Consider the following 144,179-nt stretch of genomic DNA (forward strand, 5'->3'; position numbering starts at 1 on the left):
TCAGCCTCTGCTTGAAATTCTTTGAACTTTCCAAAAGTTTCAGATTTTCTTTGCATTAAGTATAGGTAACCATGTCTTGAATAATCTTAAAGGACCATCATTTACAAGCCTATTTATTCTGTCTAGACTAATATGGCCCAATCTCAAGTGCTACAGATATGTTTCACTATCAGAATCAGTTTAATAGATCTAGGATTAGCTGTTTTAAATAATTCAGAATTATAAAAAACTTTGGCATTCATTATAAGTATGTAAACTTTGTTTATCCCAAAGCATTTGCATAACAAGTAAATAGATAATTTCTTTAAATAATAACTACTTTATTAATAAAAGAAATAAATCTTATGAAAAAAATAGAAATAAGTTTCCAAACATTAATAATAAAAATTACTAACAATAAACTAAATTTCTAGACTGTAGTTTTCTTTGTTTAAAGAAATCTAAAATTTCTAAAACAAAATTAAGAAATTTAAATTGAAAAACTATCAATAAAAATTACTAAATAAAACTACTCTCCTACTTCTCCATCTCTTTACTTGCTATTTTAATCCTCATCAGTCTCTTCCTCCTTTTCAGGGTTCTAATTTTGTAAAAGGAAAAACAAAAGAAAAATAGATTAGTGGCTTATTTTTTTGAATCTACTATCCAAAAATTTGAATATGATATTCATAGTATTTGAATCTACTATTCAAAGTTGAAAAATATATGTAAATCTTATTGTAACGCCCTGGATAGCCAAGACCGTTACACTATGTGTTTATAAAGTGCCAGACTTGCTAATCAAGTATATTTAAATAAAACTGTGTTCTTGAAACTATAAAGGAACTAGGGTTAAAAGCGTTTTGGTCTCAAAAGTCACGTTTTCATTAAGAAACATTGTTTATTTACACGGGATCCCAAAAATATCAGTTTAAAGTCCATCTAAAAAAGTTACAAGGTTCAAATACATTAACCAGCCATACTAAGGCAAAACGAGCAGTTAGGTAATCCCTGTCCTGACTCACTCCTCGACCATGGTGATCGAACAGCTGGCTAAGCACATTCCACCTCGGGGCTCTCCACCTTAGGCTTGGTCCAGCTTGCCCTTGCCTTTACCTGCACCACGTAGCACCCGTGAGCCAAGGCCCAGCAATAAAACACAACAACAACAGAGCATGAACAATTAACAGAAAAATCAATAACTCACATTGCATCTCATAAACTCAGATATATCATCAGTCAGTATAATCAAGTATTCCACATACTAGGCATTTCAGTTCATAATATACACAATTCACAAACGATAACCAGGGCTAGCGCCCTCAGGCTGCTCCCTCTGTTATCCCGTTGTTCCTGGCTCCCAGTGGCCAATTCGCACCCTGTGCGCTAAAATCACGTACGGTACTCATAGACCGCTTTCACATGTCCCATGGCGTGATACCAACATTGACATGATATAACTTTCGGGAGCACTTAGTCCCATCACAATCTCACAACCGGGTGCAGTTTTCTTACCTTTCAATTCACTGGTTTCCAATGCCACGAAGCCGCGAGCACGGTCCTCTACCCCGAGCCTCTCCAAAGTCCTAATCACAACACAAATGAAAAATCCTTTGTCACTAATCAATCCAAAGCTACCTCCCCGGAACCAATCCCACACTCTCGGAACCCCCAAATCCCTAAAACAATACACCGAAGACATCTCCCGAACCCCCGGAGCAAAGGCTCAAAATTGCAAATTCTAACATCCTGAAATTGACCTTGCGCCGCAGCGCAGCCCTGTAGGGCCGCAGCGCCCAGCAAGTCAGAGGTCTGGCCCTGCCCAGAAAATCAACCTCGCGTTGCGGCGCTCCTTCGCGAGCCCAGAAAATCTGGGTTTTCCCTGCGTTTTTCCCGAACCCAAATCACTCCAAATCATCCCAACTTCATACCTAAGCCCCAAAACCAATTTAAAACCCCACATAGACCAACCAACAACCTATAAAAATTATAATCCAACTCAATTACACAACCACCCACAGAATTCACACTTAAATTCAGATTCAAACCCTTAAACCAAAGCTTGAGAATAGTGTAAACCAGCCCCTTTAGATTCTTAAACCATAACAGCTACGAAAATTTTAACATGATACACTCTTACCTCAGTTAAGAACCCAGCTTGAATTCTCCTCAACTCTAGCTTCAAATCACCTTCTCTTTTTATTATTCCAACTCTGAATTCATGCAAAACCAGCCACCAACTTGCTTCAATTCATACTCATCATCTAAAAACCAGACTTGAAACTTAAACATATCATAGCTAAATCCTTACCTCTGAGTATTCTTGGCCTAAGCTTGATTGATAACTTCAAACACCCCTTGATTCTCCTTCCAAGAGCTAAAGTTCAGCTTCCCTTTTTTATCTTACTTTTGTTCTACTTCTAGGACTCCAAAATTCAACATAAATCCAACTTCCCAAAATGATATACGTAAGTGTATTTTCCTTCAGCTCAAACTCACCTATTTACTGCCAAAAGACCAATTTATCCCTCTATTAGTATCCATTTCTAACTAGACCTCAAGGGCTTACTTGTCCTTTTACTAGCTTTACAATTCTACCACCTCTCCAACAAAACTTGTTACTCTCTAAGGTTACTAACAGTTACGCAGGTTACCAAATTACCAGTTACCACTATCTAGCTTTCTAGGACCGTCTCGGCACGTGCATCACATTGGTATCACCGCACCCACGTGGTACAAATCACATATCACAATTATCACATAACATAATACACATAGTCATATAACATGCTTAAAAATCATAATCATGCATCTTAATCATAAAAATCACACATAATCTCCATTATGCCCTCCAGACACACTAATCAAGGCCTTTAAGCCTAATTAGTGAATTTGGGTCGTTACACTTATTTACCTTTTTCGTTTGATATAAATGATGACACTCAGCAAAGACTTCCTCTGTCATTGCTCGCCACATCTCATGTACTGAGTCATAGTGTATATATTTTTCTTTTGTTTCGTCAGGCATGGTTGAAAGCATGCAATAACGTGCCAACCAATCGGATTTCTACCAATTTTCATATTTTTCTTCTGCTTCATAGCTAGTAGCCAAAGGTAGTTCTGTTGGAGGTTTTTCACAAACTGTTGACATCATCTTTTTATAATAAAAAATAGTCAACATGCCTTGAAACCAGTGTTGCATATTTTCAGGTTCAAAAACCAATGATTTGAGAAAATCATCTATGTGTAATTCACCAATAGACATTTTTGCTGGGAATAAATAAATACAAATATTATTATTATATTTAGAAAAATAAATATCAAAGTTTTGGAAATTAAACGTGAAGCGTGAGCACAATTAAAACACATAAAATAAAGTTTAATTTCCATGATAAAACTTTCTAACAATTAAAGTTCTGCCTTAGGGTCGGTCAAATTAAACTTAGACAATTTATAAGATGTTCTTATCTTTATTGTTTAAAAACTTTAAATAACTCATTATTTTCTCTTTTAAACATTAAAGTACCGCTTAGTTTGGTCAAGTTAAGATTATCTACTACAAAAGCGTAATCATAACTTTGTGAGTGTAACCCATTATTTCGGAGTTCATGACATAACTTAGGACATGCCGCCTTAGGGTCGGTCAAACCTAAAATACATCATTAGTTCCTATCTTTGTAAGAAATATAACCTTGCTATTGACACGTCTAGACACCTTCCTTAGGAGGACGAAAAGAAAGCCATTGCGAAGCACTATTCACATCTCACGGTGTTATATTAATAATGGAGACCACGAGTTATGTTTGAGATATCAACCCTCTCCAACTCACTATTTTGAAATAAGTGTTTTTAACCTAATTAATTCCAAATTAATTATAGATTCTTTAAACTTTATAAACATAATCAAAATTGGAAAGAAAGCGAGTTTCTAGGTCCACATCCAATTTTAAATTACCAATTATGTTCATCTAAACTTTACTAAAAAATAATTTAAAAATAAAGTTGGTTTAAAGAAATTATGTCATAAAGACTTAAAATCGGTGTGCTATTTTACAAAGTTTTCAAAGAATAAAACTAAATAATTTATATGCAATTGGTTTCACAAAACAATTCATCTAAACTGTTGACAGTGAAATCTCGTCAATGAAATTAGTTCAAAAAACTCAAAGATATGTATGGAAAACTCAAAGGATGTTAGGAATGGTGGTTTTTATGGGCACGAAGGGTTGGGTCGCGACTCTGTTATAGAGCGTTGCGGCCCTGCAAAGCAAGGAATAGCCAAGGAGGCTCTATAGTGGGGAAGCGTCGCGGCGCCTAAAGGCAGGGCCGCAGCGCGTGTCTGTCTCCAGGGAGGCTTAGCCGCTGTTTCAGGGGCGGGCCGTGGCTAGGTTTCGAGGGTCGCAGCCCTTTAGGGCATCTTTGGTCTTTTGGAGGTTTTAAGAGCGGGAATCTAACCTAGGGTACTCGGGATCGATTCCACCACCGTGTTTGGTGGAATTTGGTGTCCCGGAAGCTAGAACTTCACCCGGAAATATTAACACAATTATTAATGGTGCTCCCTATCTTGGTTGTGACTAGGTACTAAGCTAGAGCTCGGGAAGCGGATTATGCTCGAGAGGCGTCGCTCATAATCAATGAACTCGGAAATCAAAGGTAAGAAAATTGCACCCGGTTGTGGAATTAAAATGGGACTAAGGGTTCCCTAATTTGTATGTTTTGTAAAAGATTGTATTACGCAATGTAAATAGTAAACCAACGGCCTAAGAGTGTCGAGGTTTACACTAGCGGCTCGGCCATTGGTAGCTGAGGATAGCTTTTTATGCACTAAGCGAGCCGGAGTCAGTGGGGTAATCAGAGGGTGAGACCTTAAGTGCCGACCCTGACCAGTATATGATTTTCTTGCTATTATTGTTTGGTAGATTGTTATGCTAAATAGTTGGATGATGATTAGGTGACTCTTTAGTTTAATCTCCGTGCTTTGTGAAAATTGTGGTAATTTAAGTGTATGAACGTGCTTAAAGGGGTTATCCAAATATTTCTATTGATTGTTATGTAAAATGATATGTTTTCTTGTTGGGCCTTGGCTCACGGGTGCTACGTGGTGCAGGTAAAGGCAAGGGTAAGCTTGATTAACCCCGATTGGGAGAGCTCTGAGGGCAGAATGTACATGAACAGCTGCTCAGCCGCCACGGTTGAGAGTGAGACAGGAACAAGAGAACCAAAAAAACATCTGCTTTGCCTTAGAGTGGCTAACGATTACTTAAACTTTGGAAATTTTGTAAATTGACTTTTGAACGCTGTTCCTTTTTGGGATCCCATGTGTAATTGTTAATTTTATGAAATGTACCGTTTGAGACCAAACCCTTTTAATCCTAGCACATTAATGGCCTCAGTAACACGTTTTAACTAAATGACTTGATTAGCAAGTCCTGCATCTTTATAAGTACATAGTGTAACAGTCTTGGCTATCCAAGGCGTTACAACTTGGTAGCAGAACGTCCTAGATTTAAGGGTTCCTGAAGACCGGCTAGACATCTACATTTGCTGCTAGAGACAAGCTCGATTCAAGGTTTGGTAATGTGTATGTATGCTTATATGCTTGTATGCTTGGAATGAATTATGAATGTTGTTATCCATTGGATTAATAGGATGTATGAGATACTGATAGGACCTGGCCCTTGACTGCTGTATGAAAACATTAAGGCATGCTTATTAGCATCGTTGAGCATGTAAATGAGTAATTGGGAGATTAACTGTATATTGTGCATTGGTGAATGCTTTTATCTTAGCTGTTGTGTGGTAATGTTGGGGCATGCTTATTAGCAGCCGGTGCATGTGGATAAATGCCTATATTCTGATTGCTTGTGATTGGTTATATTCCTTTGGTGGATTTTGGAGAAACTTTTGCCCTGTCCTCATGGTCTGATTGCCGAGTCGTTGATTAAAGATTGACTTGGATAGCTATGCGTCCAAGAAAATCTACACGACCAGCTGACACTAGGTCTAGGACCGGGGGTGATGACCAGGACCAGATTCCTCTGTCAGTCCCTGAGAACTGGCAGCAACTTATGGTAGATATGCAAGTGCGATTGCAGAGTCGAGATGAGCAGATTCGCTTGTTGCAGCAGCAGGCTCCGCCAGGGAGTGTTGCCCCTATTTTATCACCTGCAGTGGTACCAGTTGTACAGTCTGGGGAGGTTGGGAACAGGTGGGAGCTATTATATGAGCGATTCAGGAAGCAACAGCCCCCAATCTTTGAGGGAGGACCTGATCCATTGAAGGTCGAGCAATGGCTGGCTATAATTACTACTATCCTGGATTTCATGAGGATAGAGGGACACGATAGAGTGGCATGCGCCACGTATATGTTAAGAGAGGATGCCCACATCTGGTGGGAAGTGGCCTCAAAGACCAGGGATGTCACCGCATTGAGTTGGGAAGGATTTAAATATTTGTTTAGTCAAAAGTATTATAATGTTTCCATCAGGGCAGCAAAGGTGAATGAGTTCGTAGGATTGGTTCAGGGCAGCATGACAGTTACAGAATATGCCCTGAAGTTTGACAGACTAGCGAAGTTTGCACCAGACCTTGTGCCTACAGATGCAGCCAAGCAAGACAGGTTTATTCGGGGGCTTAATGCTATGATAGCCCGAGATGTTAGGATTACAACGGTACCTTGAGGAATGACTTATGCCCAGGCCATTGAGAAGGCTCTTTCCACTGAGGAAGCGAAGAATAAAATTTGGAAGGAAAGTGAAGTGAGGCGCGAGGGTCGCAGGGTGGTGCCTCCTTATTCTGGGTCAGGTAGGGGTGGAGGCCCCAGTGATTTCAAGAGAAATACCTCTAACACTTCGACTGCTACTGGTCCTGATAGGAGGAGTTGGGGTGGTCAGGGCGGCCGTTAGAGCAGCGGTGAACCATGGAGGAGTTATCTAGAGTGCCTGAGGTGTAGGTGACGCCACCAGGGCAAATGTCGGGCCAAGGCTTTCTATGTATGTGGCATGATGGGGCACCTAAAGAAGGATTGCCCAACATTGAGGAAAGGTGGACAGCTTGACTCCAGCTCGAGTGTTCACCTTGACGCAGGCAGAGGCCCAGGCTATTCCCTCGGTAGTGACAGGTCAACTTTCTAGTGCTGGCTCTCCCTTTTCTGTATTGATTGATTCTGGTGCTACACATTCCTTTGTTTCTAGTAAAGTGATTGATAGACTGTGTAGACCTAGTGAGTATTGAACAGCGAGGTTTGGGACTTTACTACCTACTGGGGAATTGGTAGTTTCTAGGAGATGGATTAGGGCATGGCCAGTGATGGTTGATAGTAGGGAGCTTTCAGTTGATCTGAATGTACTAGATATGGAGGATTTCGATATGAACTTAGGGATGGATTGGTTGGTCAGATGTGGGGCTACTATTGACTGTAGGAAGAAGATGGTGAATTTTGAGCCTGAGGGTGAGGATCCTTTTATCTTTGTGGGTGCGGTGTGTGGACCCTGCAGACCCATGATTTTTGCATTGAGAGCCAGAGACTTTTTACAGGGTGGATGTATAGGTTTTCTGGCTAGTGTGGTGGACACCACCAAGATGTTGCCAACAGGGCCGGGCGAGACCAAAGTGGTTTGTGAATTTTTGGATGTATTTCCTGAGGAGCTGCCGGGATTGTCGCCACGCAGGGAGATTCAGTTTGTCATTAAGTTAGCACCAGGGACAGAACCAGTATCAAGAACACCATATACGATGCCACCAGCAGAGTTGAAAGAACTGAAGATACAGCTGCAGGAACTTCTGGATTTGGGATTCATCAAACCTAGTTACTAACCATGGGGTGCACCAGTCTTGTTTGTTAAGAAGAAGGATGGGACTTTGAGGATGTGTATAGATTACAGGGAATTGAACAAGTTGACTATAAAGAATAAGTACCCTCTACCAAGGATGGATTACTTGTTAGATTAAATGCAGGGAAAGACGGTGTTCTCAAAGATTGATCTTCGATCTTGTTATCACTAGCAGAGGATCAAGGATGAGGACATACCCAAGACGACCTTCCGAATGCGGTATGGACACTACTAGTTCTTGGTCATGTCTTTTGGTTTGACCAACGCCCCAGCAGCTTTCATGGATCTAATGAACAGGGTGTTCAAGGATTTCTTGGATCAGTTCGTCATTGTCTTCATCGACGACATCTTGGTATACTCCAGTTTAGAGGCAGAGCACGAGCGACATCTCCGACAGGTTTTACAGAGGTTAAGGGAACATCAGTTATATGCTATAGTTTTGGTTGCCAGAGGTAACTTTTCTTGGGCATATAGTTGGTGCAGAAGGGATTAAAGTGGATCCGTCCAAGGTGGAAGTAGTGAGAGATTGGCCGAGGCCAAGGAACGCCTCGGAGGTGTGAAGTTTTCTTGGGTTGGTAGGCTATTACAGGCGGTTTGTAGAGGGATTTTCAAGGATTTCTTCACCAATGACAGAGTTGACAAGGAAGAACCAGAAGTTCGTTTGGTCAGAGAAGTGTGAGGATAGTTTCCAAGAATTGAAGCGACGACTTATTACCGCACCTGTATTGATTCTTCCATCGGATGAAGGAAAGTTCATGGTATATTGTGATGCATCGAGGATGGGTTTAGGCTGTGTGCTTATGCAGAATGAGAAAGGTATAGCTTATGCATCGCGACATCTGAAGGATTATGAGCAGCGGTATCCTACCCATGACTTAGAACTGGCGGCCGTGGTATTCGAACTGAAGGTTAGGTGGCATTATCTGTATGGGGAAAAGTGCGAGATATACACCGACCATAAGAGTTTGAAGTACTTCTTCACCCAGAAGGATCTAAATATGAGGTAAAGGCGGTGGGTGAAGTTAGTTAGGGACAATGATTGTGATATTCTGTATCACCCAGGGAAAGCCAATGTTGTAGCAGATGCATTGAGCCGGAGGGGCTCGGGCCAAATATTTAGTTCTGTTCAGATCTCGAGAGAATTAGCTGATGATATTTCTAGGGCGAAAATAGAGTTGGTGGTAGGCCAATTGGCCAATATTACCTTGCAGTCGACCCTGTTAGAGCGGATTAAGGAGGGGCAGTTGGTGGATGCCCAGTTTCAGGAAGTTAGGCGGAACGTCTTTGCAGGGATAGCTAAGGATTATTCTATTTCTGATGCTGGTATGCTTCGATATCAGGGGCGAATTTGTGTTCCAGCAGATGAAGGGATCAGACGAGAGATACTAGATGAGTCTCACACTACGCCATACTCACTTCATCTGGGTACCACGAAGATGTATCAGGATCTACGGACATTATACGGGTGGCCTAGGATGAAGAAGGATGTGGTAGAGTATGTGGCCAGATGTTTGACAGGTTAGTAGGTGAAGGTTGAGCATCAGCGACCAGCAGGGTTGCTTCCGCCTTTGGGTATTCCTGAGTGGAAGTGGGAAGACATTACAATGGATTTTGTGGGAGGTCTACCCAGGACAGTGGGACTTTGTGACTCGGTGTGGGTAATAGTAGATAGATACACTAAGTCAGCTCATTTTCTACTAGTGAAGTCAACTTACACAGTGGAGCAGTATGCTGAATTGTATGTGAGGGAGATAGTTCGTCTCCATGGGGTTCCTAAATCTATTGTATCTGATCGAGACCCTATCTTTACCTGTAAGATCTGGGAAGCTATGCAGAGAGCCATTTGGACTCAGCTGAAGTTTAGCACAGCCTTTTATCCTCAGACTGATAGACAGTCTGAGAGGACAATTCAGGTATTGGAGGACATGCTTAGGGCGTGTGTGATTGATTTCGAGGGATCTTGGAGTAAGTATCTTCCGTTAATTGAGTTCTCGTATAACAGCAGTTACCAGTCCATGATTGGAATGGCTCCTTATGAGTTGCTACATGGAAGGAAGTTTAGGTCGCCCATCCATTGGGACGAGATGGGTGAGAGAAAGTATTTGGGGCCAGATATGGTTCAGAAGACAAGTGAAGCTATTAAGAAAATTCAAGCCAAGTTACTTGCCTCACAGAGTAGGCAGAAAAGCTACGCTGATCCTAAACATAGAAACGTAGAGTTCCAGGTTGGGGACCATGTGTTTCTGCGAGTTTCACCACGACGAGGGGTGAAGAGATTCGGAGTAAAGGCCAAGTTGAGCCCTTGGTTTGTTGGACCCTTCGAGATTTTTTAAAGGATTAGACAGGTGGCTTACAGGTTGGCCTTGCCACCGTCATTGTCGGGAGTTCATGATGTTTCCATGTCTCTATGTTGCGAAAGTATGTTTCAGATTCGACACATGTATTGAAGTATGAGGATTTGGAGCTACAGACAGATTTTTCCTACGAGGAGCAACCAATTCAGATTTTAGACTGGAACGATAAAGTTCTACGGAACAAGACGATTCCGTTAGTTAAAGTGTTGTGGAGAAATAGCAAGGTAGAGGAAGTGACCTAGGAGCTAGAGACGGTGATTCGGGATCAATATCCCGAGCTATTCAGGTAAATTTCGAGGATGAAATTTTCAGTAGGAGGGGATAGTTGTAACGACCCAAAATCACTAATATGGCTTAAAGGCCTTGGTTAGTGTGTCGGGAGGGCATAATTGGTTTATGTGTGGGAATTATTAAATTAATGTGTGATTATATGATAAACATGTTATATGGCTATGTGAATGCAAATGTGTGTATATGGTATATCTATGAGAACCACATTATTATGTGGGTAAGTCTGCAGCGTGCGACTCGAGGCGATCCTAGGGAGCTAGTTAGCGGGAAGTCATGTAACGACCCAAATTCACTAATAAGGCTTAAGGGCCTTGATTAGTGTTTCAGGAGGGCATTAATGGAATAATTGAGATTTAATGAGTAATTATATGTTTAATAATGTTTATATGATAATTGATTATATTATGTGGTAATATGATATGAAATAAATATGTGATATATGTGAGAACCACATTATTATGGGGACAGGTTCGCTGAGCACGACTCAAGACGATTTTAGGGTCAGATAGTGGGAAAAGTCACAATGGGGCTTAAGTTATGACTTTGGATAAGTCGGGGGTACTTTTAGATAGCGGGTAGCGATTTGGATTATCGGGTCATGGCCTCGGGAATATTGGGGGATTTTACCATTTTGGCCTCGGGGACGGTTCCGGCACCCCAAGCCTCGGGATTAACTTAATAGATAAGTTAGAGATAAAGAATCTTTTAGAAGAAAAACAAACTGACTAAACACTCTTGTCTCAGCTTTCTCTCACGCTCAAGGAAAACAAAAGGGGAAGGAAAGAAACACAGAAAACTAAGGAGAACAAGCTGGAATTTCTGGGATTTGTGGTGAGAATTTGGAGGTTTAGCTCAGGAGAAAATCAAGGAACTAAAGCAGGGATTAAGGTAAGCATCTAAACATCTTTTCTGTGGTTGAATTCTGAGTTTTAGCTGGGTTTTAGTTAAGTGTTGAAACAAAGTTGGTATTGATGTTGTAAGGCAGAATTAAAGAAGGGAACTTGGGGACTTAGCTTGGCTATGGCTTGGTGAGGTAATTCAACAGCAAAGGTAAGTCTCAGTTCCTGGTTTAGAGGTTTTAAATTGAGTTTGAGTGTCTGGTTTGAGTGTTTATAGCACTTGGGTTTCAGAAATTGAAAGGAGGAGATTAGAGTGTGTTCGGCTGTGTTTTCTTGGGAATTATGTTGTTTAGATCATGCTAAAGAAGTTGGGAATTAATTGGTTAAGGGTTGGGAAGCTTTGGGATGGTTTAAAGGGAGGTTTCAGGCTTAGGAATGGTGTAAATTCTTGGTTCGAAGGGGAGGTCCGCGACTCTGTTCTAGAGCGTTGCGGCCCTAGCATGCAAAGAAGCCAAGGAGGCTCGGCCAAGGGGGAGCGCCACGGCGCCCAAGGCAAGGGCCGTGGCACGTGTGTGGTTCAGCGTGGGATTAGGTTCTGTTTTGGGGAAGGGCCACGGCTAGGATTTATGGGCCACAGCCCTTGGTTGCACACATGAGCTTTTGAGGGTTTTAAGCACGGGAAAGTGGTCTAGTGTGCTCGGCTTTGGTTTTACCACCGTGCTTGGTGGAATTTGGAATCTCGGGAGTTAGTTTTGTAACTGGAAACCTATATTGGAGTATTAATGGAACCCTATACTTTGGTTGTGACTAGGTGATAAAGGCTTAGGCTCGGGAACAGATCGTACTTGAGAGGCGTCGCTCATAATTCAATAACCGCACAGACTAAAGGTAAGAAAACTGCACCTGATTGATTATATGAGACTGGACTAAGGGCTCCCTAATGTAAATGCTTGAAAAGATGGTATTATGCCATGCAAGCCGCTTAGTGAACCGACGGCCTAAGGGTGCCAAGGGTTTCACTAGCGCACAGGGTGCGGCTCGGCCACTGGTAGCCGAGGACAGCTTATTATGCACTGAGCTCGGTTTAAACGGGCTGGAGTCAGTGGGTTAAAGAGAGGGTGCGGCCTAAGTCGTCGACCCTGAATATTATATGATATGAGTATTATATGTGATAGAATGTATGTTGAGTTGGACTGTATATGCTGATTATCTGATGGGAATACATGCTTATCGAACTATTTGTCTGTTATCATTGCTTGAGTTATTTATGATGTTTTCTTGCTGAGCCTTGGCTCACGGGTGCTACGTGGGGCAGGTAAAGGCAAGGGCAAGTTAGATCAGCCCTGACTGGAGAGCTCAGCGAGAAGAATGTACATAGCCAGGTGCTCGGCTGCCACGGTTGAGGTCTAGGCAAGGACATGGAACCTAAAGATTGTTTGTTTTGCCTTAGTATGGCTAGTGGATACACTTGTACTTTTGGGAGTCTGTAAACTTATTCTAACTTTGTTTTGTACGGGATCCCATGTTTACTACAATTTAAATATATGAAATGAGTCTTTTGAGACCGAAACCTTTTTAACCTTAGCTTTTACATGTTTAGTGACACATTTTCAAAATAATGACTTGACTAGCAAGTCCTGCACCCTTATAAGTACACAGTGTAACGGTCTTGGCTATCCAGGGCGTTACAAGTCACAACGGGGTTTAATGTTTGACTTGGGGCAAGTCAAGGGGTAATTCGGGTATTAGATAATTATTTGGGTTATCGGGTTATGGAAATAAATATATGGAGATATATTTAAGGTTAGGAAGCCTAGGCGGGAATATTGGGGAATTTTACTATTTTTCCCTCGAAGACGTTTCTGGTACCCCGAGCCTCGGGATTGACTTAATTGGCTAAGACTAGACTAAGTTAAGAGAAAGCAGTAGAACAAAAGACACAAACCGACCCTTTAATATTTCTTCTCCTTCTTCCCTTATCTCTCTTTTCTTTCTTAAGAAAACTACAGAAATCTAAGGAAAACTCAATTGGAAATTTTGTGTTTGAGCTGAATTTATGAAGGATTAGCCTAGTTCTGACTAAGGGACACTCAACCAGGATCAAGGTATGAATTGAATCTTATTCTTGAGCTTTAGAACTCTAAGTTTTGCCTAAGTATTAAAAGTGATTATGGTTTTGATGTTAAGGATTAAATTAAAGCTGAGAAGCTTTGATTTTAGTTTAGGAACCTGTTAATGAGGTGGTTCATCAAAGAAGGTAAGCTTCAATTCGTAGTTTAGAGCTTAAATTCTAAGTTTGCATGACTGGTTTTTTGGTTCTTTAGTTGCTGGGTTTCAGAAATCAAAATGGGATTTTGATGGGTTTTTAAGCTGGATTTTTGTTGGATTATGCTGTTAGAATCATGTTAAAAGTCTTGTGATTAATGGATTTTGGAATTAGGATGCTTTGGGGTGGTTTTGAATGAGGTTAGGATGTTAGGAATAGTGTTTTTTATGGGCACGAAGGGTTGGGTCGAGACTCTGTTCTAGAGCGCTGCGGCCCTGCGAAGCAAGGAAGAGCCAAGGAGGCTCTGCAGTGGGGAAGCGTCGTGGCGCCTAAAGGCAGGGCCGTTGCGCGTGTCTGTCTCCAGGGAGGCTTAGCCTCTATTTCAGGGGCGGGACGCGGCTAGGTTTCAAGGGCTGCATCCCTTTAGGGCATCTTTGGTCTTTTGGAGGTTTCAAGAGCGGGAATCTAACCTAGGGTGCTCGGGATCGATTCCACCACCGTGTTTGGTGGAATTTAGTGTCCTGGAAGCTAGAACTGCACCCAGAAATATTAATGCAATTATTAATGGTGCTCCCTATCTTGGTTGTGACTAGGTGCTAAGCTAGAGCTCGGGAAGCGGATCGTGCTCGAGAGGCGTCGCTCGTAATCAGTGAACTCGGAAATCAAAGGTAAGAAAATTGCATTCTGTTGTGGAATTATAATGGGACTAAGGGTTCCTTATTTTGTATGTGTTTGTAAAGGATGGTATCATGCCATGTAAACAGTAAACCAATGGCCTAAGAGTGTCGAGGTTTACACTAGCGCATAGAGCGCAGCTCGGCCACTGGTACCTGAAGACAGCTTGTTATGCACTGAGCTCATTTTAAGCGGGCCGGAGTCAGTGGGGTAATCAGTGGGTGCGACCTTAAGTGCCGACCCTGACCAGTATATGATTTGCTTGCTATTATTGTTTGGTAGATTGTTATGCTAAATAGTTGGAGGATGATTAGCTGACTCTTTAGTTGAATCTCCATGCTTTGTGAACATTGTGGTGTGTTAAGTGTATGAACGTGCTTAAAGGAGTTATCCAAATATTGATATTGCTTGATATGTAAAATGATATGTTTTCTTGCTGGGCCTTGGCTCATGGGTGCTACGTGGTGCAGGTAAAGGCAAGGGCAAGCTTGATCAACCCTGATTTGGAGAGCTATGAGGGCAGAATGTACATGAACAGCTGCTCAGTCGCCACGGTTGAGAGTGAGACAGGAACAGGAGTTTGCCTTAGAGTGGCTAACGATTACTTAAACTTTCGAAATTTTGTAAACTGACTTTTGAATGTTGTTCCTTATTGGGATCCCATGTGTAAATGTTTAATTTTATGAAATGTACCTTTTGAGACCAAACCCTTCTAACCCTAGCACATTAATGGCCTCAGTAACACGTTTTTAACTAAATGACTTGATTAGCAAGTCCTGCACCTTTATAAGTACACAGTGTAACGGTCTTGGCTATCCAGGGCGTTACAGTGTGCCTCTTGTGGCGCGAGGCACATGGGTGTGCGAGGCCCTCGGGGCGAGACGCCAGGCGTAAGATGTGCCTCTTGTGGCACGAGACGCATGAGCTCGATATGCGCGGCTTAGGGCGAGACGCCAGGCGCAAGGTGCGCCTCTTGTGGCGTGAGATGCATGGGTGTGCGAGGCCCTCGGGGCCAGACGCCAGGCGCAAGGTGCGCCTTTGCGTGGCACGAGACACTTGACCTCACCGTGCGAGGCTCTACGAGGGTGCAAGGTGTGAGGTACCTTCTTTGGGAGCTGGGGTCCAAGGCGCAAGTCAAAGTGCACCTCGCTGTGCGAGACCATTCCCACAGCATGGACTGGGTGCATGAGGCACCTAAGCGAGGCCATGTCTTGCAAGACGCCTGCAGGCGAGGCAAGGTGTGCGACACCCTTGGCTCGTGACGTGCCTCTTGATGCGAGGCTATCCCTCACGAGACACATGGTGGGCTTGTGGGTCATTGGCGCGAGACACCCACATCACCCCAGGAGTCTCTTCACGAGATGTGGGTGATAGGCTCGCGAGACGGGGGGTCTCGCGAGGTTCCTAGGTACCTGGTGCCCTTTGCATGCAGATAGGCGTATGCCTCGAGTGTCTTTGGCAACGTTTAGGCATGTGAGTGCATCTTGACCCATGAGCATGTCAAGCTTGCGCAAGCATGTCATGCTCGCGCGAGCATGTCAAGCTCGCGCAAGCATGTCGAACCTCACTATGTGAGGGCCTTGTTGATAACTCTAGGATTTAGAGTTATTTTTATAATCTTTGAACTTACTTTTCAAAATTAAAAAGAGTAATGAACCCTTATTTCTTGTAATTTTGTCAGTTTTAGTGTGTTATTCTAGGTAGTGAGTTTGGGTAAGAGTTAGGTTTGTATTGTAATATTTTTTTAGTGTTTTTATGTAAATTACTGTGTTGTGTTAATCAGGAAGGGAAGCTTACAAAACAGGAGCTGAGGGAACTGTAAATCAAAGGGAAATGTTGCTGAAAAGGGGAGGATGCTAACTCAACAATGTTGTAGCAGTCAGTCTTAGCAATTAAACTGAAGCTAGAGAAAAAGGACTTCGTGAAAACAATGCTCCAGCTGGATTAAATGAAGTAGAAAGGTGGCAAGTGTACTGAGTACTGAGTCAGCTGAGTATGTGGGACAAAGTACATGTAGGCAAATGATCTGGATTGTCCAATTAGGGTAAAGGAAAGTACCCTAGAATTAAAGGGAGGAGCCGGATTATTCTGGGTATTCACCATTTTAGAAAGAGAGAGAACTTCTGGCTAAGTACAGAGGAGGTTTCAGGGAGAAGATTTGAGAAGAGTACGACCAAAAGAGAAGAAAGAAGGCTGATGCCATAAGGAGGATTTGAGCTCACAACTCATTCGTCCTACACCATTTCTTTCTTTTTGTATTAATTTCATCTAATTTCTGCAAACTCCATGGATTACTTCTGTATTATTTTCATGTTTATGTTTGCAACTATGAACTAATTTCTTAAGGGTTAGGGTGATTATGAACCCTCAAGTATGAACTCAATATACAAATGCAATGGCTAAGTGATTATGTCTTTGTTCAATTGAATGTGCTTTACTGTTATTGAATGTTAATTATTGGCCATTTTTAGCATGTACTAAGCTAGATCTAACTTGGAAGAGAGAAGTCTAGCTGAACCCATTCAATTGATGCAAGAGATTCATCTAGTTTTAGGTGATTGTGAGTAGTAGAATAGGAATGTTTTGCTACCTTGCATAACGTCAGATTTGATGCTTAATTGAATGTTTATAATCTGATTTCATGCAGGAATGTGTAGAAGGGGAGTATAGACATTAGATTGCACGTTTTGGGAAAAACTTGCTGGGTTTTACGAAATTTGTTAACACTGTCATAATTGCTAACCCATTGCTGTAACAACTGGAACGAACCGAGGGGAATTAATCACCCGAACCCATTTTTCTTATATCTGAAAACCACCCAGTATTTTGTCATTTTAATCTCTGATTTTTGGTTTAATTCCTTTGTTTGTCTACAATTATTTTCAGAGTTAATTACCCACTCTTTCCTTTGTTTTGGTTACTATTTTATAAGTTGTTTTTGGTTGATTTTACATTAATTTAGTTGAAAAGTCCCTGTGGAGACGAACTTTGATACATTATCACTGTATTACTTGTTGTCGATTGTGTATACTTGCGCATATTTTAATCGTTAGAAAATTCACAACAAGTTTTTGGCGCCGTTGCCGGGGACTTTAAAATTAAATTCTGTTTTATCAACTATTTTACAGTTTAGTTTCATTGTTTTTAATCTTGTTGGTTCGGGTTGCGCAATCTCAGGTACCTACAGTTTATGAACCAGCAAGAAGACCTTGAACTTGCTCCTATTGACCCCGAGATCGAACGGACTTTCAGAAAAAGGAGGAAAGATCAAAAGGCTAAAAGCCGAGGCATTATGGCTGAACGCGTTGATGATGAGGGGGATGGCCAGCAAGTTACTAATCCCATTGTTTTGGCAGATGACAGAGCCAGAGCAATACGGGAATACGCTGCCCCCATGTTCAATGAGCTAAATCCAGGCATTGTGAGGCCAGAAATACAAGCAGCTCAATTCGAGCTCAAGCCGGTCATGTTTCAAATGCTCCAAACCGTGGGGCAGTTCAGCGGGATTCCAACGGAGGATCCTCATCTCCATCTTCGTTCATTCTTGGAGGTGAGCGATTCTTTTAAGCTTCAAGGAGTGAGTGAAGAAGCATTAAGGCTGAAGCTATTTCCATTCTCATTAAGAGACCGAGCTAGATCATGGCTCAACACTTTGCCTCCTGATTCCGTCACAAATTGGAATGATCTTGCTGAAAAGTTTCTGCGCAAATATTTCCCTCCTACCAGAAATGCAAAATTTCGAAGTGAAATCATGTCATTCCAGCAGCTTGAAGATGAATCAACCAGTGATGCATGGGAGAGATTTAAGGAGCTTTTGCGGAAGTGCCCACACCACGGTATCCCACACTGTATACAAATGGAGACATTCTATAATGGCCTCAATGCAGCTTCTAGAATGGTATTGGACGCTTCAGCCAATGGAGCCATTCTTTCCAAGTCTTACAATGAAGCATTTGAGATTTTGGAAAGGATCGCAAGTAATAACTATCAATGGTCAAACACTAGAGCTCCTACAAGTAGGAAGGTGGCGGGAGTTCTTGAAGTAGATGCATTAATGGCTCTAACAGCTCAAATGGCCTCAATGACCAAAATCTTGAAGAATATGAGTTTGGGAGGAAGTATTCAGCCAGCTGCTGCCATTCAAAGTGCAGAAGTGTCATGCGTGTATTGTGGGGACGGGCATACTTTTGAGAATTTCCCTTCAAATCCAGCCTCAGTTTGTTATGTGGGAAATCAGAATTTCAACCGCAACAACAACCCATATTCGAACACTTACAATCCAGCATGGAAGATTCATCCTAATCTGTCATGGGGGGGTCAAGGAGCAAGTTCAAGTACAGCACCAGCACAAGGAAGACAAGCATATCCACCAGGTTTTTCACAGCAACCAAGACCTTCACAACATGTTCAAAACTCCCAGCCGAACTCTTTGGAGAATCTAATGAGGGAGTATATGGCTAAGAACGATGCAGTAATACAGAGCCAAGCAGCTTCTCTTCGTAATCTTGAGATGCAGCTCGGCCAGCTAGCCAATGAAATGAAAACTAGGCCGCAAGGATCTCTGCCTAGTGATACAGAAAACCCAAGGAGAGATGGGAAAGAACACTGTAAAGCTATTCAGCTGCGGAATGGTAAAAATCTGGGAAATTCTGAGGAAATACAGGGTAGTGGAGAGCCCACTTCAATCCAAAGTGAAGGAGAAACAAGTAACAAAACTGCCCAGGAAATTGCTGAAACTGGCCCAGTTGCTACAGCAAAGGGTCAGCAAACTGCTCCAGTAAATTCTGGTCCTAAACCGCCCCTTCCATTTCCGCAGCGATTTCGCAAACAACAACAGGATGGTCAGTTCAGAAAGTTTTTGGATGTACTGAAACAGCTGCATATTAATATCCCCTTGGTCGAAGCATTGGAGCAAATGCCGAATTATGTTAAGTTTTTAAAAAATATTTTGACGAAGAAAAGGCGTTTGGGGGAGTTTGAAACAGTAGCACTTACAGAAGGATGCATCGCAATGTTGAAAAGTAAAATACCCCCTAAATTAAAAGATCCTGACAGTTTTACAATTCCGTGCTCAATTGGGGGTAGAGATGTGGGAAGAGCATTATGCGACTTAGGCGCTAGTATCAACCTTATGCCTATGTCAATTTTCAAGAAGCTGGGCATTGGTGAGGCACGACCCACTACTGTTACTTTACAACTTGCAGACAGATCTATGGCTCATCCCGAGGGCAAGATTGAAGATGTGTTAGTTCAAGTGGATAAATTTATATTCCCGGCGGATTTCATCATTTTAGACTATGAAGCGGATAGAGAGGTACCTATAATCTTGGGTAGGCCTTTTCTTGCTACAGGGCGTACTCTTATTGACGTGCAGAATGGGGAACTTACCATGAGGGTGAATGACCAAAAAATCACCTTTAGTGTGTTTAAAGCTATGAAATTCCCGGATGAAGTGGAAGAATGCTCTAGAGTTGACGTTGTTGATACTTTGGTAGCTGAGAAGTTCAATGAAAGGGTGGAAAAAGCTGCTATGAAAACTCAGATTTTTGGAGATGAGGAGGGGTATAGCAGTGAAGATGAGGAGATGCTTACATGGGTAGATTCTTGCCAACCAACCAAGAAATTTAGTAAGGTGTTTGAAGCTCTAAATCTGCCAGAAAAGCACTTTCAGGCCCCTAAACCATCTGTTGAAGAACCACCTCAGCTGGAGTTAAAGCCGCTGCCAAGCCATTTAAAGTATGTATACTTGGGCGAAAATGACACTTTACCTGTGATAATATCTAGTTGTCTAGAGTCTGTTGCTGAGGAGTCATTGCTGAAATTGCTGAAGCAGCATAAAAGGGCGATTGGATGGACAATGGCTGACATTCAAGGGATTAGTCCAGCGCTTTGTATGCACAAGATCTTGCTGGAATCTGATTGTACTCACTCTGTGGAGCAGCAAAGGAGGTTGAATCCAGTAATGAAGGACGTGGTTAGAAAAGAAGTCATTAAATGGTTGGATTATGGGATAATCTATCCAATTTCCGATAGCACTTGGGTTAGTCCTGTCCAATGTGTTCCGAAGAAAGGGGGCGTTACAGTAGTTACTAATGACAACAATGAGCTTATTCCCACTCGTACAGTCACCGGATGGCGGGTTTGCATGGATTACAGAAAACTCAACAAGGCCACTAGAAAGGATCATTTCCCTTTGCCCTTCATCGACCAAATGTTGGACCGCTTGGCGGGGAAGGAGTTCTTCTGTTTTCTTGACGGGTATTCTGGGTATAATCAGATTTCTATAGCGCCGGAGGACCAAGAGAAGACCACTTTCACCTGTCCATACGGCACATTCGCTTTTAGAAGAATGCCCTTCGGTTTGTGCAATGCACCGGCCACATTTCAGCGGTGCATGATGGCGATTTTTTCAGATATGGCTGAGAGTATTTTGGAGATATTTATGGACGATTTCTCTGTCTATGGGGATTCATTTGAAGGTTGCTTGGAGAATTTAGAAAAAGTCTTAAAGAGGTGTGAAGAAACTCATCTAGTGTTGAACTGGGAAAAATGCCATTTCATGGTGCAAGAAGGCATTGTGTTGGGGCATAAAGTGTCTAGCAAGGGGATAGAGGTTGACAAGGCTAAATTGGAAGTTATTGAGAAACTACCAGCCCCTACCACAGTAAAAGGCATTAGAAGTTTCCTCGGTCATGCTGGCTTTTACAGGCGTTTTATCAAGGATTTTTCGAAGGTGTCCAAACCTTTATGCAGCTTGCTGGAGCAAAATAGGCCTTTTGATTTTACTGATGAATGTCAAGAGGCATTTCTGAGATTGAAGTCAGCCCTTGTTACAGCACCAGTGATCACAGCTCCTGACTGGTCTCTACCTTTTGAACTTATGTACGATGCTAGCGACTTCGCTATTGGGGCTGTTCTTGGGCAGCGGAAGAACAAAAATTTTCATTCTATTTACTATGCAAGCAAAACATTGGTGGATGCCCAGATTAATTACACTACAACAGAAAAAGAGCTGCTGGCCGTGATCTTTGCCTTTGAAAAATTTCGCTCCTATCTTGTGGGGACTAAAGTTATTGTGTACACGGACCACTCCGCTATCAAGTATTTGATAGCCAAAAAGGATTCTAAACCGAGGCTTATACGTTGGGTTCTCTTGCTGCAAGAATTCGATTTAGAAATCCGAGATAGGAAAGGCACTGAAAATCAAGTAGCAGACCATTTATCAAGGCTGGAATCAAGCACTTACAGCAGCAATTCAGAGGAAAAATTGCAGATTCAAGACACTTTTCCTGATGAGCAATTGCTGGCTGTGGAACAAGAGGAAGTACCATGGTATGCGGATATCGTGAACTTTTTAGTTGGGGGCGTGTATCCACCAGATTTTACCAAACAGCAGCTCAAAAAGTTCCTACATGATGTCAGATTTTATTGTTGGGATGAACCTTACTTATATAAACAGTGCCCAGATCGAATAATGCGAAGATGTGTCCCAGGAAGTGAAGTTTCCAGCATCCTAGAGAGCTGCCATTCAGCCCCTTATGGTGGTCATTTTGGTGGGCAACGAACTGCTGCCAAAATATTTCAGTCAGGATACTATTGGCCTTCTATTTTCAAGGATGCCCATAATTTTGTTCAACATTGTGATCGCTGCCAGCAAGTGGGCAATATCTCCGCTAGGAATGAAATGCCTCTTAATTGCATTTTGGAGGTGGAATTGTTTGACGTGTGGGGTATCGACTTTATGGGTCCCTTCCCGCAATCTTTTGGGAATCTCTACATTCTAGTGGCGGTGGATTATGTATCGAAATGGGTAGAGGCAATTGCTAGTCCGACAAATGATGCTAGAGTGGTTATGAAGTTCCTTCATAAACATGTGTTTACAAGGTTTGGGACACCTAGAGCCTTGATTAGCGATGAGGGAACACACTTCGTGAACAAAGTCTTGGCTGCCCTCTTGGCAAAGTACAGTGTTAAACATAAAATTGCCACTGCCTATCACCCACAGACCAACGGGCAAGCTGAAATATCAAATCAAGAAATTAAAGGCATTTTGGAGAAAGTTGTAAATCCAAGCAGAAAGGATTGGTCCCAGCGCCTAGACGATGCACTTTGGGCTTACCGGACAGCTTATAAAACTCCACTAGACATGTCCCCTTATCGCCTAGTTTATGGGAAGGCATGTCATCTTCCTGTAGAATTAGAGCATAAGGCGTTTTGGGCGTTGAAGAAGTTAAATTTGGATCTTGTAGTGGCTGGAGAAGCAAGAAAGTTGCAACTGAATGAATTAGATGAGATGCGGCTGTTTGCTTATGAAAACGCCAAGCTATATAAAGAGAAAACAAAGAGGTGGCATGATCAAAGAATTAAGGAGCGGGTGTTTGAAAAGAACCAGAAGGTTTTGTTGTTTAATTCCAGGTTGAAACTATTTCCTGGCAAGCAAAAATCCCATTGGTCGGGCCCCTTCACAGTGACTAAAGTCTACCCCTTTGGAGCTGTTTTAATTCGCGAAGATCAGTCTGGGAGGGAGTTCACAGTTAACGGACAGCGGCTGAAACATTATTTTGGTGGGGAGGTTGACAGAGAAAAGACCTCCGTCAATCTGAAGGATGTTTGAAGGAGAAAGGCTATGGGTTGCCATGTATTTCTTGTAGCACATTTGGGCAACCCATGAGTGAAAGAGACAGTTGTAAATAAATAAAGTTAAATTCTGGAAGGAAGTCAGGATCTGGAAAATTTGGAATCTGGGAAAGATATTAAGTTTGGGGTGTAGAAGTATTGCCCAGTTGCTATAGCAATTCGTTTAGCAATTGCTGGGCAGCAATTTGTCAAAGCTGGGTTCAAAAACGAGAAGTATCGGGCTCGAAGCTGGGGTACTTGGGTCTGTGAGAATTAATGGGCACATGGTCGAAAAGAAAGCAACATTTTAAGTGAGCCAATGAGTGGGAGATAAGTATTCAATCATTGGGCTTATTTAAAGAATTAGTGGGACCACTTAAAGAATTAAAACAAAAGGAGATCCATTTGCAAATTTTGGGGATTAATTATTCAAATAACAAAGGGCCCCATGCATTTTCATATTCGGCCAGACCAGATGGGTTTTGGGCTGACTTATATAAAGTCAACTGGGCCCTATGACACTGAGTTGACTCTTATACTCGGTAGGCCCAAGAAGCCACCATTGACTCACCATTGGCCCACCAAGTTAACCCTACCCCTTCCTCATTCTCACTCCGAGCCGCCTCAGCTGCACCAGTCCCTTGCTTCACACCCAGTCGTGCACCGACGCCCACGGCCCTGCCGCCCAAACCGACCACCACGTACCTCGCACCTCCCTGATCTAAGCCGCCGTTAGCCCAAGCCTCCAGTGCCCATTTCCCCGTACCTCTGCTCCGCACCAAACACAGCAGCCGCCCCTCTCCACAGCCAGCTCCGTCGCATCAACCCGAACCGACCGCACTCTTCGACCCACTTGCCATATACACCGTCCATACACGACCCAGACCACGAACCACCTCAAATCAGCAGCCACCGCCCATACATCCCCCACAACCCGACCACTCCACGACCACCGACACCGAGCCAGCTGCTGCGAAACCACCACGCGCATTCACAGCCGCAAGATCCCATTCGTCCACCGCCTCTGCCCAGTGACGTGAGCCCAAGCCACTTGCCGCACTCATACATACGAACCATACTCGTCCACCACTAAGTAAGCCATTTCTCTTGTTTACTCGTCCCTACATACGAACCATACTCTGCCGAACCACCATACACAGCCATTCATTTCCAACATTACCCAGCAATATCAAGCCCTCTGCCCGAACAAATTGCGTGCCCATTACTCAGCCCCCAACCGAAGCTATTTTCTTTCACCATCCACAAATGCCGAGAGTTAAATCAGCTGCTAACAGAGAGAAAGGCAAAAGGCGGCAGTTTACTGAAGTGGCCAAGTTCTATTGCCCAACTACAGAGGCAAAGTACAACAATCAAGTTGTTCATCGTGAGTTGTACGTGGAGCGGGGCCTTGTGGTAGCTTCAGAGGGCATTCAAGAGTTACCCGAATGGTTACAGGAAACAATTGCTGACAGGGGGTGGGCTAAAGTTGTTATGACACCGGAACCAGCTATCACCGAAGTTGTTCGCGAGTTCTACGTGAATTTCTTATCTCAAGAATGGCCCACCATTGTCATAGTGCGTGAAGTGCCAGTCTCATTCACTGCAGAGGCAATTAATAACCTGTTTGGGCTCGAGACAGGGCAGTGTGTGTTCTCCAAGAACAGAGGAGAGCTTCGGGGGGATGAGTTGGTTGAAGTAATGGAAAATGTCGCTCCAGGTGATGTCTGGGATGTCGATGAACAGGACAACCTGCGGCTTCGACGAACGGATTTAGAGCACGAGCTGAAGTGTCTCTATTCCTTTGTGCAAACCACTTTATGCCCAACTTCGCACGATTCCACTGTTAGCAAAGCCCGAGCTTTCATGTTATACTGCCTTCGGAAGGGGTTACCAGTGGATGTTGGCACAGTCTTAGCGCGAGAAATTTTTGAGTGCGCGCAGCGGGGCAAAGGGAAGCTGTTTTTACCAGCCACTATTACTGCCTTATGTAGAGATGCTGGTGTACCGGTATGGCCCGAAGAGGGGCTGTTGCATCCTAGAGCAGCAGTGAGTTTTGGCCCGGCTCGAGCTTCGAGGACTCATCGTGCCTCTGCCTCCTCCTCAATGCATGACCCTGCTGCCCCTGTCGACAATGCCCTCATGGAGCGGTTTACTCAGTACGAGATGATGCAGCACCAAATGCATCATCGGCAGAGCGAGCTATGTGACAGAATGCAAGCATTTTGGCAGTACGAGCAGCAAAGAGACGGCATCGTGGAACGTACTTTCAAAAAGCTAACTCCCAGGACGGTTCCACAGTTCCCACAGTTCCCGCAGCAACTCCTCGACCCATGGACGGACTACTCCGCCCCTGCGCCCACTCCGGAGGTTCCCGATGAGGACTCCGAGTAGAGGGGGTTCCCTTTCCTATTAACTATTTTTTTTTTTTTAAGTTTCTGTTCTGTGTTATGTTGTTTTAGTTTTTTGTTCTGTGTAGGTTTTGTTGTTAGTGTGTGTTTTTGTGTTGTCTTGTTGTTGTTTGTGTATTTTAGTGTGTCATTGAGAGGTTTAAAATATATTCCTTTGGCCTAGTGTTCTGCTCGATGATGATACCTTCCATTCGTTCCATTCATGTTGCTGCCTGGTTTTATATGTTGCTTTTGCTTGTTTAGTTGCTGGATATCATGGATGTTTCCTTTTAGTCTCTCCTCAATAGTTTTATACTTTTGTTTTCCCACCATACTTTGAATTTTTCAAATGACTGCTGCATATGTAATTTTAGCATCTAGAATTGGTTAGTGCATTTCCTTGAGGCGAAATCCTAGCTAGACTTATCCCTAAGACATGATTTAGGCCATCTTTGGACGTTTGAGCCTTTCTAGCCTTCCTTATACGAATATTTTCCCTTAGTCACCCAATTTTTGAGCCGATTAGCCTATTTTTGTTGTTCAACCCGATCTTGCATACCCATTACCCCCGATAATACACTTTCCATGCATGTCCCAACTTAATTGCTATCACTTGTCAAGAACCGATTCTTTGCACTAAGTTTGGGGTGAGTGTGGTGAGTGTAGCTTGTGGTGAGCTAATTCATGATTACCATTTTAGCCACATTGGGGACAATGTTGGGTTGTAAGTTTGGGGTGGGGAATTAGCTCACAAGGCATATCATATATAATATCAAGCATATTCTCTTGCTTTTTATCATATAGTTTTCTCTTTTTGTTGTGAATTTGTGTAGTTCTAAAAAATATATATATATATATATAATGGTAGTAAATGAAATATCAGAAAAAAAAAAAACAAAAAAACAAAAGAAAAAAAACAAAAGAAAAAAAAAAAAAAGAGATCAAAAGAAACAATAGCAAGAGAATTATAGTACAATAACATTGTGAGTGGAAATAATTATAGGGAAGTGAATCAAGAGAGATAAATCATGAGGGAGAGGCTCGGTTTTTGACAAGTGAGGTGGTTAGGTTTTAAGCTAGTTAAAAGACATCCTTTACCATACCCTAGCCCAAGCCTTACATTACAAGCTTAGTAAAGTCCTACTGATCAAGGGGATAAGTTTAGACTACATTAGTGGAGAGGAGTGCACTAATCCAACATATGGAGCTATAATGAATGTCAAAATCAAAGGGTAGTTGTAGAGAAATTCAAGGTTTTGGTGGGATGCAATTGTATACACTATTGATTAGGTGACTTTGAGGAGATATTAGTGATATCCAGTGAGCTAAAATTGAAAGGGCAGCATATACGGTTAAGGCAGAAACATTTCTCTATTCCACTTAATTCCATTTTTCTGAGAGCATCATGTTCACTAGGCCATTTTGAATCTTTTGAATCTCTCATCTGTTATTGGTGTGTTGTTTATTGTGTTTACTGTTGTGTCATCATTACTCGAGGACGAGCAATAGGTCAAGTTTGGGGTGTTGATAACTCTAGGATTTAGAGTTATTTTTATAATCTTTGAACTTACTTTTCAAAATTAAAAAGAGTAATGAACCCTTATTTCTTGTAATTTTGTCATTTTTAGTGTGTTATTCTAGGTAGTGAGTTTGGGTAAGAGTTAGGTTTGTATTGTAATATTTTTTTAGTGTTTTTATGTAAATTACTGTGTTGTGTTAATCAGGAAGGGAAGCTTACAAAACAGGAGCTGAGGGAACTGTAAATCAAAGGGAAATGTTGCTGAAAAGGGGAGGATGCTAACTCAACAATGTTGTAGCAGTCAGTCTTAGCAATTAAACTGAAGCTAGAGAAAAAGGACTTCGTGAAAACAATGCTCCAGCTGGATTAAATGAAGTAGAAAGGTGGCAAGTGTACTGAGTACTGAGTCAGCTGAGTATGTGGGACAAAGTACATGTAGGCAAATGATCTGGATTGTCCAATTAGGGTAAAGGAAAGTACCCTAGAATTAAAGGGAGGAGCCGGATTATTCTGGGTATTCACCATTTTAGAAAGAGAGAGAACTTCTGGCTAAGTACAGAGGAGGTTTCAGGGAGAAGATTTGAGAAGAGTACGACCAAAAGAGAAGAAAGAAGGCTGATGCCATAAGGAGGATTTGAGCTCACAACTCATTCGTCCTACACCATTTCTTTCTTTTTGTATTAATTTCATCTAATTTCTGCAAACTCCATGGATTACTTCTGTATTATTTTCATGTTTAAGTTTGCAACTATGAACTAATTTCTTAAGGGTTAGGGTGATTATGAACCCTCAAGTATGAACTCAATATACAAATGCAATGGCTAAGTGATTATGTCTTTGTTCAATTGAATGTGCTTTACTGTTATTGAATGTTAATTATTGGCCATTTTTAGCATGTACTAAGCTAGATCTAACTTGGAAGAGGGAAGTCTAGCTGAACCCATTCAATTGATGCAAGAGATTCATCTAGTTTTAGGTGATTGTGAGTAGTAGAATAGGAATGTTTTGCTACCTTGCATAACGTCAGATTTGATGCTTAATTGAATGTTTATAATCTGATTTCATGCAGGAATGTGTAGAAGGGGAGTATAGACATTAGATTGCACGTTTTGGGAAAAACTTGCTGGGTTTTACGAAATTTGTTAACACTGTCATAATTGCTAACCTATTGCTATAACAACTGGAACGAACCGAGGGGAATTAATCACCCGAACCCATTTTTCTTATATCTGAAAACCACCCAGTATTTTGTCATTTTAATCTCTGATTTTTGGTTTAATTCTTTTGTTTGTCTACAATTATTTTCAGAGTTAATTACCCACTCTTTCCTTTGTTTTGGTTACTATTTTATAAGTTGTTTTTGGTTGATTTTACATTAATTTAGTTGAAAAGTCCCTGTGGAGACGAACTTTGATACATTATCACTATATTACTTGTTGTCGATTGTGTATACTTGCGCATATTTTAATCGTTAGAAAATTCACAACACTTGTTCACCTTTCCTCTTGCAATATTTATTCTGCCCCCTTAGCTTAGCAGGGCCAAACCTCATGGCTCGTAACGTGTTGTTTCTCTTGAGACAATCTCCTGTATTCAAAAAGGCCTACAGACTCGAGCCTATTAGCGTGACTAAGTGACCTTTATCCCTGTGTTCCAACCAGGGACTAGAGATTTTTTTCTTTGGTGGATTTTTGGCATCCACATAAACATGTAGGACAATCCTAATAATCATGTTCCTACCAATGAGATGCATGATAATGACTGTGTGGGTTTTTTTTTATGTATGGGACAAAATGCATGAACAGTTATCAATCATCTAAAAACAATTATTTAAATAAATAAACAATAAATGTTGAACCAGGTGCTTTTGGGTATTTCTAATTTTACAACCTCTTTATAAAATTAAATAAAACCGCATTGATCTCCATCGGGCCTCTTTACTTTACTTTCAATAGGATATGTATCGTTGTTGGTCCAGAATAATAATAAGAAAGTAATTTTCTAATTATCTTGATTAATTAAAACAATACTTTTAAATAATCATTATTTTATTTTATTTTTTAATTAAAACAACTTTTAATTAAAACTGAAATAAATTTAATTAATATCTGTTTTTTTTTTTTTAAATTTAAATAATATTTTCAGAAATTTTTGTTAGGATAACAAAACAATCTCATTATTTAAATATCAAATTTCTAATAAATAGGATATTTAACATTTTAAAATTAAAAAAAATAACAGAATAATTTTAAAAAAATAAAAAAAGTATGGATCAGCAAGACAGGAACATGTGGCACCATTTGGTGTTGTCGGGGCCATTTTGTACGGAATCGTACGGATCCGTAGGGACCCGTCCGTACGACGTCCTCGGTAGTGGCTCGAAGGGTGGCCTCGAAGAAACGGTGGATGAATTCTGAATCCCGGGCTCCGTTTTGACTTTGTGTTATCGGAATTACAATTTTATGGTGTCAAAAACCAAATAAAACTACATAAATCCTATGCCCTTTAATGGCTTACACAATGATCTAATCATAAACAAATCATAACCCAAAACACCATACAATTAACGATTCAACATTCCCATGCATTCAATCATATTAAGTCATCCATTCATTCATCAAAAACAAATAAATGTATAAAACTAAACCCACACAGATTCAATATATAGATATGTGAAGATGACTCTGGTAACATTTGTTGGTTTTTATAGATCAAATCAGAGAATATACGCAACGGAACAACAATCAAAATTGTTAATTTAATCCCACAAGATTTCTAGATCTACTTCTTCACATACATATATATATTGAATCAAAGATATGAATACAAAATTACCTCAAGTCTGTAACGACCCAGATTTTCAAGACTCGATAATGCGGAAATATAAATGTTTTCATTTAACAAAATATCTCAAGAACCCGTATAAAAAAAAAACTTTTTAAAAATTCGTATGGCCATACTTAACATTTAGTTACAAACATATTTTATAAAGAGTAGAGTGAGTCTTGCTTAGGAAAATTACACAACATTTCCAAAAATAAAAGGGCTTCCCAAAAGGTCGGTCCACATGTACATTTGCAAGGAAGACTCCAGCACTCACTGCTCTGCCTTGCCTTTGCTCTTACCTACAACATGAAACAACTAGGTAAGCGAAAACGCTTAGTAAGATCAACTTTCAAACAAGCATATAGAGAATTAGGGTTCCGGACCCATCCGGGACCCTACACAATCAATTTCAAGAACGCTAAAGCGTCCTGGCAAACTTATGGTCATGCCTGATAACCAAGGATAAATTAATTCATAACTAGATAAATTCCTGCACTCAGAAAAATCCCAGAACAAGCAGATATATTATATCACAACTATATCTTATCAACAATTATATCCCTGCACTCAGAAAACCCCAGAGCAAGCAGATATATTATATCACAACTATATCTTCTCAACAATTATATCCCTGCACTCAGAAAATCCCAGAGCAAGTAGATATATTATATCACCATATAATTCGAGACCAACGCTCGACAATTTCCAACAATTCAGGCGTAACGCGCCCTCCAACATAATTGCTAATCTGAAAAGAGAACCGAGTCTCCACACTAAGATCTAGCCAATAAATATTCTCATAAAGGGTAACTATCGTGTTACTTAGGGCATCGCTACATAATCAAGAGTGTAATCCAATTTACACGGTTTTACGGAGACTTCTATGTTAATCAGTGGTGCTGGTGAGCAGTTGCCCCTAGGGTGTTCAGCCTCACTCAATCTTGGCAACCCCTAGTATCTCTAGGCACTCTCACTGAATGGCCAATATTCACGGCTGCTATCCGGGAATAACTTATCAGTGCACTTGCTCGGATTCTAACCGTCCAATGATTAAGTAAGCATGAGGGCCCCTAGGTCCCATTTATCTTGGTGCCCCTAGGTTTAACCAGCTTATCCTCGTCTCATGGCCACTCGTCGCGGTAATGAACCGGACATAAATAAAATCAAGCAGTGTGACGGGGATCAACCGTCTAGGATATGACGGACTTCTACCGTTCATATTTTCTAAATCAGCACTCACTAGACTAACGTCTCTAAGCAACTTTCTATGACAGCCTATATATATGCATGTATCCCTATACTAACATACAAGACAATAATCGTTTCATGTTGCAGCCATACAATATAAGTTGACTTACTTGGAGTCCTTAGCGCTCAGCAGGGTTTCACCCTCCAACGTTCAGTCCAGTTACGCTTAGCCAATACTGTAGTTATCCATACAGTATACTCGGATTAATTATGGCACTCATAATTCATTATTATTATTTTGGGCAGTTTGGTCATTTTAATAAAAGTCATTTGTAAGGATTTATAATCCTTATTTGGTTTTAAACCTATTAAGGAAAATCATACAAAATATTCGAGACTAAACCCTAAGTCTCGGGGAGACCTATCCTAAGGTCTCGATACCTAGGCACGGGTATCACAATGGTATTTCCCCACAACCCGCTAAAAATCTTATTCTTTCAAGGTATCGCTATTAACCCGCACTTTCGACTAGTCGGTTAAAATATGTAAGATTTTAGCCGGTATTATATCCAGAAAATACAAATAAATTCCTTAATTATTTTTAAAGAAAATAAACTCTTTAAATTTTCCTTTTAGTTTTCTTAAGGTTTTAATATCTAAAAATTGATTTAAGAAAATTGCCTAATTTGTCTTAATTAGGAAAACCGTTATAAATTTCTCATCTTGTCTAATTTACTTTCCAAAATCAATTAATCAATTTCACTTACTAGAAAAATAATTCATTTAATTATTTTCTCAAAATATAAGGTTTTAAACCCTCTTTTAATTTATTAACTATTAATAAATTAAATCTCTTATTTTTAAAAAGAATAAAAACTCTTTAATAAAAATAATTCATTTAAACTCAAAGGGGTAATTTTAGTGAAAATATGATTTCAAGACTTACCATTTTATATCTTGAAATAAACAAAATTTTACTTTTTACCTTATGTTCCAAAATCTCATTTTTTTACACTAAGTGTGAAAAACCTAGTTTTCACATTTTTAACTACATACTTCGTTAGTTCATAACTTGAAATTTACTTACCCAATTGTTACCAAAATTTCCCAATTCCATTTTTGTTATGCCATTTAGATCTTTGTAAAATCTTAGGTCAAAATGAGCATTTTTTATTGGTGAAATCATTTTCCAACAATGAGGTAAAAATGACCTTATTTTCAAATCCTTATTTTTTCCAAACTTTGACAGTTAATAACTTTCAAACCGTTTAATATTTTCTTACCAAATTTTACAGTGGACTAATAGGTTATGCCAGAAATATGTCCACAAAATTTTAGAAAAAAACTGGGTTCATTTGCCATATACAATAGCTGTCCAAACTTGGTTCCAAAAATAAGAATACGAAAAAAACAATTTTTTTTTACCTAAACTTTGAAATAGCATAACTTACTTATTTCTAAACATTTTTTAGTATTTCAACAGCTCAATTTTATGTACTCAATCTCAACAATATAACAGTACAATTTAATTTTACAAAACCAATATACAGTGGCTGCTTGACCCCTTGGAAGTCACAGCTCAAAACATGTTTTGTTTTAGGGTATCCTACAAAACCCTTGGGGGTTTTTGTTCCCATTTTCAAAAATCAATACACATGCATCATAAAAATTATTAAACTACTACCATAACCTTATTACATCACCAACAAGAAACTTTAAGCATTAGATATACAAAATAATGCTTAAAACTAAATACCCTACAACAAAATCATCAAAAGTAAACTTTTTACCTCTTTGGTGTTCTTGCTTAAGGTTTGGACCTTCCTATAAGCTTTGACTCCTTCAAAACCTTTCAAAAACCCTAAACAAGTTCCCCCAACAACATAGTTAATTAGCTATTTGAAACTCTATGCTTAAAACTTTACAAAAGGCTAGATTAGTGAACTTTACCTTAGGGAAAAATACTTTCTAGACCAAGACTTAGCCTCCAAGTTTCCTTGGTGTTCTTGAGGTTGAATAATGGAGAGAACACTTTGAGAGGTCTTCAAAAATCAGATGAGTGAATGAGAGAGAGTGGTGTGGTCGGTTGGGGAGGGTTGGAAGAGTTTATACTATCTAATTTACCCTAAAAACACTCAAGTGTTTTTACTCCCACTTGCCCACTTGACAATATCTCAAACTTTTAAATAAATGGGATTTAAACTAAATTAGTTAATAAATGGGGTTTCAAAACATCACTTGGCCGGCCAACCCTTGCTATATATATGATCATTTCATTTTTTTTTTATAAAGGTTAATAAATGTTTCATAAGAAGAAAAGTCCAAATTGGCTTTTGACACGTTTTTCACTCTTATTAAGTTTTAATCACCAAACTTAACATTAATTAATTAAATTAAATGTCTCTCACATTTAATTTAATTAATCACATAATAAAATTTAACCTAAGGTCCATTCATGGAATAAAATTCCCCATTTCGGCAAAATTAGGCATTTACCACAAAATGCCCTAAAATTTCCATTTTCTTTTAGGTTTATTATTTTTTACCAAACTTTAACTTTTATGAATGTATTTTATGCCCAAATTATAATTGCCATGATTTTTCATTTTATTTTCCGAGATTTTTACCCGATCAGGGTTTTGTGTCGGTCCAGGACCGAAAGTCTTATCTTGACAAAATTCATATTTTGGCTAGCAACAACTCATGGAATACTTACAAACAAAATATAATATTATTTAAAATAATATTCTTAAACTGGGGGAAAAATCCCGATCTGAGTCGTTTAAAGGTACCCAAAAACGTAGGACGTTACAATACCTACAATTTATAAAGGTTTCGTCCTCGAAACTTAAAACAAATGAGGATACAGCTCCCTCATCTTGTCTTCTGTTTCCCAGGTTGCCTCTTCAATGCCATGGTTACACCACTGCACCTTTACCAATGGCACCGTCTTGTTCCTCAACACTTTTTCCTTTCGGTCTAGTATCATAACCGGTTTTTCCTCGTAGACGAGCTGAGGATCCACGCTCAGCTGCTCATAGCTGATTACATGCGAGGGATCACGCATGTATTTTCTCAATAAGGATACATGAAACATGTCATGCACCTTAGACAGGGCGGGCGGAAGAGCTAAATGATAAGCTACTTCCCCGATCCTTTCTATGATTTTGAAAGGTCCAACGAACCTTGGGCTAAGCTTTCCTTTCTTCCCGAATCGCATAGCCCCTCGTAGCGGAGCTACCTTCAGCAGCACGTTATCACCAACCTCAAACACAAGTGGTCTCCTACATCGATCAGCATATTTACATTGTCGATCAACCGAAGTTTGCAAGCGTTGCCTTATCCGTTGGATGTCCTCTGTAATCTGATCAACCTCATCCGATCCGAGAAAATTTCTTTCACCGGTCTCGTGCCAATGAATCGGTGATCGACATTTCCTTCCATACAACGCCTCATATGGAGCCATCTTGATGGAATCATGATAGCTATTATTGTAAGCGAACTCAATCAGTGGAAGCTTCTCATTCCATGACCCTTGAAAGTCGAGCACGCAGGCTCTTAGCATTTCTTCCAGGGTCTGAATTGTTCGTTCGCTTTGACCGTCTGTTTGCGGGTGGAAAGAAGTGCTAAACTTCAGTTTAGCACCCAACCTCGTTTGGATTCTATTCCAGAATGTCGAGGTAAAACGTCCGTCGCGATCTGAAACGATGGAGTTGGGTACACCATGCAGTCTCATTATTTCTGCAATGTAAATATCTGCTAACTTATGTGCGCCATAAGTTACCTTGATCGACAAGAAATGAGTGGACTTAGTCAGCCTATCCACGATAACCCAAATGGCATCGTGCCCCTTGGGAGTGGTTGGTAGACCTGTGACAAAGTCCATAGTGACCATCTCCCACTTCTATTCCAGAATTTCTAAGGGTTGTAACAATCCGGCTGGTCGTTGATGCTCGGCCTTTGTCTGCTGACAAGTCAAGCAGTGTGCCACATATTCTGCCGTCTCCTTTTTCATCCCAGGCCACCAAAAGTACTTCTTCAAGTCTTGGTACATTTTTGTGGTACCCGGATGCATGGCATAAGGAGCATTATGTCCTTCGAAAAAGATCTGCTTCTTGATCTCGTCATCATCAGGAACACATATTCTTCCCTTGAACCCCAATACTCCATCCTCGGAGATATGGAATCCTGGTCGCCCCTCGTTCCTTACTTCGTGCATCAATCCTTGAACCCAAGGATCGACTAACTGCCCGCCTCTTATAGCTTCCATAATGGTAGGCTCGATAGAAAGGTTAGCCAATTGACCAACTACTATCTCTAAATCCAAGGTAGCAAGGTCGACTTGTAACTGCGGTGAAATTTCCTTCACTGTCATCACATAAGCACCTGGTTGTCGACTCAATGCATCTGCCACTTTGTTTGCTTTTCCCGGGTGGTACAGAATGTCGCAGTCATAGTCATTAAATAGTTCCAACCATCGATGTTGTCTCATATTCAATTCCTTCTGAGTGAAGAAATACTTCAGCCTTTTGTGATCATTGTAGATGTCGCAGTGTATCCCATATAGGTAGTGCCTCCATATTTTTAGAGCGAAAACCACTGCTGCAAGCTCCAGGTCATGAGTGGGATAGTTCTTCTCGTAATTCTTTAGCTGTCGAGAAGCATAAGAAATTACTTTTTCGTGCTGCATCAGCACTTCTCCCAACCCTCGGCCTGAGGCGTCGCTATAAATAGTATATCCCTCTGTGCCATTGGGGATTGTCAGCACTGGGAAAGTCGTCAATCTTGTTTTCAGCTCCTGAAAACTCTCCTCACACTTGTCAGTCCATTCATATTTGACGTTTTTGCGGGTAAGGGCAGTCATTGGTGCGGCTATTTTGGAAAATCCTTCCACAAATCGCCGGTAGTATCCCGCTAACCCAAGAAAACTTCTAACCTCATGCGCATTTTTCAGAGGTTTCCATTGCTTAACAACTTCTATTTTGGCAGGATCTACTGAAATTCCGTTTCCCGACACTATGTGCCCCAGAAAACTTACTTTCTCTACCCAGAATTCGCACTTCGAAAACTTAGCGTAAAGCTTTTCGTCTCGCAGACACTGGAGGACCAGTTCCAGATGTGTTGCATGCTCTTCCTGGCTTTTCAAGTATATCAGAATATCGTCAATGAACACGACGACAAACTTATCCAAATACTCACGAAATACTCGGTTCATGAGATCCATGAATGCAGCAGGCGCATTGGTTAGTCCAAAGGACATCACTAAGAACTCGTAGTGACCGTAGCGCGTTCTGAAGGCCGTCTTTGGTATATCCGTCTCCTTAACCTTGAGCTGATGATAGCCTGATCGCAGGTCTATTTTGGAAAATATTGACGCTCCTTGTAGTTGATCGAAAAGATCGTCGATCCTCGGTAATGGATATCGGTTCTTGATCTTCACTTTGTTCAACTCCCGATAGTCAATGCACATTCTCATCGTACCGTCTTTCTTCTTAACGAATAAGATCGGGGCTCCCCATGGACAATGGCTTGGCCTTATGAACTTCTTGTCCAGTAACTCTTGCAGTTGTGACTACAACTCCTTGAGTTCAGCTGGTGCCATTCTGTAAGGAGTCCTTGAGATCGGCGCAGTTCCCGGAATCAACTCTATCTCAAACACAATCTCTCGGTCTGGTGGAATCCCTGGGAGATCTTCAGGAAATACATCAGAAAACTTGCACACAACCGGTACATCCGATGGTTGTTGACTCGTTTCTTTATCCTTATCCACTATGTTTGCCAGAAAACCGATGCACCCGTCACTCAACATTTTTCTCGCCTTTATCGCAGAAATCATGGGATACTTCTTTTCTCTTGACGTACCCTTGAACTCGAATGGTTCTTCTCCTGCTGGGGTGAAGACCACTTTTCTGTGCTTGCAATTGATAACTGCTCCATATTTGGTTAACCAATCCATCCCAAATATGACATCATATTCATGTAGGTCCAAGACTAACAGATCCACCATTAGCTCACGATTTTCAACCGAAACTGGTACAGCTCTAACCCATGTCCGCACCAGCATATCCTCACCCGAACGCAAGGATACCCCACAAATAACAGGCATAGGCTCAGGACTTCTATTTAATTTTTCCACAAAGGATGCAGATACAAAAGAATGTGATGCACCAATATCCATTAATGCATATGCTGAGGTTTGGGCAATAGAAATCTGACTTGACACCATATTAGATGGGCCAGCTCCTTTGTCGCTTTGTGTAAGCGCATAAACTCGAGGCGGAGCTCCAATTTGTTTATGTTGGTCATTTCCATTGCCCTTGGCTGGCATTCGACAATTCTTAGCAAAGTGCCCTGGCTTTCCACAGTTAAAACAGACCCTGAACTCGCCCCGATGGCGGCGGTTACACTTGTTGCACAGTGGCCATTGTTCAAACTCACGTCTCGGCTGTTTGTTGTGACTAGCCATTGCTTGATTGGGAGGTCCCACTTTTCTTTTGTTATTTCCCCCAAAAATCGGTCTTGTGCCTCTTGGATTGTTTATTCGCTCCGAGTTCTGGCCGAACCTCGGGTTGAACCTTCCCCTTGGGCCATTCTGATTGGCCTGAAACTGTCTGGGGTTGTTGGGAGTGTATCTCCTGTCTTCGTTCTTCTGTGGATCTGGCTTGTCTAACACGGCCCAAGACTCTTGGCAAAGAGCCTGTTCCACAGCTTCAGCATACGTCTCTGGGCCAGTTCTACCAGTGTCTACACACCTAGACATGTCTCTGCGTAGGCCCTTCATAAAACTCCAGGTCTTATTCTCTTCAGTGCTCACCTGGTTCTTCGCAAACCTAGACAGTTGGTCAAATTTTCGAACGTAATCCTGCACACTCGATGTTCCCTGCTTCAGATTAGTGAACTCATTCACTTTGTGCGCAATCACCGCCTTACTAAAGTACTTGCCATTGAACAAGGTCAAGAATTCTAGCCATTCCATCTCGGCAACGTTACGCCCTTTCTTGGCTGCATCCCACCAGATGCGGGCATCTTTTCTCAGCATATAGGTCGCGCAGACTACCTTCTCTCTCTCAGTAGTTCCAATGAAGTCGAAGATTCTTTCCAAAATACTAATCCATTCCTCTGCCATTGAAGGGTCACTGCTCCCCTCGAATATAGGTGGATTTTGGTTGTCGAACCTTTCTGATATAGGTTTCGCTCGGGCAGCTCTTGGCGCTTCTACTGGCTGTACAGGTTGCTCAATGATAACCTGCGGACCAAGGTTTTGTTCTTCATTGTTTGCAGGTGGTATTTCATAGTTCTGAGAATTGTTGGGTGGTATAGGGAGTCGTCCCAGAAGGGTGTTAAATCTTTCAGCTTGGAGGGCATCAACGTCCTCCTGTCTCTTTTGCCCTCTTTCTATTTGAGCTCCCTGCGTCTCCACTAGCCTTTGCAGATTGTTCATCTGCTCGGCTATCTCGCGAACTCTATCAGCTTGGTTTGGAGCTCTAGCGGCAGGCGCATTCTGAGCTCTATCAGCAGGTGTGGCCTGGCCTCGGCCAGCAACACCCCTTCCTCTTTGAGCTCTTGTCCTTGCCATTTGTTTGCTTTCAAAACAAATGCTCCTAAGTGTATACGGACGAGAAGTTAGTATTGACACAGATAGTCAATCAACCTAATTAAACACGCCAAGCATATCAAGCACAACAAGAAATCAACACTTTTTAACGAAAGTTAGCAACTTCATTTCATAACCTATACCATATACAACAACGTTTCAAGTTTGGGTCGGCCAGTCTAAGGGATTTACAAAATTAGCCCTAAAAAAAACGGACTTATAACCCTTCTAGACCAGTTACTAATTTCCTTAATCATATTCAAGGTAGGTATATCTTTCAAAACTAGGTGGGTTTCTAACACCTATGCAGCGCCTAACACCTAGTCAGTGTCGCTGTCAGCGGCCATATCAAGACCTCCATCTAGATCCTCCTCGAGATCTTCCTCAGTCTGGTCCATCAGCTCCTCATAAGAAATTTTCCCGTCGCCGAGTTCTTCATTAGCCACTTCCTCCACTGGCAGGTTCTCAGCTACAACTACACCAAAGTCTTACAACCTAGTCGGTTTGCAAGGTCTTTACAAAAAGTATCAACAAGACCCTCACAGCATAACCTAATCTAAGCTGTCAATCAACATATCCAGCTCTATGTCGGTATCCTCGTCCGACTTCTCGGGGTCCTCATCTAGCTCTACTGAAGACTTTCGTCATGTACTGCGTACAATGCCAAATGGCATGCCAATGTCGTCATTCGTACTCGAAGTGGCAAGGAATTCTCATCGTTAAAGAGTCTATAGAAAATCGATTCTAGGCGAAGGGATCATGAGTAGTTTTCCTATCACAGGGTCACCTACCTCAGGTATATCAACCATAACCTACAATTTATAGAATTGAGGTGAATAAAAAGAAAACAACACACTAAAGGAAGAAATAGTACTTAGAGTGAGTGCCGGTCTATCTTTGCAAAATGTACATGTGGGTTGTCTACAGAACTGGCTCAACTCGAGCTCTGATACCAACTGTAACGACCTAGATTTTCAAGACTCGATAATGCGGAAATATAAATGTTTTCATTTAACACAATGTCTCAAAAACCCGTATAAAAAAAACTTTTTAAAAAGTCGTATGGCCATACTTAACATTTATTTACAAACATATTTTATAAAGAGTAGAGTGAGTCTTGCTTAGGAAAATTACACAACATTTCCAAAAATAAAAGGGCTTCCCAAAAGGTCGGTCCACATGTACATTTGCAAGGAAGACTTCAGCGCTCACTTCTATGCCTTGCCTTTGCTCTTACCTACAACATGAAACAACTAGGTAAGCGAAAACGCTTAGTAAGATCAACTTTCAAACAAGCATATAGAGAATTAGGGTTCCGGACCCATCCGGGACCCTACACAATCAATTTCAAGAAGGCTAAAGTGTCCTGGCAAACTTATGGTCATGCCTGATAACCAAGGATAAATTAATTCATAACTAGATAAATTCCTGCACTCAGAAAAATCCCAGAACAAGCAGATATATTATATCACAACTATATCTTATCAACAATTATATCCCTGCACTCAAAAAATCCCAGAGCAAGCAGATATATTATATCACAACTATATCTTCTCAACAATTATATCCCTGCACTCAGAAAATCCCAGAGCAAGCAGATATATTATATCACCATATAATTCGAGACCAACGCTCGACAATTTCCAACAATTCAGGCGTAACGCGCCCTCCAACATAATTGTTAATCTGAAAAGAGAACCGAGTCTCCACACTAAGATCTAGCCAATAAATATTCTCATAAAGGGTAACTATCGTGTTACTTAGGGCATCGCTACATAATCAAGAGTGTAATCCAATTTACACGGTTTTACGGAGACTTCTATGTTAATCAGTGGTGCTGGTGAGCAGTTGCCCCTAGGGTGTTCAGCCTCACTCAATGTTGGCAATCCCTAGTATCTCTAGGCACTCTCACTGAATGGCCAATATTCACGGCTGCTATCCGGGAATAACTTATCAGAGCACTTGCCCAGATTCTAACCGTCCAATGATTAAATAAGCATGAGGGCCCCTAGGTCCCATTTATCTTGGTGCCCCTAGGTTTAACCAGCTTATCCTCGTCTCATGGCCACTCGTCGCGGTAATGAACTGGACATAAATAAAATCAAGCAGTGTGACGGGGATCAACCGTCTAGGATATGACGGACTTCTACCGTTCATATTTTCTAAATCAGCACTCACTAGACTAACGTCTCTAAGAAACTTTCTATGACAGCCTATATATATGCATGTATCGCTATACTAACATACAAGACAATAATCATTTCATGTTGCAGCCATACAATATAAGTTGACTTACTTGGAGTCCTTAGCGCTCAGCAGGGTTTCACCCTCCAACGTTCAGTCCAGTTACGCTTAGCCAATACTGTAGTTATCCATACAGTATACTCGGATTTATTATGGCACTCATAATTCATTATTATTATTTTGGGCAGTTTGGTCATTTTAATAAAAGTCATTTGTAAGGATTTATAATCCTTATTTGGTTTTAAACCTATTAAGGAAAATCATACAAAATATTCGAGACTAAACCCTAAGTCTCGGGGAGACCTATCCTAAGGTCTCGATACCTAGGCACAAGTATCACAATGGTATTTCCCCACAACCCGCTAAAAATCTTATTCTTTCAAGGTATCACTATTAACCCGCACTTTCGACTAGTCGGTTAAAATATGTAAGATTTTAGCCGGTATTATATCCAGAAAATACAAATAAATTCCTTAATTATTTTTAAAGAAAATAAACTCTTCAAATTTTCCTTTTAGTTTTCTTAAGGTTTTAATATCTAAAAACTGATTTAAGAAAATAGCCTAATTTGTCTTAATTAGGAAAACCGTTATAAATTTCTCATCTTGTCTAATTAACTTTCCAAAATCAATTAATCAATTTTACTTACTAGAAAAATAATTCATTTAATTATTTTCTCAAAATATAAGATTTTAAACCCTCTTTTAATTTATTAACTATTAATAAATTAAATCTCTTATTTTTAAAAAGAATAAAAACTCTTTAATAAAAATAATTCATTTAAACTTAAAGGGGTAATTTTAGTGAAAATATGATTTCAAGACTTACCATTTTATATCTTGAAATACACAAAATTTTACTTTTTACCTTATGTTCCAAAATCTCATTTTTTTACACTAAGTGTGAAAAACCTATTTTTCACATTTTTAACTACATACTTCGTTAGTTCATAACTTGAAATTTACTTACCCAATTGTTACCTAAATTTCCCAATTCCATTTTTGTTATGCCATTTAGGTCTTTGTAAAATCTTAGGTAAAAATGAGCAATTTTTATTGGTGAAATCATTTTCCAACAATGAGATAAAAATGACCTTATTTTCAAGTCCTTATTTTTTCCAAACTTTGACAGTTAATAACTTTCAAACCGTTTAATATTTTCTTACCAAATTTTACAGTGGACTAATAGGTTATGCCAGAAATATGTCCACAAAATTTTAGAAAAAAACTGGGTTCATTTGCCATATACAGTGGCTGTCCAAACTTGGTTCCGAAAATAAGAATACGAAAAAAACAGTTTTTTTTTACCTAAACTTTGAAATAGCATAACTTACTCATTTCTAAACATTTTTTAGTGTTTCAAAAGCTCAATTTTATGTACTCAATCTCAACAACATAACAGTACAATTTAATTTTACAAAACCAATATACAGTGGCTGCTTGACCCCTTGGAAGTCACAGCTCAAAACATGTTTTGTTTTAGGGTATCCTACAAAACCCTTGGGGGTTTTGGTTCCCATTTTCAAAAATCAATACAAACGCATCATAAAAATTATTAAACAACTACCATAACCTTATTACATCACCAACAAGAAACTTTAAGCATTAGATATACAAAATAATGTTTAAAACTAAAAACCCTGCAACAAAATCATCAAAAGTAAACTTTTTACCTCTTTGGTGTTCTTGCTTAAGGTTTGGACCTTCCTATAAGCTTTGACTCCTTCAAAACCTTTCAAAAACCCTAACCAAGTTCCCCCAACAACATAGTTAATTAGCTATTTGAAACTCTATGCTTAAAACTTTAAAAAAGCCTAGATTAGTGAACTTTACCTTAGGGAAAAATACTTCCTAGACCAAGACTTAGCCTCCAAGTTTCCTTGGTGTTCTTGAGGTTGAATAATGGAGAGAACACTTTGAGAGGTCTTCAAAAATTAGATCAGTGAATGAGAGAGAGTGGTGTGGTCGGTTGGGGAGGGTTGGAAGAGTTTATACTATCTAATTTACCCTAAAAACACTCAAGTGTTTTTAAGTGTTTTTACTCCCACTTGCCCACTTGACAATATCTCAAACTTTTAAATAAATGGGATTTAAACTAAATTAGTTAATAAATGGGGTTTCAAAATATCACTTGGCCGGCCAACCCTTTTTCTATATATATGATCATTTCATTTTTTTTTTTTTTATAAAGGTTAATAAATGTTTCATAAGAAGAAAAGTCCAAATTGGCTTTTGACACATTTTTCACTCTTATTAAGTTTTAATCTCCAAACTTAACATTAATTAATTAAATTAAATGTCTCTCACATTTAATTTAATTAATCACATAATAAAATTTAACCTAAGGTCCATTCATGGAATAAAATTCCCCATTTCGGCAAAATTAGGCATTTACCACAAAATACCCTAAAATTTCCATTTTCTTTTAGGTTTATTATTTTTTACCAAACTTTAACTTTTATGAATGTATTTTATGCCCAAAATATAATTGCCATGATTTTTTATTTTATTTTCCGAGATTTTTACCCGATCAGGGTTTTTGTGTCGGTCCAGGACCGAAAGTCTTATCTTGACAAAATTCATATTTTGGCTAGCAAAAACTCATGGAATACTTACAAACAAAATATAATATTATTTAAAATAATACTCTTAACCCGGGGGAAAAATCCCGACCCGAGTCGTTTAAAGGTACCCAAAAACGTTGGATGTTACAAAGTCCTTCCTTGCTACTATCTTTTTGTATGGAAAAAATCATTGAGATCTCACACCAAGATCTTCCAAAATGTTCTCAACACACAAAGAACGATCGTGGGCTGGCTATACAAAACAATAGGCAAAATATATTTATCAGGTGTTCTCAACACATGACATCTGATAAAGTTTGGACCTAAGTTTGTGAAGAACAGTGACCTATGCTTGTATCACTGTTCTCTTTCTCTCAGCGAGATTTCATGATATATTTTCTATCCCTGAAAAGTATCGTTCTGAAAAACTGATATCATATATTTAATATATCCAATATATTAAAAATAAAATATTAGTTATTTTAAACAATTTGAAAATAACTAATCAGTTATCAAATTTTGTTTAAATAATAATATTTTAATCATATTACAATATTTCATTATTTATTTAATATTTAAATAACTAAAATTGTGGAACAAAGAAACTGTCATGAGCTTCTTATGCATGTAGTACAGTGACTGTGCACTGTGCTGCACGTGTACCACATGCCAAGGAAGGCATGTGATTTTTCCCAATTTTTCTTATTATTTAAATACCAAAAATCCCAAAAATAAATCAATTCAAAATTAATTATATTTTTGTTAAATCAAATAATTAATTAATTACACATAATTATACAATAATTATGTTTAGTGCATAGAAAAATATTTTACTTATCAAATAAGTCATTTTGCCCATTTTTTATATTTACCTTTGTTAGTGTTTGTTTGAGCCATTTCGGGGACCATGGACCTATAACATTAAGCTCCAATAAATAATTAAACTCTTTAATTATAATAGTTAATTTATTAATTATGATATTTCTCCACTATAAATTCAGAATTGCATTCTTTATGTTATAGATATACTTTTATAGAAATCTTATTTTAAGTCATCCATTGATATAACCATCTTACAATAGTTCAACCCTCTAATTAATTAATTCATAAATTAGAATGGAATTATTACCATTTTACCTTTCTAATTTACTTCTTACTCCTTAAGTACCATTAATTCACTAGTGAATAATTAATCTATAATCTAATTATAGATTTGAGCTCAAAATCATTAAGTTCCAGAATTCACCCTTAAGAGAATTAATATACGATCTATTAGGAAAGATTAGATTCCGTATTGTTGATACATGTTCCCAGTCATCCTCAATATTAAATCTCCAAAACAAAAGTCATTAGCATTATTCTATGAAGAGACATTAACGAATGAATCAAAAGATTTAATAAACATGAACAAGAGTTCATGAATACTCAGGATTTAGGTTGATCTATAAATGATCATCAGTTATGATATGAATTACAAGTCTTTATTGTTAAATGGTTTTTAGATAAAGACTTTTATTCATATCGGTCCATGTCATATGTAATCATATTATATAAAGCACATTTATCGAGATGTCTTACCACATTAATAATCCGAATCTAGATTATTTGTATTAACATGATACCACACAAACCGTACCTACAACCCCAATTAAAGAATTCAGTAACTTCAATTTGTTGTTGTTGACTAATTTTTATTCATTTATGTGATCTTAATTCTCTCCTACTAATACAAGATCACATCCTCAATAATGAATATGAAAATTTTCTTATATTTACAAAATTATTCAAACAATAATTTAATAATCTAAATATAATAATAATAATAAATCATTGTATTTATTTATTCATCGAAATAATTAATGTCTTTTACATACTTTTAGGACATATTCCTAACAAGAGCACCAAAATAAACAAATCAAAACTTAATCAACAGTAGAATTGAAGCTTACCTCCTTTAGAATCATGACCTCTGAACTGAACCATAATCAATCCCAGCTCCACCCTTCAATTTCCTAAGCCAAACTCCTCAAAAATGCCTCAAACCCCAACTAAGTCTCAACGGAGGGAGAGAAACGTGACAGAGAGAGAGTGAATAGTATAGGTGCTTCTTCCCTTTTTTGCTTGATTCCTAAACCTCCTAAGGCCTTTAGAAGACTAAGGTAGTCCCAGACTAAGGAAATGACCTTAATGCCCTTATCCAAGAGTTCCCCCTTCAAAGCCCTCAAGGGTAAAACGGTCATTAGCCACATTTCCTGCTTATCATCAAATTGCACTATAAATTCTTGATTAATCCCGACATACCCAATTAATCACCAAATAACTGTTCGTTACTCGATAAATCCCAAATACTCACTAGGTTTCCCAAAATACCCGTAGGCTCACCTCGAGCTGGGTATTTAACCCCGTTGTGACTATTCTGCTAATCCGCTCACTAGGTTCTCCTTGGACCACACATCTCAAATGTATTCCCATAACACTAGGGTCTCACTCTTAACGTATACATAATACAAATATACCATCAACGGGTCAAAATTTACAAATATGTCCCAATTTACATAAACATGCATAAATATTCACAATTCCATATAAACCATTTATACTGCATAATCACACATATATTTAGATAAATTCTTCTTATGAATCTGATTATGCCCTCCGAGCACAATAATCAAGGCACTCAGCCTTAATAGCAAATTCGGGACGTTACACCAGGTGTCTTCCATGGTTTTGTGCACGACCTCCTTCGCTAGTTTTGAGGAAGAGTCCTCAAGGGTTTGAAGCCTATTTAACTTTGTTTAATTATTTATTATTTTTAAATAATTATTATTGTAAAATATCTCAAAAATATCATATTTTAATTTTTTTAATTATTTATTATTTTTAAATAATTATCATTATAAAATATCTAAAAAATATCCTATTTTAATTTTTTTAATTATTTATTCTTTTTAAATAATTATCATTATAAAATATCTAAAAAATATCCTATTTTAATTTTTTAATTATTTATTATATTTTATTTAAGTAAAGTGATATTTAAAACTAGCGTTAAATATAATAATATTCTGTTAAATATAAGAATATTCCGTTAAATTTAACATTAAAAAAATAAAAAAATCATTAAAACCAAGAATTTCCATTATCTACACACTTATTATATAGAAAAGATATAAATTTGTGTCAATATTGTTTTTAATTAAAAAGGTTATCACATTATTATTTTTTTCTAAAAATTCATAAACAATCTTTTAATTAATATTTATTTTAATATCTTTAGTTCATTTTTTATATATAAAATAGTTTATATACAACTATATTCAACATTCATAGATTATATGATACCAATTAAAATTCAAAGCATGCTATATATTTTATCTTTGAATTTATGCCAAACGTGTAGTCACATAAGTGTAGCTAGCGATTACTTTGAGCTTTATTTAAGTTATGATGATTGAGTTCTAATAATATTCTTATTTTTATTGTAGGCTAATTATCTTAAAATTTCGTAAGAGAACAATTTTTTATGAAACGATTGGATTATTGTCATTAAAAAACAATAAATAAAATGTTCAAAAAATAACTAAGCATTCGCTTTTCTTTATTTTTTGACTTGACCTACGATTCGGATTGTGAAATAAATAATTAAGCTTATATATAAATATATATATATATATTATGGAATAATTAAGCTTATATTTAGTCATATTATATGGGAGGATATGTAATAATATGTATATATATGTGGGTGTTTGGTATATAGAATAATATTTTTCTATAGTCACAAAGTAGTAACATTTTGATATTCCTCAACTATTTAATTTTTGTCATGTACTTATCTAATTTTGTCTCTTTTCTTTTTTTATATTCTCTCTTTCAATTTTCGATAAATTTTAATGAAGCGTATTTTCCTGGCGTGTGGTGTTCAATTGCAATATGTACTCTATATTTCGTGAAAGAGATAGTTCTCTACAACTACATCCCACGCTTTAGTAGTTATGAAATTAAAATTCCTTGGCTTTTTTATTATTAGTATGTCACATTAAATCAAGAGTAGTACAATTACGTGTAGGCAGTTGCTTGTGTAAGATCTTCTTGAATATGTTTTTCCCAACTTTTTAGTGATGATATGTTTATATATTAATTTATGAGAGGAGGATATATAATTTATTTTTTCATAACATATTATATTACATATATTGAGTATAGCATATAACATGTTAATGATTCCAAAATTTAACTACAATCTCTAACATGATACAACCTATCATAAAACATACATATACATGTTTGGAGAAAAGAATATCGAACAACAGTACGAAGAATAGGGACGACAACAACATAAACACACCGTACAGGGACCAGAAACACTACAAATTGGGGTGTAGTCGGAATTGAGAAAGACATAAAGGAATATCTTGAATTATCAAATAAAAAATTGAAAACTTTTAGTGGTCGTAGATCTTATTAAGACTTAAAGTAGTACTCATGATATGTCATCTCAAAAAAGCTAAAACAATATATAATATTAATATTGGGTGATGATCGAGAAAGGAATTTATATAATAATTATGGCTGACTGAAAAAGATTGGAAGAGATTGTGCATGCATACATTGAAAATTGCAGGAAAACAAGTCCAAATGAAGAGATTGGAGCGTTTTTTTGTTTAGGTACACTACTTGACTACTATTACACAAAGATTTGTCATAATTACTCACTGTTGGTATTGCCACATTAATTTGGTCTATTCCCACCTCCCATCAGCCCTCCACTATCAATTTTTGTCGGTGTGCCCCAAAATCTTTGTGGATGCCCGGCACGCACGTACGTTTCTAACTATTCGACTTTGACATCATTTCGTAATGTATAATAATTTCACCCTCTTTGCTAAATAATAAATAATTTTGACTAAAAATTGAGCCATATATTGTACAGTAACTTGCCTTTATTTTTAATTAACACTTGTTAATACTCCCTTTCTTTACTTTTCTATTTGTTTTTTGTTTCGATAAGACTGTATGCGCCAATAATATGTGATTTAAAGTTTTCCTTACCTTCAATATTTGAGTGATTTATTTTCATGTTTGTAATTCTTTTTTTAATTATTTTTTCTACATAATATTGATGGTGGTTCTTTCACAGCAATTATGGTCGGAGTGACTGTCATAGGCTTGGGCCTACAGTTATGGTTTTGTGTAAGGCTGCATATGGATTAGATTAGTTAGATCGAAGGCATTTTAATAAGCTAACCAAACTATTTTGACCTAAAGAATTCTAACCGGATCCAAAATATTTTAAAATATGACCGAACCCTACTACATACATTGTTAAATAGGTTGGGTTTGGTTGAAAAAAAATTAGATTTCAAAATTTTAAATTATGGTCAAGTTTAATTTTTACAATCAATAATTCATATAAATTATAAAAAAAATTATCAAATTAACCACTCAAAATAATATAATCAGACTTAAAATTATTACAGTCATTAATTGATAGATAGTCTCATTTATAATACGAACTAGATAGTGAATAGAAATTTTTTTTTGAATAAAATAGAAAGTTTGAATTCATCAATCAACAATTATTATCTTGGTCTTCTCCTTTTTTGTTTCCTTGTCCTTAGTTTTATTGTTTACATTGCAAAACCAAAGTTACACAATTTAATGAAAATAAATAAACATAAAAATGTCTTGGGACAGGATTAGTGTCTGGTGATGTTTGGGACAAGGCTTGAGAGGAGTTTTGGTAATCATCCACTTTTCCTACTTAGCATGCAATAAATAGTATAAATGCAAACAATAAAATCAATTATAATAATAAAAAAATACCAAATCTAATAAAATATACAAGCAAAGCAATTATGAACCACGTTGACTTGATATTTGGACAACCAATTAAATAGGATAATGAGAACTTTTCTGCGTAAAATTTGGAGAGAAGGTGTAAGCAATAAATGCATAATGTAAAGAGTGAAAGATCATAGTAGTTTCGAGTACTAATAACCTATGTCTGCTCAGCCAATGTATAGACTCTTGTATTTTACATAAAGAGTAAATACTCTAAGGTACAATTGTGATTCAGACCATTAATAGTTTCATATTGTGGTATTTATAAAGGAAAAATGGTGGTTGAGGTTAACGGGAAAACTTCATTCTTATCATAGCTTAATCCCTGAGGGATTCAAAATATCCACGACAATTGCAATTACTATATTTCGCAATGTCTCTGGCACATGCATCCCATATGCGAGATGGGAACCCGAATTTGAGGAAGAACACGAATGTTGGCAACTTGGGGCTTGTATGATGTTCCCTTGCTAAAGATGTCTCAAGAAAGGTCTTTGTGGCGAGGCCCTAGTTGGTGACCTTCGAGGAATTGGGTCATTCGACTCCTCCTAATTTGCTTAGCTAGCGCATCCATTCCATGTTGGCTGCTTATCCCATCCAATATTAGGTATATCATTTTCCATTCAAGTCAATCTTTAAGTGAGCTTAAGGTTGACATATCTTGTGGCGACTCACTTTCCGCCTTAGTTGTGGGGAGCTATGTCCATGCAGGCTTTTGAGTCATCATGACATTGGGCCTCTGTCTGATTTTAATTATCGCCGCAATTGGATGTGTCTTTTCACTCCATCTTTTATACAAGGGGGTATAAAAGGACACAAAGAGGTTGAAAGGGGGCAGTCGTCTTATTTTTCTACACTCAATAGACAAAAAGAACTTCTTGAAGCTCAGATATGCTACATCAACCACTTTCGGTGCTATTTATCAATATCCTCGACAAACTCTCACTCTTGTAAGTTTCCAACGCTTACCCATTTCTTTGTCGTTGTTATTTTTTTGTATATAAGTGGATTTAGGGTGTTTTGTCTGGTTAACACTAGAGTCATAGGGTTTATAATAGAAAATTATCAATTATGGCATAGGTTGGGTCATTGGGGGATGACGTTGTCTAGATCTGGGTAGATTGGAGGTCGAGCATCCAAAAAGTGGTGTATACCCACACGCTCGCTAGATATGTAGGGGTAGATATGGGTTCTTAGGTTTTTGGAAGCACACTTATAAACACAGAGGCTTCTTGGAAAGGCTCTTAAAATCGAGTTGCCAATAGAACGTGTTTGCTAGTGATCTAGCGAGAATGTACATTCTTAGCAAACTTGTCCTAGGTCGCTACTCTTTACAAATGACCTTATTTGTTTTGCATTGACCTCCACTTCTTGTTTCAAATGTCTATAGACGATCGCTGTTGTTGGGGTGGTCAACTACCAATTCTAAACGACTTGTTCACTTGTTGACCAATGTGGAGTTTAACCCAAAACCCACGTTGCCAACTTTCCACAAAAAGCTAGAGCATAGCGAAGAGGAGTGTTGTTGCCAATACTACGAGTTAGTTGAGAAAGCCTCTCACGATCGCCACATCCATGAATTAGAGGAAGGAAAATAAGACATTCCTTCCAACCAGTTGGATGCACATCGCAAGTATTCCATAAAATTTAGCAAAGCAAGGAAAAAATCCCAGCTCTACTGGAGTTACAGGTGTAAGTCGAGGTAGCTATCCACACTGGTAAAGCAAAATCTATGGCTCCGGAGCGCCTCGCTAAGATCGCAAAAAGAAGAAGAAACAACCAGTGGTCATTGAGCAATCAACCATTGTCAAAGTTCGATGCGTGGAGGGGTTGTCAAACTCTGTTGACCTAGTCGAGCTCCGTAGGGAAATCGAATATCTGGCCTCAACCTCTAGGGAGGGGAACTTCAGCCTCCTCCCCCCTCCTCCTTGGATCTAAAGGCCAAGGCTTTTACGAGGATCCACAAAAGACATGGGTGGTACGATGAACTGACCATGGGGCTTGTGTTAAGGCATGAGTAGCCTTATAATCCTTTTGAGAGTTATTTGGCTTGGAGCCCCAAACTCGCGAAGAGAAGAAAAACTGTCAGCTTTACCAGAGTAACAGGTGTAAGTCCAGGTAGCTATCCACGCCAATGAAGAAAAATCTAAGGCTTATGAGTGTCCTCGTAAAAGTCGCGAGAGGGAGAAGAAATAGTCAATGGTCATCGAATAATCTGCCACTGTCGAAGTTCGATGCGACAAGGGGTGGTCAAACTTTGTTCACCTAGTAGATGTTCGTAGGGAAATCGCAGATCCGGCCTCGACCTCTAGGGAGGGGAACTTCAGCCTTCGCCCCCACCCCCTCTGAGCTAAATCCCAATGCCTTTACAAGGATCCGCAAAAGACATATGTGGTACGATGGACTGACCATGAGGCTTGTGTTAGGCGATGAGTCACCTAATAATCCTCCTAGGGGTTATCAGGCTTGGAGCCCCAAATATTTCGATGAGGGGATCCTTCTAATTCTAAATGAATACCATGTCAGACTCTTTGACTACTTCAGGACTTCGACGTCCCATCTGGTGCCCAATGGATATCACATGCTCATTGGGATGCGAGTATCGCAGAAGTGGCTTAACTAGCCTTTGCTGACCCCTCAAGAAATCAACTATTTCTACCACTTTCATGATCACTATGGGGTCAAGAACCTAGTGGCTATCGGGGTGTCCAACTCCAACTGTTATCAGCAGATGTATTTTTTTGCTCAAAGGTTCACTATGTATTACAAAACTTTCCAAGTCATTGGTAAGATTTTTAGACTTGATTAGTCAGAGATGGGGCTGTCTTGTGATTGAATTCTGTGAAGTTTGTTTGACCTCCTTTCTATATAAGCTCACTAATTTTAGGTCCTTTTAAATGGCCTCATCCACTGACGGGCTACAAGAGCATCTGAGCCATAATAAAAAGCTAGACCAACCACTTCGCCCTGCCCACCTCCTCCCGACTTACGAGAATATACAAGCTTCTAGGTTGTTTAAGGATCAAATTTCTTCAATCGTAAGATAGCCCCATCTTTGACTAACTAAGCACACATGTCGATTCTAATTTTTCAAGTTACGCTAGGTTAACTTTGTAACTTCCTGAATTTTTTGGAACTACTTCAAAAATACTTGTCAGGAAGATTTTTTCATTCTTAATATTTTATGATATAATGTTATTGAGAAGTCAATCTAGAGTTATCTTATCTTAGCTGAAATTACAGAAAAAAAAAAGCACGGTTTGTCTTTCAAACAAACAAACCTTATAGGGAAAAAAATCTCGAAATGATGAATTTATCATGAGTAATTAACTATCACAAATTATTTAAGGCATATGATTATTTGATAAAACTTGTAAATTTTTTGCCAGATAATCCTATGCCTAAGATGATTTTCCATAATTAATTTTTTACGATAAATTCATCATTATAAGATTTTTTTTTCTCAATAAGGGTTTTCAGTTTGAAACATAAAAGCATATTCGATAACCTAGGAGTCTTGATAAATTGGAGTAATATCACTTACACCCGTAACAAAAATTTTCCCAAGTGAGCTATGTGATTTCTCATGATATGTCATCTAGTGTTGAACCCTCTGCTAGTACTACTATTTCTTAATGTTGGTTGGTATGAGTGTGATTTAGTGGCATATTTTTATGCCCCACTATTATTTGGTGGTATGAATTATTGATGATAATGTCCAGTGCCTTTTTGGAAGTGATCGTAGTGAGAGAATCGACCTCAACCAACTTCGTGAAGTAGTCGACTGCCATAATCACGTACTTTTCTCCTCCCTTTCCTGTGGGCAAAGATATGATTAGGTCAATGCCCCATACTGCAAAGGGATAGGGACTTGTCATTTCAGTGAGCTTATTTGGATGAACTCAGGGGATGTTTGCATAACGCTAGCATTTTTCGCATTATCCATTGAATCGCCACTAATCGTAGGCCAGAAGTATCCTTCTCTTTGATTTTCTTGGCGAGGCCCCTCCCCCCAACCCCCCCCCCCCCCCCCCCCCCCCCCCCCCCCACAAACATGGTCACCACATAAGCCCTAGTGCACTTCTTGGAGGATGAACTTGGTTTCCTGCTTGAACACACATCATAGTAGTGGCAATGAATATCCTCGACTGCACAACTTATTGTCCATGATTACGTACCAAGGAGCCTGGTAAAGTAACTTTCGAGCCATTTTCTTGTCATGTGGTAGTTCTCCAAAGACAAGGTACTTCACTATTGGTTCCATCCAACCGTCCAATTACTGGACAATATCCACTTCCTTGGGCATTGTGATGCTTGGAGAAGCCAAGTAGTCAATTATGAGCTTGGCTAAAACATCAGCGTTGGAATTTTGCTCCTGTGGAACTTATCGAATTGTAAACTTTTTAAAGTCGTGTAGCATCTCTTGGGTCTTGGTCAAGTAAGCAACCATCTTGCTTCCTCGAGCTTGACACTTTTTTAGGACTTGGTTCACGACCAACTGAGAATCATTTTATATCTCAAGTCCCTAAGCCTTAAACTCCAGGGAAACTCACAGTCTGGATATCAGAGCCTCATACTCAACTTCATTGTTTAAGGCATCAAATCAAAATCCCAGGGCATTATGAACCTTATGTCCCTCAGGGGATACCAAGATCAAACCTAATTCGGCTCCGTGATAATTGGAGGACCTATCCAGAAATAGCTTCCATATGGGCCCAATAGGTTGGGCCTCCCGAGACCTTTTCTGAGTTCTCGTGCACTCCGCGATAAATTCTGAAAGCGCTCATCCCTTTATGGCAGTCCTCAGGTGGTAATTGATGTTGAAATGACTGAGTTCAACTACCTATTTAATGAGTCTTCTAGAGAACACTGGGTTTTGGAGGCTTGTTGTAAAGGCTGGTTGGTGAGGACTTTGAAGGGATGTGCTTGAAAGTACGACCTGAGTTTCCGAGAAGCTATCATCAGACAAAAGGTTAAATTATGCATGAGTGGATATCTAGACTTTGCTCATAGGAGTCTCTCACTCACATAATAGATTGGATGCTGGACGCGGCCTTCATCGCAGATAAGGGTCGCACTAATGGCGTTTCTGGGACAACCATGAAGAGGAGAAGGGGTTATGAATCTATAGGCTTCGACAATATTGGGGGATTAGCCATGTGCGCTTCGATCTGCTGGAAAGCCTTCTCACATTGCTCAGTTCATTCAAATCTTTGACCTCCTCAGTGGGTGTTGAAAAATGGGATTAACTTATTGGTATCCTTGGATACAAAGGTGCTAAGAGTTGCTATTTGACTAGTTAGGTTGTTCGCATCCTTGTGTTTCCTGAGGGACGGAATCTCGATCAAGGCTTTGATCTTTTTGGGAATTGCTTCAATTCCTCGGGTGCTCATGATGAATCTTAGGAATTTCCTGGAAGCTACCCCCAAATGTGCACTTCTGGGTATTCAGCTTCATCCTAAAGTTGCAAAATATTGAGAATGCTTCCGCCGAGTCATTCACGTGGTCCGGAGCTGTGATGGATTTCACTAGCATGTCCTTCACGTATACGTCCATGTTCTAACCAAGTTCATTATTGAACATCTTGTTCACTATCCTTTGGTGTGTGACCCCTGCATTCATCAAACCAAAAGGCCTCACTTTGTAGCATTAGACGCCTTTTTCTATTTAGATGCTAGTATGCTCTTCGTTAGTGACATGCATGGAGTTTTGGTTGTGTCCAAAATAGGCATTCATGAACATGATGAGATCATACCCGGATGTGGCGTCCACCATCTGATCGATCTTTGGTAGGGAAAAACAATTCTTTGGGAAAGCCTTATTGAGGTCAGATAAATTAATACAAGTCCCCTAGGTGTCATTAGGCTTTGGGAATAGCACTGGATTTTCTAGCAACTTAGGGTATTCGGCCTCCCGAATGAACCCGTTACCAAGGAGCTTGTCATCCTCCACCTTCAAGGCCTCTACCCTTGTTAGGTTCATTGTCCTCATTTTTTTGTTGCATCGGGGCAACGTTGGGGTCCATGTTCAAGATGATGTTGGGATCGATTCCACTCATGTCTACGCGAGATCAAGCAAAGATGTCCTGGTTCTTGTAGAGAAATCTTACCAAAGCTTCTCGGACCTCCGCCTGGAGGTTCTTCCCGAACTTTTCCTTATTTTCTGGTTTGGCTTCACCGAAGATGACTTCTTCAACTTCTTCCATAGGCTTGATTACCCTATCATCTATAAACCTAATGTCCAACTCATTGGGCTCTAGCTCTTTGAGAACAGCCTGGACCTTTATGCCCTCAGGAGGAGGCTACTCAATAGTTGATGGTTCAATCACCATCACTGAGTGCTTAAGTGACACGTTGTAGCAGTATCGGGCCTCTTTCTAGTCCCTGCGAACTATTCTAATCCCCGAGTCAGTAGGGAACATCATCCATAGATGATGGATAGAGGTGGTTGCCCCTAACTCCACCAAGGTTGGGTGTCCCAGTATGGTGTTATAAGCGAAGGAACAGTCCACCACCACAAGGTACGGTATTTGAAGGCATGCCAAGGAACTTCTCCATGTATCACAGGAAGCTTAATCTGACCCATATGAATCAAGCCCTCGTCTAAGAACCCATAAAGTGTTGAGGTGCACAGGTAGATGTCGTTTTTTGTCAGTCTGGTCTGCTCAAAGGCTGTCTTGAATAGGATGTTCATTAAACACCCATTATCCACCATGATCATTGCCACCATCTTCTTGGAAATATTACTCTCAATCACTAATAGATCGTGGTGGGGAAGTGTGCTCTCCGAGCATTGTCCCTATTGAATTGCCCCCAATGCTAGCACTTCATCATCATTGTTAATGGCTATTGGGTACCTATTGTGCGAGCCCGTTGATGTGCCACACAAGTGGGGCCCTATAGAAATGTTCCCTACTCATTCATTGACCATAGAAGGATCGTGGGCTATTGTCAGCCGAGCAGCTGGCACTTGGCCTTGAGCTTGTGGAGGTGCCACCTATTGAGGTGGGAACTAAGCTTCGAGTGGAACTTGAGTTGGGTGTGCTCCAGCCTCGACATAGTGGTGAAGATGCCTTATCTTGATGAGATTCTCAATCTCCTCATGAAGTTGTCTGGATTCTTTGGTATGGTGTCCAATGTCATCGTGAAACTTGCATAACTTTGTAGTATCCCTTCATTCCTTTCTCTGTAGATGGGTTGGGACCTCCGATAATGGACCTGCTCCTTCATGGCTATGAAAATATTTTCACGATTATGAACTAGGTTAGTGTACTAGTAGTACTTAGGAGTGTACTTCTCCTCAAGAGCGCTAACTCTCTTTGGTTTCTTACATCCCCTGCCTTCTTCCTTGCATTAACTTCTGCTTGTACCCTTGCTGGGCACAACTTACTAGGTGGGAGCAGCTGTTCCATCACTGAATTTAGTTGGAGATACTCCCTATCTGGTTGGCATGGAACTATAGTTGGCTTGAGAAACAGCTAGACTGTGCTACGATGCGCCCATAACACTTGTTTGCACTAGACTGTAAGTTGAGAACTAGGGACCTGGAGCTGTGGCAGCAAGGACTCTTGGATCTGGAAAAGGAAATCGGTCCTCCAAAAGCCCCAATTTGGGATCCTCCCAATGGATATATTCTTGGCCCTGACAAATGACATCATCGAGCTTGTGGCATTCGTGGCGCTTCAGGTTGTCCCGTAGCGGAGAATCTTGTCAGATACCATCTTGTAAGGCCATCAATTGTTTGCCATCGTTAGCCTTCTTGGTCCTTGAAACTTCTTCTTCAAAGTAGTTTATGTACGCCTTAAGTGTAATGTCCTACTACCCATGGACCGTTACGTTGTGCATTTTAAAAAGTGTTAAACTTGCTAACCGAGTTATTTGGCCATAATCGTGTAACTAAGTGTGATTAATGGTTTATGGTTAAAAATTTTGGTTAAAGATACAAAGTTTCACTAAAACGTTTACTGTATACATTGGGATCCCAAAAATATATTTTAAAGGTAAATTACAATAAAATATTTACAACTAGTCGTCCTAAGCTGCAAAATAGGGTTTAACCCTAATTTCTTATTAAACCCTCGGCCGTGGGGGTTGAGCAGCCGCATATGAACACATCATCACCTAAGCTCTCAAACTCAAGGATGGTTTAGCTTTCTTTTGCCTTTACGTGCATCACATAGCACCCGTGAGCAGAAGCTCAGCAAGAAAACTCAATATGCTCATGAACAGGTAATAACATGTTCCTAAATCATAATAGGCATGCCTAGCAATAATAACCCTTTTCATGCATGCAGGCAGGTACAAAACAATAATTGTGAAGTCCTGCGCTCGGAGTAGATGACTAATAAGTATCTCTCTCTAAGGTAGATGACTGATAAGTCTCTCTGAGGTAGACGACTAATAAGTCTTTCTCTAAATAGTTGACTAATAAGTCACTCTCTAAATAGATGACTGATAAGTCTATCTCTTAGTAGATGACTGATAAGTCTATCTTTGAGGTCTCATGCCCTCCTAGCCATGTGATGTTTCAGTCACCTGAGCTTATAGCCCTGGCTCTATGTAACTAGCCTTTAGACTAGACAAGCGCTTTTAGTTTTCATCGAACTTAAGGTCGGTCAAGCATTTCTTGCTTGTGATGATAATTCTTATGTCGATTAGATCTAATCTTTTTAGCTTGCATTAAACACATTAATAACGTTCTTGACTCATAAGCCAATACCATACTACCAGTGCCCAGTACCACTGCCGAGCTTGACTAATAAGTCACAGCTTCACAATCAATACTGACACCATTGTTGTTGCTAACTAATATGTCAGTTTTATACACAAGTAACCAATGCAACCAGGCATATATCATATGTCAAATATCCAAATGTAGGTCATTCAACATGCTTACTCAACAATCACTAGCATAATTATGATCATGCATATTTACAGAGACTCAAGCTCTGATCAATTCCATATTCAATATTTAAGTCATGCCCTAATCACATGTGATGCTATGCATTTTCAATGCAATTAATGTCCATATATAGAGCACTCAACATGCCTCATCAATAACCATGCATGTCACATATTGGGTACAGTTGTCTTACCTTTGCTCCAAGCCCAGGTTACCAATATATGATCCTTAAGAACGATCCTATTTCTGAGCCTCTAGCGATAACCTAGCCACAAATATTTATCATCAAATATTTATCCCCATTAGCCAATATTTCGGTAATGTGCTAAATACCCAAAATACCCCTTGACTCACTCCGAGTCAAGTATGGATCCCGTTGTGACTTTCCCACTAGCTTGCCTCCTAGGATCATCTCGTGCTGAGTAACCCTAGCATAACCAAATAATAATAAAGCACCACACACATACCACATATATGCCAAATATACCCAAAACATGCCAAATTATGAAAATTGCCCAATTAATCAGAAATTGGCCAACATGCATATTTAATGCACCTAAACATGCATATCAAGTCATATTATGATATAACTCACATAATCACATAATGATACACATAAATATCACATAATCATATAATTCCAAGATTTTCCATCCTGACCCCATAATCAAGGCCCTGCGCCTTATTAGGAAATTTGAGTCATTATATTAAGGGTCCTGAAAGTTTCTTTTATAATGTTGGCCAAAGCATTGACCTCGAAGTGAACCTTCTGAGTAGCTATGAATTGTCTTCAGAAGGTGGTGGAGATTTGGTTCCATGAGTGGATGGAACTCTGTTTTGTTTCATAAACCCCTTGTCAACTTATCCCGTCAAATTTAACATGAAGAAGTGGCATCTGGCGTCCTCGGAGACGTGGTGCACATACATCAAGCACTTAAACTTGGATAGATGGTCGGATTGGTCCATAACTCCACTGTAAGGAGTTATGTATGGCCTCTTGAAGCCTTGGGGGAACGTGGCTTCGAAAATCTATGGGGCACACGACTCCCCATCATTATCCTCCGAGTCAGATTCTTGGCCCTGTCTCATGGCCATCTTAAGCATTATCTATTTTAGGCTCTCCAACTATGCTCGGAGAGTGTTGTGGTTGGCACTTTATGCCAGATATGCCACTGGTCAGGCATGGCTTCTCTCCTCCAATAATTGAGATTGTCTTGGAGGTTTGGTTGTGGGTATCTATTGGAGATGTCCTCGGGAGCATCCGTGTTCTTGCGAGCATTTAGATTGTCTTACAAGTCAGGTTGTGTGGTCTTGTGGCACTCCTCCTCGGGGAATCCTACTTTTTGTTTGCCGAGACACTAATTCGCTGTCCTCGGTTTATAGAGACCTCTCTCCTATTAACTCCTCGGTTGGGGTTTCCCATTGGCTAGGCCTGACGAGGTTATTCACAGCACGCTTGGGTGGAAGGCCCTAGGATCCGTCGAAGCTGAGGGGTTGGAGGTTTCCTTGGACCCCATGAGGCTCTTCTTGGTTATTCCCCTCTCCTAACATCGAAGGGCTCAAAAGCCCGACGATTTCTCTTTCGCTTCTTGGAATCCTTCGCCTTTTCATCCCTGCGGGCTGGAAGAACAGGTGGTACTCGAGCTGGGAGCCTAAGTGGCACGTCCACTGGCTGTTCTTGTGCCGAGTAAGTGGGGTGCACAAAAGATACGCCCACTAGTTGCACAGGTGGTACACCAACTGTCTTCCCAGGTGGTATTTTGCTTTGAGGGTCCACTTGCAGTCGTGAGCTTCCAAAGTGGCTGTTAGAATATATTAACTGTATATTAGTTGTAGAAATTAGAGTTAATTGTATTTAGTTAGTTTCTTATTTAGTCTCTCTAATTTTGTGTATAAATACATACTATTCTATTGAATAAAAATACAATTCATTCACCATATTTTACATGGTATCAGAGCTGATTTTGGGATTGGGAATTCAAAATTCGAAATTAGGGTTCATTACAAATTTGGGTTTTTCAATTAGGGTTCATCACAAATTTGGGTTTTTCAATTAGGGTTATTTTTGGGAAACCATCTTTAGAGTGATCATTTGTTCTCACCGCCCACTCAGAAAGATTACCCAGTCGCCGATCTGCCAAACCCCAAAGTCCGGTCGCCGGATTCCTCGCGCGTGTGGCTCACGTGCCGTTGTTCCTTCTGCCACCTACCCCACGCGCTGGCGTGTGGAGGCGTGTGTGACGGGGATTTCGATGGCGAATCACCTCCGGTTCGTTTCTCAGCTCCTCTTGAGCCTACTTGCATCTGTCTCAGGTTATAGTTTGGTATTTCTCACTTCTTCGTATCTGGGTGTTCTTTACTTGTTCTTCGTTGTTCGATTCTATTTTGTCTCTTCCGATATTTGTTTTTGAGGTTATGGCAGAGATGAAATCAGATCCAAAACCAGTAGTTATTTCTGATGTGGTTCCCGTGATGTCTAAAATCACAGACCATAAATTGATTGGGTCGAATTATTTGGAATGGAGTAAGACGATTCGACTTTATCTAAGGAGTATTGACAAAGATGATCACTTGTCTGATGATCCTCCCAAAGAAAAAGACGATTCACGAAAAGTGTGGCTACGTGAGGATGCTCGCTTGTTTCTTCAAATTCGAAATTCTATTGATAATGAGGTAATTAGTTTAATTAATCATTGTGAATTGGTTAAAGAACTAATGGATTACTTGGAGTTTCTGTATTCTGGAAAAGGCAATCTATCGCGTATGTATGATGTTTGCAAAGCCTTTTATCACGCGGAGAAACAAGATCAGTCTCTTATGAACTACTTTATGACATACGAAGAGCTTAATGTGTTGTTGCCATTTAGTCCTGATGTGAAGGTTCAACAGCGCCAGCAAGAGCAGATGGCTATCATGAGCTTTCTAGCAGGACTCTCATCTGACTTTGACTATGCAAAGTCACAGGTTCTTTCTGGGTCTGATGTCTCCTCTTTACAAGATGTCTTTAGCTGTGTTCTTCGTATAGAAACCACTCCATCTGTTTCCCTTAATAGTGCTTTGGTTGGTTATAATAATCATGCACCATGGAGAAACTCTACTCCAAGTGGTTCCAAAGGAGGCAATTCCCAAAGGCCTGACAATCGAACACCAGAATCCGGGAGCATTATGTGCAACTATTGTAAGAAACTAGGCCATACCAAGTTCGAGTGTAAGAAGCTACAGTTTAAAAATCAGCAAAAACACTATGCTAATGTTGCAAGCACTAGTGATGCACCTGACAGATCGGTCATTATTTCTGCGGATGAATTTTCCAAGTTCTCAAGGTACTAAGAATCACTCCAGTCTTCATCTCCTTCTGTCACTGCAATTGCTGATTCAGGTAAATCTAATGCATGCCTTCTTTCCACATCCTCGAAATGGGTCATTGATTCTGGTGCCACAGATCACATGACAGGTAATTCCAGTCTCTTTTCCACTCTTCAGTCTTATAGTCCCACTTCTTCTGTTACCTTAGCTGATGGATCACCATCTTCTGTTCTTGGATCTGGCACTGTTACTCCTACACCTTTGCTTACTTTGTCATCAGTCTTACATTTACCTAATTTATCCTTTAATTTGCTTTCTGTTAGTCAACTCACTCGTAATTTGAATTGTTGCATCTCTTTCTTTCCCGATCATTGTTTATTTCAGGATCTTATGATGAAGAAGATTATTGGTAAAGGATATGAATCTTGTGGCCTGGATGTTCTTGATCCACTGTCCTCAACTCCTATTGCTTGTCCGAGTGTCGCATCCGCTTTTGAGGCTCATTGTCGTTAAGGCCATCCATCCCTTCCTTTGCTCAAGAAGCTTTGTCCCCAATATAGTAAGGTGTCTTCATTAGATTGCGAGTCATGTCAGTTTTCCAAACATCATCGTGTTAGTTTGAGTCCTAGAGTCAATAAACGTGCTAGTGTTCCTTTTGAGTTAGTTCATTCTGATGTATGGGGTCCTTCTCCTATTTTTTCTAAACCTGGATTCAGGTATTTTGTTACTTTTGTGGATGATTATTCTCGTGTAACTTGGTTATATTTAATGAAAAATCATTCTGAGTTGTTTTCTATATTTTGTGCTTTTTGTGCTAAGATTCAAAATCAATTTAATGTGCATGTTCGTACTTTGCGAAGTGATAATGCCAAGGAATACACATCTGCTCAATTTCAATCTTATATGATCTCTAATGGCATACTTCATGAAACTTCTTGCGTTGATACTGCACCCCAAAATGGTCTAGCATTATGTAAAAACAGACATCTTCTTGAAACTGCACGTGCCCTCTTGTTTCAAATGAAAGTTCCTAAACCTTTTTGGGCCGATGCAGTTTCCACAGCTTGCTTTCTTATTAATTGCATGCCATCCTCAGTACTTAATGGTGAGATCCCATTAAAATTCTTTTTCCTGGTAAGTCATTGTTTCCAGTTGCTCCTCGGGTATTTGGCAGTGTTTGTTTTGCTCGAGATGTCTGTCCACATGTCACCAAATTAGATCCTAAGTCATTAAAGTGTGTATTTCTTTGTTATTCTCGTCTTCAGAAAGGGTATAGGTGTTATTGTCCTGATCTTAACAAATATCTTGTGTCTATTGATGTTATTTTTGTGGAAAATACACCTTATTTTTCATCTTCACCTACTCCTACTCGTCATGGGGAGGATGATGATTTGTTGGTATATTCTGTCACATCCTCTGTGCCTATTACATGTTCTGACGAGTCTCTTGTTCCTTCATCTGTCTCGGTCATAGCTCTCGCAATGCCTACACCTCCACCACCTCCTAAGCCTCCTAAACCTCCTATTATAGTGTACTCCAGGTGTCCACCTCCTCCACCTCCTGTTTCATGTCCTGCACCTGCATCTTCATCATCAGATTCTGAACTCAACGATGATCTTCCCATTGCACTACATAAAGGTAAACGTCAATGTACATATCCTATTTCTTCTTTTGTTTCTTATAATCATCTGTCATCTTCTTCTTGCTCTTTTATTGCTTCTCTTGATTCTATCACTATTCCTAAAGCTGTTCGTGAAGCCATGTCTCATCCTAGTTGGTTTGCTGCAATGATAGAAGAGATGAATGCTTTAGTTGCAAATGGTACTTGGGACTTGGTTAATTTACCTTCAGGCAAACGGGCCATAGGGTGGGTGTTTACGGTTAGAGTCAATCCAGATGGAAAAATTTCTCGCTTGAAAGCCCGTCTTGTTGCCAAGGGTTATGCTCAAACCTATGGAGTGGACTATTGTGATACTTTTTCTCCTGTTGCTAAACTCAGATCTGTTCGACTGTTCATTTCCATGGCAGATACTCATCATTGGCCTTTGCATCAACTTGATATTAAAAATGCTTTTCTTCATGAGGATCTTGAGGAAGAAGTGTATATGGAGCAACCTCCTGGGTTTGTTGCTCAGGGGGAGTTAGGGCGAGTTTGTCGTCTTCGCAAATCTTTATATGGGTTGAAAAAAAGTCCTTGTGCTTGGTTTGGTAAATTTAGTCAGGATGTTGAGAAATTTGGTTTGTTGAAAAGTAAGTCAGATCATTCTGTGTTCTATAAAAGATCAACTGCGGGTATCATTTTGTTAGTTGTGTATGTGGATGACATCGTTATTACTGGAAATGATATTGGAGCCATCTCATCCCTTAAATCTTTCATTCATACCCAATTTCACATGAAGGATTTAGGGGTTCTCAAGTATTTCTTGGGAGTTGAAGTTACTCGGAGTAAACAAGGTATTTTTCTGTCTCAAAGAAAGTATGTACTTGATTTGTTAATTGAGACAGGAAAATTGGGAGCAAAACTTTGTAGCACTCTAATGAATCTAGCTGTGCATCTTACACGTGATGGGGAACCATTTGAAGATCCTGAGAAATATCGCAGATTGGTTGGAAAGTTGAATTATCTAACTGTGACTCGTCCAGATATTGCATTCTCCGTTAGTGTTGTCAGTCAGTTTATGTCTTCTCCAACAATTCATCATTGGGCAGCATTAGAGCAAATTTTTTGTTACTTGAAAGGAGCACCAGGACGAGGTATTGTTTACAAGAATCATGAACACACCCAGATTGAGTGTTTCTCTGATGCAGATTGGGCAGGCTCCAAGGTAGATAGACAATCCACTTCAGGTTATTGTGTCTTTGTTTGGGGCAATCTACTCTCTTGGAAGAGTAAGAAGCAAAATTTTGTGTCTAGATCCAGTGCAGAATCAGAATATAGAGCTATGGCACAGTCTGTGTGTGAGATAGTATGGATTTATTAACTTTTGACTGAATTCGGGTTTAAGACTTCAGTTCCAGCAAAATTGTGGTGTGATAATCAAGCTGCTCTTCATATTGCCTCAAATCCTGTGTTCCACGAGCGAACTAAGCACATTGAGATTGATTGTCATTTTGTTTGTGAGAAAATTCAACAAGGCCTGATCTCCACAGGATATGTGAAGACTGGAGAACAATTAAGAGATATTTTTACAAAGGCTTTGAATGGGGTGCGGGTTGATTATCTTTGTAACAAGCTGGGCATTATTAACATTCATGCTCTAGCTTGAGGGGGAATGTTAGAATATATTAGCTGTATTAGCTGTATATTAGTTGTAGAAATTAGAGTTAATTGTATTTTGTAACGACCCAAATTCACTGTTAAGGCTTAGGGCCTTGAATAGTGGGCCTGGAGGGCATAATGGGATTCTGTGTGTGACTTTAATGAGTTTTATGCATGATTATGATTTAATGCACGCTATATGACTATTTGATTATTTATGATACATGACTATGTGAATTAGTATGCATGTAGACCTGATAGTCTTAAAATGAGCATAATAGTAATCTGGCCATTTTGGGCATGTTTTGTGTTGATATCGGTGATCCATGACTCGAGACGATCCTAGAGTGAGCGGGAAGGTCAAAGCGGAAATCTATATCCGGCTTGGGTTAAGCCCGGGGAGTTTTAAAGAGAATTTGGAAATATATATTGAGGTTAATCTTGATGATGAGGAATGTATATTTGACGATTATTCAGGTATTGGGTAGCGAGCGGGAATTATTAGGAACACTTGAGGAATTAGTGGGAACTTGGGTAATATGACTAAAATTCCCCTTTATGGGCATAAAGGTTTAGGATTATTAAGGGAGGGCATTTTGGTCTTTAGGCTTGGAAGAGATGAGTTAAGGAAGGCTTTATGCTTAGTGGATTTAGTAGAGAAAAAGTTATAGGCTAAAAAGAAAGAAGAGAAAAGAAAAGAGGGAAAGCGGAAGGGTTTTGTCCAAAAACGGTTTGTGGCTCTCCCAACCAAATTCCTTCATTTTTCTTGGAGTCAAGCTCAGGGGAGAGCTAGGGTAGACTGAGCGTCAAGAATCCTAAGCTAGACTTGAGGATTGGCAAGGGGTTAGCAAGATCACATCAGAGATTGAGGTAAGTTCTTGGGGATTTTCTGTTTTAGGGCTTGACTGGTTTGGATTGTGTTTTTGAGCTAAATGGATGGGGTTTTGGGGGAAAACAGGTCAAGGTTGTGAAGGTGCAAGCTAAGGGGGTCTAGGGTTCGATTCAAGGTCGAAATTCCACTCACGGTATGATTTCTAAGACCCTATCTTTGTTGTTTGAGTGAATTTATGGTTTTTGGGTTCATTGTGTTAGATTTTGAGTTTTGGATTGCTTGAGCTTGGGATTGAGTTCATGGGATGCTTGGGATGAGTGTGTGGTCTGTATATGTGTGTTTTTGGGTTTGGAAAAGGTTTGGGCAAGCTTGGAGTCGAAATGGGAGAAGAAAATCGCAAGATGCGATTTTTGGTTTTGGTCTGGCTGCAACTAGCGCTACAGTGCTAGTCAGGGGGCGCAGTAGCGCTAGCCCCTGTTCTGATGGAGTGGTTCTGCTTGTAGCGCTACAGCGCCCTCTTTTGAGCGCTGTAGCGCTGCACTGTTCACAGAGGAGATTTTTGGGCTTTTGTGAAGGGATTTTGACCTAGGGTTCGGGGCTCGATTCCGCCACTTTGTTTTGGGGATCTAGGACTTCCCGGGGGCTCGGGATTAGTCCCGAGGCTAGGTTTTGGACTTGAGGTTGGTGATGACTTTGACTTGTGGATTTTTCTTAGGTACACGCTAGGGCTCGGGTAGGATCGTGCTCAAGGAGTCGGGTGATCAAGGCTACCGAATCTAAAGGAAAGAAAACCGTAACACCCGAGAAGAGGGCATGGGCCCACTGTGTGATTGCAGGGCACGGCCCTAGATTGTATTATGTGCAAATGTGTAATCTTAGATGAACTATTATATGTTTGAATGGTTATTTCTGAATGTATTATATGTGTGATTATAATGGAATGAACGGCTAAGGCCGAGAACAGCGTAGGCCGGGTACGGCAGTGGGGCCGGATGTAACGCTTAGCACATGGGATGCTATAGCCAGGGTGGGACCCAAGGGATACATGACTTATCCTACGGTGAGGACCGAGACCCCAAGCTTTGGTAAGGCCTCTGGGGCGGCATGGCCGTGCTTGTTTAATCTGATGGTTTTTCTATTTATCAGTGGATTATGCCAGCTATAATAATTGCATATGTTATGTACTATTTGGGTTTTCTTGCTGGGCTTCGGCTCACGGGTGCTTCGTGTGGCAGGTAAAAACAAGGAATCAGTCAACCGGCCATGAGTATGGAGAGCGTGGGGGCGGCGCGTACATGTTCGGCCTGCCCGACTGCTTTGGTTGGGGGCATTTTGTATATGGCTGTATTAAACCATTCTTTTGATAGTTGATCAAGTGTAAATCTATTTTTGAGTTGTAAATATTTTGTAAACCTTATTTTTGGGATCCCAGATGTTTTCTACTTAACGTTTTCAATGAAACTAAACATTTTCAAAGAGTACAGCCCTAAACTCTGGTTTATTCACACTTTTGGTTTTAGAAACCAGTTAGAGTCAGTCAAAAGCACGATTTCTATTTTAACTCACTAAGTAACGACTCTAAGGTAGTAGGGCGTTACAACTTGGTATCAGAGCGAGCCAAGGTTTATTGGTTCTGGAGATTGACCGAACATGTACGCACGCTGCCATTGAAAAGCTTGACTCAGGGTTGATTGGTATGGTTGATCAATATATCTGAATATGTGATTAAATGCTTTGTGTGCCTGCTTAAGTTATTAGGAGCATGATGATTGAAATAACATATGCATGATGCCAGGGCAAGGCCCGTCGTGTGCTGTATGATATTTGTATGTCATTTTGGTCGATTGATCATGGTTGTTGTCGAGATTGAGAGGTGGAAATTGGACCTTGTTAGCATGCCTAATGAGCGGTGTCACTGATTGCAGACATTTAGTTCTAATGCCTCGCCAATCATCGAGACTTCGCGGCATTCAGGCCGAGGATGACAACTAGGGGCAGGACCCTCCACCTGCTCCTCAGAACTGGCAACAGATATTAGTCGAGATGGAGGCTAGGTTGAAGAAAACAGAGGAAGAGCTTAGTCAGTTGAGGCAACCAGCTCCTCCACCAGCCATTGGGATACCACCACCGCCGAGTGTGGTACCAGCTCCGGTTCAACCTGTGACTGGGAACAGGTTGGAACCTCTGTATGAAAGATTTAGAAAATAGCAACCTCCTACCTTTGAGGGCGGAGCAGACTCACTGCAAGCTGAGCAGTGGATGGGTACAATGTCTGTGATCCTGGACTTCATGAGGGTTGAAGGAAGGGATAGGGTTGATTGTGCCAGTTATATGCTTAGAAATGATGCACGGATATGGTGGGATGTAGTAAGGCAATGAAGGGATACTACAACTATGACTTGGGAGGAATTCAAGAGCATTTTTAACGAGAAATACTATAGCGTAGCCGTTCGAGCTCCGAAGGCGGATGAGTTCAACAACCTGACTCAGTGAAGGTTATCCGTCACCAAGTACGCCCTGGTATTCGACAGATTGGCGAAGTTTGCGCCAGAGCTAGTGCCGACTGATGCGGCCAGAAGGGACAGGTTTATACGGGGATTGAATGTAATGATCGGCCGTGACGTGAGTATTACAATGACTCCAGAGACTACCTATGCGCAAGTGGTAGACAAAGCCCTCACTGCTGAGAGAGCTGAGGATCAGATCTGGAAGGACAGCGCCGCTAGGCGTGATACCAGGAGAGTAGTGCCTTCTTCTTCTGGGCCTAGTCGGGGCAGCGGCCCCAGTGAGCAGAAGAGGAGAGTACCAGACTCGTTTGCTCCTTATGGTTCTGACAGGAGGGTTCGCGGTTCTGTGGGTGGCCGCCAGGGCGGAAACGACAGCTGGAGAAGCCTCCCGATGTGTCCTCGATGCAGGCGACGACATCAGGACGAGTGCCGGACCAGGGCATGCTTTGTTTGTGGGAGCACCAGTCACTTGAAGAAAGATTGCCCGCAGGCTAAGAAGGAGGAGCCAAGGCAGGGGGACAGCCTCGCTCCTGCTAGGGTTTTCACCTTGACTCAGACTGAGGCAGAGGCTAGTCCCTCAGTGGTCACAGGTCAGATTTTTAGCGTTGGATCCTTGTTTACTGCATTGATTGATTCTGGTGCTACGCACTCATTTGTTTGTACTAGGGTGATTGATCAGCTTTGTAGACCTAGTATTTTGTATGCTAGGGGTTTTCAGACTATACTGCCTACAGGAGAACTGGTAGTCTCTAGGAGGTGGGTTAGAACCTTACCAGTAGTGGTAGACGGTAGAGAATTGTTTGTTGACCTGATTGAACTAGATATGGACGATTTTGATATAATATTAGGGATGGATTGGTTGACGCGGTATGGAGCAACCATTGATTGTAGGCAACGAATGGTGACCTTTGAACCGGAGGGCGAGGCACCCTTTGTGTTCGTGGGAACGGTGAATGGACCGCGGGTGCCTATGATCTCAGCACTAAAGGCTAGAGACCTGATGCAGGAGGGTTGCATAGGATTCCTAGCGAGTATAGTAGATTCCTCCAAGGTGGCGGAAGTGGGACCGACTGAAACCAGAGTGGTCTGTGAGTTTCTGGACTTGTTTCCAGCAGATCTACCGGGATTGCCGTCACAGCGGGAGATTGAGTTCATCATAGAGTTGGCTCCGGGAGCACAGCCAGTATCCAAGGCACCTTACAGAATGGCTCCGGCAGAATTAAACTAATTGAAGATTCAGCTGCAGGAACTGCTGGATTTGGGGTTTGTCAGACCGAGTTTCTCGCCATGGGGTGCTTCAGTTTTATTTGTTAAGAAAAAGGATGGATCGCTCAGGATGTGCATCGATTACAGGGAGTTGAATAAGTTGACCATCAAGAACAAGTATCCATTGCCTAGGATCGATGATTTATTTGATCAGCTTCAAGGGAGTTCAGTGTTTTCGAAGATTGATCTCCGATCAGGCTACTATCAGTTGAGGATCAAAGAAGAGGACATACCAAAGACTGCATTTCGGACACGGTATGGGCATTATGAATTTCTGGTTATGTCCTTTGGATTAACCAATGCCCCAGCGACATTTATGGATTTGATGAACAGAATTTTCAAGGACTATTTGGATAGGTTTGTGATTGTATTTATTGATGATATCCTAGTATACTCCCAGTCAAAGACAGAGCATGAGCATCATCTGCGCCTGGTGTTGCAGCGGTTAAGAGAGCATAAGCTATATGCTAAGTTTAGCAAATGCGAGTTCTGGTTATCGCAAGTTTCATTTCTAGGCCATATTATCAGTAAGGATGGGTTACTGGTAGACCCAAGCAAGACGGAAGCAGTAAGAGATTGGCCTAGACCCAGCAATGTTCCTGAAGTTAAAAGTTTCCTTGGACTAGCAGGTTACTACCGGCGATTTGTAGAGGGGTTCTCCAGGATTGCTACTCCATTGACAGAAATGACAAGGAAGAAGACCAAGTATGTGTGGACAGATCGATGTGAGAACAACTTTAAAGAGTGGAAGCGGCGGTTGATTACTGCACCAGTGCTGAGCCTGCCAACAGATGATGAGAAGTTTGTGGTCTACTGTGACGCTTCTCGACAGGGTCTAGGATGCGTGTTGATGCAGGCTGGGAAAGTGATAGCGTATGCATCAAGACAATTATAGGAGTACGAGCAGAGATATCCCACGCATGACCTGGAGTTTGCTGCTGTGGTATTCGCACTTAAAGTTTGGAGACATTATCTGTATGGAGAGAGATGTGAGATATACACTGATCACAAAAGTCTAAAGTATTTCTTTACCCAGAAGGACTTGAATATGCGTTAGAGACGGTGGCTAGAGCTGGTAAAGGATTACGATTGTGATATCCTGTACCATCCTGGGAAGGCTAATGTAGTGGCTGATGCATTGAGCCGGAGGGGCCCAGGACAGTTGTATAGTTCGAGGCAGACGTCTGACAGACTAGCAGGAGAAATGACCAGAGTAGGTATAGAGCTAGTGGTTGGTAGGTTAGCCAACATTACCCTTCAGTCAACGCTCCTCGAGAGGATTAAGGAAGCACAGGGAAGGGACCCCCAGTTAGCTGAACGTAGATAGAATGTCCTAACTGAAGCAGCTAAGGACTTCTCTATTTCTGAGATGGGTTTGTTGAAGTACAAAGGACGGATTTGTGTTCCGATTGATCCAGACATTCGACGAGAGATTCTGGACGAGTCTCATACCACTCCCTACTCTTTGCACCCAGGTTCTATGAAGATGTACCATGATTTGAAGGTTTTGTATTGGTGGTCAGGCATGAAGAGAGACGTGGTGGACTATGTGGCTAGATGCTTAACCTGTCAGCAGATTAAGGCAGAACATCAGAGGCCAGCAGGATTATTACAGCCTCTAGGGATTCCCGAGTGGAAATGGGAAGATATTGCCATGGACTTTGTGGTTGGATTGCCGAAGACCGTGGGTCAGCATGACTTGGTGTGGGTGATTGTGGACAGGTATACTAAGTCCGCCCCCTTCTTACCAGTGAAGACAACTTATACTGTGGAACAGTACGCAGAGCTGTATGTGAAGGAGATTGTTCGACTTCATGGGGCTCCGAGGTCGATAGTATCCGACAGAGACCCCACTTTCACTTCCAAGTTTTGGAAGAGCCTACAGAAGGCAATGGGCACGCAGCTTCGGTTTAGTACCGCTTATCATCCTCAGACGGATGGACAGTCTGAGAGGACAATTCAGATACTGGAGGACATGTTACGAGCTTGTGTGTTGGATTTTGAGGGATCTTGGAGTAGGTATCTCCCTCTGATTGAGTTCTCGTACAATAATAGTTATCAAGCGACTATCGGAGTGGCTCCGTATGAGATGCTGTATGGAAGAAAGTGCAGAACTCCGATTCACTGGGAGGAGGCAGGGGAGAGAAGGTATTTAGGTCCTGAGATGGTTCAGAGGACCAATGAGGCACTTGAGAAAATTAGAGCTCGTATGCTCGCCTCCCAGAGTCGCCAAAAGAGTTATTCAGATCAGAAACGCAGGAGCATGGAATTTCAGGTTGATGATCATGTGTTCCTCAGGGTTTCACCCATGAGAGGAGTAAAACGATTTGGTGTTCGGGGCAAGCTGAGTCCCAGGTTTGTTGGTCCATTTGAGGTTCTGGAACGAGTTGGGGAGGTGGCTTACAGGTTAGCAATGCCTCCAGCTCTATCAGGGGTTCATGACGTGTTTCATGTATCCATGCTCCGGAAGTATGTATCGGACACTACTCATGTGTTGAGTTTTGAGAACTTGGAGTTGGATCGAGATTTATCATATGAAGAAAAGCCTGTTCAGATCCTCGATAGAAAGGACAAAGTCTTGAGGAACAAGACCATCGCCTTGGTTAAGATATTGTGGAGGAATAGCAAGGTGGAAGAGGCGACATGCGAACTAGAGTTGGATATGCGGGAGCGGTATCCCGAGTTGTTCAGGTAAATTTCGAGGACGAAATTTTCATGAGGAGGGGATAGTTGTAACGACCCAAATTCACTATTAAGGCTTAGGGCCTTGAATAGTGGGCCTGGAGGGCATAATGGGATTCTGTGTGTGACTTTAATGAGTTTTATGCATGATTATGATTTAATGCACGTTATATGACTATTTGATTATTTGTGATGCATGACTATGTGAATTAGTATGCATGTAGACCTGATGGTCTTAAAATGAGCATAATAGTAATCTGGCCATTTTGGGCATGTGTTTGTGTTGATATCGGTGATCCATGACTCGTGACGATCCTAGAGTGAGCGGGTTAGCGGGAATCTATACCCGGCTTGGGTTAAGCCCGGGGAGTTTTAATGAGAATTTGGAAATATATATTGAGGTTAATCTTGATGATGAGGAATGTATATTTGACGATTATTCAGGTATTGGGTAGCGAGCGGGAATTATTAGGAACACTTGAGGAATTAGTGGGAACTTGGGTAATATGACTAAAATGCCCCTTTATGGGCATAAAGGTTTAGGATTATTAAGGGAGGGAATTTTGGTCTTTAGGCTTGGAAGAGATGAGTTAAGGAAGGCTTTATGCTTAGTGGATTTAGTAGAGAAAAAGTTATAGGCTGAAAAGAAAGAAAGAAAGAAGAGAAAAGAAAAGAGGGAAAGCTGGAGGGTTTTGTCCAAAAACGGTTTGTGGCTCTCCCAACCAAATTCCTTCATTTTTCTTGGAGTCAAGCTCAGTGGAGAGCTAGGGTAGGCTGAGCATCAAGAATCCTAAGCTAGACTTGAGGATTGGCAAGGGGTTAGCAAGATCACATCAGAAATTGAGGTAAGTTCTTGGGGATTTTCTGTTTTAGGGCTTGACTAGTTTGGATTGTGTTTTTGAGCTAAATGGATGGGGTTTTGGGGGAAAACAGGTCAAGGTTGTGAAGGTGCAAGCTAAGGGGGTCTAGGGTTCGATTCAAGGTCGAAATTCCACTCACGGTATGATTTCTAAGACCCTATCTTTGTTGTTTGAGTGAATTTATGGTTTTTGGGTTCATTGTGTTAGATTTTGAGTTTTGGATTGCTTGAGCTTGGGATTGAGTTCATGGGATGCTTGGGATGAGTGTGTGGTGTGTATATGTGTGTTTTTGGGTTTGGAAAAGGTTTGGGCAAGCTTGGAGTCGAAATGGGAGAAGAAAATCGCAAGATACGATTTTTGGTTTTGCTCTAGCTGCAACTAGCGCTACAGCGCTAGTCAGGGGGCGCTGTAGCGCTAGCCCCTGTTATGATGGGGTGGTTATGCTTTTAGCGCTACAGCGCCCTCTTTTGAGCGCTGTAGCGCTGCACTGTTCACAGAGGGGATTTTTGGGCTTTTGTGAAGGGATTTTGACCTAGGGTTCGGGGCTCGATTCCGCCACTTTGTTTTGGGGATCTAGGACTTCCCAGGGGCTCGGGATTAGTCCCGAGGCTAGGTTTTGGACTTGAGGTTGGTGATGACTTTGACTTGTGGATTTTGCTTAGGTACGCGCTAAGGCTCGGGTAGGATCGTGCTCAAGGAGTCGGGTGATCAAGGCTACCGAATCTAAAGGTAAGAAAACCATAACACCCGAGAATAGGGCATGGGCCCACTGTGTGATTGTAGGGCACGACCTTAGATTGTATTATGTGCAAATGTGTAATCTTCGATGAACTATTATATGTTTGAATGGTTATTTCTGAATGTATTATATGTGTGATTATAATGGAATGAACGGCTATGGCCGAGAGCAGCGTAGGCTGGGTACGGCAGTGGGGCCGGATGTAACGCTCAGCACATGGGATGCTGTAGCCAGGGTGGGACCCAAGGGATACATGAGTTATCCTACGGTGAGGACCGAGACCCCAAGCTTTGGTAAGGCCTCTGGGGCGGCATGGCCGTGCTTGTTTAATCTGATGGTTTTTCTATTTATCAGTGGATTATGCCAGCTATATTAATTGCATATGTTATGTACTATTTGGGTTTTCTTGCTGGGCTTCGGCTCACGGGTGCTCCGTGTGGCAGGTAAAAGCAAGGAATTAGTCAACCGGCCATGAGTATGGAGAGCGTGGGGGCGGCGCGTACATGTTCGGCCTGCCCGACTGCTTTGGTTGGGGGCATTTTGTATATGGCTGTATTAAACCATTCTTTTGATAGTTGATCAAGTGTAAATCTATTTTTGAGTTGTAAATATTTTGTAAACCTTATTTTTGGGATCCCAGATGTTTTGTACTTAACGTTTTCAATGAAACTAAACATTTTCAAAGAGTACAGCCTTAAACTCTGGTTTATTCACACTTTTGGTTTTAGAAACCACTTAGAGTCAGTCAAAAGCACGATTTCTATTTTAAACTCACTAAGTAACGGCTCTAAGGTAGTAGGGCGTTACATATTTAGTTAGTTTCCTATTTAGTCTCTCTAATTTTGTATATAAATACATACTATTCTATTGAATAAAAATACAATTCATTCACCATATTTTACAGTGGCCTTCATGGCATTAACCACCTCCTGTAAGGCAGCAATGTTACCCTTCTGAGCATCCATCCCATGTTGTTGGGAGGCACTTGGCCACTAAGGGCCACCACTTCTACTACTCACTCTCATAGTAGTTGTTGACCCTCGTTTTGGTCAACTGACACAGAGTCAAACGCTTGATGTGATAGAAGGTATTGAAGTTGATCTAATGGAAAGAACAGTAAACAACACAACAAATTATAGTGGTTCGGCCCCAAGAATTGGTAAAAACCTACGTCCACTTAAGCTATTATTGATATTGATTCTCAAAGGAGTGATCAAAGAACTAGGGTTCTTCGAGTTTCACCAGCCTTAAAGAGATGAATAATACCATTAGAAGGTAATAGCTATAATTCTCTTGTAAAGCATAAACTCAAATTAGCCAAAAAAGAGAGATCCCCTTCCCTTGAGCTATTTTTCTTTATTTATAGGCTCAAGGAAGATTACATAAATTTGTTACAGATATTCTTTCCTAATTAATCGAATACTCAGGAATCATGGGAGATAATCTCTGATATGATCATAATTGCACAAGATCTTCTCAAAATATACGGAGTATACGACCAAGCTAGTCGTATATAAAGTCCAAATGTTACGCTAGGGGAATCCTCCTGGTCGATGGTCGAACAGAACCTCTGCCAGGTGTCAGCCACGTGTTAAAAATGTTTGTCACGTCATCCACGCTTTCTTTTTGGATAACAGTAGTCATCTCCATCTCGCAAATGTTTCCATCGTTATCGCCACCTTCAAATCAGCTGGTGGTGGTGGTCGGCCGGATTCTCCTTCCACTACGGTGGAGGGGTGAACTTCTTCAGGGAATTTTCTTCTAGTGTTTACCATTGCTGCAACTCAAAGCTTCCCTCAAGCTCTCAATGAAAGCGCCAAAATGTTTACTAGCTCTTGAACTAACAACTAATTAAACAAAGTTTAAAGAAAATAGAGATTGAGAAAGCTTTTTACGTGGTTCAGATTATTAATTAACCCTAGTCCATGAGTCACTTGTATTTAGGATGTGAGGAGCTTGCAAATCAAGCTTTTATTGAGGTTTTCAAGCAGCGATTTGGCAATGCTCTTAAAATAAGAAATGAACCAAAGATCTCTTACAATGTTTTTTCTTGCCCTATTTATAGCTGGCTGGCGATAATTAGTTCCCTAATAAGGGATAATTACAATTATCCTCCTTTAATGAAGACTTAAATGTACTATAAATGATAAATTCCTTCATTTACAATGTTGGTGGCCCCTACGTATCTCAGTGGCCCAATACGAGGTATCAACCTATTACTTTATGGGGCAACAGGCTTCTGATACCATCAGCGGGGATAGCTGCATATTTTCCCATGTCAAGCGACGTCGTGAGACTTCCTGCTTGTCGCTTTAAGGGAATCAACACCACGATTTTTGCAACAATGATTGTTAGATGGTTGCTTGTAATCTAGAGTCACTGCATTTGACACCTTCCAGCTTTACTTTAGGTCCAGAGGATGATTCTCGTAGACCTAGATGACGTGAGTAGGAGAGACAATTTTGTAATTTTGGGACGTATTCCTTGGGAAGTAATGTTTCCGCAAAGACATACTCCTTCCATGGATTAGAGGCAAGGCTTTCCTTCCATGGAGCTCCAAGCAAGCTTTAGGGGACATAATTAGCTTCCGTGAAGACTAAATTACTCTTTAATGCATGCCATATATCACTTGGTAAAAACACAGGCAGCATGAACAAATCTCAATTGGTTGAGATTGATTTCAAAGTAATATCACTCAGTTTACAATGATAGTTTTAGTAGAGTGAGCACGTCTACTCGCAAATACGTTGACTACTTGAGAGGAAAATGCATACTTATCAGCTAAGTGATTGTTTGCCATAAAAGGTGCTTTCAATATTACAGCTAGTGCGTTAATAATGATAATTAATTTGCTTTAGTTTTTGGTAAGATTTAATTGAAATATTTTGTTTTATTTTTTTGAAAAGAAAAAACTTTAAACAAGAACAAACTACATCTTTAGAAATATGCTTTCAAAGCACATACACACACTCGGGAAACAACCCAAACAAAAATTTATCTACACAATTAATACAAGCAAACGTAGAGATAGGATGCGCAACTCTGTTATCGTCCCTAAAAGAATGAAAGAATTTTAACACAAATGAAAACTAGTTAACTCCTAACTGTATTAAATCATAGTATACAAATAATTTAGTTGCTTATCATTACCTAGTAACGCCTTGATCACCACATCACAATCAGAAGAATTCTGAAAAAAGAGGGCGACCCAACTGATCGGAAAGCTTCAATCCCAAATTAATAGATAGACCTTCAACCATAGAAATAGAGAAATTACCAAGTCTATACTCAGCTTTAGCTGCAAGCACCATCCCAAAAGAATCACGAGCAACAACCCCAAGACCACAACCATTAGAGTGCTTATCAAGGAAGGCATCACAATTACTGAGGAAAACTTTATAAGGAGGTCGTTGCCATTTTAGGTCTTTTCTCAACCTTGCAGAAACACAACCAATGCAGCATCCTTCATTAAACCAAGATTCCAGTTAATCATTTCAATTTCACTAGGGATAAATTGATCACGAGATATCTTTTTACTACGATTCCACTTAACCAATGACATTTTACTAAAAGAAAGAAAATCCTTAGTCGAACAACGATGCCACATCTTCCAAGCAAAATCCAAAGGACTAGAACAAGTCAAATGGAAACAATGATAAAAGTTTAGAGTCTGGCAAAGATGCTTAGCACCACCACAACCCCAAAGACCATGGAAAAAAAAATTCAATCTGCCCTTCCCACCAACAACACCTAGGCAAAATATCCACACTTTTCTTTAACTAAATTATCATTAACCGAGATGCAATCCCAAGAATTTCTTTAATTAAAGTTTTAAGCAGCCAAAAATAACTCATCATATAATAGGGAATAACATGAACTACTGCCTTCATTATAACCTCTCGACCAACTTGCAAAAAAAGACTAGCTTTCTAGCCGCTCAGTTTGTTCCAAATATTTTGTTTAATCATGGAGAAGACCTCTTTCTTCCGTATACCAACAAAGGCAGACATCCCTAAATACTTAGAGTGACACTCCACAAGTTTAACACCCTGAGAGACAACCACCAAAAAAGCATTTTCTTGGGAAACATTCTTACTCCATACAAACTTCAGATTTATCCATGTTTAAACACTACTCATAATTAATGGCATAATCTACTAGAGTACCTTTCATCGTCTCACTCTCTTCCTGAGAGGCTTTAAGAAAAATAAAGCTATTATCGACGAAAAATAAATACGAAACTCAAAGCCCATTTTTACCAAGAGCTACACCACTCATTTTTCCTTGATGTTTTGCTTCATGGATAAGACACGAAATACCTTTACACACAAGAGAAAATAAGTAAGGGGAGAGAGGGTCATCATGCCTTAATCCCCGTCGAGGTATAACCAAACCTCTCGATTCACCATTAAAAAGGATAGAAAAGGAAATAGAGTACAAACAATTTATTATTTTTTTAATCCACAATTTGTGGTACCCTAAACATCTCATCATCATCTCCACAAATCTCCAGTCCACCCAATCATAACCTTTAGAAATATCTAGCTTCAAAGAATCTTATTCCCATTTCCAAATCTGCCCTTTTTAATAGTTTGAATGTTTAGTTTTATGCCCTTGAAAACCTAAATTTCTTATGTAACACATTTTATTATCAATAAAGAATAAAAATATTTTTTTACCCATTGCATTGCTCACTTGTTTTATTACATAATTATTTAATTAATACAAACATCTACAAAATCTTGAATATGTGTAACTAGTTACTACTATAGTGACTAGGTCACAGTAGATTATAATTGTTGTACGCCCTGGATTTCCCACGGGCTGTTTAGCAGGACGATCCTCGGACTAAACATGATTTAGCCCGAGGCTCCCACAGGCCAGAGGCTTTATCTTCAGGACGGGCCCTTTCTAGCTCGAGGGGATGGAGTTTCCTGCTCCTTCTTGTTGTTCCAGGAGCTGGGAACAACATCCGACGACCACTGAAGGATCAGTTCGGGTTATGGATTGCTCCGGTAGCGAGCTTCTCAGGAAGCTCTGACCCTATGGGAGGTCAACACGCAAGATAAACGTGCATAATCCTGCCATCACGTGTCCGATATCCCCCTGACTTCTCGGACATGCCGCAAGAACGTGCGTATTCAGACACCCACGGATGGGTTGGGCCGTGCGGCCCATTATCTCCTTCCATACTGATTAGACCACACTTGTGTGTCAGGTTTAGGAAGTAATCATGAATATCACAGACTTGATATGACAAATGGTAAGGTCACGAGATGACCTCCCTACCAATTTCCAGGTGCCTTCTCCTATAAATATGGAGACCCTGGGAATTGATAGGGGTTGGAAAAAATAGTCTTGTAAGAACTATATATTTTGTAAACCAATTACCCAGAAAAGATGAATAATATTGACTAGTGGAGTAGAAGGATTTTAACCTTCGAACCACTTAAAAAACGTGTTTAGGGTCACCTAGTTCTTCTCACAAAGATTTCATATCTGCGGCGGTTCTACTTTTAAGTACTAATCTCTTTCTCTTCTTCTCTTAATTACCTGTTGCCGAAGAACCGCGTCAACAGTTTGGTGCTTTCATTGAGAGCGAATCCAATTAGTACTACCACAAACATACAACTATGGTGACCACTCGATCCAAACATGGCAACGAGACAGAACAGCATGATGGGCAGGAGGCCCGCCATGTTGCCCTCCCCGAGGAGCAAGTTCCTGAAGTCCAGCAAAGGCCAGGAAAGCAGCCGGCCGGCCAAGACGATACTGGTAGTTCGACGCCCCGGCCGCCTAATCCGAATCCAGGTTATTATACTACGGTGGAGATGGAGAATGCTCAACTGAGGAGCCAGCTAGCAGCAGCTGGTCAGCAAATCCAGGATATTCTGAGTCGACTACCCCCTCTCACAACCAACGGTAACGTTGGAGAGAGGCAAGGCGAGGCTCCTAAGTCTCGCCGGAGTAATCGATCCAGGTATAGCCGTTCGGGTAGACTCCCTGTAGCCAACTCCACCCCTTCATCACGCCATCAAGAGGCGAACTTCAGGGAAATGCCTCAGACCGAACCGCAGCAGTACAGCCGTTCGGTTAGGACATCAACCCCTAGCTCTCAGCCTTCCTCGAGGACACCCAGAAGAGATAGGGGAAATTCCCAAAGGAGGGCCGAGGAGATCCGGAGACGTCAGACCGTCCCCGAAGAGCGTCCAGTTCCTCGTCCAGATCGCCCAGCGCGAAACCATCAAGCTGGCAGGGCCGAGAGGCCCCCACCAAATTTAGTCCGTCCAGACGGCACTAGGGTCGCCTCTCCGGTCAGACATCCTCCCTCTCCCATCAGATATCCGTCTCCTCAAACCATCCGAGACATCCCGGCCTACATAAATAGTAGGAGAGACCCGCCATCGGCCGGGCCTTCCCGGCGCAGCAGGGTGCCGGGGGAAGGATCAGGTCGGAGCCGCCAAAGACGCACATCGAGCCTGTCCAGCAGGAGTCACAGGACCGGTGGTGCACGGAGTGATCTTTCGGGAGGAGACCTACGACAGCGACTAAGTTCAGCACAAAGTCACCATAATACCCAGGGAGGCGACCTTCGAGATCGCCTCAACTCTCACAGAGAGGATCGAGTTAGGGATGGTAGCCAGGCCCGCTCAGTTGGGGTCCGATCCGAAGTACATAATGGCGGGAATGCCCCAAATGACCTATCTCCAGATAGGAGGGGCAATAACCCGCCTAATATGTACAACGGGTCCGGAGCTGTTGAACAGCCCCGGAATAACCCAGGATCTCAGGACAAAACCTTAGAGCGCTTAACTCAAATGGAGGAGCTGATGAAGAAGCTCCTGTCAGAGAAAGAAAAAGACGAATATGATTCAGGGGATGAGATGGAGCTCTTCGCCCCCAACATAGCAGCAACGGCATACCCTTCTGGCTTTCGTATGCCTCACTTGTCAAAGTTCAACGGGGATGGAGACCCATCTGACCACTTAGGGATGTTCAACACCCTAATGATGGCTCATAACATCGGGCCAGAGCTTCGTTGCTTGATCTTTCCTTCCACCCTAACTGGACCTGCCAGGCAGTGGTTCAAACAAAGTAAAAGGCAGTCAATCAGCTCCTGGAAGACCTTTTCGGCTGACTTCAAGAGGGCATTCCGCGCCTCTCAGGCCGCCAGGGTCCAGGCCGACTCCCTAGCTAACGTGAGACAGCAACCTGGAGAAACGCTAAAAGCCTACTTGAGCAGATTTGCAAATGTCGCTGCTCGAGCCAGAGATGCCGACGACAGCTCCAAACTCATGGCTATGAGGACCGGGATCCTAGTAGGCGGAGATCTGTGGAAGGATATTCAAAGGAGGGGGGTCAGCTCAGTTAGTGAATTCCTTAACAGAGCCCAAGAATGGATAAACTTGGAGGAAGCTGAAGCTTCAGCCACGGGGACCAGCCAGGTCCTCGAGAAGCCCGCTGGGGCGGGAACAGAGATCGTAGTAGCGACTCCCGACGTCACGCAGAGCAACCAGCCCGGTGGATGCCACGGCGGGGCACGAGCTCATGTCCTTCATGGACGCATACTCGGGCTACAATCAGATCGCGATGAATCCAGCAGACCAGGATCACACCAGCTTCATGACCCCGACTAATGTCTATTGCTATAAGGTCATGCCGTTCGGTCTAAAGAACGCCGGAGCTACCTACCAAAGGCTGGTAAATAGAATGTTCGCAGATCAGATCGGGAAGAACATGGAAGTGTACGTCGATGATATGCTTGTCAAGTCAAAGACTGCCACCAACCACGTTGCCGACCTGGAAGAATGTTTTAACATACTGCGAGAATATGGCATGAGGCTCAATCCTCAGAAATGCACTTTCGGTGTCGCATCGGGGAAGTTCTTGGGTTTCATAGTCAATACCCGAGGAATCGAGGCAAATCCCGACAAGATCAGGTCACTGCTCGAGCTTCCATCCCCCAGGTCGCGGAAAGATGTCCAAGGACTCACAGGAAGGGTGGCGGCACTGAACCGGTTCATTTCCAAATCGACCGACAAGTGCCTGCCTTTCTACAACCTGCTCCGCGGAAACAAGAAGTTCGAATGGACAGTAGAGTGCGAGGGCGCATTCCTCGACCTAAAAACGCACCTGGCTGAGCCACCTGTGCTATCAAAGCCCAGGGTAGGAGAACCTCTTTTCCTCTACATGGCCGTGACTGAGGACGCAGCTAGTGCCGTTCTGGTGCGAGAAGAGGACCGGGCTCAGAAACTGGTTTATTACATCAGCAAGAGACTCCTCGGAGCTGAGTCAAGGTACCCGTTGATGGAAAAGCTGGCGTTCTGCCTAATCACGGCCTCGCGAAAACTCAGGCCATACTTCCAGTCCCACTCTGTACACGTCATGACCGATCAGCCTCTAAGGCAGGTTTTGCAAAAGCCTGAAGCCTCGGGACGCTTGCTAAAGTGGGCGGTCGAACTCAGTCAGTTCGAGATTTTCTATACTCCCCGAACTACCATAAAAAGTCAAGCCTTGGCCGACTTCGTGGCAGAATGCGCGGGATTCCGTGAGATCCCATCGAAAGATTCACAGCAGCTCACATCCTCAGGCTCATCGTGGAGGATCTTCGTTGATGGCTCATCTAACGAGAACGGCTCCGGGGCCGGAATTATTCTGATATCCCCAGAAGGACATAGATTCCATTCGGCGCTGAGATTCGGGTTCAAGGCGTCCAACAACGAGGCAGAGTACGAGGCCTTGTTAGCCGGACTTAGGATAGCTAGCGAGCTAAAGGCAAGCTCTGTCCAGTGCTTCAGCGACTCCCAGCTCGTGGTGAATCAGGTCTTAGGCGAGTATCAGGCGCGGGGTCCCAAGATGGCCTCTTATTTGGCTAAGGTAAAATCCGAATTATCTACGTTTGGGCAAGGGTCGATCGAGCAGATACCTCGGGAGCAGAACGCCAATGCAGATGCTCTCGCCAAGCTCGCCACCTCGGGGGAGGCAGAAACCCTGGGGTTGGTGCCAATTGAGTTCTTGGACAAACCAAGCATAGACGGAGATCGAGCGGATATTGAGATGATTGACATCAGGCCGACCTGGATGACTCCCATTGTTGAGTACCTCGTCGAGGGCAAGTTACCCGAAGGGCGCAACGACGTACGGCGAGTCCTTTATCAAGCTCCGAGATATACGCTAGTCGAGGGGGTGTTGTACCGACGTGGGCATTCATTACCTCTCCTCCGGTGTGTTCTTCCAAGTGAGGCGAAGGCCATCCTGCAGGAAGTTCATGACGGATTCTGCGGAGATCACACTGGGGGGCAAAGCCTGGCCTTGAAGATCCTTCGGCAGGGTTTTTACTAGCCGACTCTGTCCAAAGACTCGATCTCATACGTAAAAAAGTGCGACAAATGTCAGCGGTTCGCCGCGGTTGCACGAGCACCCCCGACCGAGCTAAAAATGATATCGTCTCCCTGGCCCTTCGCCATTTGGGGCATAGATCTAATAGGCGCCCTGCCCACCGGAAAGGGCGGGGTCCGTTACGCCGTGGTAGCCATTGACTACTTCACAAAGTGGGCCGAAGCAGAGCCGTTGGCGACAATAACATCGAAAAAGGTGCTAGACTTCATGGTTAAAAGCATCGTTTGTCGCTTCGACCTACCCAAAAAGATCGTTTCCGACAATGGCACTCAATTTGACAGCGACCTGTTCACCGAATTTTGCGAAAAGAACGGAATTGTGAAAAGTTTCTCATCCGTGGCCTATCCCCAGGCGAACGGCCAGGTCGAAGCTGTCAATAAAACTCTGAAGGCAAGCCTCAAGAAGAGGCTAGATGAGGCAAAGGGGATCTGGCCAGAACAGCTCCCCCAAGTTCTGTGGGCCTATAGGACCTCACATCGGACTCCCACGGGTCACACTCCTTTCTCCCTAACCTTTGGAAGTGAAGCGGTCCTCCCCGTGGAGGTAAAGGTCCTATCGCACAGGGTCCGGTCCTACGAACAGAACAAGAACCACGAGCTCCTATGCCACTCCTTAGACTTGGTGGATGAGAGGCGAGAGGATTCACAACTCCAGCTCGCCCATTATCAACATAAAATCACTCGCTACTTCAACGCTAAGGTCAAAAGACGTGCCTTTAGCGTCGGCGATTTGGTCTTGAGGAGAGTTTTCCTGGCCGGGAAAGATCCCAAAGATGGGGTTCTGGGACCAAGCTGGGAAGGACCATACCAGGTCATCGAAGTCATCAAAGAAGGGACGTATAAATTAGCTCGACTTGGTGGAGGGGCGGTCCCGCGGACTTGGAATGCAATCCACCTAAAGAAATATTATCAATAAACATGTGTAAGACCTAGAGGGTCACCTCCCATGTATAAATAAAAATCAAATGTTTCTCGTTATTTGCAAGGGTAATTTTAAAGTAACAACGAAAGACCCTTTCCCAGTTACTTGGGGGGCATATGGTACCCGGATATATCCAGGTCTCCTTAACGACTTAGGTGTTAATTTTTATCTATGGATAAGAGTTATCACAAACTAAGTCCTATCCTGGTCTTAACCAGGTCATAAAACTTAGAAGTTAGCTAAAATTTGTTGACCGAGGTTCTTCTTTAAAGAGCCCGGGATACGGATAAAAGTTGACACGAACTAAGTTTTTTCAAAATAAGTTCCTGGTCTTAACCAGGTCATAAAACTTAGAAGTTAGCTAAAATTTGTTGACCGAGGTTCTTCTTTAAAGAGCCCGGGATACGGATAAAAGTTGACTCGAACTAAGTTTTTTCAAAATAAGCTCCTGGTCTTAACCAGGTCATAAAACTTAGAAGTTAGCTAAAATTTGTTGACCGAGGTTCTTCTTTAAAGAGCCCGGGATACGGATAAAAGTTTACTCGAACTAAGTTTTTTCAAAATGAGCTCCTGGTCTTAACCAGGTCATAAAACTTAGAAGTTAGCTAAAATTTGTTGACCGAGGTTCTTCTTTAAAGAGCCCGGGATACGGATAAAAGTTGACACGAACTAAGTTTTTTCAAAATAAGTTCCTGGTCTTAACCAGGTCATAAAACTTAGAAGTTAGCTAAAATTTGTTGACCGAGGTTCTTCTTTAAAGAGCCCGGGATACGGATAAAAGTTGACACGAACTAAGTTTTTTCAAAATAAGTTCCTGGTCTTAACCAGGTCATAAAACTTAGAAGTTAGCTAAAATTTGTTGACCGAGGTTCTTCTTTAAAGATCCCGGGATACGGATAAAAGTTGACGCGATCTGAGTTTTTTCAAAATAAGCTCCTGGTCTTAACCAGGTCAGAAAACTTAGGAGTGAACTAGAAAATTGTTGAACGCAGATCTTATTTAAAGAGACCGGGATACGGATAAAGTTAACTCGAACTACGTTCATAAAAATAAAGAGATAAATTATGACCAAATACATGAAAATATATATGTAAAACTGGTTGAGCAAATTGTCTCGAGGCGGAAACGCCTCACATAAAAAAGAGAATTACAATAAAAAAAAAGAGTTCAAAATACGAAAACAAGAAGCATCCTAAGCCCCATCAGCTGGCCCTTTAGAGGTCGCGGTCTCACCCTGCTCTGCCGCGGCAGAGGCCTCTCCAGTCTCCGAAGGAGGAGCCTCCTTATTCAGGCGGGCTTGAAGCCGCGGCAACAGGAATGCCCAGAGGTCCGGCGGCATGAAGGAGAAGTCCGCGTCCGGATTGTGGGACCAGCAGTGATAGAATAGGTCCTGTAAGGACTGCTCCGACACGACCCGCTCGTCTTTCAGGGCGGTCTGGGAGGTCTGGACTTCGGCCTTCGCCACCTCAAGGTCTGCCCGCGATGCGGCCAGGGAGTTTTTAAGCTCTAGGTTCTCGGAGCGAAGCTTCTCTAGCTCGGATGCGGCCAGGGAGCGTTTAAGCTCTTGGTTCTCCGAGCGGACCTTCTCTAGCTCGGCTTTTGAGGCCGCCAGGGCGTCTCTCGCCTCCTGAGACTCCTGGAGGGCAGTCTGGCGATCTGCTTCCAAACCCTCGAGCTGGGCCTTGGTCCTAACGATGCCTCTATAGGCGGCAGCCATGCCCTGCAAGAAAAGAGTGATAAATTAGCAAACTGGAAGGAGAAAGGCGGCGTGTGAGTGTCAAAGCCTTAAAAGAAGGGGGCACTTTACCGTTAAAGTCATGTCCATAGCGGACTCTATAACTCGGACCGGGCTCGTTGTTTCGATGGCCCGGAGCTCCTTCTCCCTGATATTGTAATAGTGGCTGACGGCGTAGCTGGCCGACTCGTACACCGTACCCCGGAATGCTTCGGGCATCTTCTCCAGAGCCTGGGGGTCGACCGGGATACGCACGTCCGGGGCTGCCGCGGCCAGATTCCCGACCTCTATTACCCCGTCCTGGGCGGCCAGTGGAGATCGTTGGGGTGGCGGATGCATGAGTCCTGTCCTGGCGACAGGGAGGTTCGCCCCCGCGACCTGGGATGACGGGTCTCTCCCCTTCTCCGTAGCTGGGGATTTGGTGGAGACCCCGGTCGAGCTCTTGGACTCACGAAGCCTCTTTAACCTCGGCCCCGCTGGGGGATTCCCACCAAACACAACGCCCCGCAGACTATTCCCGGGCTGAGACATCTCTTCTGCCAAAGAGCAAAAAACACGGTTATCAGCAATCATACAGAAATAAAGGCAATAAGAAAGCAAATACTAAGGGAGCCCTACCCCCCGAGCTGGAAGAGCCTAGGACGATTATCTCACGAACTGGCGAAGGTTCTAGGTCCGGTTCTGAATCAGGGCTGGACTCTTCTACGTACTGCCTAATCCCCGGAGCGTAGACGCCCTTCTGGAGCGCAGGCCACGTGCGTAAATTGGTCCCGTACTCCTCAAAAATGGCCGACCTAAAGGCTAGGGTATTATCTACTACTACGGTACCCTTGGGCCGACTCTCTTGGTTGTCCAGCACGAGCTGGTCAACGCAGTGGAGCAGAAGCGTGTCCAGGTCCGGATTCCTTGGGTGACGATGGACGAGCTGCCTAGGGTTGAACCTAACCAGCCGGGGGTCTGCAGTGGCCCTATCTACGTTCTTAAATAAGTAAAAGTTACCTTGACCGGAAGGACCCGCGGCTGCTCCGGATTGGGGCCTCTCCTCGATCATCCCCTGGGCGACCTCCAAGCTCCGGTTCCTGTTCCTCACCAGAGGAACTTCCTCACCTTCTTCCTCGCCTTCGTCATCTGCGACCTCCTCCGCGACGATCGGCCTGTTGTCGCGGGCTGGGGGAGGCCCCCGGGGCCTTTTCAAATTCAAAGTCTGATTTGGGAAAATCAGCTTGCAGAATACCATCGTCTCGTCCGTCACGAGCACGCGGTAGTCTTTCTCACTGGGAGGCAGGTTCGCCAGTGTGTCGTATTGACCCCCGAGGGTCACGGACTTTTCGGTCCTCGAGTAGATGGCTGCAAGGTTGGTCGAAATCAGAATTGGAATAAGGGACGGGCTAAAATAAGATAACCGTTAAAAGGCGAGCTAAATGGAGGATTACTTACGAGGGCGGTTGAAATAATGATGATCGCAGTTTCGGAACCCGGTAGACATAAAAAACTGGTATTTGAAGTCGTTTGGATGGCTCGGCAGCTCGATCACTGCTGCTGTGTTAGGGAAGCGGGTTAAGTAATAGAACCCGTCGCCTCGCCCCCGCTGGTCCGGGCTGGCTTTGAGGCAAAAGAAATACAAGATATCAGCAGGAGTGGGGACCTCCCACTCATGCTTTTGGAACAAATACCTCAGTCCCGCCAGCAGACGGTAGGAATTGGGGGGGAGCTGAAATGGGGCCAACCCCACGTAGTTCAGAAAATCAGCAAAATACTGATCCAGGGGGAGGAAGGCCCCTGCCTTGAAGTGTTCCCCGCTCTAGGCCGCGAACGACTCGTCGAGCGGCGTGCAGCTCCTCTCCCCATCCGCAGCAGGTCGGGCGATCACGGAGGTCTTCCCAAGAGGAATGTTGTGGTTAAGGAAGATTTTGGTGATCTTTGCCTGGCTGGTTATCTTCGAGACGATTCTCTCCGCCTCGAAAAACGCGTCAGGAGCCACCTCGGCCTGCTTCTCCACCGCCAGTCCAAAGTGAGGAATTGGCGAGCTGGTCACCACCGCCTTTCCTTTATCCTTCTGGGAGGCCGAACTTCCCACATTCTTCTGTGGCAGATTTCTCTTTGGAGCCATCTGGTCGCCTATCGAACAAAAGAAAACACTTTAGAAAAGGCGACCCAAGCAGGAGAGTGAGGCAAGCATTAAGTACACGAGTTGGGGTAAGCCCAGCCCGTGGAGAGTGGTGCCACGCGTTCCAAGGAACACGCGCCTATGCCCTCAACAGATCCCAGATTACTCGGAATTCGTGTGTCAGATGGCTCAGAGTAAGATAAAAAAAAATTTTGCCTTGGGGGGAAAGTTTCAGCAGGCAAGGCGTGGCAAAACCGCTTTTAAGGCGTATTCCCTAAGCTACCCGGTTTTTGCACCCAAAGTTCCTACGGATCCTACCAGAAATTGTTCCTAAGAAAGAATCATGGAACCCATGTTCTAAGGCGATGTCCCATGGCAAATGTGCCCTAATCAAAGAAGGGCCATCACCCTCCATATCCGCGCGACCCAGAAAACCTCTGCATGTGGCTACAGTAAAAATTTTTACCTAGGCTACAGTGGCATGCTTTCAAAAATAAATGGGGACAGAAGACTTACAGTATAGGGTTGGATGGTGAGCGAGGTTGCTGCGCGGGTAGGGGCTTCGTTGGCACAGTAGTCTCCAAGGCCTTGAAGGAACTCACACGCTTAAGCTTCGTGAACGGAGAAGATGAGAGCAATGGAAATGAGGGTTTTGCTCTTCGGAAGGTCAGAGAGAAAAGAAGGAAATTTGAGAGGTTCTGAATGGTAAGGTGGTCTGTGCGTGGGATGACCACCCCCTTTTTATACAAGGGGGGATCACGTGTAAAAGGCTCCTGGGAGACCCTCCACTCGAAATGTGAAACGACGGCTGGACAGTAGGCTAGGCCATTTAATGCGGTTCTCGTAGAATGTACCGTCGCCACCCGCGGCGTTCCACGTATCAGACGCATGCGAAAAGCATGGAATGCGAAGGGTTGTGGGAGAAGTCTAAAAGCTCCAACTGTGGTCTCCCATGTCTGACGTCATGGACCACGAGCAGGAGCTTGGGGGGCAGATGTACGCCCTGGATTTCCCACGGGCTGTTTAGCAGGACGATCCTCGGACTAAACATGATTTAGCCCGAGGCTCCCACAGGCCAGAGGCTTTATCTTCAGGACGGGCCCTTTCTAGCTCGAGGGGATGGAGTTTCCTGCTCCTTCTTGTTGTTCCAAGAGCTGGGAACAACATCCGACGACCACTGAAGGATCAGTTCGGGTTATGGATTGCTCCGGTAGCGAGCTTCTCAGGAAGCTCTGACCCTATGGGAGGTCAACACGCAAGATAAACGTGCATAATCCTGCCATCACGTGTCCGATATCCCCCTGACTTCTCGGACACGCCGCAGGAACGTGCGTATTCAGACACCCACGGATGGGTTGGGCCGTGCGGCCCATTATCTCCTTCCATACTGATTAGACCACACTTGTGTGTCAGGTTTAGGAAGTAATCATGAATATCACAGACTTGATATGACAAATGGTAAGGTCACGAGATGACCTCCCTACCAATTTCCAGGTGCCTTCTCCTATAAATATGGAGACCCTGGGAATTGATAGGGGTTGGAAAAAATAGTCTTGTAAGAACTATATATTTTGTAAACCAATTACCCAGAAAAGATGAATAATATTGACTAGTGGAGTAGAAGGATTTTAACCTTCGAACCACTTAAAAAACGTGTTTAGGGTCACCTAGTTCTTCTCACAAAGATTTCATATCTGCGGCGGTTCTACTTTTAAGTACTAATCTCTTTCTCTTCTTCTCTTAATTACCTGTTGCCGAAGAACCGCGTCAACAATTGTAATTACATGTTCAAGAGAATTATTCCTAAGATTAAATCAGTCCACAAATTTTTTTCTAATTTAGTAATCTACCATACGATCTGCTTACACAATAGTATGGTATCTTATCCAAGACATTGACTAAGTAGATAAGATATGATGTATCTAGTTACATCGGACTAGGACTGACATAGATTATTGATGGATAAATAAGTATCGTTATTATCAAATCTAATAAGTGTCACAACATTGACCAAAGGTTAAGTCGATCTCAATTCTGAGTGATAAAATTTCTATTAAGTACATTATCTGAATCTTTTGAATTGTTCGTTAAGCTTACCCAACAACATAGCCTATACTTACATCTTGGAGATTCAATGGTGTAATTGAATGAGAGTATTTATCGTAGATATGAAATATATAGCTTCAATAATAAAATTGAAAAGATGATTTCCTTAATAGCTTAGTTGAAATGGCTAAATGATTGATTACCCATTTCTACAATTAAGTTTAGGAAATTATCATTTATAAGGAACTTTGTAGGAGCTAAGGATAAAATACCAATGAAGGGTAAAATAGTAAAATTCACCCGACTAATTAATAGGTTACCAATAGAGCATTGACTAACTTGAATGGGTATAACAATGGATAACGTATTTACATTAGTGGAAATACGTTCTATGAATTCATTTGTCTAATTCCAAGTCTATAGTGGAGGCACGGGGATTAATAAGAGGTGAGATAATTTATTCTATAAATAAATTTAAGAGAACTTATTATAGCTTGTATTCATGGATCCATGGCACCTATGTCATCTTTGATTAAATGAAGTTTTAATGTCTCAAACAATTGATTTAATTGTCAATTTATAATATCTAATTGACTATGTCAATTTTGTGATATATACATGAATTACAAATTAAAGAAAAGAAGAGATTTATGGTAAAATATTGGACATATTTATTAACATTGACAAATTGGTGTTAATATTAATAAATAATATTAAATCAATGTTCAAATTATAAATAGATAATTTTAATAAGAATCTAATTAAATTATTAATTAATTAATTATTAAATAAATAAATAAAGGGTCTTTAAATTGAGTCCAATGGGACATAAATTTAACACTCACATTATGAGCCCAACCCAAATTGTGTGGCCAGCCATGATGGTGTTTATTTACGTTTTTTATAATTAATTTAATTAAGAAAATAAGCTCAAGATTTTGTCTATAAATAGAATGTTATATCTAGGTTTTTCACAAGACAGTTTTGGGTAACTGTTTATTCAAAGAAAACACTAGAGATTACACTCTTCTAGCTTTTATTTTCTTCTCATCTAGATCTCTATCTCATGTGTTGAGAAAATTTGCCCAAACTAGTTAGTCTTGATCAAAGATTGGCGAGGAAGATTGTGGTTTAATGTGTTTCAGTTCTTCGCAATTCTTAGCAATCAGAAAATGACAAATGGAAATAGAACTGAAATGATGTAGCCACATTAATTTTGTTCAATATTAGTAAGTAATTTACATTATCTCCGTGTTTATAGTTAATTTCAATAGAAGCATGTTCTAGAATTTTTATTTATGTTCGATTAAATGAGAAATCAGATGATAATAAGCAAGATGCTGTATATGTTTTTCCTTCATTGAAGGCTTTCAAAGCCTATACTGAATTAAACTCCCACATATGAATGCACTTTTAGTTTCAAAGATGACTAAACGTAAGTTTTTCTTAATTCGATTAGCAAGGAATTTAGAAATCACCTTATAAGCCGCATTGCATAAGTTAATGGGTCTGAAATCAGTGATACTAACCAGATTTTCCTTCTTCAGAATCAAACAAATAATGGTATCAATGATCGCCCGACAATTTGCATTGTTATTAAGAACCTCCAAGCAAACTCTCATGGATGAGGGGCCCACCACATCCCAATGAGATTGAAAAAAGAATCCCAGCACTCCATCCGAACTAGGGGCTTTTAAAGAATGAATCTCAAACATCGCTGATTTGACCTCTCCTTCTGAAAAGGTTGAAGAAGAACATTATTCATTTCGATGGTCATTATATAAAGAACACATCTCTCAAAATCTCGAAGCCTTTCCATATTAGGAATCCTAGAAGTGAAATGGTTATCAAAATAATCACAAGAAACCTTTTTTTTATGCCTTTTATGCTAACTTGCAAGTTCATTGTACTAGCAAACAACCCATTTATCTTGATCTTTTTTCATCTACCCAAAGCCTTATTATGAAAGTATTTTGTATTTCGATCACCATATATCTACCAGATAGCCCTACTCCTTTGGTGCCAAAGAATTTCTTCTTTTGCAGCAATGCATTAAGACTTTCCCAAAAATTTGACTTCACAGCCAATCAACTATGCCCCACGAAGAAGAAAGAACATCTACCTCCTCTTTAAGCCTCTTTTTTCTTCTTGTCAAGTTCCATATGGTACTTCTTGTTCCAACTATTTAACTTAGAACCACAGAATTGAAGACTTTCTTTCAACTCCTTGATTATAGTTATACCAACTGAGTATTTCCAAGTTTCCTTCACCATGCCAAGGTACTCCTTATTATTTGCCCAAGCTTGCTCATAATAGAACCTAGACTTCCACTTCTTTTAGAGTTCTTGTCCCTAATTGGAGTAAAATAGAACATTGAAAAAAAGGGCAGTGGTCCGAGTTCCATCTTTTTAAATGGTGCACTCTGGCAACAACAAAATAGCTCCCAGTCTTTGTTACATAAAATTATATCTACGCGTCAAATTGTCCTTCCTACTATTAGACTAAGTGAACTTCCCACCTTTGAACTCTATCTCTCTAAAGGAACAATCATCAATAACACTACTAAAGTTTCGCATAAGATACTCCGGCTTCTCACCACCACCCATCTTTTCTGACAAACTAAATATTTCATTAAAATCACCTGTACAAACCCAAGGCATCTTATACATGTCGTGCAACCTCCTAAGCATCTCCCATGAATGATACCACAAACTAGCCACCGGATTCCCATATTAGCAAGTAACTCTCCACTGAGGGCCATTCCTAATAGTGGTAAATGAGTCAATATGGCCAAGAAAGAATGAATGGTTACATCAGTAGCTTTTCTCCAATAAAGAACGAGACCCCACTTTTCCCCACGACATCAACACAAAAACAACCTTCAAAACAAAAATAGACTTTTATCGAGTCCATATAATTTGAGTCCATATAATTTGATTTTAACCGAGTTTCAAAAAGGAAGATCACCTCTAGCAAGTAGTCTCTGTCATGGGAAATAAGATTATTTAATGGCCATGAATTTCTCATTCCTTGGACATTCGAAAAAGGATATTGATTGCTCTCGGCTACCTTGTCCTGCAAGGTCCGCCGATACATTCTTTGGGTCAGATTTTGAATCCTACTTATCAGAAACGCTCCACTTTGTAATATTCTCAATTTCTACAAAACTATCTTCCTTCTAAACTTCTTGTATCCCCACATTGCAAGCTCACTTCTTAGCAGACACAATCCTCCTTCCCAATGTCTTCCCCAACTCTCCTCCATTATCTGTCCTAATCTGAAATGAATATGGAAAAGTTAGACCTTTTCCTGTCGCACCATTCATTCTTATATCAGCTCCATTATTAACATCATCTTCATATCGTGCCTTACCGTTCTTTTGAACATTCCCTTCCCTGATGTCTGACTTTGTAGAAATGAAGTCATCAGATCATTTTTTCTGAATATTACTAGAAATTGCATTATCGGTTAGCCTTGTTTCAAGCTCCTTCTTTCCCTCAGCTTCCTTTCCCTATTGCATTAAATCCACTTTCCTCATCTCTAAATCGCGATATCTTTCTCAAACTATATTTTCCTAAAATATTCATCCTCGGACAGACCACTAACATCTCATGTATCTCCCCCACAAATTCATCTCTGCCATTATAGTCTGATTGCACCCATATTGTATAGGCCTTGGCCATAGGTCCATGAGGCCCTTGCACCATTGTAAACTTTTCTTGAAACCCCTTTTGATCATGAACAATTCTCCCACATTTGAAACATAGATATGTCAATCTTTCATATTTGAAAGGAATCCATTTCCTTTGTTCCTCAATCGAAAGAGTGAAAACTGGGCATATCAGAACATCAATAGATATCAAAACTTTAAATTTAAAATATCCATCTACTATTGTAATGATCCAAATTTGCTAATAAGGCATAGAGCATTTATTAGCGTGCCTGGAGGACAATAAGTGAATTATTGTTATAATATGTGAATTTGTGTGAATATGTGATTAGTGATGTATGTTTAGGTGAATCAAATATGTATGTGGGCCCCGTCTGGTTATTAGGGGCATGATTGTAATTTTATCTAATAGAGGGTATAAATATGATAATTGTGATATACTTGTGATATATCTATGTTGCACGATCCGAGACAGTTTTAGGGAGCGGTAAGCTAGAAAGTCACAAGGAGGTTGAAAATTCACCTCGGGGTGAGTCAAGGGGAGTTTCGGGTTTTAGACATTTTATGGGGTTATCAGGTTATGGAAATAAATATTTGGAGATATATTTGAGGTTAGAATGTTTAGAAAGGAATGTGGGGGAAATTTATCATTTTTCCCTCGGGGAAGTTTTTGGTACCTCGAGCCTTGAGGTAACCTTATAGACTTAAGTTAAATAAAACAAATATGGGAAACCCACAGAATGCTCTAAACTGACCCTGTATCCTTCTCTATCTCTCTTTTGTCTTCTCTTCTTTGGAAGCTTGGGGAAAAACCTTGGAGAATTACTCAAAGACTAAGGAAATTCAGCTGGGATTTTGGGAGCTAGAGGCTTGGAGCTTAGAGAATTGATTTGGGGATTCACTTCAGCTTAAGGTAAGCTTTAATTTCAGTAAATCATATTGAGTAACTCCTGGTTTTTCTTAGAGTATGCATGTGTGTTGGGTGAAGAATTGACTTTGAGTTTGAAAAGATTTTTGGCTTGAGTTCTTGTTGGGTTTTGTTGCAAAGTCTATAGTATAACCTCTGTAATGATCAGTTTGGATTGTTGGTGGATTGTTGGCTTGATTCTGGGGTTAATTGGACTAGTTTTTGAGGTAAACATGGTGAGTTTTTCTGGGCTCGAGGGGTCGGGCCACGGCGCTGTTCTTGATGAGCCACGACCCCTTAGAACATGGGGTGTCTGGAATTGAAGGCGCGTCTCGGCGCCCTTCAGGAAGGGTCGCGACGCATGTAGGCTAATTTGAGGCAGGGCCTTGGGTTGTGCTGGGGGCCACAGCATGAGTCCCTAGGGCCACGACGCTTAATGCATTTTTGGGTTCTAGAGAGGTTTTAGGCTTGGGAATTCAATAGTTAAGGCTCGGGATGGATTTTATCACCCGGATTGATAGAATTCAACGTTCCGAAGATTAGAATTATGATCCAAAGCTATTTAATGGATTAGAACTTGATGGGTGGATATTGTTAATGCGTTGTGACTAAGGTTTCGGTGAGGCTCAGACTAGGGAACTGTCCTCGGGACATCGATGCTTGGAAAGCTCGGGACGAGCAGGTAAGAAAACTACTGTTCCCGTATATCTTGTGTTGCAAGGCTCGACCCTATATGATTGAGTTGCAGGGCTCGACCCCATATGACTGTGTTGCAGGGCATGCCCCTTTGATTGAATTTATATGTGTTTAAGTAACTATTTAGTTTTATTATGTGTACATATAAATGAATGAACGGTGAAGGCCAGGAACGGCAAGGGGCCGGGAGCAACGTTTAGCATGCGGAGTGTGAGCTGCCAGGCGAGACCCTAAAGGATACCTGGGATATCCTCACGATGTGGACCGCGAACCCAGGGCCTGGTAAAGCACTTGAGAAGCCATGGCGGTACGTGTATAGCCTGATGATGGCTTGTTTATATGTTAAGTGTTTCTTATGCATATGTTATCTGCTTGTGAGGGTTTTCTTGCTGGGCTTCGGCCCACAGGTTCTCTATGGTTCAGGTAAAGGCAAGGGAAAATCCACCTACCTTGAGTATGGTGAGCGTGACGAGCGGCGCGTACATGTCCGGTCTGCCTGGCTATCACTTAAGTTTGTACTAAACTTAAGTTTTGTCGTTTAGTCGACTCTGGTTATATTTTTGAATTGTAAATATTTCTAAACAATCTCTTGGGATCCCAAATGTTAAACGCTTCATGGTTTTCAATGAAAGGTTTATTATCAATTTATGACTCTGATTATGGTTTAATTATACTTTTTGTCCTAAAACGTCGATTAGCGAGTTAATTACACATTTTAAATTCACTTAGTAACGGCTCTAAGACAGTAAGGTATTACAACTGTCATCCGGGTAACATCCCTGTTTTGAAGTTTAAGGATTGCTCCTGCCTTGTTATTCTCTAAGTATTTTTAGAAGATAATAGGTTGGAACACCAAGCACACGATCCCGAATCAGAAATTGCATCAATTTTCTTTCCCAAGAATCTCCCTCGTTGCAAAATCCACGACATTTTATTCAGTTGACCTAGTGGAGATGATTCTTGATCTTCAACATTACAATCAAGAATAAGGCTTTTTTGTTTTTTTCTTTAATTTTCTCCTCCCAATCGTTTTCTTTCATCTTCCACATTCTACCGTGCATGGTCTTGAAAAATCCTGTACTATAATCTCTACATGTACATAATCTTCCCATTAAACACAATTTTGACGCTTCTTTCTTCAAGTAGTTATCGAGTTCCCAGCCATCATCGTATTGAACGTTAAGCCCTTGTGTCTTCAGTAGTAGATCGTCCATCGAGGTCACGCAACAAGTGCAAACTATGAAGGAGGCTCTTCTCGTGAGAGAGAGCATAAACCTTAGCAGAGTCCTTACCTTATCATTATTTTAATCTTGATATGACTTTTAGATTTCATCAATTTATTTGAAGATCTATTAATTGGAGATTAATGTAAGATTAAACCACATTAATAAAAAGCATGAAAATAAGAAACATATTTTCTAGGCATTTATTATTTAGTTACTTTACTGATTTATCTATAATTTATTTAAGTTGTAATATGAAACCAAAATATTCCTATTATTTGGGAAAGGTAGAAAGTTAATTCTAGACTGATTGGTAGAATTTTTGTTTTAATGTCACCGTGTAAAATAAAATTTTTCTGATAATATTTTGCAAAATAATTTTCAAACTAAGTGTTGAATATGACTGAAAGGTCATTTTGAAAATAATTATAAAAAGACGCTATTGTACAAAGAATTAAAAAAAAAGATATATTTGCGGCGAAAGTATCAAAGTTATTATGTTTGTAGCACTTAAGTACTCAAGTTATGTTTATGTCGGCCAAAATACCTTCCTTACATGTTTTTTGATGTAGCTGTCTATTCTCACCATATATATATATGTTTGTGACATGTAGGTGAAAGTATCCAATTAAAATAATATTTGCAGTAAAAGCACCAAATTAAAAGCATATGTGTAGCAAAAATATCCAAGTTTTAAGAAAATTTGATGCCACGTAAGTATACTTAATAGTGTTAGAGATGGATGTACCAAAATATGGATAATATATATTTTACTGCTAAAAAAACAAATTAGATACTTAACTAATACAAACATAATAATTTAAGTACTTTCTCTATAAATATCTGTTAAAAAATCCAACTACCTTTAAATCTACTTTAAATAAGAGATTAATAGATAAGATTGAATCGACACTTTGGTTATGCTCATACTCAACCAACATTTTGTTACTCTCTAGACTTTAGGGAAAACTAAGCGAGCACAATATTTCCAAATTGAGTAAAAATCTTATTGCTTTCTCTTAATCTTGATTACTATTTTGGTTTTTATTAACATTAAATCTATTTATTACGGTTGCATAAAATTTGAGTGAATATTATATTTGTATAAATTAATGAAATTAAACGTTCAACTCTAAGAATCAAAATCCTTAATCCAATTTTCCAACGTTTTTTTTAGTTTATATAAATAATACATCATATATTTATGAATTGACATCATAATTTTACTTTTAAACTTTTCAAAACTTTATTTTATTATATTAATCTTTTTAAATTTTTTATTTTTATTTTGTCGGTAATCTTTTTAAAATTTAATAAAAATTTGAACAGCTAAACATGACCACAAATATATATATATATATATATATAAATATTTAAAGTTTATGAATTTTCTTATGTGGGAATATCATTTTACTCTTGCATTTTCCATTTTAGGCATTTTAATAAATTATAATCTATTTTTTTTGTACGATGACTAACATTATAATTATAACAAAATCTGATAAATTTTTAAAAAATTTTAAATAATTTATGATATCCAAATAAAAGTTTAAATAGTTAATTATACAAGTGTAATTTTTTTATACGTATGGAAAACAAACTATTTAAAATTTAATTTCAGCACTATAAATTATTCATAATTTTTTAAAAATAAATAAAATTCATATTATAACTATCATGTATGCTATCATACACAAAATAAATTCGATTATAATTTTTCAAATTGACAAAAATAATATATTTAGAAGTGATACCATCAATAAAGCTCCCTATATATATTAATTTTGAGAGATGGATTTAGAATTTACATTATTTTGTCGGCAAATCTCGATAACGGATAAATATGTAATATGTTATATGTTATATAATGCTTTCGTCCAGCTAAAGCTTAATTTGCGTGTAATGATCTCAATTGGCATGACATCTCCACCACATACGAGTTTGTTATACATAAAATCACGCAATCCTAAATCTATGATGAAACCTTTGGTGTTTGGAAATTATAGGTCAACAAAGACGAGTTTGCGTTATTCAGAACTATATTTTCATGTATAAATCTCTAATTAATTAATAGAAAGTTCGGTTTTCATTGTTTTTCTTGCAACTTTTAAGTGTGGTTTGACTTTGAAAAATATATGAGAAATTAGATAATGGAAGAAATATCGCTAAAATAGTTCCTTTTGGGTTATGACAATATACATACAACCTTAGCCAAATACTTATTTAATAGAACATAATTAGTTCTGACCAAACTCATTGACCGGGGATCATGAAATAACTTCGAAACCACAAAATTTTGGTCCATATATAAATTAGTGGAGGAAGCACATGTAAGACATGTGCTGATATTTTAATTATATATAAAGCGTATAATTGTTTGGAAAAGTTCTCTATGAGTATTACCCATACATGGTTATTTAGATAAATAAGCAAATATGTTAACGTGGAGTGTATGTGACTGAGTACATCAAGTTACTAACAAGTAAAAATTCTTTTTTTTTTTTTGCATAAATTCTTTTTTTTTTTGCTTTAATTTCAAAACTACTTTATTTTTTTGCCATTAGAAATAGTGATTCCAATTAGGTAAGCTCTTTTTTCAAATTTTGACTTAATTTAAAATTTTCAAAATTAGAGTTTCATAATAAATATAAACTCATTTTTTAAACTCTCTATTTTTCTTATTCTTCATTCAAAGTAAAAAAATAAATAAACATAAAATATCATAATTTCACCCATGATTTTGTGAGCATATGAAGAAGAGAAATAAGAAGAAAAAAAATTCGTGTGGGAAAAAAGATAGAGGAGGGGAGAGAGAAAACGCATGGGAGTGGAGGGAAATAGGATGAAGAACAAAAGAAGTAGATCTAAGGATTTATGAATAATGGTTGGAAAGAAGAGACAAATTTTTAATAAGAACTCATTGTCTCATAATCGAATCAGCTTCAAATTATTTTTAAATCGCGCTCGTTGGTATAGATCTCTTTTGAAAAGTTTGGAGTTATCTACTTCAATGTTCGAAAATCAATATACAATTTCGACATTAATTTTTTTTAAAAATAAATTGGACAATTTCACTCCAACAAAATTATTAATTATAACATTATTAATAAATAAATAATAATAAGATTTTATTTGAACACCTAAATAAAAACATTTTATTTGAATAAAAGTTTCTATTCATAACAAATCCTAATGAGAAAATGTCCATAAAAAAATTAAAACATAATAGAATAAAAGCATTATAGTAAGACCTAAAGAAACATATAGAAATATTAAATTTAAAACAAAACAAAAAAACACTTGAAGCATTTTATAGTTTGTCATTGTCTTCTCATTCTCCTTCAAATATTTCTCCCACGCCTCTTTCTTTTTTCCTCTCTGCATCAAAATAGTTGGTCATTGATCCATTAAGAGTTTGCATCGCAAAGGCGCATTTTGTCATCTCAACAAATTCTCCCATGTTGTTCTTCAATTCAAGTAGACGACTCAAATTTTCATCAAATTTTTGGAACACAATATCGAAATATATTGCATTTGGATTGTAATCTAGTTGAGCATCAAGTGAATTCATATCTTTCTCATCATCGCAAAACTTCTTAGTCTTGATATTCTTCATTGGAGACTCTATGTCATTGTCAAACTTCTCAACCTTGATCTTTTTCAATGGAGAATCTACTTCATCATCTTTGGAATGAAAGGATGAAGAGTTATCTCATTCTTTGAATGGGTTGAGTCTGATATGTTGATGATAGACACGGTGGTCGAATGTGTGTAAAACTTAATTTTTTTTAATATATATATATATAGCACAAACAGTTTAGGGTAAATGGTATTATATTTATAGTGTTTGTTTTGAAAAAAACATTGCAACCTGTCAAATTCTTAATAAAATATTGTGAATTCCTTTAAAATAAATATTAAAATATTATTGAAAGAATAAATAATTAATATGTGGTAACTTCCCAATGTAATCACTAATCATGCATTCACATTAATTAAATATATTTTTTTTTTATAAAAAACACTCATTAATTTCAGCCACCTATTTTTTAATAACAAATTTCACAAATAGCATTTAACAAAAAATGAGAAAAAAATTCAAAACTGAAAAAATAAATAACAGTATTGTGTATCCTAATTTCAGCACGAGTCTTTCACTCAGATCGTGTACATCTGGAAAATAAATGCATGGAAGAAATAGCCTGGGAGTCCGTGTATTCTCCATGTAGACAGCACGATTTTCATGATGGTTGTCCGAGCTAGGGATGCGTAAATTGATAAGCGCAAGCTTATAATATTTATATGGCACGGTCTCCACGGTACGAGCTCAACGGTATATCCAACTCGTGGTAATTTGGAGATATGGCGTGTATGCGGATCCCCGAAGACCCGGATACTGTATACGATCGTTTATGGCTACCCTGTGATATTTAATGTCTCAGATATTAGGAGACTATTTATTTCATGATCATATCATATCCTAATATAAATGAGAATATTTCATATTAAATGTAATAAATATGTAAATCTGTGATTGACTCACGCAGTTACCCAAATCTGTCCAAGGAATTTCTCTATAAATACTGAGAATATTGGACAAGAAAGGGGAGAATGTTTCTGTAATACCGAAACTCTATCAAAATAGAGAGAGAAAAGCAGTAATATAGACTTGTGGACTAGGTGGAATTTAACCACTGAACCACATAAAATATCGGTGTTCCCGAGAGTTATTTTCTTATTTTGGTTTATCATCAAACATTAATTCGACCTTGTTATTTTCTTAATTTACTGTGGGCGAAAAACCGTGTCAACAGTTTGGTGCTTTCATTGAGAGTTGAGATTAGTGCTTTCATCAAAATCTTAACCATGGTGGTCACTTGCTCGATGCACGACAATGAGATGGAACAACCTGGTGGGCAGGGGGCCCACCATACCTGTAGTGTCCCAAATTTGCTAAATAAGGCTTAGGGCCTTGATTAGCGTGCTTGGAGAGAAATAAGTGGTTTATTACGTTAATGTGTGAACTTGATGAGTGTGTCATTAGAAATGCATGTTTAAGTGAATTAAATATACATGTGGGCCCCATTTGGTTATTAGGGGCATGTTTGTAATTTTAGCCTATTGAGGGCATAAATGTAATAATTGTGAATATTATGATATATTTGTGATATGTCTGTGTTGCACGATCCGAGAAAGTCCTAGGGAGCAGTATAGCAAGAAAGTCACAACGGGGTTGAATACCCGACTCGGGGCTAGTCGAGGGGTGTTCCGAGCATTAAATGTTTTATTGGGTTATCAAGTTGTGAAAATGAATATTGGAGATATATTTTAAGTTAGAGTGTTTAGGAGGGAGTATCGGGGAAATTTACTATTTTTCCCTCGGGGATGTTTTTGGTACCCCGAGCCTTTGAGGTAACCTTAGAGACTTAAGTTAAATAAAAAAATATTGAGGAAGCACTCAGAAACTAAGGAACCGACCCTCTTTCTCTCTCTATCGCTTCTTTCTTCTCCCTTGGGAGCTTGGAGGTTTTGGTGAAAAACTAACCAGAGACTAAGGAATCAAGCCGGAACTTTGGGGGCTAGGAGATTGGAATTTAGGGGATTAACTAAGGGGTTAAATTTAGCACAAAGGTAAGCTTTTAACTTGATGAATTATGTTGATTTTCTGCTGGTATTTCAAACTTATGCATGTGAGCTAGATGTAGAATAATTCTTGATTTTTAGATGAGGTTTGGAGTTAATTCTTGTTAGGTTTTGTTGCTGAGACTGTAGTAGAACTTTTGTGATGATTGACATGAAATGTTGGGTTGATTTTGGGGTAAATTGGCTTGAATTTGGTGGAGAAAATGGAGGATTTTTCTGGGTTCAAAGGGTCGGGCCGCGACATTGTTCTTAGTGAGCTGCGACCCTCTAGAACACTTGGGAGGCTAGGAAGAAGGGCGGGTAGCGGCACACCCTAGCTTAGGCCGCAGCGCGCATGGGGTATTTTTGGGGGATTGGTTTCTGGTTGAGGCGGGCCGGGGCATGGGTTTATGGGGCTGCGAAACTTAATGTGCTTTTGGACACCAAGGAGGTTTTAGGCTCAGGATGGATTTTATCACCTGGATTGATAGAATTCAAGGTCCCGGAGACTAGAATTATTACCCAAAGTTATTTAATGGATTAGGACTTGATGGATGGATGTTTTTGATGCATTGTGACTAGGTTTTCAGCGAGGCTCAAACTAGAGGACTGTGCTTGGACATCGGTGTTTGGAAAGCTCGGGACACAAGTAAGAAAACTGTTGTACCCGTAGAGCAGGGCGAGGCCCAATAGTTTGTGTTGCAGGGCACGACCCTATATGATTGTTTTGTAGGGCAAAGCCCCCCATTGATTATGTTTGTACGTGTTTAAGTATTTGTTTAATTATGCTATGTGTGCATATATGCGAATGAACGGCAAGAGCCAGGAACGGCGAAGGCCAAGAACAGCGTGGGTCGAGAACGACGAAGGCCGAGTACGGCATGGGGCCGGGAGCAGTGTTAAGCATGCGGAGTGCAAGTTTCCAGGGTGAGACCCTATAGGATACTTGGGATATCCTTATGGTGTAGACCGCGTACCCAGGGCCTGGTAAAGCGCCTGGGACGGCATGGTCGTATGTGTTTAGTCTGTTGGTGGTTTTGTTATGTGTTAATTAATGGTTATGCATATGTTATTTGCTTGTGTGAGGTTTTCTTGCTGGGCTTCGGCTCACGGGTGCTCTATGGTGCAGATAAGGGCAAGGGGAAAGTCGACCAACCATGAGTACGGAGAGCGTGAAGCGACGCATACATGTTTGGCCTGCCTGGCTGCCACGGCCAAGGGCATTTTTGGGAGATGTCTGTATTAAACCTAATTTTGTCGTTTAGTTGACTTTAATTATATTTTTGAGTTGTAGATATTTCTAAACAATACTTTGGGATCCCAAATGTATTTCTCTATAATTTTCAATGGATGATTTTATATTTTCAAATTGTATGACTTTTATTATGGTTTAGCCACACTTTTAACCTAAAACCTCGATTAGCGAGTTAATTACACATTTTAAACTCACTTAGTAACGACTCTAAGGAAGTAGGGCGTTACAATACTGCTGTTTCAAATGAGCATGGCCCTGAAGTTCAGCAAAGACTGGGAAAGCAACCGGTGGGCCACGACGATACTAGGAGTTCAACGCCATTGCCGCCGAATCCAAACCCAAACTACTTAACTGCAGTAAAATTGGAAAATATGCAGTTAAGAAGCCATCTTGCTAAGGCAAACAGGCGAATCAAGGAGGTTTTGGCTCGATTACCCCCTCTTGCAAATGACATTAATGTCGGAAAGAGGCAAAGTGGGTCTCATAAGTCCCACAGGAATAACCGATCCAAACCAAGTCGGTCAGTCAGAACTGCCACCCCAAGTTCTGTGCCCACAGCCCGAGATTGCCAAAATGCTCAACCTAGTGGCCCTCCCAGGGGTCATCAGCAAGTCACTCGATCGGTTAGAACTGCGACCCCAAGTTCGGTATCACCGTTGCACGCGACTGGGAATACCCATGGCAACCCACGAGGAGGGGGCGGAGCAGGTTCATTGAGACAACATAATCCAGCCAACCCTCATGTGTCACAGTTGAATTATCAGATGCAAAGAGCTAGAAATGGTGGGGCAGAGCAACCGCGGGCTAATTTAGTTTGCCCTGATCGAACAAGAATTGCCTCGCTAGTCAGGCATCCCCCATCACCCAAAAGACATCTCACACCTCCTCGTTCTACACAGGACATTCCTGCTTATGCGGATAGCAAGAGAAATCCTCCTCCGTCTGCCCCTACTTATGTCCCACAGAATGTGTCAATAATCAAGATCCCCAGCCTCAATCGCGAGCAGTGAGCTTTGCTAATGGAAGTTATTGGACTGAAAGCCATTTAAGTGGTAGGTCCGAAGGCGATATGAGAAATCACCTAAGTTCGGCTCAAAGTCCTCGATTCGATCCATAGCATAATCTGCGAGATCGCCTAAACTCATAGAGAAGAAATTTAGCATGAAATGAAGGAGTTAGTTACACTCGTCAAGGACGAGGTCCTTCCAAAGCACGTGATAACGAGAATGTCCCACAAAACCAAGCCCGAACTTGGAGGGACAACAACCCGTCGAACGCTTACGATAGGACGGGAGCTGTTGAACAACCCCAAAATAACCAAGGAACCAGGGACTAAACCCTCGAAAGGCTAGCCCAGATGGAGGAGCTAATGAAGAGGCTTCTATCAGAAAAAAAGATAGATGAGTGTGATTCAGAGGATGATCTCGAGCTTTTCGCCTCTAATATCACATCGACTACATATCCACAAGGTTTCAGAATGCCACACTTGTCAAAGTTCGATGGAGATTGACATCCATCTGATCACTTAGGGGTGTTCAACATCATGACGATGGCCCACAACATCGGGCTCGAGCTAAGATGCCAAATATTCCTCTCGAATTTGATTGGACCAGCTAGGACGTGGTTCAAAATATACAAGAGGCATTCAATCTGCTCGTGTAAGAGATTTTCTGCTGATTTCAACAGAGCATTCATGGCTTCTTAAGGATCTCAGATTAATGCTGTCTCTCTAGAAAATGTAAAGCAGTAGCCCGGTGAACCTTTGAAAGCATATCTAAGTAGGTTTGCCAATGTTGTTGCGCGAGCTAGAGACACCGATGAGAGTTCTAAGCTCATGGCAATGAGGACGGGAATTTTTGTGGGAGGTGACCTATGGAAAGAGCTATAGAGGAAAGGAGTTAATACTATGGATGAGTTCTTGAATCGAGCTCAAAGGTTGGTTAACACAAGCTTCTGTCGCAGGTGCCAGCCAAGTCCCTGTCCAGCCCGTTGGAGCGGTAATGGATATTGCAACTACGACTCAAACAATTGCCCAGAATAACCAAGGGGGAAATAATAAGAGAAAGGGAAATGGTGAGGGCGACCAGAACGAAACAAAGAAAAACAAGTCCGTGGAGAAATTTAAACCGGTCTACACAACATATACCAATCTCACGGATACTATAGAACACATCTTCTTGGCAAATTCTACTCACCTTCTATGGAAGAAGCCAGAACTGTTAAAGAATCAATGGACGAAGAGAGATCCTTTGAAGTTCAGTTGATTCCACAATTATATCGGTCATAATACTGATGAATGTAGACACCTGAAGGATGAGATCGAGACTCTCATCAGGGCAGGACCTTTGGCTCAGTACGCCTTGAATCGGGCAACTCCCAGTTAGCCCGCTGGACAAAACACTCCGCCAGCTCCGGAAGCGTCAGTGAATCAAGCCGGAGCTCAGGTGAATCAAGACAATCCTCCTCTGATAACAGAAGGAGATATAGCCACCATTTAAAGAGGACCTCATCGGTTGTCTAGCCGCATATAATGCGATTTTGGGTCAACTTGCGTTGATGGCGTTTGAAGCCACAACCTCTATCCGCCACCTAGCAATCAAATTCCCCTCATCTGTGGGAATATGCATTATCAGAGGTGATCAGCTCGCTGCCAGGGAATGCTATAGCATTTCAATGAAGGGAAAATCACAACCCGGGCACCAAGCAATGGCCATAAGTGACGGAGGTGAGGAGTCCCAGGAAGTGGAAGTTACCTACAGGATGGAAGAACCTTAAGAAATAAAGGATAGAGACGTCATCCCAAGTGATGATATCGACCCACGAATGGGCAAGGATAGGTCAGAGCTCCAAGCTATTGAGGAGCTCGAGGAGAAAAATATAGATCCATAAGACGCTTAAAGTGTCGTTAAGATTGGGAAAAATCTTGGCGGTGATAGGAAAAATGAGTTGGTTAAATGTTTACAAGGGAATTTAGATGTGTTCGCCTGGTCTCATGAAGAATAAGCCTGAGTGTGATCATGCACGCCTTAAACTTTGATAAAAGCGTGCCTGCAAAGTCCCAAAAACAGAGACGTTTGGGAACCGTTTGAGCTGAGGCATTGGAAGAAGAAGTAGCTCGGTTATTAAAGTGTATGTTCATTTGTGAAGCAAAATATCCAATCTGGGTCGCAAATCCTATCCTGTTCTTGAAGCCAAACAGAAAGTTGCGGACCTGCATCAATTTCTCTGACCTGAATAAAGCTTGTCCTAAGGATTGTTTCCCATTGCCGAGAATTGATCAGTTGGTAGACACCACCGTGGGACACGAGCTCATGTCCTTTATGGATGTGTACTATGGATATAACCAGATCGTGATGAATCCAGCAGACCAGGAGCATACTAGCTTTATGACTCCAACAAATGTATATAGTTATAAAGTTATGCCATTTGGGCTGAAGAACGCCAGAGCTACCTACCAAGGGTTAGTTAACAGAATGTTCATTGGTTAGATCGGAAAAAATATGGAAGTGTATGTCGATGATATGCTAGTCAAGTCCAAGACTGCCGATAACCATGTTTCCGATCTAAATGAATGTTTTGAAATCTTTAGGAAATATAATATGACGCTGACCTCCCAAAAATATACTTTTGGAGTAACGTCAGGAAAGTTTCTGGGATACATAGTAAATACAAGGGGGATAGAGGCGAACCTAGATAAAATCAGGTCATTATTGGATATGCCTTCACCTAGTTCGCATAAAGAATTTCAGAGTCTGACTAGAAAGGTGGCAGCGCTAAACCGATTTATTTCAAAGTCCACTGACAAGTGTTTGCCATTCTACAACTTGCTCAGAGGAAACAAGAAATTTGAATGGACTGAGGAGTGCAAACAGGCATTCCTTGACCTAGAGACGCATTTGGCCGAGCCCCCAGTGTTGTCAAAGCCTGTATCTGGAGAGCCCGTGTTCATTTATTTGGCCGTGATAGAAAATGCAGCCAGCGTCGTGTTAGTTCGGGAAGAAGACCATGCTCAAAAACTGGTGTACTATATAAGAAAAAGACTTCTCGAGGCTGAATCACGGTACCCACTGATAGAAAAGATAGCATTCTGCCTGATATTAGCTTCTAGGAAGCTTAGACCATACTTCCAGTCCCATTCAATCCACATCATGACCGACCTACCTCTAAGGCAGTTATTGCAAAAACCTGAAACGTCGGGATGTCTTTTAAAATGGGCGGTTGAACTCAGTCAATTCAAGATACTATACGTACCATGGACCTTGATCAAAAGCCAGGCCCTTGTTGATTTTCTGACTGAATGTACCAGATTTCAAGAGGAGTTCTGGAAGGAACCGGTGCAGGAGTTGCGGAGAATATTCATTGACAGCTCATCTAATGAGAATGGGTCCGGAGCTAGGATCATATTGATCTCTCCAGAGGGGCATTGATTCCATACAGATCTGAGATTCGGATTTGAAGCATCCAACAACGATGCCAAATATGAAGCATTGTTAGCCGAACTTAGAGTGGCAAAGGAATTGAAAGCAAGGGTCGTCCAGTGTCTAGCTAAGGTGAAGGGAGACCTATCGGAATTTGAATACAATACTATTGAACAGATCCCTCATGAGCAGAACTCTAATGCTGACACTTTGGCAAGGCTTGCCACCACCAAGGAAGCTGAGACTTTGAATGTAGTACCAGTGGAATTCTTGGAGAGTCCCAGTGTGACAAAAAAAATGGTAGAGGAGGAGATGATTGACACTAGGTCGACCTGGATGACCTCCATAGTGGAATATCTTACACCAGGAAGGTTACCCGAGGAAATAAAGGACGCGAGAAAAATACTCTATCAAGCTCCGAGGTATGTGATAGTGGATGGAACATTATACCGACGTAGTCATTCATTACCTCTTCTGCGGTGTGTTATGCCTGAGGAGGCTAAAACCATTTTGCAAGAGGTTCATGAAGGATTTTGTGGAGATCATGCTGAGGGGCCAAACCTAGCTTTAAAAATCAGGGTTATTTTTGGCCCACTTTAACAAAAGATTCCATCTTTGCCAACGCTTTGCCACAGTCGCCCAAGCTGCTCTAGTCGAGCTAATGATGATTTCATCCCCATGGCCATTTGCAGTATGGGGAATTGACTTAATAGGATCCTTACCTATGGGAAAGGAAGAAGTTTGTTACGTGGTGATGGGAATTGATTATTTCACAAAGTGGGTAAAGGTCGAGCCTTTGGCAACCATCACTTTAAAGAGAGTCCTTGACTTTGTGGTGAAAAACATTCTATGCCGATTTGGGCCTCCTAAAAAGATCGTGTCAGACAATGGAACACAGTTTGATAGTGATCTCTTCATCAATTTATGTGAAAAGCACGGAGTTATTAAAAAAATTTCTTCGGTTGCATATCCATAGGCCAATGGACAGGTCGAGGATGTGAATAAGACCCTAAAGGTGAGACTTAAGAAAATGTGAGATGAGGCCAAAGGAGTATGGCCCGAGCAGCTTTCGCAAGTACTTTGGGCTTCCCACAGGACCTCCACAGGACACACTCCTTCTCCTTGACCTTCGGAAGTGAGGTCGTCCTTCCCGTTGAAGCAAAGGTAGCCACACGCAGACTAAGGACATTCAGCCAGGAGCGGAATGATGAGTTACTTAACGCGTCTCTATACCTGATTGATGAAAAATGAGAGGATTCATAGTTACAGCTCGCACATTACCAACAGAAAATCACTCATTATTTTAATTCTAAGGTCAAAAGACGTAGTTTTGGACTGGGCGGCCTAGTTCTCCGAAGGGTCTTTTTGGCAAACAAGGATCCTAAGGACGGTGCTTTAGGCCCGAACTGGGAAGGACCTTATCAGATCGTGGAAGTTTTGCGTGAGGGAACTTTCAAGTTAGCTCGACTTAGTGGAGAAACAGTCCCACGGACCTGGAACGCCATGCACTTAAAGAAGTAGTGCCAGTAGTATTACCAAATATCTATGTAAGGCTTAGTTATAAAAGCCCATTCATTAAATAACAAGGGATTATCATGTAATTTTTCTTTATAAATTAGCTCCTACAAAAGCAACCAAGAAAGTCTTTACATTCTGGTTACTTGGGGGGCATATAACCCGAGGTGGATCAAAACAAGGCTGCCGATTTATTTTAAAATTTTCAATTACTTAAAATCCTGGATACAACCAGGTATAAAAATATCCTAGATACAACTAGGTTAAAAACTTAGAAGCTTGGAAAATTGATTATCCAACGGCTTTTTAAGAGCTCGAGGTGTTAATAAACCTAGCACGAGCTAAGTTCAAATCACTTAAAATCCTGGATACAACCAGGTCAAAAACTTAGAAGTTAGCAAAATTGAATATTCGATGGGTATTTTAGAAGCTCGAAATGTTAATAAACCTAACACGAACTAAGTTTAAAATATTTAAAATCTTGGATATAACTGGGTCCAAGGCCTGACACTTAACAGGAATGATATAAATCAACACATTAGATTTAGATATAACCAAACTCAAAATATCTATCCCGATCTAAAAATCAATTCCTAAAATTTGGAATGTGCAAGTCTAAGAAAGCATAAACATGAGAGATAATCAAGGAAAAGACCAATAGACTAAAAGTTAGATATATGAATTGAAATTCGAGTTGTCCCGAGGAGAAAAACCTCAAACTAAGCCCAAGGGGAATAGTTTACAAACAAATAAAAGAAAAGGGAAGAGAAGAGAAAAACAACGAAGACTTCATTGAGCCCCTCCCAGACGTTTTGAGGACGTGACCTCCTCGATCTCCGGCTCCCCCGCTGTAGAAGCATCCTCTATTTTCAACGACTCTTGCAAGACCCGGGCCTTGAATTTTTCAAGGTATTGATCCCACAGCTCGGGAGCCATGAAAGAAAAGTTGCCATCCTGGTTAAAAGACCAACAATTGTACAACATGTCTTCCATGGAGGATAGTGAGGCCGCCTTCTCTTCTTTAACTGCAGCCTCGGTCTCTAGCTGTTTTGCTTTGGCCTCAGAAACCTCGACCTAGAGAGCAGCCAAGGAAATCTTTGTGGCCTGCCCGTTTTCTTGAGACGATGCAAGGGCGAACTTGGCATCGTACTCACTATTTTGAGCAGCAGCAAAGGCAACTTTGGCAGCTTGCTCACCTTCTTGAGCAGCGATTAGGGCGGTCTTGACGGCATTGAGCTCAGCTTGGAGTTTTTCATTTCTAGCTCTAGCTCGGGTTATACTGCGGTGTTGAGCCAGGGCAGACTGCAAAAATGAAAAGGAAAGTTAGATGTATACTTCGGCAAGATGAAGAGAAAAAATTCATTAAGGAATGATATCTTCTGCGAGGGTCATCCCCAAGGCTGACTCCAAAACGTTCTCCAGGCTCCGCTCTTCTATCGTCTTCAGGTCCCTCGGGTTGGCTTTATAAGCATGGCCCACCATGTGGCTCGCTGTCTCGTAGAGGATTCCCCGAAAGGCATCGGGGATCTTCTCTAGATCCTGGGGATCGACTTGGATGCGCACAGTTGTGGCTGGGATAGGAGGAACTGGGGGATCAGCTTGTATTACCTGATCCCGAGCAGGCGTTAACCGAGGAGGAGGGGGAGGATGAGGAATCCTTTTCTCCATCGCGGTAGACGCCAGAGCTGTGGAGCTCGCGCCTTTCCCCTTAGTAGGGGATTTGAAGGTGTTTCCTACCACAAGAGGGGTTTTCTTTGTAAAGCGGTGCTTCTTTCCGACAGGACCCGAGTCGGACTTTTCGCCCTGGAAAGCTATACGGAGATCAGGAGCTCCGGGTCGTTCCATCTCTTCGCTTGAAAATACTAAAAAGGGAATTAATTAACAAATAAAGTCGAAAACTTACACAAAGGAAATAAATAAAGGTCCTACCCTCCGGGCTGGGGAGGAGTCTATTATCACGACCACTGGCCTTGGGACTACTGGGCGAAGGAGAATCTAAGTCTAAAATTTCCTAGTTTATAGGAGGTTCAGGTTCATGCTCTACCTTGGGGCTAGACTCACCTACATATTTCCTAAATACAAGGGCAAAGGCGCCTGGGAGCAAAGAAGGCCATACTCCTAAAAAATGGCTGAACTAAAGGATGAGGTGTTGTCTACAACAATAGTGCCTCTAGGGTGACTCATATCATGGCGCAACACTAAATGATCCACGCACTGGAGCAGGTTGATGTTACGGTATGGATTGTTAGGGTGACGCTGGATGAGCTTATTTGGGTTAAATCTAAACTAGCCTAAAGTCGGTGACAACCCTATCTAATTCCCTATAAGGGTATGGGTTACCTTGGTTGGAGGGGCCGGCTGCTTCCCCCGATGCAGCTCATTCAAAATCAGGTTCCCGAGCAGCCTTAGGAACCCGCCTCTTCCGCACAAGAGGCACCTCATCTTCCTCTTGCTCCTCGCCTTCAGCAGCTTCTGAGTCTTCTTCTCGGGAAGGCGGGGGCTCGAGGACTAACGGAAGGGTAGCCCGGGTCCTTCTTAAGGCCAACGTCTGGCCTTTGCCGATCAACTTACATGCCATCATTGTGACGTCATTCATGAGCTGGCGATAGTCCTTCTCGCTAGGTGGGAGCCCAGATAATGTTTCATACTGAACCCCGAGGGTCACTGAATTCCTTGTCCTCGCGAATATGGCTACACAAAAAATAAACTCAATTAATATGTGCAAAAGGAGTATGTCTTAAAAAAACGAATGACTTCACGAGCTAAGGAAGGAAATAAGACTTATGAGGATGGTTGAAGTATCGATGCTCATAGTTTCAGAACCCATTCGACATAAAGAATTGATCCTTGTAGTCCTTGGGGGTGGCTTGGGAGCTCGATGACCGAAGCGCAGTTCGGGAATCTGGTGAGGTAGTAGAATTTGTCACCTTGCCCTTTTTTCTCTGGGCTGGCCTTAAGGCAGAAGAAGTATAGAATATTTTCCGGTGTGGGGACCTCCCACTCGTGCTTCAAAAAGAGATATTTCAGCCCTGCCAGAAGTCTGTATGAATTTGGGGGGAGCTGAAAATGTGCCAACTTCACGTAGTTCAAGAAGTAAGAAAAGTATTGATCTAGAAGAAGGAAGGCCCCCGCCATTAAATGCTCGTACCTCCAGGCCCCGAAGTCATCCTAGAGAGGCGTGCAGCTCTGCTCCCCTTCGAACGGAGGTCGGGCAATAAGGACTCAAGAATCGACCTCTATATTATGGCTCAGCATAATTTGTTGACCCTTCCTTGGGTCGTAATCTTGGAGGCGAATGACTCTGCCTCGAAGAACGTGTTGGAATCAACCACAACTTCCCTCTCCACCACTGTGCCGAAGTGAGGAAGAGGAGATTCAGAGGCGATCTCTTTTCCCTTGTTTGCTTGTTGAGTAGACGAGCCAGATGCGTTCTTATTTGGTGCATTCTACCTGGGTGCCATTAGATCGCTCAACGAAAAAGAATGATGAGTTACTTAATAGGCGATCTAAGATTTTGTAAAGGTTATGACATGGATGTACAGGGAAAAATGATATCTCTGATATACGAGCTGAGTTAGTCTCAGCCCATTGCGTGATCCCACGCGCTACCCTACGCTACGCACCTCGTTTTCCCAACAGACCCCTGATGTTTAGGGATCCGTGTGTTAGAAAATCCGGCCACTATTGTCCTTGGGAGGCAGTTTAGAGCAAAACCACGCAAGAAGCATGTTCCTTAAGTAATCTGGTTTCGAACCCTAACCTTTCATCTTCTATACCCCGAATGGGTATTTCCTAAAAATTTCCATAAGCTACCAAAACTTACCCAAAAATTACCTAATTCTATGAATATCATAGTTTTAAGAGATATCTTAAGACCTTATCAGTAAACCTAAGTTGGAGCCTATGTGCCAAAAACATTGAGAAAACAACCTAATATTGACTACGGTGAAGTATGGGTGAGCATGGTAAATAAAACACAGAAATTAGTAAAGAAAAAGTTTCTTCGAAGCAATGAGACTTACAGTGTGTTCGTCGATAGAAGAAGTAGATTTCGCAAGGGAGAATTCCTGGAAGACTCCTGAGTAATTGAGTAACTAGGTTTCGGAGAGTTTTTGTAACAGATGGTTTTTCGGTTTCTTTCTCTGAGAAAGAAGAAGGGTTTGAAAACGCAGAAGAGAGAAGATGAAGAAGGTTTCGAATAAAAGGTGGTGACCTGTGGAAATTGTCTATCCTATTTATACGTAAACGACATAGATCAATTTGAGCCATCCGATTCGGTCAGTACAAGATCCAAGGGCTATGTTTCAAAGGAAAAAACAGCGGCAAAAAGTTGACAAGACAATTATTGCAGTCCTCGAAAGCCGAACAGGCGCCAATTGTAGTGTTCCACGTGTCGAGTACTCGAGTAGTGGGCAGGCATGGTTTATTGCAATAGAAGTCTAAAAGTCTGTACTGTGTAGGTCAGAAGGAGACATCATAAACCACGAGCAGGGACTTAGGGGGCAAATGTGTATCCTAATTTCAACACGAGTCTTTCACTTAGATCGTGTACAGCTGGCAAATAAATGCATGGAAGAAATAGCCTGGGAGTCCACGTATTCTCCACGTCGACAACACGGTTTTCATGGTGGTTGTTCGAGCTAGGGATGCGTAAATTGATAAGCGCAAGATTATAATATTTATAAGGCACGATCTCCACAGTGCGAGCTCAATGATATATCCAGCTCGTGGTAATTTGGAGATATGGCGTGTCCGTAGAGCTCCAAAGACCCGGATACTGTATACGATCGTTTATGGCCAGCCTGTTATATTTAATGTCCCAGATATTAGGAGACTATTTATTTCATGATCAGATCATATCCTAATATAAATGGGAATATTTCATATGAAATGTAATACATATGTAAATCCGTGATTGACTCACGCGGTTACCCAAACCAGTCCAAGGAATTTCTCTATAAATACTGAGAATATTGGACAGGAAATGGGAGAATGATTATGTCATACCGAAACTCACTCAAAATAGAGAGAGAAAAACAGTAATAATATAGACTCGTGGACTAAGTGGATTTTAACCACTGAACCATGTAAAAATATTGAGGTTCTCGAGAGTTATTTTCTTATTTCGGTTTATCATCAATCACTAATTCGACATTGTTATTATCTTAGTTCACTGTTGGCGAAAAATCGCGTCAACAAATATTACACTATGTCATTTAATACAAGAACCACACTTTACTCATTTAATGAATAAATAATTAATACGTTATTACTTCCCAAATGTAATTAGTAATCATGTAGCCACATTTAATTTAATATAGTCTTTTTAAATCATTTATCCATTAATTTTGGCAACTACCCATTTCTATAATTTAATATTATATTTTTAATAAAAATCATCCATTCATTTCAGCCACTATAATTTTAATTACAAATTTGACCAATTAAATGCATTTAAAAAAAAAAATAATTAGGTTGAAAATAAAAATAGAAAATATCAATAATAATTTAAGCTATTTAAAGCATCTACCACAAATTTTTAATTTAATGAATTTAAAAAATTGAAATTAAATACAAATTTGATGAGTTAAAACTTTATAATTTTATGATTGGTAGATGGTTTAAAATTTAATTAATTCTTATCTTAAACTAAAAAAAAATCGATAATTTAATAAACAACCAAAATATATTATTGAAAATTATTTTGATAATAAAAAATAAAATAAAAATAAAAAACCCTAAATTAAAACTTTTAAATTTTAAATTTGTTTTTTGTTTAAAAAAAAATTATATTTGTATATTAGGGACATTATATTTGTACCCTAATAATATATAAAGACACCCCAATAATTAAACAAAATATTAATTTTAAAATCATTTCTAACACTTTTTAGTTAATTTCAAAAAATTATTTTATATTATTGTCATCATTATTTTTAAGAAAAAACTTCTTATTTTAACAAGTTTTTATATATTTTTTGTTTTAATTTAATTTTATTTAAATATTTAAAAATATATACTATTTATATATATTATTTATAATATGAAAATGAAAAAAATTAGAAAAATGTAAGCACAAGTTGAAAAGTATATAATGCACTGCATATTATTATATACAGTATAGGTTATACTATAAGAAAAAGACTCTACAGCGACGACGTTGTAGATTAAGAAGTCGTCGCTGTAGGTCTGTATGTTTTACGACTTAAAGCAACGACAAAACGCAGCCATCGCAGTAGGAAATCCCTTTTTTCAGTTGGATTGAGATATTGCGAAGACATGTCGTCGCTGTAGGTGGCTGCAAAATTTGAAATTTTGAATTTCAAAAACTCCTACAACGACCACTTGTCATTGCTGTAGGTCCGTCGAACACCCACATCTACAGCGACAATATGTCGCCGTTGTAGAGTGTGGGGGTTTATATGCCTTCAGCGACAACGTGTCAACGCTGTAGGGTCACGAAATCTAAAATTTTCATGTTCAACGAGCATCTTATTGCGATGACAGGTCGTCGCTCTAGGTATAGAATTGTTTACCCAAAAATGGCTCCTGATGACGAGGTAAGATTTTCTTCCACGTGGCTAGCACATGGCAGTTTCGAGTGGATGGATCCTGTCGACCATTGACCATATAATTACTGATTCATCAAATCTCACGATTAGATGCGACCAATCTGGTCGCATACTTTCATTTACTTCCTTTGGGATACGCAATCTTGTAATAAGTTCATTTATTATATTTCCTTTTATTACCTTGATACGCTAATCTTAATTGCAATTAAGGCCCATCAACCCATGTAACCCCCTTGAGCCTATAAATAAGAAAGAAATGGCTCAAGGAAGGGACTTTTGAAACTTTTGATCTTTGTATTCAGGAAAAAGAGCACAGTGTGATTATCCATCGAAATTGTAATTCTCTCAAGGCTTGTGAAACTCGAGAACCCTAGTTCATTGATCACAATATTGCGATTCAATATCAATAAGAACACTAAGTGGACGTAGGTCATTACCATCTACTTGGGGCCGAACCACTATAAATCGTTTGTGTCATTTTCTTTCCATTTGATTCTCTTCTTGTTTTCCTTTTGTTCTTTATCGTTTATTTGACTCTGTGTCGTTGGCCAAATCGAGCGTCAACATTTTGGTGCTTTCATTGAGAGTTTAATTCTAGACTTCAAGAAGATCACATGGCTAAGACATCCAAGAGAAATGGGCAGACTTCTGGCACTGCATTCACTCAGTCTTCTCCTCCAAATGTGGCTGAAAATGAGCCACACTTGGATTTTGAGGAGGAAGAAATGGATTCTGAAATGTTGAGGACAACACTGAGTGTATTGCAGAATGAGTTGGCCAATTTGAGGCCCAATCAAGAGAATGCGGCGAAGACCTTGGCGCTACAGAAGAGGGAAATCGAGCGTCGGCGTCAGGAACTGAATGAGCTGTAGGTAGACATGGACCGATGGCAGAGAGATGCCACAACCGCTTTAGAAGCAGCCATTTCCCTTGGGGGGCATATAAGGTATCTAGTAAGTAAAGCATATCAACAGGTATGTAAACACACGAGCAAAATAAGTGAAAGCATACTACGGTACTTAGATTATTTTTCGAAATTTTGTTCTTTTCATGCGAACAGATGTTATAATGAAATGCAGATATTATAATATCAAAAGAGAAATCCTTTACACCGCGAGCAGTCACTGCTCGGATGTAATTTTCTATTAAAAGGAAAGTTGCTTGTGCAGCAATAAAAATTGTCTTGACATCACAAACCGTAGTTCATGTGTCTTAAATTACAGGTTAAAAAGAAAGAAAAACAAGGAAAAATTATAAAGCAGCAGGAGAGTCCTGAGGATTTTGCTGGTCGACAGAGGCCTCAGCTTCCTCTTCTGCGCCGTCAATGCCCGTAGCCAAGGAAATTTCGGGGGAGGCTGGGATTTTTTCTCTCTCCTCTTCCTCCAAGCGAGCAAGGCACCGTTTTATTTCAGTTTGCCTCATACGCTCGGAGAGATAGCTGAAGTCTGCCTCGCGGTTGTGTTTCCAAAATGCGTAGAAGTTGTTAGAGGTGGCTCCCTTGTACCTCTCCAGGTTGCTGGTATTGGTCTCCTCGAGCTCTTTGATGCACCCCTCCAGCCCTTCATTTTCCTTTAAGCTAGTGATCAGCTCATCCTCAAGTTTCTTGGCCACTTGGAAGTTAAGCTTAGAAGACTCCTTGAACTTCTCCTTATCCACAATGGCTTTGGTCAGGGAAGTTTGGAGTGTCTTCAGTTCTTCGGCAAGCTTATTTCTCTAATCGAGTTATTGAACATTTTTCCCCCGAGTATCTTGACCTCCTATGCATGCTTGGTGTCGGATTCTTTCAACTAAGTAATCAAAGCCCCCGTGCAGCGCTAGCTGGCAGTCATAGTAAGCATTCCCTGCGATCAGATAAAGAGATAAGGTGATGGCAGAAAATGACTAGGTAAATAAATAAAGCTCAGCAATAGATAGCAGCTCACACTAGCTATTTCGTTCAGTGCTCGGTTAATTATCTAGTCAGCCTCCATGGATTATGTGCTGACAATGGCCTCTCGGCTGCGTTTATGCCTTGAGAGTTTGGTCATTCTCTCATTGGCCGAGCTAACCACGGCATTTGTCCGGACATATCCAGTTTGGTAAGGAGGTGTTTGGTCGACAGGTGCTGGTGGAGGAGGGTTCTGGTCGACTGGTGCCGAGGGATTCTTGTTGCTTTCCCTTAGGTGTGACCTACTCTCCTTCTTGATCGAAGGAGTTGCAGGTACGCTATAAAGTTCGAACATATCTTCAGATGACATGTCTGCAAGTAAGAAAATATAGGAACAGTTAGACAATATGAATAGATGTACTACTATGTCAAGGAAATAAGAGCAGGGAAACCATAAGTAAAACACCCGAGCTATAGCTACTGGTCGCTACATTATTTATTGTACTACTGGAAGTTATCTAATGATCTCTAAATTTATCTAATGGAAGTTATTGGACTAAGGGCTATCGATGTGGTAGGTCCAGATCATATTTGAGAAGTTATTTGAGTTCAGTTCAGAGCCCTCGGGTCGATCCACAGACCGATCTACGAGATCGCCTGAATTCACAAAGGAGAAATCCAGCTTGCGATGGAGTCAGTGGCACTCACCACGATGGAGGTCCTTCCAAAGTACGTGATAATGGGAGTGTCTTACCCAACCAAGCTCGAACATGGAGGGACAATAACTCGCCAAATGCATACGACCGAATGGGAGCTGTTGAATAGCCGTAGCGAACCAAGGACTGAACCCTCGAAAGGTTAGCCAAGATGGAGGAGCTGATGAAAAGACTCCTATCGAAGAAGGAAAAAGACGAATATGACTCAGGAGATGATCTTGAACTTTTTTGCCCCAAACATCGCTGCAACAACATACCCGCCGGGTTTCAGAATGCCCCATCTGTCAAAATTCGATGGAAATTGATATCCATCTGACAACTTGGGAATGTTCAACACCCTGATGATGGCCCAAAATATTAAACTCAAGCTGAGGTGCCTGGTATTCCCCTCGACTCTGGTCGGCTCGGCTAGAGAATGGTTCAAGTAATACAAGAAACATTCAATCAACTCGTGGAAAAGTTTTTACGCTGATTTCAAGAGGGCGTTCCGGGCTTCTCAGGTGGTTCTCATTAAGGCGGACTCCCCCGCAAATGTAAAGCAGCAGCCTGGAGAGCCCCTAAAAGAATATTTGAGTAGGTTTGCCAATGTTGCTACGCGAGCTAGAGACGCATATTAAAGTTCTAGGCTCATGGCGATGAGAACAAGAATTCTTGTTGGGGGCGACCTATGGCAATGTAACGACCCAAAATAGCTAATAAGGCTTAAGGGCCTTGATTAGCGTGCCAGGAGGGCATGATGGGATTTATGTGTGACTTTGATGAGTTAAATGCATGATAATGATTTAAAGCATGTTATATGACTATTTGTTTATCTGAGATGCATGACTATGTATATTAGTATGCATGTAGGCCCGGATCGTGTTAGAAGGGCATAACTGTAATTTTGGCCATGTTGGGCATAACTGCATTGATATGTGATAATTGTATTATGTGAATTGTACCACGTGAGTGTGGTGTTATTATTGTGATGCACGTGCCGAGACGGTCCTAGAGAGCAAATTAACTTAAAAGTCAGAACGGGATTTTATACCCGGCTCGGGAGGAGCCTAGGGGTACCTTGGGAATTCTATGGTTAAGTTGAGATTTAGCGAGTAATGGTTATTGGTGATTGAGTAACCTGGGTAACCATTAGTTACCGCTGAGAGTAACAAGTTTAGGTGAAAGAAATGGTAGAATTGAAATATTAGTGAAAAGACTAGAGTGCCCTTGAGGACTTAGTTGGGAAAGGAGTATTTGGAGGGGTAGCATGGTCATTTGGTAGGGGGTTAAGAAAATTTTCAGCTGGGATTATAGGGTACACGGTTTGGGCATTTGGTTTATTTGATGGCTTTGTTAAAAATAAAGAGAAGGAAAGTTAGGGCAATGAGAAGAAGAAGAAGAAGAAGAAGAAGAGAAAAATGGGCTGAAGTGGGGGTTTAGGAGGAGATCAAGGAGGCTTTTGGGTGAATTCTTCATTCAAGGTAAGGATTTTATATACATTTAAGACTTGGTTTCTGTTTTGATTTGAGAAATATAAAGTTTGAGTTATGTTTTTTAAAGTTTTGGGTGGAGTTGCTGAAATTAGGAATCAATGGGTGGATCTTTGGGTGTGATGGTGTTTTGGTCTTGATTCTACTATCTATGGGTGTTTAGATGGTCCATTTGAAGTTTTGAATTGATTTTGGGGTTTAGGTATTTGGTTGGGTTGATTTGGGAGGTTGTAGCTCGGAGAAAAACGCAGAGAAAACCCAGATTTTCTGGGTTCGCGTATGAGCGCCGCAGCCCTGTTCTTGGGCGCCGGGGCGCGAGGTTGCATCAGGAGGAGGCCAAGTCGCTGGGCGCCGCGGCCCTTGAAGGGAGTGCCGCGGCCCTAGGCCAATTTCGACACCCAAAATTCTGGTTTTTAGGGCTTTTGCCTGGGGACTCGGGGGATGATTCCAATGTATCGTTTTAGGGATTTAGAGGTTCCGAGAGTGCGGGATTGGTCCCGGGAAGTGGTTTTGGGTTGGTTAGTATTAAAAGTGTTATATGTGTGTTGTGACTAGGATTTCGAGGAGGCTCGTGCTAGAGGACCGTGCTTGTGGCCTTGGTGCATCGGAAAGCTCGGAATGCAGGTAAGAAAACTATAACACCCGTAGGATGGGGCATGGGCCCATAGTGTGATTGCGGGGCATGACCCTATATTGCATGTTTCATGATGAGATGATTGCAGGGCACGACCCTATATTGCATTACATGTTAGGGTGCAGATTTAAATGAATTGATATTTGTTTGAATGTTGTTTGATTTATGCTATATATATATGATTATAGTGAAATGAACGGCTATGGCCGAGGGCGGCAAGGCCGAGAACGGCAGCGGGGCCGGAAGTAACACTTAGCACATGGCATGCTTATGGTCAGGGCAGGGCCCGAGACCCAGAGGATATGTGTGAGATCCTTGCAGTGAGGACCGAGACCCCAGGCTGCGGTAAGGGTTCTGGGGCGGCATGGCCGTGTTTGCTTAGTCTAATGGTTTACTTGTTTATCTGTGGATTATATGATATGATAAACTGTATAGATTGCATATGTTATGTACTGCATGAGTTTTCTTGCTGGGCTTCAGCTCACGGGTGCTCCGTGTTGCAGGTAAGGGCAAAGACTGAGTCAACCAACCATGAGTACGGAGAGCGTGAAGCGACGCGTACATGTTTGGCCTGCCTGACTGCTTTGGTTGGGGGTTTATTCGAAAATGGCTGTAATAATCTATGATTTTTAGAACTGATCAACTGTAAACTTATTTCAAGATGTAAATAGTTTTCAAACCTTATTTTGGGATCCCAAATGTTTAATACTAGAAGTTTTATTGAAACAACGCGTTTTTCAAAGATTACAGCCTTAACTTTTAATTAGTCACACTTTTGTTTCAAAACCTCGGTTAGCGAGTTCATTGCACACTGGTTTGTCTTAAAAACTCACTTAGTAACGGCTCTAAGGAAGTAGGGCGTTACAGGCAAGAACTCCAAAGAAAGGGGGTGAACACCATGGATGAGTTCCTGAACAAGGCTCAAAGGTGGATTAACTTGGAAGAAGCACGAGCTTCAATCGCAAGAACCAGTGAAGTCCCTGCCCACCCTGTTTGAGCGATAACGGATGTTGCAGCTACGGCTCAAACCGTTACCCAGAATAACCAAGGGGGAAGTAACAAGAGGAAGGGAAATGGTGAGGGCAGCCAGAGCGGTTTAAAGAAAAACAAGCCTGTGGAGAAGTTCTAAGCCAATCTATACGAATTATTCTGACCTCACGGATACTAGAGAGCGTATCTTCTTGGCAAATTCTACTCGCCTTCCATGGAAAAAGCCAAAGCCGTTAAAGAATCAAAGGGCGAAGAGAGATCCCTCAAAATTTTGTCGATTCCACAATGACATCGGTCACAACACTGATGATTGCAGGAACATGAAGGATGACATCGAGACACTCATCATATCCAGACCATTGGCTCAGTATGCCCAGAATCGTGTAACTCCCGGTCAGCTCACTGGACAAAATATTCCATCAGCTCCGGAGGCCCTAGCAAATCAGACCAGAGCTCAAGTGAATCAGGATACCCCTTCTCCGATAATAAGGGAAATAACAACCATATCTGGAGGCCCTCATCTGGTAGGCATGAGCAGAGGTGCTCAGAAGAGATATATCAATGAGCTGAGGTCTCACAATGAAGTTGAGTTTGTGCTGAAGCAGCGTTTATCTAAGCAACAATGATTGGAGAACCAACCAATCTATTTTACTAAAGAAGGTGCTAGCCATGTCCAATTCTCGCATAACGATCCTCTAGTCATAACCGTCCAACTCACCAACAGGAGGGTTAGGAGGACACTATTGGATAATGGAAGTTCTATGAACCTATTATTCAGGTCCACACTGGAAAAAATGGGATTGTCTGTGACTAAGTTGAAGGCAACCTCCATGATGCTGTATGGGTTTTCTGGTGAGGGATCAGCAGCTATCAGATCAATCGAGTTAGTGATAACCTTGGGTGAAGGACCACGAACTGTTTTCAAGCTTCTCGAGTTTGTGGTCGTCGATTGTCTGACCGCGTACAATGCAATCTTGGGTCGACCTGTGTTAATTATGTTCGAAGCCATAACATCTGTCCGTCACCTTGTGATCAAGTTCCCTTCATATGCGGGAATATGCACTGTCCGAGGTGATCAGCTTGCTGCCAGGGAATGCTACAACATTTCCATGAAGGGAAAATCACACTCGGGCAGCAAACAATGGTCATACACGACGAGGGCGAGGAATCCTAGGAAGTAAGTACCACTCCTGGAACGGAAGAACCTCAGCAAGCCAGTGGCAGGGATACTACCCCGAGTGATGATATTGATCCTCGAGTAGGCAAATATAGATCTGAGGTCCGAGGTATTGAAGTGCTCAAAGAAGTAATCATCGATCTCGAAAATTCTTCAAGAGTCGTTAAGCTTGGGAAGAATCTTGGCGATAAGAGGAAAATAGAGCTGATAAATTTTTTACAAGGGAATCTAGATGTTTTCACTTGGTCTCATGAAGACATGGTAGGGATAAGCCTGAGTGTGATCATGCATACCCTGAACTTGGATAAAAGCGTGCCTGCGAAATCCCAGAAACAGAGGCATCTGGGTACAACCAGAGCTGAGGCCCTCGAAGAAGAAGTAGCTCGACTTTTAAAATGAGGGCTTATTTGCGAGGCTAAATATCCGATCTGGATCGCAAATCCTGTCCTGCTCCCAAAGCCAAATGGAAAGTGGCGGACCTGCATCAATTTCTCTGACCTAAATAAAGCTTGTCCCAAGGATTTCTTCCCATTTCCAAGAATTGATAAGCTGCTTGATGTCACCGTAGGGCACGAGCTCATGTCCTTCATGGATGCATATTCTAGGTAAAACCAGATCGTGATGAACCCCACGGACCAAGAGCATACTAGCTTTATGACTCCAACGAATGTTTATTGTTATAAAGTTATGCCATTCGGGCTGAAGAACGCTGGGGCCACCTACTAGTGATTGGTCAAAAGAATGTTCACTGATTAGATCGGGAAAAACATGGAAGTGTATGTTGATGATATGCTGGTCAAATCTAAGATTGTCGATAACCATGTTCTCGATATGAAGGAATGTTTTGAGATCTTAAGACGATATAACATGAGGTTGAATCCACAGAAATGTACCTTCAGAGTGGCATCAAGAAAGTTTCTGGGATTCATATTCAATACTAGAGCGATAAAGGCGAACCCTGAAAAAATCATATCGCTATTAGAAATGCCTTCGCCCAGGTCGCGTAAGGATGTCCAGAGTCTGACTGGAAGAGTGGCAGCCCTTAATCGGTTCATTTCTAAGTCTACTAACAAGTGTTTGCCATTCTATAACTTACTCTGAGGAAATAATAAGATTGAATGGACTGAGTAGTTCGAACATGCATTTCTCAATCTAAAAACACATTTGGCTGAGCCACCAATATTGTCTAAACCAGTGGCGAGGGAGCCTCTTCTCCTTTACCTGGTTGTTACGGAAAATGCAGCTAGTGTCGTGCCGGTCCTGGAAGACGACCAGATTCAAAAATTGATATATTATATAAGCAAAAGACTTCTCAGAGTTGACTCGTGGTATACCTTAATGGAAAATAATGTAGTCTGCCCTATTCTAGCCTCCAAGAAGCTTAGGCCGTACTTCCAATCCCATTCAATCCACGTCATGACCGACCAACCTTTAAGGCAGGTATTGCAGAAACCTAAAGCATCGGGATGTCTCTTAAAATGGGCAATCGAGCTCAGCCAGTTTGAAATACTGTACATACCACGGACTGCGATCAAAAGCCAAGCCCTGGCTGATTTCATGGCTAAATGCACCATATTTCAGGAAGAGTCTTTGAGAGAACCAGTACAGGCGTTGTGGAGAATATTTGCGGATGGTTCATCTAACGAGAACGGGTCTGGAGTTGGGATCATATTGATCTCTCTAGAAGGCCATCGGTTCCACTCCGTGCTACGGTTCAGATTCGAGGCATCCAACAACGAAGCCGAATACGAAGCTTTATTGGCCGGGCTTAGAATGGCAAAGGAGTTGACGGCCAGGGCTGTCCAGTGCTATAGAGATTCCCAGCTCGTTGGAAACCAAGTGTCAGGGGAATACTAAGCGCGCGGGGCTAAGATGGCGGCATACCTAGCCAAAGTGAAGAAAGAGCTATCAAAATTTGAATATGGCCTAGTCGAGCATATCCCTTGAGAGCAGAACGCCAACGCTGACGCTTTGGCAAGACTCGCTACCTCCAAAGAGGCCGAGACTCTGAGCATAGTACCGGTGGAATTCTTGGAGAGCCCAAATGTGGAAGGAAGCACGATGGAGGTTGAGATGATCGACACTAGGCCGACCTGAATGACCCCCATAATAGAATACCTTACGAGAGGGAAGTTTCCTGATGAACAAAAAGACACGAGGAGGATACTCTATCAAGCTCCAAGGTATACAATCGTGGATGGAGCGTTGTACTGATGTGGCCATTCCTTGCCTCTTCTACGATGTGTTTTACCAGAGGAGGCCAAAACTATTTTGCAGGAGGTGCATGAAGGTTTCTGCGGGGATCATGCTGGGGGGAAAAACTTGGCCATAAAAATATTAAGGCAAGGGTATTATTTGCCCACTTTATCAAAGGATTCCATCTCCTATGTCCGAAAGTGTGACAAATGCCAACGGTTCGCCACAGTCGCCCGAGCTCCACCAGTCGAGCTGAGAATGATCTCATCCCCATGGCCATTCACGATATGGGGAATTGATTTAGTAGGAGCCCTACCCACGGGAAAAAGATGAGTTCTTTATGTGGTGGTAGCCGTTGATTATTTCACGAAGTGGGCAGAAGCTGAGCCCCTAGCAACAATCACCTCAAAAAGAGTCCTCGACTTTGTAGGCAAGAGTATTGTGTGCCGATTCGGGCTGCCCAAGAAGATTGTATCAGATAATGGAACTCAGTTTGATAGCGATCTCTTCATCGAGTTCTGTGAAAGGCACGTCATAATTAAAAGTTTCGCTTCGGTTGCCTACCCGTAAGCCAATGGACAGGTCGAGGCCGTGAATAAGACCCTCAAAGCAAGCCTTAAGAAAATGTTAGACGAGGCCAAGGGAGTCTGGCATGAGCAGCTCCCGTAGGTACTATGGGCATACCAGACCTCCCAGCGAACTTCTACGGGGCACACCCCTTTCTCCCTAACTTCTGGAAGTGAGGTCGTCCTTCCCATTGAAAGGAAGATAGCCACACACATATTCCAGACCTTCAACCAGGAGCGGAATGATGAGTTGCTCAGCGCGCCTCTCGACCTAATTTATGAAAAATGAGAGGATTCGCAGCTACAGCTAGTGCATTACCAGCAAAAAATCACTCATTATTTTAATTCAATGGTCAGGAGTCGTATCTTTGGTTTGGGGACTTTGTACTCCGAATGGTCTTTTTCGCAAGCATGGACCCCAAAGACGGTGCCTTGGGTCCGAGCTGGGAAGGCCCCTATCAAATAGTGGAGGTCGTACATGAGGGAACTTTCAAAATAGCTCGACTTAATGGAGAAACAGTCCCACAGACCTGGAATGCTATGCACCGAAAAAAGTATTATCAATGATGATACCACCCGTCTATGTAAGGCTTAGTTATAAAAGCCGCTTAATTAAGAAATAAAGGAATCATCGTGTACTTCTTATAGTTTTATTTATTTATTAGTTCGTTTGATAACGTTTGTCCAAAGCAACCAAGAAAGTTCACTTTCTGATTACTTGGGGGGCATACAACCCGAGAAGGATTGAAACTTGGAAGCTAGCGAAATTGATTAACCGATGTTTTCTTTTAAGGAAATGCGAGGTTTCAATAAATCTAGCACAAACTAAGTTTTAAATCATTAAAAATCCTAGATATAACCAGGTCCAAAACATGGAAGTTAGTAAAATTGATTAACCAATTTTTTTCTTTTAATGAAACGCGAGGTGTCAATAAATCTAGCACGAACTAATTTTTAAATCATTAAAAATCCTGGATATAACCAAGTCCAAAACTTGGAAGTTAGTTAAATTGATTAACCAATTGTTTTCTTTTAAGGAAACGCAATGTGTCAATAAATCTAGGACGAACTAAGTTTTAAATCATTAAAAGTCCTGGATATAACCAGGTCCAAAACATGGAAGTTAGTAAAATTGATTAAACAATGTTTTTTATAAAAAACACAAGGTGTCAATAAATCTAGCACGAACCAAGTTTTAATTAAAAATACTGGACATGACCAAGCCCACGACTTAGAAGTTAGCAAAATTGAAGATCTGATGGCTTCCTTAGAAGCTTGGGATAACAATAAAACCTAACAAGAACTGAGTTTAGAATATTCAAAATACCGGATATAACCTAGTCCGAGGCCTGATACTTAACATGTAGGATATAAATTAAACATTAATTTTGGATATAACTGAAATTAGAATATCTGTCCTGGTCTAAAAGTCATTATCTATGATTTTGAATGTACAGGCCATAAACATAAGAAAAATCAAGGAAAAGACAGGTGGATAAAAAAGTAGATATTCCAATTATAAATAATTTGTCTCTAGGAAAATAACCTCACACCGGGCCAACACAGCAAATGTTTACAAATATATATATATAAGGTGAACAAAGACAAAATAAAATTAAGACCCTCGAGGGCGCTTTGAGGACGTCACCTCCTCGATCTCCTGCTCACCAGCGGTGGAGGCCTCCCAAGTCTCGAACTGCTCTTGTTGAATCTGAGCCTTGAACTTCTCGAGGTAGGGATCCCACACTTCAGAGGCCAGGAAGGAGAAGTTGCCATCCTGGTTGAAGGCCCGACAATGGTACAACATGCCCTGCATGGAGGTTAGTGAGGCCGCCTTCTCCTCCTTGACAGTAGTCTCGGCCTCAAATTGCTTTGCTTTGGCCTCTGCGAGCTCAGTTTGTAGAGCAGCCAAGGCGGCCTTTGCAGCCTGCTCACCCTCTTGAGACGCTGCAAGAGCAGCCTTGGCATCCAGCTCGCCTTGTTGAGCAGTTGTAAGGGCAGTCTGGGCGGCAATAAGGGCCGTCTGAGCAGCCTAGAGCTCGGCCCGAAGCTCGTCATTCCTGGCCCTAGCCCGAGCTATGCTGTGGTGCTGAGCCTAGACCGCCTGCAAAAAGTAAAGAAGCAAGGTAGACACGCGATGGGATAAACACAAAATATTATGTTTGGCTAAGGAAAGTTGGCTTACTATAAGGTTCATCCCCAGCGCGGACTCCATAACGATCTCCGGGCTCCTCTCCTAGATCACCCTCGGGTCCTTCGGATTGGCCATGTAAAAATGCTCCACCGTATGGTTAGCCGTCTCGTAGAGACTCCCCCAAAAGGTATCTGGGATCTTCTCCAGGTCCTAGGAGTTGACCGGAATACGTATGGAGGCGGTGGGGATGATAGGTGCTAGGGGATCAGCATGTGCTGCCTGATCCCGAGCAGAGGCAGGTGGAAATCGGGGAGGAGGTGGAGGCGGACCCCTCTTCTCCTGAGTAGTGGGAGCTATCGAGCTCTGGCCTTTCCCCTTAGACAGGGATTTGGAGGTCGTTCCTGCCGCAGGAGGCACCTTCTTTGATGTAAGCCGGAGCTTCTTTACCAGTGGCCCCGAGCTGGATTTTCCCTCCTAGAAAATCGTGTGGATATCAGGAACCCCTTGTTGTGCCATCTCCTCGCCTGAAAAAGAGTGGGAAGGACATTAATATACGTACAAAGTCATCAGTTTACATATAATGTATATACAATATAACAAAAAGTCCTACCCTCTGAGCTAGAGGATGAGTCTATTGCCACGACCTCCGGCCTTGGACCGCTATAGGAGAAGGGGAGCCTAAGTCTAGAACTTCTTGGATTAGGGGAGGCTCAAGCTCAGGCTCTTTCTCGGGGCTGGACTCCTCTACGTATTGCCTAAGTCCAGGGGCAAGGATACCCTGGCGCAGGGAGGCCCACGACCTAAGGTTGGTTCCATACTCTTCAAAAAAGACTGACCTAAAGGATAGGGTGTTGTCTACAACTACAGTTCCCCTAGGGTGGCCCATTTCGTGGCGTAATACTAAATGATCCATGCACTAAAGTAGGGTTATGTTACGGTCAGGGTCATTAGGGTGACGATGTACGAGCTGGTTTGGGTTAAACCTAACTAGCCTAAGGTCGGCGACAACTCTATCTAAGTCCCTTAAGGGGTATGGGTTACCTTGGCTAGAGGGTCCAGCTGCTGCCCCCGATGAAGCTCGCTCTACATCAAGGTCCTCAGCAGTCTCAGGAGCTCGCCTCTTCCACAAGAGAGGTACCTCGTCTTCTTCTTGCTCTTCACCATCGTCGGCTTTAGCACCCCCTTCAGGGATAGGTGTTAGCTCACGGACTATAGGAATGTTAGCCCGTGTTCTTCTCAAGGCCAGAGTCTAGCCTTCAGTAATTAACTTACAAGCCAACATCGTCTCGTCGGACATGAGCTGGCAGTAATCCTTATCGCTAGGCGGAAGCCTCGATAAAGTGTCATATTGACTCTCGACGGTCGCAGATTTGGCCGTCCTCGCAAAAATGGCTGCACGAAGATACTACTCAGTTAGTATACACGCGAGAAGACTCTAGATACGAAGAGAATAATTTCACAAGCTAAGAAATAAAAGAAATTTTACAAGGACGATTGAAGTAGCGATGTTCGCAGTTGCGAAACCTATTCGACATAAAGAATTGATCTTTGTTGTCATTGGGGTGGCTGGGCAGCTAGATGACTGCGGGCGAGTTTAGGAATCGGGTCAAGTAATAAAACCCGTCACCTCGCCCTCGTTGATCCGGGCTGGCCTTGATGCAGAAAAAGTAGAGAATATCTGCCGGGGTGGGGACCTCCCACTCATGCTTCAGGAAAAGGTACTTCAACCCCACCAGCAGCCGATACGAATTCGGGGGGAGCCGAAATGGTGCCAACTTCACGTAGTTGAGGAAGTTGGAAAAATATTGATCAAGGGGAAGAAAGGCCCCTGCCATTAAGTGCTCATCACTCTAGGCCGAAAAGTCATCCTGGAGTGGCACGCAGCTTCGTTCCCCTTCATATGGAGGTCGAGTAATGAGGACGCCAGTCCCGACCTTAATGTTGTGGGACAACATTATCTTGTTGACCCTTCCTTGGGTCATGATCTTGGAGACAATTCTCTCTGCCTCGAAGAATGCGTCAGGTCCAACCACAACCTCCTCCTCCACCAAGGGGCCAAACAGAGATATAGGGGACTTGGGAGCGACCACTTTTCCCTTGTTGGCTCGTTGAGATGAAGAGCCGGCTGTACTTTTCTTGGGGATGCTCTTCTTGGACGCCATTAGATCGCCTAGCGAACAAGAACGATGGAACACTTAGTAGGCGACTTAGAATTGTTATAAAAGCAAGAAAGCATGAAGGAAGGCTGAGGCTTTTAATGCATGAACTAAGGTAATCTCAGCCCGCAGTGTAATTCCACGCACTACCTATGCTACACGCCTAGGTTTCCCAATAGACCCCTGATGTTTAGGGATCCGTGTGTCAGAAAACTAGGCCACTACTCTCCTTGGGGAGCGGTTCAGAGAAAAACCACCTAAGAAGTGTAACCTCTAAGCAACCTAGTTTCGAACCCTAAAAACTTCTCATCTTCTATATCCTGAATGGGTATTTCTTAAAATTCGCTATAAATAGCCCATGTTTACCCAGAAATTACCCAGTTTTACGAATATCATAGTTCTAAGAGATATTTTAAGACCTACTCAGTAAACCTAAGTCGAAGCCTATGTGCCAAAAACATTTGGAGAACAACCTAATATTGACTACGGTGAAGTGCGGATGAGCATGATGTAAAAAAAAAGGGGAAACATATAAACCAGTAAAAGAAGAGTTTCTTCAAAACCAAAAGACTTATAGTGTGTTCTTCGACAAAAGAAATAGACTTTGTAGGGGAGATTTCTTGGAAGACTCCTAAGTAACTGAATAACTGGGTTTCTGAGGGTTTTTATAATAGATGGTTTTTGGATTTTTCTGAGAAGGAAGAAGGATTTGGAAATGCAGAAGAGAAAAGATGTAGAAAGATTTCGAATGAAAGATGTTGAATCCTGGAAATTGCCAACCTTATTTATAGGTAAAAGTCATAAAATGACGTGGATCGTCCGATCAAACTAGTGCAAGATCTGAGGATAGTGTTTCGAAACACGAAACGATGGCAAAAAGTTGTCCAGGACATTAATGCAATCCTTGAAACCTGAATAGACGCCAATCGCGGCGTTCCACATGTCCAGTACACAAGTAATGGGAAAACTTGGATAATCGCGTTAGAAGTTTAAAATTCCCCGCTGTGTAAGTCAAAAAATGACGTCATAGAACACGAGCAGAGACTTGGGGGGCAAATGTACGTCTTGAAATTCAGCACGAGTCTTTTAGACAGCTCGGATACAGCTGGCTAGCCAAGAACTGTAATAGATGATCCACAAGTTCATATTTCCTCTGTAAAGACAATGCGATTCTCCAAGATAATAGCACGAGCTAATGTACACAAAGCAATAGGCACAAGCTGGAAGCACTTATGAAGCATAGCATCTGAGACACAAGCTGATGCTACACTCAGCTCGGAGTATTCTAAAGATTTGTCATTTCTCTGGATCTTTATAAACCTGGATACGTTATATAAACATGCGTGGACAAGCATTACATGTCCACGCATCCCTGAAATCCCGGACATGTAATATAATCGTGCATGATCAGACATCACATGTCCGGTTATCCCTGATGACCCATGATAAATTTTACCTAATGATTAGACCATACCTTAATATAAATTGTAATATTCATCATTAGCGTGAGACAGGTCACACAAGGGATTTAGATTCACCTGATGACCGCAATGCCTCTCCAGGGAATTTCTCTATAAATACTAAGACCTTGGATAGGGAGAGGGGTAGTGGTTTTTCTCTATAATGTAAAAACTCTGTCAAAATATAGAGAGAGATAAACAGTAATAATACATAGTCGTGGGCTAGGGGGATTTTAACCTTCGAACCACGTAAAAAGAGGACGAGTGTTCTTGATATTTCGTTCCTAGGGTTTTTAAATACCATTTTCTTATTACGGTTTACCACTAAGCACTAATCCATCCCAGCTACTTTCATAATTCACTCTTGGCGAAAAACTGCGTCAACACCTATTATTATGCCAAAAATTTTATATAATTATTAAAACTACAACTTTTGAACTTCACATCAAAACACAATGGTTTAAAAAAAATTATAACAATTATATTATTATACAATAATTAATTTGATTAATTATCTCATTTTTTTTTGTATGAATTTTGAAATTAATTAATATATATTATTGTGTAATTCCTATTGTCATGTGTATTTAATTAAAAGGAAAATGTTCATAGAACCTACACATATAGTTATTTTTTAAATAAAGAAATAAATATAGGTTTGAGAATTGGGAAAGTTCAATTATTTTACATAATTAGGTTTCACACTAATTGTTATATTGAACAATTAATTATTGAATATGTTAAATATTAAATGCACATCTTCATATTCAACGACTCTTACCAATTATATATATCCTAGCATTAAATATAAAAAAAATATTGCACAATTGTAGTTATCTAAACCCTAATTTCGAAAATTAAAATGAAAATTTCGAAATATTATTGGAATTATACATTTTCAAATTTTCAAATGCTATTATAATTTTGAAATTTATAAGTGTTGTCATGGTGTTTTAGCAACAATAGATTTAGAAATCTAATAAGAGTATTAGTGCTTATTTGCAAACCGTAATGAACTTATATGAACCCTTTCCTACACACACAATTTTATGTGGTTCAATGGTTAACATTCACCTAGTCCACAAGACAATATTATTGCTCCTCTCCCACAATTTCTGCAGAGTTTCAGTAATACAAAAAGGCCATCCCTTTTTCTGTCCATTATCCATGATATTTATAGTGGAATTTCTTGGACAGCTTAAGGTAACCGTGTCCATAAATATGATATACATTTAATACAGATAATTCCCATTTACATAGGGATATTATTGCCTAACAGAATACACTCTTGTTATCTCCGACAATAAATAATAAATGTGCAATATAGCCTGGGAATTAATGAACGTATAGAGTGCCTCCGAGTCTTTGGGGATCCTTCAATATGCATCATGACCAAGTTTCCACGAGCTGAACATATTCAGAGCGCCCTAAAGGGGATCTACCCACTACATGTCTCGAATTGGACCATCATCCTAAGAGGCGACCTACCAATTACCTGAATGGCATGCTGCCAAGTCCTAACTCGAGCTGCTCACATCATGATTAGCTAGATGCTCTACTCGTCTACTTTTTCTATATATTCATTTGCCAACTGTACCCCTATCTGAGTGATTAAACTCGTGCAAATTTTTAGGGAACAACAATAAGTATCAACTTTTCAACCACCCCACTAGTTATATTAATTAATTCTATTATGATTTTAAAATTTATAGGTATCAACTTTTCAATCACTCCACTAATTATATTAATTAATGTGATTATAATTTTGAAATTTTTATGTATAAACCTACTAGTCAATTATTTTGATGAATTTTCATCCAATGTGTATTTAATGTCTTCCTTTATTCTAATATTAATAATATAATCATTTTAAATATAAAAAAATATTGAATAGTCTACACACCATTCGAGATAAAATGTAGAAGGAATAGGTTGGCGAAATGACTAGTTATGAAAATGGTTTGGTAGCTGAACAAGAAGATACAAAATCCTTATCCTTTGAACATGAAGTAGACCTTGCTTGGGGAACACGTTTGGAAGAGAGAAATGATAAAGATGTACCAGAAGACAATGATGAATGCGGCGTTAACCAAGAATGGACTAAACCTGATATTGAGCAATGGAGGAACTTGCTTCAATTTTTGGATACTCACAAAGAACAAGAACATATTATGTTTTTGGGCTTTGAAGGGAAGGAGTTTGTAAGTATTGAACAAGCTGAATCTTTCTAATTTTTTTAATGCAAAAATTATGGGGTTTAGTGTTAGAAAAAAACTGATAAGGGAGGACAAAAAAGGTATTTTACACATTAAAAGTTGGGTGTGTTCAAACGAAGGTTTTAGAGAAAAAAATATTGTAATCTTGATAATAGGTGTAAAGAAGCTCGTGCTATAACAAGAACGAGTTGTAATGCAGAGTTTAGAATAAATTTAAATAGGGAAACTTACTGCTAGATTATTAAGTTTTTTAATAACCACCACAACCATAAGTTTGCCTTCTTCCATGAAAAGCATTTCTTAGATCTAATAAAATATTTAGGGACGAGAGGAGGGAACAAGTTATGCCAATGAGGAGAGTCGAAATTAAGACATCCCAAATTTGGAATTACATGGTAGAAGTTCAGGATGGTTGGGAAAATGTTGGATGTATCAAATATGACTTGTACAAGGGGATTTGTAGAAAAGATAAAACTTTGGATGATTGTGACACGTGCACAACAATGGGTTATCTCGAAGTAGAAAAGGGTTGGACAATACGTTTTTCTACAAGTATTATGTAGATAAAGAAAATATATTGACAAATTTATTCTGGTCTGACAGGACTTCCCAAGTTGATTACCAATTATTTGGTGAATGTTTGGCTTCTGATTCTACTTACAAAAGCAATAGGTTTTTTTTTTAATTTTTACCTTATATCAATTTCTTATTAAAATTTCAAATATCATATTAATTTTTTGTTCAATAGGTACGGAAAGTCATTAGTAATACTTCTTGGGTCTATTAATCATGACAAAATGTGTGTGTTCGGAGCTGCACTTCTTGATAATGAGACTTCAACCACAAATGATTGGGTATTTCAAACATTTTTAGAGTGCATGGGTGGTTGATCATCACCCCGTGGTATCAATATAAGCATATGGTGGACTAATATACAATGATCATATGATGGATGCAGTTTTATTGGTTGAAAATGAGAAGTTCATAGTGTTTCGAGGTGTGGCACGACAAGGACTAGGATGTGCTCGTACGTTGGCTAGGAGGGTGATTGTTGATGCTTCATGGTAGTTAAAGGAATAAGAAAAAAGATGCTCAACACAGGACTTTGAGTTGACAGCGAATATGTTGCATTTAAGGTATGACAACAATACTTATGTGGGGGAGAAGTGTGAAACATACATTGGCAAAAACGTTTAGAGTATTTTGTTACCCATAGGGGTTCGAATATGAGATGAAGATGTTTGTGAGAACTGGTAATGGATTGACGCTGAAATCCTTTAATGTCCAAAGAAAATTAACGTGGTGGCTGATGCCCGAAGTGGGAAAGGTCCAAGCCAAGTGTATGATTCGAAGTAGATCACAACAAAGTCTGTTGAGAATCATGGATCGTGGAGTAACTATCATTCCATTATTGGGTTCCTACAATGATGGTTATCAGTCGACAATCAAAGTGTCTATGTATGAGACATTGTGAGATAGGAAGTGAAGACCACCCATTTCCGGGGATGAAATGCAAGAAAGAAAGTATTTTGGTCCTGAAACGGTTAAGAGAACCAATGAAGTTATTATGAAATGTTGGAGCGGGAATATCTCTTTATTGAAAAGACAGAAAAACTACAAAAAATCAAGTATAGGAAAGGAGTTCCAAGATTGGAGATTTTTTGTTTCTCCGGGTATCATAGATTAAAGAGATAAAATGATTTGGCAAGAAAGGGAAATTGGACCTTAGATTTGTTAGACCTTTGAGATTTTGGAAAGGAATTAGGCAAGCGGCCTACAAATTATCTTTGCCTTGGCATTGACGAGAGGTTATAGGGTGTCTCAGGTATCAATGCTAAGGATAGATGTGTCAAGTGCTAAACCTATTTGGGTTAAGAGACCCTGGAATTAAAGTAAGACTTATCATGTTAAGAGAAGCCATCGGAGATTCAAGATAGAAAAGATAAAGTCTTAAGGAATAAGACTATCTCCTTAGTGAGAGTATTATAAAGAAGTAACAAGGAGGAGAACACGACTTCAAAGATATACTTAATTATGCTGGACTGGTATCTCGAGATGTTCAAGTAAATTTCAAGGACGAAATTTCTATAAAGAGGGGATAGTTGTAACGTCCCAAAACTCCTAATAAGATTAAGCGCTTGGATGAGCATGCCGGGAGGACACATGGAGAAAATATTTGAATAATATTAGTATATAATCGAGTATGCGTGATTGCGTGTATTAAATGTGCTTAAAGACCCACTTTTGTGAAAAAATGGCATTTTTGTAATGTTGACCCATTGAGGGTATATCTTTATTTTATGTGTTATACGCTTGAGACCACATGATTATGTGGATATATTTGTGATATTTTATTGGGGTAGATCCTCTTGAGAAATTTTAGCAGAAAGTCACAACGGGGATAAATACTCAGCTCGCTGTGAGCCGGGGGGTATTTTGGTAATTTGGTATATTTTGAGGAATTATAGGTAAATGAAATTAATTTGTAGAAATTTTTTTTTAGTGGATTCAATAGGATATTAGTGGTGAAATTTGAGGTTTAATAGGAATTTATGCGAATGACCAAAATGCCTCTGAGGTTGATTAAGATGTTTATAGGAGGTAAGGGAAAAATGTTCTTTTTGACTACTAGTTAAGGAAAGAGGCTAAGTGTTGGTCATTTAAGGTGGGGGATAAGAATTAGTGAAGATTTTTGGGGCAAAGCTTTCAGGAACTAAGCAACAATTGAAGAGATTAAGTTCTTTGGGAATCATAATCAGTTTGGAATTTAAATTGCAGCAAGGATTAAGGTCGCAGCAAGGATTGAGGTCATTTGTTCGTTTTCTTTAGTTTTTGGTATATTCTTGATGGATTGCTGAATTTTGATCTTAAGAGTGCTAATTGTTTAGTTATGAGATGTTATTAAAGGTGATTTTGTTGTTTTGATTTGGTTGGTTCATAGTTTTATTGGTTTGGGGTCGAGTTTGCACTTTCTGGGTTTTTCGCAGTGATGCCGTGGCGCTTCGGAAGAGTGTCACAACTCGTTTGAGTTTCCTTGATGGCAACGGTTTCCTCCGACTGTTGTGGCATCATGTCCCATCCAAAGGGTGTCGCGGCGCAAATGAAGACTTTTGGATAGGGAAAGCTCTCTGTTTGTTGGAGCGCACGACCCTTTAGAGGGGACGTTGCGGCTCAAAATGCACGAATTTTATAAGGGAGCTTCTCGATTTGTGTAGAGTCGTGCTGTTGTAAGGGGGTCGTCGCGATGCTAATGTAGTTTTAGGATGCATTTGTTTAGGGATTTGGGAAGTTATCTTAGGAGGCTTGGGGGACAATTCCATTACCTAGTTGAATTGAATGGGGGGTCCTGAGAGCTAGGGTTTAGTTTTGAAACTCGTGATTGATACTTAGTCCCTAATAAGCATTCCATTTATGTTGTGACTAGGAGTTCAACGTGGCTTAGGAAAGAGGATCACACTCGAGGTGGCTTTGTTGTCAGCATAGGGCTTGAGGTAAGACTACTGGCATATGCAGATGAATCTGATTGGTTTCTATGCATACTAGCATTGAATTATCTGTGAGTGATTAGTATAATCTATAATCGGCTATCGTGTTGAACGTGGGGCTGGTAGACGAGTGTGTTTAACGCAGGCCAATCGACAAGCTTGTGTAACGGAGGTCGTCGCAAGCATGTGTAACTCAGGTTGTGAAGGCGACTTCATTTTGAGGGTGCAGTCCCCACTTGCTCGACTAGGCTATTTTTCCTGGGCCGTATAAGTGATTCATGTGATTTGAATGAATATACTTGTAAATTGTGAAATGTGTTTATGACTAATATGATTGGAATAAATGTATTTATTGTATGTGAAGCATGTGATTACTTCTTATGAAACTAGATTATTATTATGCCTTGTGGAGGTTTTCTTGTTGGACCTCGACTCACAGGTTCAATATTGTGCAAGTAAGGGCAAGCTAAAGGTAACCAACCATGAGTTGGAGAGCATTGGAGTAGGGCGTACATATTTGGCCAGCTCGACCGTCACAGTCGAGTTATTTTGAGGGGTTTATGATTCGAGTATGATTTTGTCACTTAGGCCGGCTACTTTTGTAACCCTGGTTGGAATTACATTTCAGTTAAACACTCGTTTGTTTTGGGATCCCATCTAAATATCCAAGGATTTTTAAAAGATTATTTGTTTAACCAAAAATTTTAATTCCTAAATTTTTTATTAGCTTTACTTACACTTTTAAGGCCAAAGGACTCGCTTAATGGGTTAAGCACTATTTTCAACACACGGCGTAATGATCTTGGATTAGTAGGACGTTACAAGGCGTCTCTTATCGCCTCCTGCCGATATGCCACTCTCCAGGTAAGTTTTTCTCCATCGAATACTCATTTTCTACTTTGTTGTAATGAAAAATGAAAAATGACCAATGATTATTTGAATTTCAGTTGGCTTTAGCCTGCCAATGCCTTGGGGACACCATGATGGAGATATCTTATGAACTCCAGCAGGCCCCGGCCAAGGTGGCACCCTTGAAGGAGAAAGTGAGGGGCCCCCGGAGGAGTTGACCTGCCTACAGACATCACTAGTGGCGGAGTAGTTGCACACCCAGGCATTTGAGGAGGCAAAAGTGAAGGTGGCTGACGAACTCCAGGCCACCAAGGATGAGGCTTGGATAGACAAAGAGGAGGCTGCTAAGCCCACGGAGGAGGTTTTGCAAGCCTTGAAGGATGCCACAAAGGCCCGTGGAGAGACCATGAAGGCACTCGAAAAATTCAGTGTTAGTAAAGACCAGACTCTCCAAGCTACACAGAAGACAATGTCTGTACAACAGGAAGTGGAGGTACTAAAAAATAAGGCCGACACCATTGTGTAGAACGCATTCTACATGGCTTGTTTCCAATATCAAGAGATGGACTTGGAGTTCACTGGAGAAGCGGACAAGACTCGGTTTCTTTTCGAGGAACACTTGCATGCGGCAAAGGCTGCCATAGCTGCCAATCCCACGACCATGGAAGGTGGCATAGCTTTAGAGGCGCACCCCATCATCTACAGCATCGAAGAAGTTCCTCTCGGCAGGGTCTAGTGTGCCTTTCTTTTGTTATGTTGTTTTTGAAGTTTCTAGGCCTGCACGCCATCTCTTTTTCTCTTTTTTTGGGGTATAAACAATTGACTGCTCGAGCCCCAGAGCACTGCTATGTATACCTAATTTTGATAATGGCTTTTGCTTGCTCTATTTACTTGTCTTTTTTTTCACTTAACACAAATTATTAAATAATGTTTAGTAATACTACAAATTGGACTTAACATTAACAAGGTTTTTCTTCCAACTTTCAACGTAATGCGATATGTTGACCTTGGAAATGGGCCAATGGTCGTATGTACAAAATTTGACACCTTTTGAACATAATGAATTTAAAATACGACAGAGTACAAACATCTAAACAAAAATACACAGGAATTTATAGTGGTTCAGCCCTGTTCTTCTGAACAATAATAACCTAATCCACTTAGTCTTTTGTATTGAATAAATTGATAGACAATTACAAATATAAACTCGGATTTCACTCGTTACAAGTTCGCCCAAAAGAACGATCCAAAAAGCCCAGAAAAAGAGATCCCTTGAAACGAATCCTTGAGTCCTTTCTTTATAGTACCTAGGGGTTGTTACATGATCAGTAAGAGTGGGATCGTGGTTTGGTACACGATCATTGGGAGTGGAGATACGTTTCCACCATCCCATGATTATGTGATCGTGGGTCTTCCTATTGTTCTCTCTGGATCATGGTCGATAATGCACAATTGAGACCTTCAAGAAAATGCTAAGTCTTGGTTGGTCAATGAGAATTAGGTGCTAGGCTCGATGACCCTTTAGAGCTTGGGTGCTAGGCCAATTGGTCCTCTGGGTGATAGGCATGTGATCTTCTGGGTGCTAGGTGTGACGTGCTACGTCATGGCACATCTCCAGGGGGCCATTTTGTATGTATGAGCATGCCTTGGTGCTTGATCATTAGTCAAGTCTTGCACCAAGTAACCTCAGGGGTAGGGAATGACACTTTTGTAATTATGCATAAGTCTCCCAGACAAAAATCATATATGTTCCTGGGAAGACTTCATTTGCTTAGAATGCTCCTTGGGGGGGGGGGGTGACCTGGTGACTTAAGGAAGCACCATGGCCACCAGCAGATAGGGGCTTAAGCTGTGTACTCCCTTGCCCTATCAAGGCCTTATATGAATAAAATGATGCTTTGCCATATCCCTTTGTGTATGCATTCTTTACAGTCTATGTATTGCTTGTTTGTTACCTTCGTTGGGCCATTGCGTGCCACTTGACTGTGTTGTTGGCTCTGATTATTGTGTGGGATGTTGCTTCTGGATAGCTTGCCTCGTGCTTGCTCCCGCTTCATAATTGCCCTTACTTGTGTGAGACTTGTAATGTGGCTAACCATTGAGTTTGCTTGCCGCAGGTGTGAATTCTAGGCTGACTTGCTAGTTAAAAGTGCTAACAAGTGCCGCACGTTCCGTCCATTCGAGTATCGAAGTTGGCGGCCTGTGACACTAGGCCTGTTGATGTTCTGGATGCTATGCCTGTTGATCTCAGTTTCAACGAGCATTATTTTTACCCAGTGAAGTTTCTTTGGGAGTGTAGGCCAACCACCCTATGAATGATATGGTGGGCCGACCACCCTAAGGGGTTCTTGGGCATGCTTGGGTCGACCACCTCTAGGGGTTGGGGTCAGGCCGACCACCCCTAGGGGTTTTTTTTGGCCTGGTCGACTTCTCTATAGGTCCTGGACCTATCTTTTTTGCTCGTCGGTCTTTTTTCAATACTTTGTTGTTTTTCCCTGATTTGTGATGCCACATGCTGCTTTCTCATTCTCCACATCATCCCTAGATTTTTGAGGGATATGATTTTCCCCCCAAGTTTATTGTAATGTGTTCAACATTACGGTAAACTTGATTTGGCCCGAGAAACATATCGTAGTAGTACTTTAAGAGCAAAGTCCCTCGAGACATTACATAGTACTTTTATTAACTATCAATTTCAATGATAATTGTAATTCCTAAAAATAATTATATTTTTCAAGGAATATTAATTTCCTAAAAATCTAATATATTTTTCAAGGAAATTTTAAGTCCTAAAAATATAATATATTTTTCAAGGATATTTACTCCTAAAATAAAAAATATTTTTCAAGGAATTTGAATTTTTAACAATACCACATATTTTTCAAGGATTTTGAATTCCTAAAAATATATGGTTAGCCTGAGAGGCTATAAGTAGGGTATTCACTTCTCATTTCTCTGTTTTGTGCGCCTAAGTTGTAGGGTTGTCCAAGCATGATTTCTTCAATTTTTCATCAAATTGAGATCTTCACTTGGGTAAGTATTTTTTCCTAATTTTTACATCATTTAGTTTAAATGTGCTTAGATTTAGAAGAAATACTTTGAATTTTTTAGGAATCTTTTTGAATCTCCTCATTTTATTTTGATAAAAAATAATTCACTACTTTGAATCAAGTATATGATTTCCCTATGATTTCCCTAGCCTTGACGATTTCCATGGTTCCAAACCCTAGCATAGGTGATGTCAGGCTTGTACAACCCTAGGTCGACCACTCTCATGCCCTTGGCGATTTCCAAGATAAGAAAACTTTGACCTAGGCCGACCACTCTTTGAGATTCACTAGCCTGGCGATTTCCAGGCTTATAAACATTAGGGATGGGCGATTTTCAAGGTTCCAGATCTAGGCATAGCCGATTTCCAGAGATTTAAATTCCATCATGGGTCGACCACCTCTAGGGCTTCCATCATCGTGGGACGATTACGTTTCCCTTGCCTTGTGCGACTTCCAGGCCTACATATCCCATCATGAGCCGAGCACCCTAGGAATTCCATCATAGGTCGACCACCCGAAGAGCTTCCTTAGCTTGGGAAATTTCTAAGATTACACAATCCAACCGCAGACTACACTCCTATGCCCTGGGCAATTTCCAGGGTCCCCAGTCCTAGGTGGTCGGCCCAACCATAAGTCGACCACCTGGGATCCTAAAATAAAAAATTTCCTTCAGTTTCTTCAATTTTTCTCCTTATTTAATGAATTTTCCCCCAGATATTGGCTTCATTAAGTTCACTTACTAACTTTACTCTTTATTTTTCCATTGTTGCATATGTCCAGCTCTTCTTCGTCATAAATTCTATAAGTGAGTGTACTCCATAGGCATTCTTGGAAAGAGTTAAAAGGATTCTCCCTTGCTTCGCTTTATATCAACTCGGTGATGAAGATCTCTTGAAAAGGTATTGTCTGTTAGGAAAAATTGTTTTGCCTCAATGGAAATTGAAAATAATATTACAACTCTATGCAATAATATTACAAATACATATAGATTGATTAAATAAGGTTACAACTCTATAACTGAAAATTACAAATAAACAAAGAAAAGGAAGAAGATGATGATGAAGAAGAGAATACTGAGAATACAACTCTAAGCAAAAGATTACAAGTAAAATAAAGTGTTTGGACCAAAAGAAAAGATTACAACTCTTAAACAAAATATACAAGTAAATAGAACAAGAGAATAAGAAGAAAAGTAATAGAATAAAAAGAAGAACAGAAACACAAGCAAACTCTCACTTACACAACCTAAGTGAAGAGGGTTGGGGATCACCAACTTGAACAAGGTTTAAAACCTTTGTCAAAAAGCTTATTTCCCCCTAACTCAAGCACTAAGGGATCTCTCTCAGATATTGGAAAAGCTTTCTGGAATTATCAAGCCTCAAGGTGTTTCTAGCCAAGTGCTCTAATGGATAGAAATGTTGTGTCTTACAAGTGAGCTATAGGCTCCTATTTATAGAGTTTAGAGACACCCTTTGAATTTCAAATTCCATCAACCCCCATGGCTGTTACCAATGTTTAATTGGATTAATATGGAATTAAAAAGGAGATTTGGGAGTTATTTGGGTTTTTTGAGCCGTTCAACAAAGATTGAAAAAACTAAAAATTGGTCAGTTTTTGGCCTGTGGCCGCGGCCAGAGACATTAGTGGTCGCGGCCACTGGTCTCTATCCCACAGGCCGCGGCCACCAACATTCAGTGGCCGCGGCCACCGACCAATTTCAGCACTTAAAATTGTGCTGTTTTTCCAAACCCTCCCAAATGATTTTGTAACTCCCAAAACACATTATTGGGGTTAAAATCATATCTTTAACAGCCATATCACATATGGCTTTATGAAATTCATCTCAATATTGTGTAACAACAATTTTACACAATAAAGGGTAATATTTGGAAGTTACAAATTTGTAACACCAAATATGTTACATTATTTGGATATATCTCATATATCTAAATATTGTAACTCTCTATTATATCTTACAATATATGACACACTTTGTCACATTTATTTAATCTAAACATTATATTATAATATAATATAATATTACATTATATTATAAAATAATATAACATTCTCTAATGGCAAGAGTGAAACAGAAAATTCGGCAACCCTTTGAAGATAATCCTTAGATCGTCAAGCACATCACTAATGGCTTTTCGTTTGACTCTTCGCATATCTCTTCTCAGCATAGTACTCCTCGTGGCTCTCAGGGTACATCTCAGCGAAGTCACTCATCTTAGCAGAGTTTTTTCGGTCAGCGGGACTCCTTTCCATGCCCTTTGAAACGGGATACCAGTCGAGTTCCCCATCACTCTTATTCTCAGTGAGAACATACCGAGGGCTCTCATCACTAGGTTATTTACCCTCGGGAGTATATTATTCACCGGTTCCAGTCTAAGGTGGTTCGCTCTTCTTCCAAGAGCAAGACAGTCTCTCCAGCTGCGCAGCAAAAGAAGAGACGAAAAAAAGAGTTCCATTCATCAGATTATGGGGCCACCTTTTCCAGTGACATCATATGGAAACTGGTTGAGAAGCCTCGCCTTGTTGATTGCAAGGTTATTTGGTTGAAGGGGGCTACCTCTGACATGACTGAAGAGAAGGTAAAGAACATATGGAAGACCTTTGGCCTCTCTAGCGTGGCTATTACTATCTCTGGTCCAAACGACAGAGTTGAGGACCCACCTTTGGGTATGTGCGCCTGGACATGCTCTGCCATCAGGTCTGGTGCACTACTTCCTCTTCATCCATACTTCCAGAGTGTGGCAGATAATTTTGATATTAGTCCTTCTCAGCTGGCTCCCAATGTGATCTTTATGTTATTTGCGTTGTACATTATCTATCATCGCAGAAAATGGGCCGCTCCAATACCTCACAAGATCCACTACTTATTCGATCTGAAGATGAACCCTTCTCAGCATAACTTGGGGTGTTTCCACTTCCACCATTATACGAGTGAGGGCACCTATAGCTTCTTGGAAGAGATCTCTGGAAATAGCAAGGCGTTTAGATATGCCGAAAACTATTTCTTCACTAAGGATGCAGAGACCAACTACTCCAAGTTTAAGCACGTCGGGCCTTTTTATAGATTGCTCCCGACTCAGGCTATGACTTTTAGGGCAAAGGTTTTGATTTCCATGAACCCTGAGGAGAAGAATGTCAAGACCCTCGTTACTTCAGAGAGTCTTAGGAAGGTCGGGTTGTTTCTTCCTACTATAGCCGATGTTCTGGATGTCCCGAGCCCGTGAACGCCATAGACTCCCCAGGACCTATTCATATCAAGGAGGTACCCTCTTTGCCTGTCCTAGCTGGACAGGAGGGTGATGAGGTGGGTGCTTCTTTCACGCACTCATCGCTTGCTTCATATCACTTTGATGAGACTATGTTCGAGCTCGAATCTCATTTAGAAGGTTTGACATTTTATTACCTTTATTCTATGATTCATCTGTGCTTGATATCCTTCTAACATTTGTTCTTATTTTGTAGGTTTAGACATGTTTGGCTTTGTCCATACCCACCAGAGGTCGACTACCACTGAGGTTAGTCCTTCTGTCCGAGCGGCTAAGAGCACCAGGGTTAAGGCTAAGTCGATAATGGAGGTTCCTCCTGAGATGCCTCCTCCGACTCTATTGGCATCTAGTCCTGTCGCAGAGGTAGAGCCATCCTTGCCTACATCAGTTCCTCCCATTTTCACTGATGCGAGTGCCTCCTGGTCTGCGCCTGCTCCATTATCTGAGCCACACCAGTCTGCCATACGCAACCTAG

The 144,179-nt window shown here is 40.9% G+C and overlaps 1 non-coding gene across 1 annotated transcript; it reads right to left on the reverse strand.

Annotated features, from left to right (window-relative positions):
* Positions 1-17,969: 17,969 nt before the first annotated feature.
* On the reverse strand, positions 17,970-18,076 carry LOC133799150 (small nucleolar RNA R71). Its single transcript, XR_009876348.1, has one exon. It is a non-coding gene; the product is annotated as a small nucleolar RNA R71 (small nucleolar RNA).
* Between the last annotated feature and the right edge of the window lie 126,103 nt (positions 18,077-144,179).

The sequence above is a fragment of the Humulus lupulus genome, chromosome 8, assembly GCF_963169125.1.
Source record: "Humulus lupulus chromosome 8, drHumLupu1.1, whole genome shotgun sequence".
Taxonomy (NCBI): domain Eukaryota; kingdom Viridiplantae; phylum Streptophyta; class Magnoliopsida; order Rosales; family Cannabaceae; genus Humulus; species Humulus lupulus.